Source organism: Schistocerca americana, chromosome X (genome assembly GCF_021461395.2).
Source record: "Schistocerca americana isolate TAMUIC-IGC-003095 chromosome X, iqSchAmer2.1, whole genome shotgun sequence".
Taxonomy (NCBI): domain Eukaryota; kingdom Metazoa; phylum Arthropoda; class Insecta; order Orthoptera; family Acrididae; genus Schistocerca; species Schistocerca americana.
In genome coordinates, this window is record NC_060130.1 from 286,234,288 (window position 1) to 286,378,466 (window position 144,179).

Sequence of the window (144,179 nt, forward strand, 5' to 3'; positions counted from 1 at the left end):
AAATTGATCGTGGCGACAACATCTGACCGGCTCAGCAGATGGTCGGCTCATCTAGCGTGACAGTCGCGTCTTTCCAGTGCCACCCACACAATAACGACTTGGCGGGTTCATATACAATTTGAGAAACTGACGCTCAGTGCTCTCAGCGTTTGTATTTTCCTAAAATATCGAAAATGATTATGTGTAAGTCACAGTCTGAAATATAAGTCAATGGAACATGCACACTAGTCTCCAGAAGCAGCACTCACATACGATCGTCTGTTATCAAGTATCAAGAAATCTGTGACTAAAAATCTTTTTGACTTTAATGCAGAAAGTCTGACAGCCGTAGACGACTAATTCCAGAAACCCTTGCTGAATCCATATTCAGTTAGGGAATCTGATCAATGAAAGAAGAGCATCCACCTGTATGTGAACTACAGTGAGCGCATTTTTGATGCAGGGAATGCGGAGTTTCATGTCAATACGAGAGTTTTCTGTCTTCCCGTTCTAATAGTCTGCAAAAGCCATGAGTAACAATTATGTAGATTACATTGGTATTTCTCAGTATTAACTGTACGGGACAGTCTTATACAGACTGGAAGCTTCGTAAATCACCCCATGATTCTGTACAAATGATCCTTCATCTTGGTTATCTTAACGAGTCTATTTTGTTTGCACAGAATATTCCCTGCTCGAAATGCATGCGAACTGGACCGTTATCACCCTCATACATTTCTATTTGTAGCTTCTTCGCGATGCGCACATGGGATACATGTTCGTAGAAAGAATTCTAATTGAACGCTAACCTCTTGGGAGACAACTCAGGTAGAAGACTGCATGCCTATGCTGCATGCAGTAGCGTTATCTGTATAACTTTTTAGAGGTAACTGGACAATGCACTTACGCCACAATGTTTTTTTTTTATGTTTCAGGTAAGCACGTGACAGCTCCATAAGCAGCCATTAAGAATGCCGTCTAGAAACTGCAGGCAACGAACAAGAAATTCAATGTAAGTCCTTCAAACGTAGCTGTGCAAATATGCAGAAAGTAGAGCTGATGTTTCTATACCGAGAGCTGGCAGCACCGCATGCTTAGGTAATCTGAATATTGAGTAGCGATGTGATTACATGGTCACCACACTGACTATCAGTGTTTTTGCGATGCTGTATTTACTTAACTTAAATTCGATATCATATTTTCGTATCTGCGAAGTGACAAGGTGAACTGAATTACAATTTAAACAGAAGGTCCTCACAAAATTACCAAGTAAAAATACCAAGGCGATAGAAAAGGATTAGGTGAACCATTTAATCTCTCCATCACAGACGTGCCTATCAGAAACATGGTTGGGACAGAAACGACTTTACTTTCTTGTTCATCCAAACATAGCATTCAGAACGATACTGCTGGAAACAGTTTTCTGTAAATGCAAGTGCATCCTGTTCATCTTTCTTAGCAATGAATTTTTAATGAACATATAAGACGGAGTAAAATGAAAAACTAAAACCATCACAACGGGATCATCGAATGGTTCCACTGAAATGTAAACACCATGCGCGTTAAGACATTTATCTCACTAAGAGATGAGACGATCAGTTCCCGTGTCATAAAACGTGGTCCGCCGCTGACGGACCCACAACTGCACCCACTCTTGAACCTCATAATTTGTCTGTGCGGCGGCGTGGGGCTTTTCTGTCTGTGCAGGTTGCACATTAGAATTCAACTACCTCAGACTGTCGTCTGCTCGATGTCCTTTCACTCGGCAATGTAGATACTTACAAGATGATGTAAAAGCAGCGTTGATAAAACACATCATCTAATACCTACAATTACTGAGGCCGTGCAACTCTAATAATGAAAGAAAGATCTGTAGAACAACTGTCAGTCTATTTTATCGGGCAGTAAGAAAATGGATTAGCTTCTGGAAAATAATGTCCAATATTGGCTATTTTATTCCGGTTCACAATTCATACACACATTTCATATGCACAGCAGCCAGAGATCTGTGCAGTGCCGACCCGAATTAAACAACGTTTTCACAGTCATTAGTTTCACCACTAATTTTAGTTATTACATTCGATCCTTCTTGTGGATTTCTAAAAAGGAAATTACTTGCCAAAAATGGTCAGTGGTTGCATACTGAAACATGCCACGCGGATACTATGAAGGCCAAATTTTCACACGCGAATATCTTTCCAACAAAACAATTCCAAAACTGCCAAACTTCCCAGAACTATCCGTAAATGCAACTCCTATTATTGCCACACAATCTGGACGTGAGAAGCCAAATATTTCTTCATTTTACACATTATTTTGACTGGCACTAGTAACATGACCGTCTGCATTCAAAGCTAGCGAGCGACTCCTCTTTTTGCAGCCTCACTCCCAGTATAACTATTAGGTAACGAGCAGGAACTGTCTCAATTCTGATTAGCTGATCATACTCGCCGCCATTCAGCATGCTCACTCATGATCATACTCGCGCCAAAACTGGCCTGCACCAATCCTTATACACAGACCCTTTTGCGTCAATCTGACATGCAAATATTAAAGTAATGTTTAATAAATGAAAAAGAAAATACAATAATACTAGAAATATTCTTTAAATACAAATTTTGCTCCAGATGACTTAGCTGCTCTGTTACAATAGCAATCACACCTAGACATACGTCATCAGCGAAGTGGGTAAAGTCCCTAGGATCATTTTCCCACCACAGGCTTGTGTAACTCTTGCAGGTTACTTAAGGTGGTATGTAATGCAATATTTAAATCTGACGAATGTCCCACGTACACACACTCATTTACTCACATTTATTCCTACACCAATATTAGACACAAATAATAATTTTGTCTGATTTTCATATTACGAAAACGAAAAATAATTAAAGTTTAAACATGAAAATCTCAATTAATTAATTCTGCACACTGAGAGTTCTGTTTACGTTTTCCAATTATACCAAAAGATACACTATTATATTTCCTAAGTGTCGGTTTTTGACTTTTTTAGCAATTTTTCTATCTCTGTAACTGTGATAGTTACAAGGTTGAAATTTTTATACAATCTTCTCCTGAATACCAAAAGGTAGTGTACCGATTTTGAAAACGATTGAATAATATTATAATATTTAATATCATGTATTTAGGTTCATAGGTGGCATGAATATACAGTCGCTCGAAGTGACACAGGAGCCGTTGTCACGCTGCAGTAGCAGCAAGTGTATATGACTCAAACGTAGAACACAACTTGCTGTCTCCTTCAGAGCCTCCTGCTACAATACTGCTGGCTGTACTGCAATGTAGCTTACTGCAATAATTGTTATCGCGCATTAACTCGCGACGTTACAACTGGAACACATATCTCTTCCTTCAGATTGTCAACGATGTGAAAATCAGCGGTAAACGATCCGGGCTGTACGGTGGATGACGCAATTCTTCCTAACTGAATCGCTGAAGGGTAGCCTTCGTCCGATTTTTCGTGTAAGGCTGGCGTTACGTGCAATAGGACGATTCCGTCTGACAGCATTTCTGAAGTTTTGACATCACTGTGCGTCGCAGTTTCTGCAGACTGCCTTACAGCGCTGCACATTAGGTGGGGTTCCACGCTCGAGAAAATCTCCCTAGTGTGTCTTGGACGAATGCCCTCTGCGAGGCAGGGCTCAACAGATCTACGTTGCCCGCGCAAATGACCATCACCTGCGTGCGGGCAGAATCTGCTTTCTTCACTGAAGACCACGGCGCGCAATTCGATGTTCCAAGTGATACTTCGACGGCACCAAGTCGAACCGTGCTCGTCGAATCTGTGGCGTGAATCGAAGACAGGCTATAGATGTGCGTGCCCATTGTCTCACTGCTAATACTCAGTTCGCAACAGTTTGTGTTGACACATTTTGGCTCACAAGCCCTCTTATGTGTGTTGTGGTACCTGTACAACCTGTCCCTGGTGCGGTTATTATACGACGATCCTGGCGGGAGTCTTTCGTCTACAGGTTTTAGAATGTTCAAGTGACCATTTATACCAGCGTCGTTGCAAAACTGACGCAGAACGTCCAAAGTGTGTGGCATTTCTCCGAAAGGACGATCCCACTACTCGGAAGACCACAATTTGACCTCTTTCAAACATACTCAGTTGGCTGTAGGAAGATCAAGAACATCTCCGTGTCGTGACTGCCTGCTTGTTTGACACGTTTGCACCACACTGAGCCTTCTGGCTGCGAGCATTTCCTATTAAAGGGTAGACACGGATGGAGCTCTGGCAGTTATGCCACTACGCTATCTGTTGTCGAGCGACGTTGAAACCATTGTTAGTACATCTTCTATCCCCCAGGTTGCATATTCCCTCACTTAATCAAAATCGACGCTGTCTTTCCAGGCAGTGTAGTTTCTTGCGTTTTTTCTCTACAGGGACCTCGTGGAAATCTCGAAATTAAAGAACACCCAGCGGGTTAACACGTCAGAAATGCAGCGCCTATTGCTCAAATTACCGGCTGTGCGAACCAGACGATCCTGTGACGTGTCTCCAGTGCACCCCTTCCCATTTCGCTAGGTGCTGGACTCGTATGACAACAGTGAATCCAATCTGCCAACTTCAGTCTTCGTCGGGTGCCTCCTTGCTCGGATACCTCCATCGTCATGCCGCAGAGAAGAAAGGAGATCTTCTAAAAAAACTACATTTTGGCACTCTTATGCCCAGTGTTGCCACTGGGTGCTCCGCTGTCGGCATGCCTCATTCCGCTGCCGCGTCAGTGGAAGCCGCTACAATGGTCGTCAACCTGAAAGCTCTTGGCAGTCCAGACGTCATTCAATTTTCCGTGTGAATATCACGTTGTAGACAATCCCTTTTCACGACCAAGCAGACAATGTGTCTGTCCATTTGGGCGCCAGTCGCACAGGACCGCGAGGTTCTGCATGACCTTGGAAGTGGCCCTCCTGATGCATATTTGCGTGACAGTCGAGGGATCCCGAGCAACGCGAGTATCATTATCAAGGAGGGCCACGATCGTGTCACTGCGGGAATCCGACAAATGCTAGTCCCTCCCCCACACACGAGGCATAACACAATATTTCCCACAAACAACCAGCATTAGAATATGATTACTGAATGATAAGACGACCACGTAAACTCTCCTTATATGCAAGATTTAAATAACATTACCCCTACCTTCTCTGTGCAGTTACAATGAAATGATGATTTGCTTACCCAAGCACAACAGTTCGAAGAGCGTTGCTGCCGCCTTCACGGTGTTGCAATTTTAATTTGCAGCAGTGTGGTCCTTTCCTGAATTTGTCTCTTGTTAGTACCTACTTTAAAATGCCTTATTGTAACAGACGTAAATTTACCTAGACTGAACAAACAAACACGGCAGAAGAATAGTTAACTGTTGCCAAAAGTTTAATCTAAAAGTATAGACAACACAGTTCTTGGCCCCCTCCACAGTCGCTCCGCATAATCTTCGCATTACCACTCTTATGCACATTTCCCGTTTACTCTTATGCACATTTCCCGTTTACTCTTATGCTGATTTTGAATCACTACCCCAGTTCATCATTTCAAGTGCCGTTTCACTTTAGACTGCGATCCTTCAACTATCTTTGGTTCTGTGTAGAATATCCTCGAAGTTTCATTCTTTCACTGCCAAAGTTTTTCGGATTCGTCTGATTCTCCTGTGTCTTCAAGATCAGAATAAGACGTCTGCTTCCCCACACACAGTTTCCTTCTTGCTTCACGAGAGCTCAAACATGTATTATTTGAAATGGATGCAACAGCTGCAGTTGCGCACTTACCACTCGCTGTTACCCACGTTGTTGCAGTACATAATTTCTTTCAAGTCTTACACTAGCGCCTGCTGCTGTGGCCGAGCGGTTCTAGGCGCTTCAGTGTGGAACCGCACTGCTGCTACGGTCGCAGGTTCGAATCCTGCCTCAGGCAGGCAGGTTTAAGTAATTCTATGTCTAGGGGACTGATGGCCTTAGATGTAAAGTCCCATAGTGCTTAGAGCCATATGAACCATTTTACACTAGCACTGTGTCCCTGCAGACTTTCTTATCCCATACCACGCGTCCAACTTCATCGTGGGTTCCTCTCTCCGTGGAACCCATGGATAAGCTACTTTTTGGAGATAGCCTCAATTTCTAAGTATCTCTCTACTCCTGAAATTTGCTGACATACACAAAGTAATCCATATTAAAATTATTACCGTGGTCGTTAACTCCACAAACTAGAGTGTATAACGACATCTCTTTAAGGTAAGTCCTGCTAACTCTTCGTTCCACAAATTTCTATTAATGCATGAAGAATAACAGCCATTAGGTGAGAAGGCACATAACGTGGACAACGACTTTAGCTTCTTGATAATGTCCTTCCACGCACCCACCTTTCACCGACATTTAGATCATTATCGCTCGCTTGACTGACAGTTAAAGGCAACTAGGTATACACGTCGCTTCAGTATCGCCCTATGGAGCCTGCATTGTCCATTGTCCCTATCGAGTACGTTTACACGCTGTTACCCTATGAAGTTATCGGTCATTAGGCTTGCGGAAGCACGAAGACCCTTAACCATCAAAGGGCAAGATGGGCGTTCGTGAAATCACATTTGCAGATTCTGGCAGCTGACTGTCACCAGGAGGCTATAGACATCCACTCATCAGGCGACAACCGAAGACAAAGATGTTACCAGCAGTAGTCTACGATTTATTCTGTATCATATTATGAAAAGGAGTACACCTTCTGTATATGTGACTTAAAGTAAATGAAATACATCTTCCTATATTAAATACAATAATTTTGCTCTGCTTCATCACAGGCGTGATCGAAAACATACCTTATTACGAGAATGTATGCATTATCTGGCTCTCACATGGAAGAAGTCACTAGTAAGTTTAGTGTCTCGCCCATGGCTGATTACTCTGTATTTTCTTCTAGGTATCACTTCGTTCCCATCTCAGCGAAGAGTTCGTAATCCTTAGTAAAAAACATCAACTTCTCAGACCATACATTCACAGTACGAATCAAAAGTTACTCTAGTCCTAACCTTAACAGCCACATTTTGTTCAGAAAAATATTCTGTTGATTTTCCGACGTTTTGATGAGCAGAAACGCGTTAATGGTTACGTAATAAACATGTAATAAACGTATGCACCACTTATTGGATGTATAATGTTAGTGCCATTCGTACCTAAATGAACACGTGAAAAAATACACTAATGAGCCAAAACATTATGACCACATGCTTAATAGCTTTTTTGTCTTCGGAACGAAATACATCACCGATTCTGGGTTTCTGGGATCCGACAGTTGTGGAGACACAGGACATATACTTCTCGTAAATAACGGGCCGCCCATATGCATAAGCAGTGATGGCGCCCGATAGCCCCACAGATGTTCGCCGAGACATCAACATGAGTTGAGTATAATGCTCTTCAAACCAATATAGCACGGTTCAATTATACTGCTGAAAGATGACATCGCCATCGGGGAAGACGTCAAGCACCAAGGCATGCAGGTGGTTCGCAGTTGTCACCTTGTCTTCAATTACTACCAGGCCCCATGCAAGCGTAGAAGAATGTCTCCCTCAGCATAATACTACTCTCACCAACCTGCGTCAGTGACGTGCTGCACGTATCGAGCCGCCGTTTACCTCGATGCCAGCGTTTGTGGAGACGACCATCGACCCAGTGTAGCAAAAACGTGATTCACCCGACGAGCTGACACGTTTCCATTGCTCGATCGCCGAATCCCGATGGTATCGTGCTCACTGCAATCGTAATTGACGATATCGTTCGGTCAACATGTGAACACGTAGGTGTGGTCTGCTGCGGAGCTCCATGTTCAACAACGTACGATGAACGTTGTGCTCCAAAACACTTTTGCGTGCACCAGCATTGTGCTCTTACGGCAGAGATGCCAGAGATCACCAAGTACTCTACTTTACAGAGCTGACAAGCCTCCGAACCCCAAGTTCTGTGAAGAGTCGTGGACATCCAACCATTTAGCACCTAGTGTTAGTTTCACTGCCTTCTACTTCTTCCCGTAGATGCTCACGACAGTAGCACGTGAGTATTCGACCAGCTTCACCGTTTTCGAGATACTCGTTCACAGGCTCTGTATAACAATAATCTGCCCTTTGTCAAAGTCACTTACCCATTTGCAGCCCATTTCTTCGCTAGGGTTACCCCCATCCGCGTCTGCTCCGCTTACATTCTTTCGTTACGCGTCACGTGCCCGCACCTTCGCTAGGCGGCATCCAGCGTTGCGGTGGGCAATGGTCATAATGTTTTGACAGATCGTTGTATGCACTGCTCTTTGCCTTATGCTGTGACTCATTCAGCTTTTCATCAACTTTTGGTGTGACCACTGGCTGGTTATGAATCAGGCATTTGTCTCAGTACAGCAGAGGAGAATTTAAGTTCCGTTTTCTGTTAATGCTCAGGTGCATTGCAATCGACCGAGCGAGGTGTTCCAGTGGTGTACTGGACTTCCATCCATGAGGAACAGTGGCTTTCCAAATATCATAGTTTTCCTAAATCGAGTAAGACAAATATTAGGCTGGTCCCTTGTAAAGGCACGGCCGAATTTCAAAGTCCAGTGTGCTGAATTTGTACTAAATTACTAATGGCTAGCAAGCCACGAGATGATAATCCTTAATCTTCTGTCCTTCCATTAGAATTAATGCAAAATCGTATTCATATGGGTCAACTACTGAGAGACGTTAGCAGGGCAAGACACCAGTGTCGCTTAGTAATGTGGTGCGATAACTTTCAGTACGCCCACCACATGTAACATGCGCTCAGTCAAACGAATTCTGATTTCATAGAATCTTTTCAGTTACTAATGTTCACAGTCCAGTTACTGACACCTAAGGTAAAACGACAATAATTGTGTCCATGATACGGAAGTGGGTGCAACATATCAACCATGGACAGAATAGTTTCAGTGAGTGCAGTGGGTGGCCATGTGTGTCGACAAAGGATCGGTCAGTACTATGGAAGAGAATATGAAGCGGTACTGGCGATTCGCTATGACGATAGCACAATTTTTAAAAATTTCACTGCCACTGAATTGTGTAGGGAAGAAAGAATCTCCGATAATTGTGTACCTACAGTCGGTAATAGAAGACGGCACAAGACAATAAAGTGATTGATGGATTATTTTTATCTTGAGACAAATAAATATCTCGTAAAAGACGCATCGTACGAATCATATGTTCTACGTAAAAAGTTAGTATTGGTAACTTGTACATCTGTCTGTTCTACAACTGTCCACCTCCTAACCACCCTCTTGTGTTGGCGGAGTCAGCTCTGTATTTATAAATGGGAACCACCATTTTTATTGTATATTCGGATTCTACGCCAAAAAATACGTACTGTTTGCTCAAACCACTGTTTTCCATTCGTGATGTATGAGTCTGCACTCGACAGACACCAGGTGTACCTGTTTTTGTAATTAAGAACCGAGGTACTTGATTCGACATTTCATTTGTGATGTAAATATAAACCTTTATGTTCTAACGGTTGATGTTGCTGTTAAAGCAACACTTGAGTATTGCAAATGTGATTGAACAGAACAAATAATGTGGCTAGGCATTGATATTTCTGGCAAATAAACTACTTGTGTGGTGACGTACATTCCTGTTCCATACTGGGTATACTGCAGTGAGTCCCCAAACCACCTGAATGCTTGATTTCGGTGGTCGCCCTCTAACCCCGCCATTTCTGTGTGTGTTTCCATCCAACCGCCGCAACCCTAGCGCTTGCCGCTACACGGCTACCTGCGGAATACAAGGCAGAACCATTATAATAAAATAAAATTTCCACCAAGTGATAGTTGTCAATAATGCACTGTGTAAGCTGGCGGTTGCTTCATCATGCTATGGGCTTATTGACATGGAATATACAGAGTTATCTGGCGCAACTGAAGTGATCATTAATGGGAAATGGTAATGTTGGGCTACTTGTAGACGATTTGCAACTATTCATTGATTTCATGTTCCCAAATAACATACGCCATGTCACCGGAAAACAGTTATTCACGATTGGCTTCAATGACATTCTGGACCATTAGAGCGAATCGTTTGGCCACCCATATCGCCCGATATGAATCCCGTCCAACATTTCTGCGACGTAATCTAGAGGACAGTTCGTGCACAAAATCTTGCACCGCCAACACTTTCGGAATTATAGACAGCTACGGAGGCACCACGGCTCAGTTTTTCTGCAGGGGCTTCCAACGACTTGTTGAGTCCACGCAACGTCGAATTGCTGCTCTACGCCGGGCAGGAGGGGGCCAACGACACTGGGAGATATTCCAACACTTTTGTCATCTCATTAAATAATATAGTGATGTGCATTTGTAGAAATTGCGTAAATTCTTTGGGAATTTTAATTTAAATTGACTTTTAGGTGGCTTTCAGATCGTCCTCGTCCAGTTACAATGTCATCTTCAGTTCTAAAATTGTCTAGTCCCAGATGAGACAGGGTGTTTTTTAATGCAAGGAAAGGGAGGTAATGACAGTGGCACGTAAAGTGCCCTCCGCCACACACCGTTGGGTGGCTTGCGGAGTATAAATGTAGATGTAGATGTCAGTACACATTGTCATTCATCAGCTTCATGCAGTCTGGAGGCCACCGTGAATACAAAATAACGTTTGTGGCCAATGCGATTCCTGACACTATGAGTTTATTGTTCCGCTCACATAAACAAATGGGACACTTGGCCTAGTATCCTTGCGAAGCAATCCAGTGTAATTTATGATCCTAATGTAAATAAACCTGTTATTTGTGCTCTTAGAAATGTTTATTTAAGATTTAATTAATGACCAAATGCTTTTACCATAATCGTAATCACCATAATTTATGACCCACTAGGTTAATGTGGATGTCGTCTTAATTACTGTAAATTATAATTCTAAATGACTGCCAGTTCGGTTTACATTCGTCTAATCTTAATTAGCATAATTTACGATCGGAAAAACTCTCATCTTCACTCCCCCATATCTGAGGCCAAGTGGTTCATGTATAAGTGTCAAGTTTGGTCAAATTAATATAATTTATAAACCAAAATGTCATGTTCGACGCGTTGATGCTGCAGTTGTCGTTTGAATGTTTGAATTTTCAATTAAGTTTTTGCAATTTGTCGCAGAGTATTGCGAGCAGTGGCATTTTCTGCTAGCACGCCAACGGAAGGCCACCTACCACTGCTATTTACAGTTTTGGGCCTTTCGATTCTCTCCAGTATTTCAAACAATCACGTTTCAAGAAGACATGCATAAATAGGAGGATTTAAATGTTTAAAAATCACCACAATAGTACATTATTTAAACAATTAGGTTGATATCCCAATAGTTAAATGCTTAACAATCAGTTCATTGCAACCAATACACTCTTTCTGTGAACCAAGTCTGTGTTTCACTGAAAGGATTTTGTCCCTGCTTCATTAGTGTGTTCAAAGCAATAACACCACTATCAGGTCGCCTAAGAGGAGTCGGACTCTATAAAATAATAGTGGGCTCGTAAATATACAAACACACACAACAATTTATCATACTGCTGCAAATAATTTATCCGCTACCAGTGGAATGGCATAGGGACAATTTCGTCTTTATTTAAAAACACGCAAACTGCAGGATGTCTCCTGTGTGGTCGCCATGAAGTCCGGCCAAGCTTTGCACAAGGCCGGCGTCACCCTGTCTGTGCGCTGCACGTGTCACCGGACATGACCACCAGTGCTGCACAGTGAGGGCCGGCCACAGCCACTGCCAGTGCAACAGCCGGCAGTTACCGCCGCCTCCCAACTCGGCCAGAGATGTTTCACGTGATACTTCCAACAGCGGCGGCAGTAACATGATGCGAGGGCTTGGGGACGAACGGAGGCTGCTGCTGGGAACACACGTGTGTAACCAAGTGGCGGCTGGAACAAAGGCCATCTGTGCTCAGTGAATACTCCACCTATCCAAAGATGTGTCCATGAAAACTGGCCGCAGCACTGCAGATGCTGTCATCACTCTTCACACTGATCGCCGATCTCGTTGCAAAAATACACTATTGGCCAAGAAGAAATGCGGATGATAAATGGGTATTCATTGAACAAATATATTATACTAGCACTGACATGTGATTACATTTTCACGCAATTTGGGTGCATAGATCCTGAGAAATCAGTACACAGAACAACCACCTCTGGCCGTAATAACGGTCTTGATACGCCTGGGCATTGAGTCAAGCACAGCTTGGATGGCGTGTACAGGTACAGCTGCCCATGCAGCTTCAACACGATACCACAGTTCATCAAGAGTAGTGACTGGCGTATTGTGACGAGCCAGTTGCTCGACCACCATTGACCAGACGTTTTCAATTGGTGAGAGATCTGGAGAATGAGCTGGACAGGGCAGAAGTCGAACATTTTCTGTATCCAGAAAGGCCCGTACAGGACCTGCAACGTGCGGTCGTGCGTTATCCTGCTGAAATGTGGGGTTTCGCAGGGATCGAATGAAGGGTAGAGCCACGGGTCGAACACATCTGAAATGTAACGTCCACTGTTAAAAGTGCCGTCATTGCGAGCAAGAGGTGATCGAGACGTGTAACCAATGGCACCCCATAGCATCACGCCAGGTGATACGCCAGTACGGCGATGACGAATACACGCTTCCAATGTGCGTTCACCACGATGTCGCCAAATACGGATGCGACCATCATTATGCTGTAAACAGAATCTGGATTCATGGGTAAAAATGACGTTTTGCCATTCGTGCACCCAGGTTCGTTGTTGAGTACACCATCGTAGGTGCTCCTGTCTCTGATGCAGCGTCAAGGGTAACCGCAGCCATGGTCTCCGAGCTGATAGTCCATGATGCTGCAAACGTCATCTGACTGTTCGTGCAGATGGTTGTTGTCTTGCAAACGTCCCCATCTGTTGACTTAGGGATCGAAACGTGGCTGCACGATCCGTTCGAGCCATGCGGATAAGATGCCTGTCATCTCGACTGCTAGTGATACGAGGCCGTTGGGATCCAGCACGACGTTCCGTATTACCCTCCTGAGCCCACCGATTCCATATTCTGCTAACCGGCATTGGATCTCGACCAATGCGAGCAGCAATGTCGCGATATGATAAACCGCAATCACGACAGGCTACAATCCGACCTTTATCAAAGTCGGAAACGTGGTGGTACGCATTTCTCCTCCTTACACGAGGCATCACAAGAACGTATCACCAGGCAACGCCGGTCAACTACTGTTTGTGTATGGGAAATCGGATGGTAACTTTCCTCATGTCAGCACATAGTAGGTGTAGCCACCGGCGCTAACCTTGTGTGAATGCTCTGAAAAGCTAATCATTTGCATATCACAGCATCTTCCTCCTGTCGGTTAAATTTATCGTATGTAGCACGTCATCTTCGTGGTGTAGCAATTTTAATGGCCAGTAGTGTATTTTCCGAGAGTCTACTTCCATTTTAACGATGTTATGCATAAACAATCTGATTAAAAGTATCCGGACAGCTACAAGTGTACACGAATATGAGATGTGTCCACCGCTCGAACCAGTTGCAGTATCGAAAAAGAAGATCGTCACTCTCAAGTTTAAGACGTGAACACAGGCTTCGAGGTGCAATGTGAGCCTCTCATTCCGAGATATTGTGGACTACTATCGTCTAGATACCCGAGAGGGCCACCGAAATATCGTGATCATTTCAAACAACAGCGTTTATATCACGAGAAAGAGTCAGCAGAAAACTGAAGAACACTTAGAAGGAAAAATGGCGAAGAAATCCCCTAACTACACCTGTCGGTCCCCTTTCATACACTATAACTGCATAGTACTTCGTTTCCCTAAAGGCTTCGGGATATACAGCATGTACATATTTCGACTCTCCGATACTGAAATGTGCTATACCTGTTGTTGCCTACACTTCTCTCTTTCTACAACTGTTATGTTATACACTGAAGCGCCAAAGAAACTGATATAGGAATGCGTATTCAAATAAACAGTCATGTAAAGTGGCAGAATACCAGAATACGGCGCTGCCTTGGGCAACGCCTATATAAGACAACACGTGTCTGACGCAGTTGTTACAGCGATTGCTGCTACTATAATGGCAGATTATCAAGATTTAATGAGTTTGAACGTGCTGTTATAGTCGGAGCACGAGCGATGGTGCACACCATCGCCGAGAAAGCGGTGAAGTGGGGGTTTTCCGGTACAATTTCCCGAGTGTACCGTGAATATCAGGAATCCTGTAAAACATCAAATCTCCGACATTGATGCGGCCGGAAAATGATACTGCAAGAACGAGACCAACGACGACTGAAGAGAATCGTTCATCGTGACAGAAGTGCAACCCTTCCGCGAATTGCTGCAGATATCGTTGCTGGGACATAAACAAGTGTTAGCGTGCGAACGATTCAATGGACTATCATCCATATGGGCTTCAGGAGTTGAAGGCCCACTCGTGTACCCTTGATGACTGCACGACACAAAGCTTTAAGCCTTGCCTGGGCCCGTCAACACCAACATTGGACTTTTGATGACTGGAAACATGTTGCCTGGCCAGACGAGTGTCTTTCAAATTGTATCGAGCGGATGGACGTGTACGGGTATGGAGACAACCTCATTGTCCTGCATCTCAGCAGGGGCTGATAACGCTGGTGGAGGCTCTATAATGGTGTGGGAAGTGTGCAGTTGGAGTGATATGGGACCTCTGATACGTCTATATACGACTCTGACATGTGGCACGTACGTAAGCATCCTCTCTGATCACCTGCATCCATTCATGGCCATTGTGCATTCCGACGGACTTGGGCAATTTCAGTAGGACAATACGACACCCCACACGCCCAAGAACACACTTCTGATTTTAAACACTTCCGCTGGCTACAAAACTCCCCAGACATGAACATTATTGAACATATCTGGGATGCCTTGCAAGGTGCTGTTCAGAAGAGATCGCCACCCCCTCGCACTCTTATGGATTGGAGGACAGCCCTGCAGGATTCATGGTGTCAATGCCCTCCAGCACAACTTCAGACATTAGTCGAGTCCATGGCACGTCGTGTTGCGGCACTTCCGCATGCTTGCGGGGGCCTACACGATATTACGGAGGTGTACCAGTTTCTTTGGCTCTTCAGTGTAATTTGCCTACCGCTCAATGGTGTACGCATACTTTATTATTTTACTATAGTGGTAAATTCCTTCCAAAACTTCGAACCTGGTGGTTTTCCTATGACAGTGATAATGAATAACTGTTCCGTTAAAGTTCATTCTTATCCCCAAAAAACTACCAAAGCTCGGACCTCCTAGAGAGCGTCAAAGATTTATAACCACGCAAGTGTAGTAAAACAAGCAGTTTAAATATGTTGAGTAGGAACTTCAGTGAGATTCGATGGAAGACAACAGCTTTCCGAGAAGTATGTGCTAAGGATGTACCAGGTGTCTCTCCTAAGAGCCGTCAGGGCATTTTCTCTTGTGTTTCAGCAGATATTTGAAAGTTCTTTTTTGCGTAGTGTAGCTGGAGTCAGCCAGACAAATAGCGTTCATTAAGTGTTTCATGCGACGCCCAGTGTCAACAGAAAGCGTCGATTTGGTATTCCATTAAGAAACAAAGTTATTTTTAAATCGGGATTTGTTCCCATTAAAAACTAAATCACTTTAAAACGGTATTTTACGTGCCCATTCGACAGAGCGCTCCCAGGACAGTCTTGTGCGATATTCGTTTTACTGATATGTTTTAACAGGGATAGTAAAACGCGAAGAATAAACGGCAGTTGAGCTGGAACTCGGTAGTCCTGCACGCTTGGCAGTAGCAGCCAGGGCAGTACCGTCGCCGCTTGTCTGCTGTTCTTTTCATACATAGCGACTGAACAAGTATCGCACGAGACTAATTTGTGTCAAGAAAATCCCCTTGTAAAAATCAATTTGTTTGCAAAGGGACACAAACCGACGCTTTCCGTCGATAATGGGTGTCGCATGAAAGATTTTATGAGCTCTATTCTTTGAACTTATTCCAGCCACACAACGCATAAAAGAAATTGCAAATATCTGCTAAAAGCCCAGTAAAAATGCGCCACATCGCGCGCGCGCGCACACACACACACACACACACACACACACACACTCGCACGCACGCAAATATATTTAGTTTATGCGGTAAATGTTACATAACATGCAACAACAAAATGACTGCATTACCTGTACTCTTCGTTGGACCTTCTCTGTATCTTCTACTAATCTGTCATAGTAAGTGTTCCAGACTCACGAATTATGAATCTGTCGAACATCTGTGTATAAAACAACCCCTTCCGCTGATAGATTATATTTCCTTAAGATTCCTCCACCGAATCTCAACACGTCATCTGCTTCTCCTACTATTTTCGTACGTAGCCATTTCATTTTAGAAGGCTCTAGATGCTTACTTCCAGATTTTTGACTACTGTTACTGTTTTCAGTGATTCGTAGTCAATTGTTTAATAGAATGATAGTCGTTCTCTTCACCTATTTAGGTTCAGCAGCCACATTTATTTGTGTTCAGCTTGAACAGCCATTCTCCGCACCAATCATCAATCTTCTGCAAATCGCTACACGTCATTGTAGTTTGCATCCCCCCCTCCCCCTCCATAGACAACGACTTACATCTAAAGACACACTCCATCGTTTATCCCAAAAACATACTGAACAAGGAAAAAATGATTAAAAATGATTATCTATGTGCCTCTGCGAGTTTACTGATCTCTTTTATGCTCACTACACGAAATAGTTTCAAAATGGTGAGGATATAGCGGGAAGGCGGATTAATGGATCTCTAGAGGAAACATGAAGTAAACCTTGCTGTTGCACCTTTGAGTATGCTGTGGTTAGTTTAGTGTCCGCATAATACGCTATTTCGACTAGAGTAGAATATATCTCATCACGACATGGAAATTGCGTACGCGTGAACTCGCCTGCCTTTCGTTGCCTATTAGTGCACTGTGTGATCTACGTTATTCGAATGCTGTCTGATGAAAAGTGGATAGAGACCTACAATTAGACAGTGATATTGGGTCTCTTCCTGTCGAAATGCCAACCGTAATTGAAGAAGAAAACAGTGTCTGGAAAAGTTCGGACATGTGTACTGTATTTGCGGCTATTTTCCTGTTTCGCATAACAGCCTTACAGTTGCTCGGATATATGCGTCACTACGCAAGACCTGGATTGGTTTCTCATCCCAGCAGTAAATGGTTTTACAAGAAAGAATAACAAATTACTTCTCGCGAAACATTGCTAGTTGATTTTAGGGGACGCCCGTCTGAGGTACGCTGCATGATTATTCTGTTCTCATCACCGTTGTCTCGCGTCGCTTAATCCAACCTCCATACATTTCGCTTCTATTAATACAACCTGGTAAGGCTCTAAGGCTGATGAGCAAATATCTGTAAGAAACATCGGTTCAACAAGTTTCTTGTAACTCACGTCTTTCGTGGATGATGAATTACATTCCCTTAAGATCGCTGCAAACTAATCTGAGCCCGAAATATAGTTTGCTTTGAGCATCCTACTTTCGGTCGCACCAGATGCTTGCCTCTAAGTGTTTTACTGAAGAAAATGTTTCCGTTGATAGCTCAGCTGTACATCAGGCGATTTCTAGGCCTATGTATCTGCTACAGTTACGTTTGTTTGAGTTCAGGTTAACTGCAGTTCCTGCACCAGTCATGGATCCTCCAGAGGTCTTCCTGCATTTCCCTACTCCTCCCTTGTAGACAACTGCATAACTTAGTTAGTTAGTTATAAATTCCATAGATCATTCGAACCGTTCTTTTGTCGAAATGATGTGAAACGAGTTAGTTTCTACTTCGCATAATCTGTGAACATCCTACATCTACATCTAAACAAATACCCAACGTTCCGCTGTAGAATGCATGGCTGGGAGTACTTCGAAGCACACTTATCGATTACACTTCCATTCCTCTGTCATGCACGAATCTAGAGAAAAATGGCTTTTGACTCTATTCGAACGGACTTGATTGACATAATAGGATCTTAGGTGCAGTATGATGCGGGTTATTGGCTGGTCAGCCGGGAGCAGTCACCCAACGACATTTTGTCAGGAGTAGTGTTTTGGAAACTACATACTTCGTGAATGAATTAAATTTCTCTGAGCCCTACATCTGCTCCTGCCTTATGTACCCATTCCACTTTAGTTCTGTTACTCCTTGGTACTTACCGATAACTACTATGTCCGGCGATAGTGTAGCAGTACAGTACTGGATTTCTTCCACGGCATAAGAAAAATATTACACCTAAATCTGTCTGTACCAATCTTCGATCCTCTGCAATTCACTGCAGTCTACCAGCACTCCTTCATTCTTCTTATTGACGATTACATCTCCGACCTACACACTGGACATTAGGTTAACTATGGATACTGTAGAATGTCCTTTCCTTAAAGTAACTGAAATAAACCACGACATTTTATTATTTACGTAGCATTCCCACAATCGTACTCTCGCCTTTGCATATAAAAGCAGTTCACGACCAACCTAAAATTCTATTTTTAACCTGTGGTCTGCTTTTTCCGTGACAGAACTTAGATAAAGGAAATTCAAAATAACACTCTTCCCCACAACTCTATCCAACTTGCGCACCTTGTGATCGATTGGTACTAGTTTAGTAGAATTCCCCACCACTCCGTGGAGATGTGGAGACAGCAATTGGTGTAGGGTTATAAAGCGAACAGCCGAACAAACTTGTACACCTGCCTAACATCGTCTAGAGCTCCCGCGAGCACGCAGAAGTGCCGCAACACGACGTGACATGGACTCGACTAAAGTAGTATTGGAGGGAATTAACACCATGAATCCTTCAGGGCTGTCTGTAGATCCGTAAGAGTACGATCGGGAACGTTGCAAGGCAACCCAAATATGCTCAATAATGTTCGTGTCTGGGGAGTTTTATCGACAGCGGAAGTGTTTAAACTCAGAAGAGTGTTCCTGGAGACACTCTTTAGCAATTCTGGACTAGTGGGATGTCGCATTGTCCTACTGAAATTATCCAAGTCCTTCGGGATGCACAATGTCCATGAATGGATGCAGGTGATCAGACAGGATGCTTACGTACGTGTCACCTGTCAGAGTCGTATCTAGAAGTATCAGGGGTCCCACATCACTCCAGCCGCACATGCCCCACACCAGTACAGAGTTTCCACTAGGTTGAACAGTCCCCTGCTGATGTTCAGAGTCCATGGATTCATGAGGTTGTCTCCATACCCGCACGCGTCCATCCGCTCGATAGAATTTGAAACGATGCTAGTCCGACCAGACAACATATTTCCAGTCTTCAACAGTCCGAGGCAAGGCTTAAAGCTTTGTGTCGTGCAGTCATCAAGGGTACACGATTGGGCCTTCGGATCCGAAGGCCCATATGGATGATGTTTCGTTAAATGGTTCGCACACTGACACTTGCTGATGGCCCAGCATTGAAATCTGTAGTAATTTGCGCAAGGGTTGCACTTTTGTCACGTTGAACGATTCTCTACAGTCGTCGTTTGTCCCGTTCGTACAGGACCTATTTTCTAACAGCAGCGATGTCGGAGATTGGTGTTTTATTGGATTTCTGATATTCATGGTACACTCGAGAAATAGTCGTAAGGGAAAATAGCCATTTCATCGCTACCTCGGAGATGGTGAGTCCCATCGCTCGTGCGCCGACTATAACAGCACGTTCAAACTCACTTAAATCTTGATAATTTGCCATTATAGCAGCAGTAACCGAACTAACTACTGCGCCAGACACTTGTCTTACATAGGCGTTTCCGACGGCGGCGCCGTATTCTGCCTGTTTGCATATTTCTGTAGTTGAATGCGCTTGCCTATACCAGTTTCTTTGACGCTTCAGTGTATAAATCCATTAGTCCGTCCATCTAGTTAGCAGTCAGAGTGGTATTACCGTTTTTCAATATGTACAGTTAGACCACCAGCAGGTCAAGGCATAGTAACGTCGGTATTGCATCCTACATTGAGTACGAAGTTATAGTAGAACGAAATACATTTATGGAGGGACCGGGGAACGCTTGTTGAAATAGAATTGGAGCAAATATGCAGCAGTTTGAAGTATACTATGGGTTAGTTGACAACCACGTTCAGCCCATTCCATTTCAACATTCACGTCTTTGGTATCACTAGTGACAGGAGCAGCAGCGGCGTCATTGCATCATCAGTCATATTATTTTTGGTATTTTGTTAAAATCAATAGCTCAAGAGAAATTGCAGAGCGTATTTCTGAAGTATAAAAGTGCTGCTAACATACGTGGTTATCAGCATGTAATATTAATTGCACTGGATATAATAATTATTCAGGATAACATATATGGGGATATTTTTATAAGATGACCATCTAATCGTATGTCTCTCTTCATGTCTCTCATGTCTAAAGTAGCATTTAGACTAGTGCGTACTGCTACATGCCACACTGCATTTTATCACAGGACTGCATAAACTATACTTGGCATTGTGTGGTGAACAATGTAAACCAACACCATGCAACACCAGTGGTGGCAATACATATATTTCTGTAGTTACACAAAAATTAAGTTGTGAAATTATTGCTATATATCTGCTTCATGCTCTAAATCCTTAAAAGGGATGTCCTTGATGTGTGTTCGACACATTTATGCTTTCTCTTAAAACCTGTTGAATTACATTTTTGTAGAGGTCATGAATAATTCGGCAGTATCTGCTTTTGACATTAGCTATTAAGCAATGTGCTGACAAACTAAGTGAATCTAGTAATAGAGATCAATATGAGTGTTTCCACTGCGGTGAAGGGTGAAAGTATGGTAAGAAACTCACTATCCACCGGTTGAACATGCGGCGTGGTTTTCCAAGCATTTATATGTGATTCTTGTGAAGGATAATAATTTCCCAAATAATATTTGTAAGAACAAAGATGCAATAATTACTACACAGGAGGAAACCAGTATTAATTTCCACCCAGTATTTTGAAGGCTGATGAAATTGTTATCCTGAAAGCAGCATCAGAACAGCATGTGACTATGCGAGCCTCCAACAATGCTTGACTGTAAAATTTGCTTCCTGGAAGCTGTTTGTTCCATACAGACCTATTGCTGCTTACGTTAAATGTGCACTTCCTTTCCTTGTTTGCTGTGTGCCGTAACGTGTTTCACGTACAGAAAGAGCATTTCTGACGAAAACAACAATTGCCTGAGAAATACTCTTATTTTAATGTATACTTTTACACGTTGCTAAATACATTATGGAAAATAAAGCACTATCGTTAAAATACAGTAATTCTTCATTTTCCTACGATAGCTATGATTAAGCCATGATCTTAACTCATTCAGCTAAAAAACTGGCGGGCATTAACGGATCATGATCTCAGAGCCAAAACATAGAACTGACATACAGTAACGCCGTTTCTTGGCGAAGGCTGCCTTCCACAGAGTTGAAAACATCATTTTATTTCCTGCAGAGCACTATTATTAAGACCTGTGGTGTCATCTGTCAAAAAATGCCTTGCGATTTGGTAACAACACTCAAGAATAAACTTGCAAATTTCACTAAGCTAATATTTCACATAACTAATGAGCAGGTATTGAATATAATTAGGAAGAAGAGAAATTTGTGGCACTCCTTGACTAGAAGACGGAATCGGTTGGTAGGACATGTTCTGAGGCATCAAGGGGTCACGAATTTAGTATTGGAGGGAAGCGTGGAGGGTAAATATCGTAGAGGGAGACCAAGAGATGAATACACTAAGCAGAATCAGAAGGATGTGGGTTGCAGTAGGTACTGGGAGATGAAGAAGCTTGCACAGGATAGAGTAGCATGGAGAGCTGCATCAAACCAGTCTCTGGACTGAAGACCACAACAACAACATTTACTCAGTGCTATATCAGAGAGTATATTCTGGAAGAAATATACGATTCTGTTCCCACACGTAATAGCTAGTATTCAGCGCCTACACTGATATATAGACACACTTAGGAAAAAGAATTACACACTGGAATTAATCGGAACTTGAGGAGAAGCGGAGTGTCTTTTGGTAGGCATCAGATATACGACACAGATGACACTCCCTATGCGTTCTTTAATAGGGGAAACGTGGTGCCACGACGAAACTAACATTTCTCGTACGCAGTAGCAATACTGTGGCAGCAAGACACATATTGGAAGAAAAATGGCGAAGAGTACTGGAGAACATTTCCAAAAAATATATTTTTAAGCTACAAGTTAAAACTATGGAGTGGATTGTATGTGTTTCGTCTTAAATGCTAATGACAGTTAAGTGTTATATTAAAACAGAAGAGTCATAGTTTTTCTCGGTACTGAACAAGAGATATAACCAAATTATGAATGGATCCTACAAACAAGGTTATTCCATAAGTCTTAAGAACAGACATCAATATGTCAAACGCACTTAAACCAGTCTAGTATAAAACATATACGTAGCACTACTGTCATTATGAAATTTTTCTACTGTGGCAATAAGAACACACAAAAGTTGACTGGTTATACGTAAACCTTCCAGACAATAGGGACTGAGAAAAGGTGCTATGTCTGCTTATAGCTTTAATTATTTGCAGCTATGTGGAGATCATTAACGGATTCTCCAACATAGATTATACTATATATAAGTGTTGTTTTAAAACTGGAGGTAAAGAATTTTCTCAGCCCAGGGCACTGGTCTCCACAAGTTTGCGAAGTATAGATACTACAGAATTAGGACTGTTATTACAAACAGGTTTTAAGAGAAAGCATCAGTTTCGCATAAATGTTTTGAGGAGACGTACCCCACCCCCTGTAGAAAAATACATTTGTCTCACGTATTGCCACTACGGGGGTTGCAGGATGTTGGTATACAACGATAAGCAGACAATGGTAAATGTAGTGTATGATGCCTCATTAGTAGATTTACTATATCGTCTTAGAGTTCCAGCAACCAAAGGTACTACTGTTGTGATTTATGGCAATACACACTAGTTTTGCGTGATATTTTGGACAAAAGAGACATGTACCGAGATTTATAATAAGGTACTCATTTTATAAAAAGTATCCTGATAGACCTCTTCATGACTAAAGAGCGTAGCATTAAGCACTCTTAGGTCAAATCTATTCCCAAGTAAACATAATACATGTACGATGTGTAGTGGCACCACCGTTTAGGATAGGGAAAGTTAGTTTTGTGTGAGATTCGGAGCATGAGTTACAGCCAGGTGCAGGCCGGATTCCAGTAAGTTATGCATACCAGCAGTTGCAAAGGCAAATAGAGGCCACAGGGGCGTAGAACTGCCGGAGAGGGCGCACACAGCAGTTTCCATGGCGCAAGCCACAGGCAGAAAAGGGCCACTGGCCAACCTAAGTGTTATGCACATGTGATGCGAAGCAACACACTTGGCAAAACAGAGGCGCACAGCCGAGTATACATAGGTGCCGTTTTCTAACGAGATTCATGCAAGTGTGGCAGCTCTCCTGGACGGCGGGGCGTGTCACACTGCCGGGCTACACCCAGCAACAGATGGGGTGACAGTGTCCCAGTCCACGGCGGGTTATTGGTGCGACCTTCTGAGGCTGACGCGGGGTCCACAGCCAGCCAGCGGTGGGCCACTCTTCGGCTCGCTACCGCGGGCAGTCGTCTCGGCTCCCGACACACGCCGGAGTCTTCCAAGGCTATGGCCGCAGATTCGGACGCCGGATCACAGGCAGTGGTTGCCACCGCGTTCTCAGCTATGCCAGTGAGGAAGAAACAGCAGCGGGGCCGGCCTACGGCTCCCGGCGGAGCAGCGCGGAGTCAATGGGGATGGTGGCCACTGAGTCGGCTGCTGGCGCAGCCATCCTGACGTAATCGGAACTCTGCAGCTAGGGTACAAGGCTGGCACGACACAGTGTTGCGTTGCACAGGCCGCTGTGGTGCTTCCTCAACATTGCGGGGCCCTGTGCTACAGACCGAGGTGAACGGAGCACTGTAGTGGAAGCAAATAAATCATTTGGAAAGTTCTCGCTGAAGTTTTAATACAGTAGCTCCTCGCACCCACCCACTACATTTGGTGTCTTCCCACTACATTTGTTCATCCTGATACATTCGGTGGCTGAAGCCGCCGCAACAGATGGAATTAAACACATATTGCAGTTTGTAAATACATGAGCTGGATAAAAAGTAGTGGCAATATTGCCGTAGCATGAAGGATGTGCGTCACATGGCGTGTCCACTGTCTGTAGCTGATAGCAGGAAGTCAGTTCATGTAGTGCAGTGAGTGGCGATGGTTGTGTTGGTGTCATTTGCTATGTGTACTGTCTGGAAATGCGAAAGGGTATTTCAGGTGTCCTAACATTATGTTTAGGAAACGTACAACATGTGTGGATCAAGACTGAAGTGACACGTGTTTGGAATCCACAACAATGTTTGCTTCAGGCACTGCACCCCATAGTCCTTCATGACAACGCATGATGCCCCATTGTGAAACCTGTGCAGGAGTTCCTGCGTATGTTGTGGTGGGAGATGCAGGAACATCCACTGTATTCACCCGATGTGAGTCCGTGTGGTTACAACCTGCTCACCAAAATGAAGGAATCTCTTCATGGCATCTCCAACACAAGATAAAACCTCATCTGTGCCATAGGACGATACTTGTGTGACATCAACAGAGATGGATGCGTTGACGGTACACTACGCCTTCAGTCTGTGTGGGGGAAGCTGACCGAGATGCTGGGCGATTATATTGAGGGGATGTAATACGATGAGCGTCTGCCAATAAAATCAGGTAGGAATTATAATCGTGTTCCCACTACTTTATGTCCAACGATTGTATATTAAATATACCTAATATAATGACTACACAGTCTACATAGTGCAACATAGTTAGTCTTCGTCTTTCCAAATCAACCCCAGTCACAATGTAGCAATCTTGTGCGAGCAACTGTTTTTTATGAGCTTTCAGTTCCACATATGCTACATTCAAACCTATTGGGATAGGTTTGCCGTCCTGTATTGAATATCGGATACATGTATTTACACAGTTACTTAAATTGATATAATAGTCATGAACTTAACTTTCCAGTACTTGCTTTACAATACAGTCAAAAAGTACTTTAACTTGGACTCATCACTGACTTAGTCTCTCCAGTGCACTACGTACTGCATCCTGCAAACTGTGTATGTCGGGAACACTTTGACACTTCAAATATACTCCCCGCGATGATTCTTGAGCTGTTACTTTTAACGTAGCACCACGAAGCTCATTGTCCATTTATGAATGACGCTGCTGCCCCTGCGGCTGCTGCCACTACTGCAGAGGATGCGAAAGTTGAGATGGAATGCTTTGCACTAGGTATTCAACTGACCGTCAGTATACTTCAGATTGCTGATTAGTTGCTCCCACTCTGCTTCAGTGTGTCCTATTAGAACGGTATACTCCATTCGAGTTTGTATCACGAAAATCTCAGGGAATGGGGGACATATTTCTCACGAACCACATAGGAGATTTGGCTAGGTAGAGGGGTAGGTCTTAGAGACAATAATTTTTTTAATCAATTAGTGAGTGATAATGGAATGGAGGGGATGTCGATAACACTCCTATTATGCACCTTATGATGCACTGTACTGCACGTTGTGGGGTATCTGTTTAGATGTAGATGTAAGTTGGTCACATATAATGCAGTTGTCTATAAGAACTCTGCAGCGAATTGCAAATACAATGCGTAAAGACAAAGCATACGTCAAGCTCAGACAGGGATTTTTATGGAAATGTAAGTCATTATCCACAGAAGAAGTGAGGTACAAGACAATTGTCGAACCGATCCTTTTTGCCGAGTATTTGCTCATCAGTCTCAGAGGATTATCAGATTGCATTAATAGGTGCAATGTTTAAGATGGTTGGGATAGAATTATCATGCAGCTTACCTCTAAAGCGCATTACCGAAAATAAAATCAGCAAGTTTCGCACTAACTACGTTGTCGCTCTTATATAGATCCTCATTTACTGCAGAGATGAAGGGAAACCAATCCAGAACTGTGGAACAGACAAACCAGTCACGATTCCTGCGTAGTTGTCCCAACCTTAGGGGTCACCATTTTCGTTTTCAAATATACACTCCTGGAAATGGAAAAAAGAACACATTGACACCGGTGTGTCAGACCCACCATACTTGCTCCGGACACTGCGAGAGGGCTGTACAAGCAATGATCACACGCACGGCACAGCGGACACACCAGGAACCGCGGTGTTGGCCGTCGAATGGCGCTAGCTGCGCAGCATTTGTGCACCGCCGCCGTCAGTGTCAGCCAGTTTGCCGTGGCATACGGAGCTCCATCGCAGTCTTTAACACTGGTAGCATGCCGCGACAGCGTGGACGTGAACCGTATGTGCAGTTGACGGACTTTGAGCGAGGGCGTATAGTGGGCATGCGGGAGGCCTGGTGGACGTACCGCCGAATTGCTCAACACGTGGGGCGTGAGGTCTCCACAGTACATCGATGTTGTCGCCAGTGGTCGGCGGAAGGTGCACGTGCCCGTCGACCTGGGACCGGACCGCAGCGACGCACGGATGCACGCCAAGACCGTAGGATCCTACGCAGTGCCGTAGGGTACCGCACCGCCACTTCCCAGCAAATTAGGGACACTGTTGCTCCTGGGGTATCCGCGAGGACCATTCGCAACCGTCTCCATGAAGCTGGGCTACGGTCCCGCACACCGTTAGGCCGTCTTCCGCTCACGCCCCAACATCGTGCAGCCCGCCTCCAGTGGTGTCGCGATAGGCGTGAATGGAGGGACGAATGGAGACGGGTCGTCTTCAGCGATGAGATTCGCTTCTGCCTTGGTGCCAATGATGGTCGTATGCGTGTTTGGCGCCGTGCAGGTGAGCGCCACAATCAGGACTGCATACGACCGAGGCACACAGGGCCAACACCCGGCATCATGGTGTGGGGAGCGATCTCCTACACTGGCCGTACACCACTGGTGATCGTCGAGGGGACACTGAATAGTGCACGGTACATCCAAAACGTCATCGAACCCATCGTTGTACCATTCCTAGACCGGCAAGGGAACTTGCTGTTCCAACAGGACAATGCACGTCCGCATGTATCCCGTGCCACCCAACGTGCTCTAGAAGGTGTAAGTCAACTACCCTGGCCAGCAAGATCTCCGGATCTGTCCCCCATTGAGCATGTTTGGGACTGGATGAAGCGTCGTCTCACGCGGTTTACACGTCCAGCACGAACGCTGGTCCAACTGAGGCGCCAGGTGGAAATGGCATGGCAAGCCGTTCCACAGGACTACATCCAGCATCTCTACGATCGTCTCCATGGGAGAATAGCAGCCTGCATTGCTGCGGAAGGTGGATATACACTGTACTAGTGCCGACATTGTGCATGCTCTGTTGCCTGTGTCTATGTGCATGTGGTTCTGTTAGTGTGATCATGTGATGTATCTGACTCCAGGAATGTGTCAATAAAGTTTCCCCTTCCTGGGACAATGAATTCACGGTGTTCTTATTTCAATTTCCAGGAGTGTAGTTTGCGTTTTGACTCAAAGACTGGTCCAGTATTAATGTTAATTCGTAGGTGTCGAGATAATCAAATAGCATATACATAAAGCAGAGCAGACAGCGCAGTAAAAGGCAACGAAAGGGGGAAAGAATTCGCAAATGCACAGTGTGCATGTTGCGCTGAGATATACTCTACACTACTCGAAATCCGTTATGATATGGATACTATATTAAGAACAGTACAACAAAAGGTACCGCATCAAACTGTATTTGAGCACTGCTCTGGAAAACTATTAATCCACGTTCATAATATAATCTCATCATTAAAAAGCTGTATCTGGCATGGTAAAGCTGACACCAGCGCGAACATTGTTTTGATAATCCCAGTGATTTATGAGCTACGGTGCTGTTGAAGGTGTGTGCCTCCGATCTTCAGTTTAAATTGAATCCCGAACCAAAGTGTATCTCGGCATTTTTCACTTCAACAAACAGTGTCAGAAGTGAAAGAAGCAGTAACAGATAAAAATCCTAGGACTTATTAGAGATCGAACCCATGGAATAGTGATCTTAAACGAAATTATGGCGCGCACGGAGGCAAATAACAATGAATGTTTCCTTGTTCATAGGGTGTGGTGAATAGAAAGATGACCAATAATACTGTTACAATGTACCTGCAGCGCACACTGCGCAGGTGTTTGTGGAGAATGTGTTTAGGTGTAGGCATCAGCAGTAGGATGTCGTGATTTCCAGAGGATTGACCATTTGTGTAGCAGGGAACGGCTTTTGGAGATGAACCTAAATAAATAGTATTGTCGGACATTGTAGGCTAATTGACCCGCTACTTTTCTATTACACTATCGACTACAAATAACTACAAACAGTAACAACTTTGAAATATAAGGAGGGAAGTATCCGGAGAGATCTAAAAAGCAGTCAGCACATATAGCAAACAGTATGCAAAGCAGATGGACTACTGAGATTTGATGGAGGAGTCTTAACGAAATATAATCTGTCAACGGAAGAAGTGCTTAAAATGTGCATGTCCAACCGATTTTGAAGTATTGCTCGTGAATCTGAATCCCTTCCCAACTCATTGTGTTCTTCCATGGATTCTGACTTCAGTTCCAACAAAACATGTGAGCCTGGTTGTCATAATACTCTAGTGTGATCATAGATCTCGGATCGCTGGGATAGTCTTATCATTTTGGAAACCAAACGAGGGGAAAATTAGCACCCTATTGGAGGTCTCTGACCTTGATAGTGTTATTAGGTTTTTCCAGAGAGAGTGAAACGTACATTTTAGACCCCCTCTTCAAGAATGTTAATGGGAGAGATGTCAATAACTACCGACATGTTTCACTACGGACATCATTTTCCAAAACTTTGAGAAGTTGATGTATTGCAGAACACTAATCTCCTCCTCCTTTATAAGATACTCTAATCCCTTTAGTGATCCGTAGCTTTTTAATGTCCTTTCTGCTTACGCAGGAAGCTACTCTCAAATGTTGATATGTATTTATTATGGAATAGATTAAATTTTATTCTAATATTTGGTTTATTATAAATTTCATCCCACGTCATCTCTAGTAAACTATTCTTGAAAACATTTTTCATATTGTCATAATTTACTCTAACTGATTTCCACTGAGGACTACCCATACCGTAAGGCAATATCTTATTTATCATAACTAATTGTGCACCGTGACCAGAGAGAGTTGGGCAAATAGTTATTTTATTGCTTTGAACTTCGTCAAAGGAGACATCAGTTAAGGTCCTACTTTCCTTATCCACGTGTGTTGGAAAGTTAATTACTGAAATAAAATTTTAGGATACAAATTAGGTTTTCAAATCATTTTTCCTTTTGGAATCGTATAGAAAATCTACATCGAAGTCACAGTAGACTATTAAGTGCTTGCTCCTGTCTGACACATAGCATAGGTAGGAATCCAGATTCCTCATATACATTTGAAAATTTCCGAAAGGGTATCTGCATACAGTTCAAATTAAAACTTAAATTTTGTTCAGTATTAATTCACAAGCACACACTTTGTGTGCTGATCAGTAAAAAATCTTCTCGTCTCAATGTTTCTGAACTTTTGTTCTGTCTCAATACATGTAACGACTCCTCCTTTTCCTATATTAGTTCTGCATGAGTAAGATACTAGAGTGCAATATATTATATGTAATTTATCTGACTCTGTGGTTGTGTGGTACTCCGATAGGCACAGGACGATTATCTTTTCAGATCTCTCTAAATTTTCCAAACAGGCAACAAGCTCTTCTGCCTTATAACTCAATCCTCTAATATTTTGATAAAATAAGGTATCCTCAATTTTCTGTTGCGTGCTTAAGCATTTCGTCGTGCTCTTCTGTTGTTTCGACTTTTTTCAAAACAGGGTGCCTGAATCCTGATTTTAACCTTAAAAAGGTACTTCTTTGACACCAGTACCCACAAGGATCCTGATTTGTATGATGGTGGCGCTCTGTACATTTTATGCAAGGATCTCAGCCAACCCCTCCCTCTCCTATTTAGGTATCGTCTCTCAATTGTAGCAACAGACTCTTCAAGCATATGAGATAACATTTCAGTCAGCAGCAGCCTGTTCAACTCATTGTTCACATAGCTCACACCGGTTTTAACCTAGAGATGGTTACAGTGCTGTAGAGCCCCCGCTAAACTCACATTTGTGTGGGCAGTTACTACCCCTATTTCGTCCATATCACCCCTAACTCTGTAATGATCTCTTTGCCACTTCATCATCATCATCATCATCATCATCATCTTTTTCAGCATCTTCTTCTTCTCCTTCTTCTTCTTAGCATGTTTTGCTTGACTCTTTCTCGCGATTTATGTCCCATTCTTGGTAACGATCACGATATTTCGTTGGATCTGTGGAACTTCTAGAGCACCTCGAAACGGGACACTTACAGTACATTGCAAATCGCCGGCGCACGTCTAAAACTTGTCAGACAAGATTTTCTTTTTTGAATATGGCACGTTGTTCGAGCATTAGACGTATATCATATTAGCCTACAGTTTTATTCGTCACGATGCTTTCGATTTGATTGTATTTACAGAACACTGATTGTACCTTGCTAGAATGGAAGCAAATTCTCGAATAGGTGTTTGTAATTAGACTGACAATCAGCGTGAGCAGGTACGACATATCTGCTCGCATCACAATGACCGACACGGAAAGGACACGCCTGTGGTTTGTGTCGTATACTAAGCACAGAGGACCATTGTTCTAGACGCCGCTTGCTGACGCGCGAGTGTCCCAGGCGAAAGCCTTCAGTCATTCGCCCCGCATTATGCATTAGGCGTCAGTCGCTGCCAGCTGCCGCAATAGCTGTGGTTGTGCGCTCATGATTCGGAATTGGCAGTGGCGGTGGCTGTGGCCAGTGATGACTGCAGCACTGAGAGAGTGAGACCATGGCTGAATGCAGTGCTTGGGCAGCCTTTGAATGGCACACGGAGGAGACATCCTGCATTTTCGTATTTATAAATATAGACGTAACTGTCCCCATCCTATCCCAGTCGAAAATGCACAAGTATGGCAAATTATTACAATGTACTTTATGGATGTTGTGTGTGTGTGTGTGTGTGTGTTACATACACGCCTGTAGAAACATTCCTACTTCGATTCCTGGCCGTTATTTACAAGGCTACTGTTATCTTACAGCGTCAGACTCCTCTTATGCCACCTGATAGCTATGCTATTGTTTTGAACACACTAACAATGCGGGTACAAGGTCATTCCAGTGAAACTTAGGCCTGGTTCAAAGAAAGAGCGTATTTGTTGCACTGTGCTAACCGTTAAACTTTAACCTATTAGGATAGCAGTGAATTTGTTCCTGCAGTGCACTGTGGTGGTAATTTTTAAATATTTAAAGTCCTGTATTTACGTGTGTCGTCTTGAAAATTAGATATTTGGAATACCGGTTTTAAATACGCAAAATTGTGACAAATAGCCGCAAAACTGATAACAGAAATGGTAGGTCGTCTTCCATTAGAGAGCTTGCAGAAAATGCCATTGAGCACAATACTTTGTTGCAAATTGGAAAAACGAAATTGCAAGTATCACACATCAGCTGTAGAGACAAAGTCCCTGACACCCCTTTTAGGTTATAAATCATATTAACTCAACCCCACCTGTCATTTATACATCATCCAATTGCACTACAGGAGTGGGGGATGGAATGTGATCTTTTTCTGTCATAAATTATGGTAATTAATATTAGATTGCATAAATTCAAATGACATTGTTCTTAAATACGAGGATACAAACTATGATGTTGCTAAGGCAGCTGTGTTTGTGAGAACAGAAATTGATGTAACAGTACAAATACTTTACCTCAAATTAGAACAAACTGGCCTTCGGCACTTACTTTCTTAGGACCCGTTATATATCGTTACCGAATATGGTCGAACAGTCTGACGATGCGTTATGGAGACAAGGCTGTGAAAGAAGTTAGTCAGTAGCTTAGAACGTGGGGGGGATGGCATTAGCCCAACTCAAACTCTGTGGTGCTTGGTGAGTCGTGCTTTGATACGCGAGTCAGTAATAGCATAGTCTGCGAAATACAAGGATCCGAGCTCGAATCCCGGTGCAGTAAACTGTTTTAATCTGTCATGAAATTTTAAGCTTGTCAGTAGTTTCCATTTTCGTTAACCTCTCAGTAAGATAGGTATACACAAGGAGCATCACCTCCTACACTAAACAAATGCGGTGTGTTCAGTGTAGCAATAGAAAAATTCTAGAAAGCGTAATATGAATTTTATGAAATTCCGGCTTGGTGTGGTTCAAAGACAGTATGTCACCAGTGCTGCAGGTCGATAGCATAGGTTTCTATTAGGTTGTTCAATTCCTGTTGGTCAAGGCATTGTGCTCACAGTCAAGGACAGATGAGAAGGTGGCGCGCATTTCTTGAGAGTATTACTACTCATCAGTGTTCTGCTTTAGATTCTAAATGTCTCATCAGATGTCGCGGAGAGAGGGCTTGTGATATTACGAATGGTGTTCTCTCCATCGGATGGCTGTATTAACCTCCAAGGCCTCTTTCACGTTATTTGAAAAGAGTATCCTACGTGGCGACACCGGTATCCCATACACCCTGCCATCCCTCATTGGCAAAGATGACGTTGCACTCCATTCGAATTCGGTACAGTCAGTTAAACGAAAAATTTGTACTTAGAACTATCATACTCAAGAAGAGCATGGTGCCGAAAAGACGGAAAAAAAGAGGATCTACCTACCCTTCCAAAATCCTGCAACATTTCTCGCTATCAAAACTACAGAAAACATGCATTTAGTGATGTGAACACCTGCATAAGGGTACGAGCGCCCTTGAACTGCCTGACCACCCCACTTGTTATTCAGTCATTACAATTCTGAGAATATTTTACCGACAATTCATCAGTTTTCCAGCATCACCACGTCCGATGTGCTTGTCACGACGACAGTAATGTGGCGAGAAATATAGCTGTGTGAAGTGAGGCCGAAAATTTTAATTGCGCTGCAGATAAGCTACCGAAAACCTATAAACACTGGTACGCAATGAGCAGTGTTACGTGTAGTCTTTAAAGATATATGGGAAGTTGTTGCAGGACTTTAAATTTATGGAAATAACTTCCGTGTAGTCATAAATTCACGTATATCATATGGCGTTGTGGTGGAAACCGGTTTCTTACGAGAATGTCTAACAATCGCAGGGTACCTCATGCATTGCTATACGCAGATATTCTGCAATAGAATAAGTTCTTAAGTTACACATAGATCGTATTCCTAAGAAAGATATCTCGCTCATTCTGTATCATTACCATGTTAGTGAATTTACGATCTATAAAGTGAAGGAACGGCCGACGTGGCCGAGCGGTTCTAGGCGCTACAGTCTGGGACCGCACGACTTCTACGGTCGCAGGTTCGAATCCTGCCCCGGGCATCGATGTGTGAGATGTCCTTAGGCTAGTTAGGTTTAAGTAGTTCTACGTTCTAGGGGACTGATGACCTCAGAAGTTAAGTCCCATAGTGCTCAGACCCATTTTTTTATAGGGTGAAGAAAAATTCGTGCTCTCGGACTTTGCAGCGAATTCCTCGCATACTAGCAATACAAAAACGTCTCTCACAAAATTTCGTCCTGCACGTATTTCCGGCAGTAAATGGGCGTTAAAGCTTTACAATCTGGCAATACTGTAATCACATGTATGGTAACTCCTTCTGTCACCTCGTGCGAGTAGCGCTATGCTGTTAGTGCTGAGGATAGCGTTTTGGGTTAACATGCAGGAGCTCGAGGGTTCGATTTTTGATCGAGGCGTATTTGTTTTTATTTGCCAAATTCATTCTGCCATATAATACTAGAGTATAATGCTATGGTAAACACCGTTTCTTAGGCCACATGTATCCGACATTTACATAGCACAGTGTTTTGTATCTGTGAACATAGCAAAAACGTGGTCAGACTGTTCAGAAATCGACAGCTGAAACTATTGACCCGCCATAGGACGGAATAACTACAAAGAAAATATCAGTTTTGCGATGCTGAAGATGAATTCGCAGGTAAATAACTCATCATCTACTAGTCATTTACACTACATGCCAAATAATATATATATATATATATATATGTATGTATGTGTGTGTGTGTGTGTGTGTGTGTGTGAATTCCTAAGGGACCAAACTAATGAGGTAATCGGTCCCTAGACTTACACATTACTTAATCTAACTCATGCTAAGGACAACACACACACCCATGCCCGAGGGAGGACTCGAACCTCCTGCGAGAGAGGCCGCGCAATCCGTGACATAGCGCCTCAAACCACGCGGCCACTCCGCGTGGCATGCAGTATGTCCACTCAGATGTAACACAGTGGCAACGAGTGATAATAATAATAATAATTTCCATATTAATGACTGCATGAAATTTACAAAATAATACGTTGTCCTCAGAGCAGACGCTCAAAGCGACGCTCCTGCACGTCCAAACCTGCTCGATCATACAGCTTCGGAGTCTTCGCAACATAACTGCGTCCACATTTACAAGAGCAGCATGAACACGTACTATCAGGGCTTATATATGTGTCGGTGGAGTAGAATACACATTTTCCTCCAGGTGTCTCCACAGGAAGAAATCCAGGTGATTTAGGTCAGGTGAACGCAGAGACCATTCAACTGGACCTCACTGTCCAAGCCATTTTCCTGGAAATGTTCTGTCTGAATACCACCGCACATTAATTCCAAAGGGTGGAGGTGCACCATCATGTTGGAACCATAACCTCTGCCGAACATGAAGTGGAACGTCTTCCAATGCTTCAGGCAAATAGTTAAAGAAGAATACATTATACCTTCGTACAGTCAAGCGGTCAGACAACAAGTATCGACCGAAACACCTGTCTCTCAATATTCCGGCGTAAACGTTAATTTGAAAGCGAACTGGATATCCAAGGTCGAGAGTGACATGCAGGTTAACATTACACCAACGGTGGCATTGTCTATATTGAAGACGCCATCAAGAGCGAACGCTGCTTCATCCGACCATATTACAATGTTTATGAAGTTGTTGTTGGCTTCCTGTTGTTGAAACCATTCACAGAATTGCATCAGTACACGTCAGTCAACAACATGTAGGCGTTGCGTTAAAGAATAATGATAGGTATGCAGCCCATTCTCGTGCAGCATGTCTACAACCGTGCATTGCGAGACACACCTGACTTGCTACGCTACGCGTATTTCGCTAGAGTTAGTGGTGTATGAACTCCAGTATAGTTTCCTCGGTAGCTGGAGTACGGTAAGTCCATGGACGACTTCTGTCACACGATGCTGGAAGGAGCTAACTGTCTTCCGATATTCAGCGTTTGTGAATGCCATACGTCTGCCAAACTGTTTTAGAATAACACAAAAAGAAAATACGATATGCGTAGGAATGTACATGGAATCCGTCACGGGAGCGTTACTCCACTAGCAAATAGTCCCTGTCTGGTGAACAGCGCGTACAGTGTAAACAAGTCATTAGTTGCGGGGGCAGTTCCATCTAACGCGCATCACCACTCGCACACCATTAGTTCTGCATGAATCATCTCGACACTGCTAACTGTGAAATGTTCGTTTTCCGAATTACACTGTTTCCACAACGGTAACGGACTTGATGTTTACACATTTCCATCGATAATAATAATAATAATAATAACAATAATACGCATGGAGATATTTATTAAACAGCATGCACTTATCAGACTCAGGATTCAGAGGCATAATTAGTGGTTCCATGGTGATAATACGCGCAAATGGAACCGAGTTTGGAAAATATTTGTTAAGCACTTTGCTAGCCCTGCTGGTGATGTAAGCCACTAACGAAATGTAATGGACCTGACCGTGGCAAAAATAGTAGTTGGTACTAACCAGTGAGACCATTGGGGGAGGTTACACAGAAAACGGGATTAGAATGTAGTAGATGCAGTGGTGTGAAAGATTTCGAGTCCACGACGTGTAAAAGGCTTCTTTAAAAGCTCACCAGTGTGCAAATGTTTTGTAGAAGACCCACTGTAATCGCTGTATGACGATTAAGACATCATATACCATACCACGCAGACTACATTTAGCAAATAAAAATAAATACGCATCGACCCACAGTCGAAATCTCTACCTCCTGCATGCTAACCCAAAACACTATCCACTCCACCTACCGCACAGCACTACGCAAGTTCCTGACAGAGGTAGTTGGCTTACATGTGATTCAGTGTTGCCAGACTCCCAATCTTTAACGACCATTTACTGCCGAAATATGCGCAGGACGAAATTTTGTGACAGACGTTTTTGTATTGCTAGTATGTGAGGAATCGCGCTGCGAAATCCGAGTGGGCGAATTTTTCTTCACCCTGTACAACGTAGCAGCCATTGGCTTCACTGTTTAGAGTCGTCACTTCTACCCCATTCAATATTCATAATAACTGGTGTCATGTAACGGGGCTAGCTGAAAATTTCTCCACTCGATAACGAAAGATTTTTTTTTAATAAAGATAAACTTGTTTTATAACGTAGATCTCTTTTATGCCATCCGTGAAGTACGAGTTTGAAACGTCTGCAAAATAATTAACTTTGACGGATATTACCACTTCACAGGACTCCAAACATTTTCATTACCCCAGGGTCAATGATGGTTAGCTGACATGGTGAATGCCATTACCAAAGATGCTGTTTTTCAAGTTCTGGTATGTCGCTGGAGGCGCAGTGAAAATTCTTCCTTGGGAATGAATGTAGACAAGAGTTTTGGAACATTATAGAACATAAGACACCTTTTTGGAGTAAATTTTTATATGGAAAACCAATAACGAATTACTGGCCTAGGGCCAAAATGAGCAAGACAAGATTAAATTCTAGAAGTCCTATCATGAACTTCTGCGAATTCAGTGCTGATATCGCTTGCAAATTTTCGAAAGTTAATCACGTGATTGGTACTTAGTTGGCGTAAGGACAAAATCTAATGAAGTAAAGTCACAGACCTCAACTCGATAGGGGTTCAATGATAGACACAGCACTGCTACTGTCTCATGATGATTCCTTAGCGAGCTTCTGAGGAATAACTGGCTCAGTAGCTGAGACAATACTGCTGCTCCGTGGTTAAGTGCCAGCCAAAATACTGTTGCGGCACACTGATACGGCACGAGTTCCTGGCGAACGCATGACATGTTGTTGGAAGATACTACCCCTGATAGCATGATAGCAGCGGTGTGGTTATGGAAGGGCTCCTGCTGGCAGCACACTGGAGCCTCAGGTGGTGGTAGCCAGAGACTCCGGAGACATCAAATCGGTATGTTATTGTTATTGTTGCAGTTGTTGTCTGGAACCTTTATCAACATACGTCACGAGCGTGTGTCTAATTTTAGTTTGCAGACGTATGTGCCTGTCACGGTGGACGAGATCTGAAGCGTGGCTTCTCACGGGACGCAGGTGTGTCGCAGATATGCAGGACTCTCCCTTGTGGGAGGTATACAGCAGAGGAAATGATGCTTAGTTGACACGGTGACTGTCATTACCCCGCACAGTGGTAAATTATCACCTGCAAATTATATCATTAGTGTCAGTAAGTGAGGTGCATGTATTTTAATAAATAATACAGGCAATTTAATTCAGAAATGTTTAATTTGAGATTGCATTGTGCCTTCAATAGTGTAGGACATATTTCGAACTTAAGTCATCGACAATTCCTGCATAATCTATATGTTTTATCATTAGTGCTATTACGCAGTCTACGTACATTTTTTATATGTTACACGACAACTAGTTTAAGACTGTAGTGCAACCTGAATCGTTACTTACTTTGGTACATGATTTCATTTCTTGCAAGATATAATTTTCTTTCCCAATCAGAGAGCTGTATTTGTACTTTCGTATTAAACTAGGTGACCTCAGCGAGCTTTGTATCCACATCTTTGTGTATTTAATAAATAATTTTATTCTGATATATTTATCATATTTTCAAGATGCCGAACCTTTCCTCTCCGTGTTTCGAACTCTGATCATCATTTACTTTGTCGTTGTGTGTATACATCTTGTATTCAGTGCATTACGAAATTATATTTGCGTATTACGAAATTATGTAATTTAAGTAATACAACGAATTAATGATCTCACCAAAACTACTTCTTTCGCCCCCAATGGTTCTTGGTTAGTCTGTTTGTCTTTGGTTTTGTTGTGTGTATACATCTCATGTTTGGAACATTACAATTACATTTCGGTATTATTTAATATTATACAAAAAAAGTAAATGCAGTCTGTAAACGTTTTAGAGTGATTTTGTCCAAAATTTCATAGCCAGACGAAAATTGGGAAATGGACAAATTGTGTATCAAATTATCAGTTTGGTTTGTATTTTTGCATAAAATATTTAGTTGCTTGAAAGTTATCTGGGTAATCAAAAAAAACTTAATACTAGGTTTGAGGGTGAATTTTTATCAGAATTTTCATTTGCAAAGGAACGGTGGAAAATGGAAAAATCATGTATTAAACTGAGCAGCGTGAGTTTCAGTTTTGAAAAAAATTCTGTACTTGGAAGTAACAAAAGAATTAAGAAAAACGTAATTAGTGATTTGCAGGAAAACTGAAAGCTGCCGCTGCTGGCTATGTAAATGAAATGTCAAAAAATATCAAATTAAAGCATACATACTGAAACACACGTTTTTCTTGACCAATATACTCGTAATAACAGAGAATACCGATCGATATTGAAGTATATTATATTGCATGTCTTCTGACAAAACTTCAAAGCAAAAAGAATTTGAAAAACACGGTCATGTGTTCGTGAAATTATTTGTTCTGAGGAAGAAATATGTAGAACAGATTAATGAAATATTTAAAGCATCTTTGAATGATGTTCGAAATCGTGTACTGCAAATGGGGTGCCTATTGCGAATTTGAAATTCAGTATTTAAATTAGAGTCTTAGCGTTTTAAAGAATGCTAGAGAACATTTGTCTGGTGGAATTTCACTCAGTGGTCTCCTTACTAATTTACGCACAGCCCAGGTGTCGAATGCGATTTTGAGGATCATCTGAACATATATTACTTGTATGACTAATATCTTTCATTTGTATCTTTTGACAAATGATTTCACCCTACATTTGACTGTTTTTTCAAATTCTTTTTTTATTTTTTGCTGTGTGGGCACATGTGAGATGGTAGGTACGGTATTTGATACACCCTTTTTTTCCTATTTCTGGTAGTTAATGAAGGTTCTTTAGATACTTCTGAACATGGCACACTTTTCAGATCATTCGGATATTTTTGAACATGGTGTCAATTTACGCTCTTCCAGTGGGACTTTAGTGTTACTGCCATGGATATACTGTAGTGCTGTCAGTGTCTACAAATATTTTTTCAGAAACAATTCAGGGCCTTCAGATATTTTCGAAGATGGTGCCGAGATTCAGATACGTGTGTTTGTGTGTGTGTGTGTGTGTGTGTGTGTGTGTGTGCGTGTGTGTGTTTGTGTGTCTGTGCTTATGTATATCTGTCGTTGAAACGATCTCTCCGTCTCCTCCTTCCCCCCTCTCTTTCATTCCACTTCCTCCTTCTTATGTCCCCGTCCATCCCCCTCCCTCATTCTCTGTCCATCCGCTCCTTCCCCCTCTCTCTGTACATATCCTTCTTCCCTCTCTCTGTCTGTTACCTCCTCCTTCCCTTTCTCTGCCGCGCGCAGTGGCAGGACCAATGACACGGATTGCGCGGCCGCTCCCGCCGGAGGTTCGAGTCCTCCCTGGGGCATGTGTGTGTGTGTGTGTGTGTGTGTGTGTTGTTCTTAGCATAAGTTAGTTTAAGTAGTATGTATCTGTAAGGACCGATGACCTCAGCAGTTTGCCCCCTAAGGAATTCACGGAGACACACACACACACACACACACACACACACACACACACACACATCCCCTTTCTCTCTCATTGTTATCACCCTCACCTTAGTAGGAGGCAGGTGGTTCCTGTTGCCACAGTATTTCTTCCAGATAGTAACTGATATGTGCATCAAATGTGATTGATATCGTTATAGAGGTTTAGAATGAGATGTTTAACAATGGGGTTGCCCACGTATGGGCATGTGAAATATATTTCACATATATTTAACCAATTGCTCAAGTATTTGTACACACATTTCACATGTATCTCTAGTGAGTTTCGCCCTGCAGTTTCATTTTTACGTAGCTCGAGGTTTGTATGGTACAATGATAGATGCTTCTAGGTTCAGTCACCTACATACTTGGATACTACCTGAGAAATGTTCCACGAATAGAGCTACAACCAAAGAAGCAATCAATTTAAACGTTGTGCAGGTTGCGGCAGTTTTTCCTGAACTGTGTGTCGTAAAATAATACAGAAAGAGCGATCAAAAAGTGTCCGTATATACAACGTACATGGAGTTATATAAGCACCAATATGTGGGCAAGGAATTAGTGCGGCGTTCGTGTCTCACCGATGTGAGAGTGGCAAATGTAGAGACGTGATCTGAGGCGAAGTTGTTACCAAATGCGTTCAAACAGAAGCTGTGTGCTGTTATTCTTTTCTCGGCTGCCGAGATACTGTTAGACATAACTGGAGGATGAAGAATACGTACGGCGCAGCATGTCAGCCGAAAACCACCGTTGTGGAATGGTGCACATAGTTCCATGCTGGTCGCGATTCGACACAAGGCGCCAGCCGATCTGGGCCGCCAGTTTCATTCATTACGGACAACGACAAGGGTTCAAAATGGCTCTAAGCAATATGGGACTTAACATCTAAGATCATCATTCCCCTGGACTTAGAACTACTTAAACCTAACTAACCTAAGTACATCACACACATCCATGCCCGAGGTAGGATTCGAACCTGCGACCGTTGCAGCAGCGCGGTTCCGGACTGAAGCGACTAGAACCGCTCGGCTGCAGCGGCCGGCAACGACAAGGGGGGAGGGGGAGGGGATTGATGATGCGATTAGGGTGGACCGGCACATAACCATTCGTGCTCCAGCAAATGATCTCGACATCAGCTTCGGTAGCATGCAACATATTAACTGGCAGGAGGGAAACTAGCGTAAGGTCTGAAGCCAATGGATACGTCAGGCGTTGGGTACTGAAGAAAAAGGAAAGCGGATGGCTGTTTTCTTGAAGCACATGATGCGTTTCAATGTTGAAGGCTACGCGTTCCTTGAGCGCATTGCTCCAGTCAACTGAAGCAGGTGCCACCATTGTCGACGATACAGCAGTTCATGCATCGTTTCCTCATACCAAGAAGTACAAGAACCAGCCATCAGCTGCAAAGGTGATGCTCTTTGATTATCGGGCCCTTGTTTATTGATTTCAAGGAACCAGGTGTTTCCATCACTGGGAAACAGCACAGGACCAAGGCAATTAAGGTTAAACTTCTCGGAAAACTGCGACGAATGTTGCTGCTACTTTATGACAACGCACGTTTCCCTGTCGCGAATGTAGCGCAGAACCTACGCCGACTCAAGTAAGACACTCGAGAACGACCCTTATAGTCCTTATCACGCCTTCATTCGTTTAAAAAACGCCTTGAAGATCCGACAGTTACTGTCGGATGGGGCCGTGGATCAGGCAGTTACGGAATTCTTCATGCGACAAGATACGGTGTTTTACCAAACCGATGTCTTCAGCCTGGTGTTTCGGTGGTATGATTTCCTCAATGCACAGGTCGCTTTTGCCTGATTGACATACCGATTCCGGATCGTACGGCCTTCGAACGGGAACTTTTTGATCGGCCATTATAATTTTACTGGTACATTCAGTGGCATATGTGAATAGTCGCTGCAAAATGTCACGAATGCATGTAGTACTTAAGAAGTAATAAATTAAAACGTCATGCTTCATGCGGCAGTTTGACTGCATGAACAGCAATAAACTTTTTTCTTTCATCATTTTGTGGGGGTTGCAAGCGAGAAAAGGTTTCGTAAAGGTTGGAATTTGTGTGTAAAGTTTATTGCAGGGCACTAGGTGCTCTCATTCTCAAATACTGGTGGAATAAAGTGTGGGTATTCGTGCGAATACTGGTTCAATAAAGTATGGGTATTCATGCATCGTGGACTACACTGGTTTTTCACTCTCACCTCCACTCCAATGATTGGTAGGTGGTTATTACCCCCACACCGATTCTTTCCAGACAGTATCTCATATGTGTAACATGTTGGGCTAAAATCGGACCAGTGCTTTAGGTGGAGATGCATACATGCATGCATACTAGGGCATACTGAAACGTAATGCCTCCGAAATTTTTCTCTGAAAACTTATAAAGCTTTTTGAATGAAACAAACGTTGTTAAAACTCTAAACTGTTTATCTTTATGTCTACATACTTGCAACCCTCTGCCGCTAGAGGGCTTCGAACTGTAGCGTGTAACATGGTCGGTCCGCTAGAAACACCGTGCTGTAACCGAGTTTCGAATTTGAAGAGCTCGTACAAACGTGGGGCGCCCCCTCCTTCAGCACGGCAAAGCCAGACCACATGCGAGCGCTTCGGCATCTGCAGCGATCCTACGGCTTTGCTTCGCTGTCATCGGCCATCTTCCATACAGTCCCAACTTTGCCCCATCCGTCTGTTTCCAAAGCTTAAAGAACACGTATGAGGATTTCCCTTTCATTCTGATGAAGCGTTGTAAGTAGAGGTGACACTGTAGCAGCGTCAAAAAATTCAGGCATACTACAGCGGCGGTATCAACAAACTGGTCTCTCATTGGGAGAACTGTGTTCATCTTCGGGATGACTACGTTGAGAAATAAATATTTATGAATGAAAAATAAAGATGTAGATGATTAATAACGTTCGATTTATTTAAAAATCCTTAATAACCGCCATATAAAAGATTCGGAGGCATTACATTTCAGCACGCCCTAGTAAATATATACACAGGGTAATGCGGGGCTAAGTGACCAGGCTAAGGTATTCCTATTTTTTAATCTAAGGAGCTACAGACGGAAATGCAGGGAAATAAGCGATTATAATAGCGAGTCGTTTAATCGTCTAGCATCAAATTAAGTACTTTAAACAATTCAATTTTCACTAAGTGGCAAAATGGAGACTTGGCCCGACATGAGTGGGCAAAGTGGCTACTTAGTTTTAAACTAAAAAAAAGGGATAAGAGCTGTTTTAACAACAAATTAAATACATTTCATCGTAATAATGATTTGAATTGAATTACTTACACTGTTCACACAAATAAGTAAAACTGTGTACAGCAATTCCTGTAAAGAATTCGTAAGCCCAGAGGGAACACAATTATCATTAAATCTACTGTTCTTCTGGTCTTGAACTTGAAAATTTTTCTTCGCAGTACATGCACTCGTGGCTTTCATCGTTGTCGTCGAAAAGAACTCTTCTAGGGTTGGTTTTCCTGCTCTTTGCAATTTTCTCTTACCGCTTTTCCTCTATACGGTTCTTTTCCGTTTTTCCGTCTTTTTATTTTCTTTTTCTTCTCTCTTTATTTTCCTATTCTAGGTCACACTTATGAGGACTTGCTGGAAGTATCGGCACGAAGCCTTTCAGCCGGCCGGAGTGGCCGAGCGGTTCTATGAGCTACAGTCTGGAACCGCGCGACCGCTGCGGTTGCAGGTTCGAATCCTACCTCGGGCATGGGTGTGTGTGATGTCCTTAGGTTGGTTAGGTTTAAGTAGTTCTAAATTCTAGAGGACTGATGACCTCAGCAGTTAAGTCCCATAGTGCTCAGAGCCATTTGAACCATTTTTTTTAAACCTTTCATTGGGCCCCTGCTTTTACGTTTTATCGGTACACAAAGAGGCCAGAAGCCACCGCCCGCATTGACACAATTGCACTAAATATGTATACCGTGTAATATAATGACTGAAATTTCAAAATTAAAGTGGGATTATGGAGCGAAGATATGACACTTTCAGCACAATTTCATTAAGTAGACGGAAGTCACTTATCCTCTCCACAACAAACACACTAACTGACCTCTTACCTTACATCAGGAAATCTAAAATAAAAATATTATAACTCTGAGGAGTGGCACAGCAAACGCGTTAGACTTCATGGGTGGACTGGGACCTTCAGGAAGAATACGCTAAAGCATTTCATGTGCAGTTCCAATACAACATACCCCATGACCATAATGGCCTCTTTGTCCACCATGGCCACTTCCCCTGGTTCTCCCTCACATACGTACCTAAATTTTTATAATATGTGATGATTTCTCGAATACGTGATATTCAATTAAAATTACCTTTCCTCGAAACTGTCATCATACACGTAGCATCTTCATTTAATTTCTTCACATACTTATAATTTTTAAACAGTCCTAGAATTAATTGGAGATTAAACACAGGATAGTATGAAAATTCTCATTCAGTGAGATGGGATCTTTTAGTATGCTAACATACAACCGCACTTCAAGGTTTGGCTGTAAATGAGGAATGTGTACTTACTGGGTTGTGTATCTTAGCCACAAGAATTACGTGTAAGGTTGGCCGTATTCTCAGCTTGTTATCAAAAGAATGAATGTAATCAGATGACCTGGATCTATGTCATAATCATTTCCAGCCTCTATGTCTCCATTGTTTCATAGCCACCGGAAAGCATATTATTTTATTCTTAGCAGAGTAACGGCTATAAAAACCGCAGTTTTGATGAAACTGCGAAATTATGTCCCATTACGCACAGGAATTTAAGCAAAATGGACTGAACTGTTTGAAACGAAATGAAACTAATTAATGCGAATCAGCTTCACGATTGAAATGACGCCAGACGGAGGAATTAGTTGAGCCTATCTTCATCGCTTCCAACATGGATAGTAATTAATTCCACAACGCTTCAGATATCAGTTTTATTTACAACGGTATGTGTACTGCAGAGAGGAGGGAAAATACACACGCAATCGCATTTAGCTAATAGAGCCCACAATTTCTGCAAAACGAATACTCTGTAATCCTCAGTTGAGTGGACGGGAAGTGCAGATTGATTTCCACCCAGTAAATGTCCCAATAGGTAGCCTCATTTCGGCCAGGGGATGCAGCTAATCGCGAGTGGATTCTTAAACAAGGAATGTTAGGAAACCGTTCGATCCTCTTAACATCCAGAACAATGAGTGCTTCGATCTGTTCTTCATCCTGGGTGCAACTTTCTTTTCTGCACACACACACACACACACACACACACACACACACACACACACAGAGAGAGAGAGAGAGAGAGAGAGAGAGAGAGAGAGAGCGAGAGCAGGGGTGGCCAATTTCATGTTTGAAATCGGTTCTAAAATTTACAATAAGAAGAGAGATCCTTTGGAATGACCTAATATACAGGGTGATTATAATAGCTGATTTATCAAAGCAGTAGCAGTAATGCTGATGCTCTTCGTGAGTATCAACGCACTAAAGGAATACTCAGATGTCCTGTTTCTGGGTCGGGGTGGAAGAACATAGTTCCGAAGTTCGAGTTAACTAGCGAGCTGTAAACTGCTCCTGGTAGGGGCCGACGGCCACTTAGCGTAACAAATTGTTGAACAAGTTACTCTAGCAATGGCTGAGAATGCTTCCGCACGCCCACGGAGTGAGAGAAAAAGAGAAGGAAGAAAGATTTGGTTTAACGTCCCGTCGACGTCAAGGTCATTAGAGACGGTGCACAAGCTCAGATTGTGTCAGAGACGGGAAAGGACATCGGCCCGTGTCCTTTCAAGTGAACCATCCCGGCATTTGCTTGGAGCGATTTAGTGAAATCACGGAAAATATTTATTTGGACATCTGGACGTCCGGATGCGGGTTACAGAGAGAGAGAGAGAGAGAGAGAGAGAGAGAGAGAGAGAGAGAATGAGTGAGAAGGGTGGCGGGGGGGGGGGGGGGGGAAACTAAGTTTACGTTTAAAGTAGCACTGAGGATCTGCCCAGAGTGCATAACGTTAGTGTTCAAGCCGGAGAAGCAGGGAAGAGAGTTAGTAACAGTATACTGCAGACCGAACGAGGTGGCGCAACGGTTAACCGTGTGGACTCGCATTCGGGAGGGCGACGGTCCAGATCCGCGTCCGGCCATCCGGATTTAGGTTTCCCGTGAATTCCCTAAATCGCTTCAGGCAAATGGCGGGATGGCTCCTCTAAAAGGTCACGGCTGATTTCCTTCCTCGTCCTTCCCTAAACCAAACTTGAGCTCCGTCTTTGATGACCTCGTTGTCTGCGTGACGTTAAACACTTAATTTCCTCCTTCCCCACAGTACACTGCAGGATTCCTACAAGTGGGCGCTGTCACAAGCTACGCGTCTATGTACTAGTGACTTGCATAGTACAACACTTAACTTTAACTGGCACCTTCGTTTAACAATACTCCTCTCATACTGTCACTGTGACAACATTTCGCTGCTGTGAACATGTATACAGGGTACGGCCAAACTTTCAGGAAACATTCCTCACACGCAAATAAAGAAAAGATGTTATGTGGACATGTGTCCGAAAGCTCTTAATTTCCATGTTAGAGCTCATTTCAGTTTCGTCAGTATGTACTGTACTTCCTCGATTCACCGCCAGTTGGCCCAATTGAAGGAAGGTAATGTTGACTTCGGTGCTTGTGTTGACATGCGACTCATTGCTCTACAGTACTAGCATCAAGCACATCAGTACGTAGCATCAACAGGTTAGTGTTCATCACGAACGTGGTTTTGCAGTCAGTGCAATGTATACAAATGCGGAGTTGGCAGATGCCCATCTGATGTATGGATTAGCACGGGGCAATAGCCGTGGCGCGGTACGTTTGTATCGAAACAGATTTCCAGAACGAAGGTTTCCCGACAGAAAGACGTTCGAGGCAATTGATCGGCGTCTTAGGGAGCACGGAGCATTCCAGCCTATGACTCGCGACTGGGGAAGACCTAGAGCGACGAGGACACCTGCAATGGACGAGGCAATTCTTCGTGCAGTTGACGATAACCCTAATGTCAGCGTCAGAGAAGTTGCTGTTGTACAAGGTAACGTTGACCACGTCACTGTATGGAGAGTGCTACGGGAGAACCAGTTGTTTCCGTACCATGTACAACGTGTGCAGGCACTATCAGCAGCTGATTAGCCTCCACGGGTACACTTCTGTGAATGGTTCATCCAACATTGTGTCAATCCTCATTTCAGTGCAAATGTTCTCTTTACGGATGAGGCTTCATTCCAGCGAGATCAAATTTAAACTTTTCAAAATCAACATGTGTGGGCTGACGAGAATCCGCACGAAATTGTGCAATCGCGTCATCAACACAGATTTTCTGTGAACGTTTGGGCAGGCATTGTTGGTGATGTCTCGATTGGGCCCCATGTTCTTCCACCTACGCTCAATGGGGCACGTTATCACGATTTCATACGGGATACTCTACCTGTGCTGCTAGAACATGTGCCTTTACAAGTACGGCACAACATGTGGTTCATGCACGATGGAGCTCCTGCACATTGGTAGAGGCGGACCAATTCCATGGCCTCCACGCTCTCCTGACATCAACCCTCTTGACTTTCATTTATGGGGGCATTTGAAAGCTCTTGTCTACGCAACCCCGGTACCAAATGTAGAAATTCTTCGTGCTCTTATTGTGGACGGCTGTGATACAATACGCCATTCTCCAGGGCTGCATCAGTGCATCAGGGATTCCATGCGACGGAGAGTGGATATATGTATCCTCTCTAACGGAGGACATTTTGAACATTTCCTGTAACAAAGTGTTTGAAGTCACGCTGGTACGTTCTGTTGCTGTGTGTTTCCATTCCATGATTAATGTGATTTGAAGAGAAGTAATAAAATGAGCTCTAACATGGAAAGTAAGCGTTTCCGGAGCAGTAACTATGGTATGTAATGAAAATAAATTCAGCCCTTTATCGAGCTACAGTATCAGGCTTTAAGATGTATAAAAACCAATTTTTTGCTCAATAGTTATCTTAAAATTGGCTAATAAGAATTTCATATCAGCCGGCAAGCCCACTTGGACAGAAGGGGGCGTGCCGCGTGTGACCATCCGTCAGATATAAACCCGAATAACTCGTTAACGAAATGAGATATCGTTCTGCTCTCAGTTTTCAGTTAAATTCCGACACCTTATCTATATGTTATTCACTGCAATGTATGAGCTAAAATCGACCATACGCAAAATTTACGCAATGCGTTTTTACCTCTACTGACTCTTTAAAATTTTGTGCAATGTTTTACTTAATTTGATGCAGCGTAATAAGTATGTCGGAATAGGAAAAAAAGCAGTTCTTTAACGATCGAAGATATACTATTGTAATATATAGAAAAATCAAACTTTTCACCCAACAATTTTCGAAAAATTGTATGATGGGTATTTCATACAGGCCGTAAAGCCGTCTCTCAGCACAGGGACCAGCATTTGGTGAGCAGTACAGCTATAACTAAAGCCGCCTTCAGCACGGAATGTAGAGAGGGCTTCTGTAGCAGCGGAAGGCTTGTGTCTGAAAAAACCACTGGTCGCATTAATTGTTATGCACATTTGCTCGTCAAAATATAATGTTGCATTATGTTTCGAAACTCTAACCCACAGACAGAACTTACTTCTTCTGAATTTCCTTTCTAGATTTGACACGCATTTCTGTGCAACAAAAACTTTGTCATTTTCACAAAGTTGATGATCTTGTGCATCGTTAATAATATGGCAGAAATTGCTGTCTAGTAGCCAATTTATTCATACCATTAGTAGGATATTAATTTTGTTCAGCTTGCTTCATCTTCTTAAAATCCACTCCACTTTGCATCATGTCCGTTGTTCCGCAACTTGAACAAAGCTGACTTACTAACTTAAACATCTTACGTACACGGTCTTTCACCTTTTCTGCAAGCATTGTATCTGATTTGTCTTTCTCATCGTCAACAAATATAATGATGATAACAGTATGCTGTCGCCGTTTCCTGGAAAGTAATTTTGCGTGGTCATTTTTCGTGTCTGCACTGCGAAGTATCAAAACATACTGCTCTGAATTGTAACGTTACTGTATGTAGTCACGTGACCAAGTTAGTCGCCACTACTTCCGCCTCTAATATTAGAAGTTTAATGCACTTAATTATACAGTTTCTTTAGCGTTGGCATTCACTTTTCATGTGCTGCAGTATTTCTTTGAAATCACTACTGAAAATTAAAATTTTTCCAAATGTGGAAACATGTTCCAAGGTACAACAAGGTAATGTAACTAGTAACAAACATTTAACAGTAATTTAAAAGCGTTGCAATCGCAAAAATCTTGTCAATACTGTATTTTAAAGAAAATATAACCACCAGCTGCACTTTTTCTTAATTTTTAACAAAAGCAGGTTTCGGTCCCGAGGTCATTATGTAGAGCTATAACTTAACCGGCCTGAGAAGGTGCAGGACGACTTCTGTGCTGACCACTAGATAACGGCCTCGGGGACCGAAGCCACTCTTGGCCGAAATTAAAAATAAAAGTGCTACTGGTGCTGATATTTTCTTCAGAATGCGGAATCGTCACCAAAATGTATAACACGCCAGACAAGAAATTACAAATTGCACATGATCGTCTATCTGTTACATTATTCGTCTACAACACATTATCAGTAAGCGGAATAAAGCTAAGCAGAAACATTATCAAAATGCTGTTACTCGTTACATACATTTTGAAATCGAAGTTATTCGAAAGATAACACAAATTTGCATTATGAGGACAGGTAACATTGTTGAGATATTAACCCAACTCAGTTAATTACCATTTACCCCATGTTACATAGTAAAAGACCTTCTGTTTCAAGGTAGAAGAAAGTGCACGATCGACGAAGCAGGGATTTACCGTTCACACTTCACATAAGTTAAGTAATTTTTAAAAAATGCAGAATTTCACTTACTATAAAATTCTGCAACTAGAGAATTAATAATATATTTGAAATAGCTTTGATATATTACACAGTAAATAATCAACAGAACTAGAAATATTTATAAATGCTACACTAAACGCAACCTCGTGTCCAGCAACAAAAAATCCTTAGGAAATGTTGGAAACTGCTAATGGCGGTCTTTAGTGTTCATTATGTCACGTGATTCCAAAATCAGTTAATGGACTGAAGTAACGTCCAAGAAACATCATTCTTCGTAGGTACACTGCCTTCTGGTTACAGCCCTCACCACTAGAGTTCACTTTGCCGCCTATTACGTCAATCTCTGAGAAATTCTCTGGTGGACTAGTCACACGAGGTCTGTCGTCTGCTTGGGTGTGATTACTACCCAGGCGACCACCCGAAATGGTGTTCGTGGAACCAAAAACAGTGTTGGAGAGAATACCGAAAGTCTGCAAATCGAAGATTGTAAGACACTAATCATTATAGGCAAGTAGGAATTGAATGCCTGCGAGTTTTCAAAATAAGACAAGAATGAGTTACTTCCGAATCAATGTATTTGCCCCGTGAACTATTGTATAATGCATGACGAAGGATATTACTCATCAGAAGAGCCTATGATTGAATGTATTTCCTCTCGCAATCGTGTATGTCTCGAAGAAAAAATGTCTGTTTTCGCAACTCTGTACACTCTCTGATCTCTTTCATGTTATTCTTGATCCGCTGGCAAAATATACGACAGAGGCAATAGAATGTTGTACAGAGTATATTTAATACAAGTTCTGTAAACATACCTATCTTGTTTTCACGGAGACAGCACCACCTCTTTACCAAAAACTCCCAGTTATGTATAACAGTATTTTACGCTTCTCTAGTGCGCCTCTGATTTTTTTTTAATGTCGTATGTGAGGCGTACCCGATAGCTTCAGAGGCTGGGGCAGTACTCAAGAATAGGCTCCACTCCTATCTCTCACTCAATTTCCTCAAAATACGCACCGCAATTTTCCATTACCGCTTACTAGCTGTTCTAACGATTTGACAGACTCAAGAAGCTAACCATTAATCCTTTTATAAAATAGTCCCAGACTCTCTTGCATGTCTGTAGCCTCATCATGTATTTACCAAAATTTAAATGGAGCCAAGTCATCCTGCATTTCATTACAGTCATTGAGTTACGAGATTTTCCTCTTCAGAAAACATCATCGGAAAATAATCTAAAACTGCAGCTGACTTTATCGTTTGTGAGTTTTCAGATTATTACACGTCCTAGTACACATTCTTGAGGTACACAGGCTTTTGACTCTGCTAAATATTAGACGACCAAAATAACTTACAAACTGTGTCCTAACTGTCTAAAATCCTTCTAGGCATTCGCATACTGTGGGCATACTGTGAAACACGCAGAAGAACTCGTGTATTCCTACATAACAGTTTAAATACATCTCCGCTTTTTATTAACACTACACTGCTGGTTGTCATATCAGCGTTTTCTTATAAATTTTGTGTTTTACACATTTCTCTGTGCACATTATTTTTAATATAAACTAGATATTTCCTTACACGTAATCTCCAAAACCTCGACTTATATGGATTCCCTGAGCTGTGAAGGCACCTTCTTGAGGACCGAGGGGAAGGACGGCTGTGACGGTATTGCGACATGTCTCCGCACCGGCAGTGTGCTGCTATCAAAGCCGGCGACAAGCGGAGTCTAGCGCCAGACATTGCCAATAGCAGCCAACTTCCTTCGTCAGACTCCCTTCCAGGAGCTGTCACGTTCTTGCTGCGCATGCCAATGGCATCTCTCCAGCTGCTCTCACAACGGTGAGCTTCCTGTTTCTGACACTCCAACGAAGGGAATACAGCAGAAGCTGGGCTAGTCTCCTATGACGCAAAACCGCCAGCCTCTCCCTTGTCAGAAGCACAATGCACTGTGTTACCCCCTCGCTATAACGAACAGAAAAAGGAGATTCAACATGCGAGACACATATACGTTGAGATTCTTAGAAGAAGTTTATGGATTTCGTATCCATGATGGCACTGGAAATGACACCAGTATTCCTCTACCTGTACGAGGTGTTGTGTACCAAGACATGTTAACAGAAGCCGGCCGAGGTGGCCGAGCGGTTATAGGCGCTACAGTCTGGAACCGCACGACCGCTATGCTCGCAGTTTCGAATCCTGCCTCGGGCATGGATGTGTGTGATGGCCTTAGATTAGTTGGGTTTAAGTAGTTCTAAGTTCTAGGAGACTGATGACCTCAGAAGTTAAGTCCCACAGTGCTCAGAGCCATTTGAACCAACGATGTTAACAGAAAAATGATACCAATTACTCATACATATAATTGCTCACCTCTGTATCTGGGATGTGGCAATTTTAATGTGCCCCAAGTATTTTACCGCATCGTGTTTCCTCCGCGATCCATCCGATAGAATCGCTAACGATAAGTTACAGGCATCTTCCTTTGCTGAAGAAATGATAACATACTAAAGCAAAGGACTTGATGTCCTCTGGGAAACTGAGAGGTTACAAAACTTGAACCAAACATCACACTTGTGACTAACGACGGTCATAGCGATATCCTGATGAACACACTAGCATCATACTGAAGTGCAGCTGAATGAACATAATCAGGGTAGTTGGTACATCTACGGGGAAGGTCTACGAGCTGTGTCCAAGCATCGCAGCCAAAGTATTTAAATCTGCAGTTGTCAGCGGATGAACCCAATATCACCTTCACATCGCTTTTATCTGGGGTTGCAATACTGGAGAGAGTGGTACCCATATGCAGAGGCTATATAAAGGCAGAAACGACACAAGTTTAGCACAAAATAATTCGATGTAAAGCAAATCTTTTACAAAAATCTTATCGATGCTGCTCCAGATAATTCGTGCCCAACAACGTGAATCGATGTGTTGTTGATATTTTTACATCCACAGGAAGTTGGAAGTGGTACACCAATTCTTTAAACCTTTTCTTCGAAGTTGAGCCCGAAAGACACAGAGATTTGTTACACTCTGACACTAACTGCCACTGCTACGCCACGTGGCGTGTTAGCTGGTGGCCGTCAATACTTCGGGAATGTTGATACTTTCTCATTGCGCAACCCCCAACGTACCGAATTAATTGCAAACAACCGAAAATTTTTGTTACGTCATGGTAGTGCATAATCAAATTATACATCTATATCACATTCTCTATTTGTGATTCTAAATCAGCTGATAGTACTGACTTTCTCTTCCCTCCTTGTCAACTGAGCGAGTTATCGGTCTCAATTAATTTTGATGTCCACGAGGCTATAAATTGTTAGCTTCCTTCTTTCTGCTTTTGACTTTCACGGGGGTCTTTCTTTCACTTCTGAAGGATAGTTACCTTAGTGGGTTTGATTTATGATACCAAGTGTTTTTCCGTAAACATTCTCTTACCGACGTAATAAGTTGTAATTTTCTGGAAATTTGTGCCACAACACAGTCCCCACAACCTCCGCTAAAATACTTCTTAAGTCTTGTCTGTTCGAGCACTCTATATACACTCCTGGAAATTGAAATAAGAACACCGTGAATTCATTGTCCCAGGAAGGGGAAACTTTATTGACACATTCCTGGGGTCAGATACATCACATGATCACACTGACAGAACCACAGGCACATAGACACAGGCAACAGACCATGCACAATGTCGGCACTAGTACAGTGTATATCCACCTTTCGCAGCAATGCAGGCTGCTGTTCTCCCATGGAGACGATCGTAGAGATGCTGGATGTAGTCCTGTGGAACGGCTTGCCATGCCATTTCCACCTGGCGCTTCAGTTGGACCAGCGTTCGTGCTGGACGTGCAGACCGCGTGAGACGACGCTTCATCCAGTCCCAAACATGCTCAATGGGGGACAGATCCGGAGATCTTGCTGGCCAGGGTAGTTGACTTACACCTTCTAGAGCACGTTGGGTGGCACGGGATACATGCGGACGTGCATTGTCCTGTTGGAACAGCAACTTCCCTTGCCGGTCTAGGAATGGTAGAACGATGGGTTCGATGATGGTTTGGATGTACCGTGCACTATTCAGTGTCCCCTCGACCATCACCAGTGGTGTACGGCCAGTGTAGGAGATCGCTCCCCACACCATGATGCCGGGTGCTGGCCCTGTGTGCCTTGGTCGTATGCAGTCCTGATTGTGGCGCTCACCTGCACGGCGCCAAACACGCATACGACCATCATTGGCACCAAGGCAGAAGCGACTCTCATCGCTGAAGACGACACGTCTCCATTCGTCCCTCCATTCACGCCTGTCGCGACACCACTGGAGGCGGGCTGCACGATGTTGGGGCGTGAGCGGAAGACGGCCTAACGGTGTGCGGGACCGTAGCCCAGCTTCATGGAGACGGTTGCGAATGGTCCTCGCCGATACCCCAGGAGCAACAGTGTCCCTAATTTGCTGGGAAGTGGCGGTGCGGTCCCCTACGGCACTGCGTAGGATCCTACGTTCTTGGCGTGCATCCGTGCGTCGCTGCGGTCCGGTCCCAGGTCGACGGGCACGTGCACCTTCCGCCGACCACTGGCGACAACATCGATGTACTGTGGAGACCTCACGCCCCACATGTTGAGCAATTCGGCGGTACGTCCACCCGGCCTCCCGCATGCCCACTATACGCCCTCGCTCAAAGTCCGTCAACTGCACATACGGTTCACGTCCATGCTGTCGCGGCATGCTACCAGTGTTAAAGACTGCGATGGAGCTCCGTATGCCACGGCAAACTGGCTGACACTGACGGCGGCGGTGCACAAATTCTGCGCAGCTAGCGCCATTCGACGGCCAACACCGCGGTTCCTGTTGTGCCCGCTGTGCCGTGCGTGTGATCATTGCTTGTACAGCCCTCTCGCAGTGTCCGGAGCAAGTATGGTGGGTCTGACACACTGGTGTCAATGTGTTCTTTTTTCCATTTCCAGGAGTGTAAAACATATTCATTCTGTATACTTTTTTTGTTCTCAGAAGCTGATGAAGGACATTTTGAAATATATTGAATCAGAATGAAATGGTGATTGGGGGCATTCAACTGTTGAACACCGCAAACAAAGGAATACAAAACGTATTTTGTTTCTAAGAGGAGAAAGCATACTGGAAGCCTATCTACACGAGTGGAAATAAATTAACAGAATAATCTTGGAATTGCTTCAGGAATGATGGCGAAAAGCTGAAAGCGAAGAACCCAAGGGCAAACAAACAAAAAGCGCAGGAACTCTGGGGTCACGAAGAAATTGTGGCTATTAATTGCGTTCATAATATTCAATATGTTGCCAATATTCATTATACGTTTTGTAGAAAATCATAATCATCTACGCGCTGATACGATTTCAAAATCCACCTTGGATCTACCATCTATGGGTTTGGAGGTGGATGCATGGGATCTTCCAAGTTTGGCTTATGATTTATTTTCCTGTCTTCTGACGTCATACAAGTCATTAATCCAACTTTTTATTTCTTCATAAGATTGCTGGAAATATGAATTACAGATTAACATTCAAAAGAAGTTCTGCTTTCATGATCAATATATAACTGCGACACTAAATATGTTGAAAAGTATTCACGTCGTTTAATGCTGTTATCTTTCATCTTCTCTGACGAAGTTAGTATTAATTCATCAAAAGGGCAATAAATTTTCAAACATTACCATATAAATCTGATAAATCTGAGACAAGAAGTATTGCTAAAAATTACCCTAAGGCACATTTCTACTAAGAGAATCGGTATACCAACAAATTGATGTAACCCTCAATCGTCAGTGTACAGTCCCTGTAAAACCTCCGTTATGCTACAAAATGAAATAATAACTGAGATTGAATACTTTTTAACGTGTTGGAAAGATCTACTGCACAGGCATTTTTTTCCCGGAACGGGTTGCCTCCGACCTTTTCCAGACGAAATTTGCTTTAGGCAAACCGACATGGGTAAATAGAATGTTGAAAACTAGATTTCCTGTAAAATAGTGAAAACCAACTCAGCTTCAGGACATGGTAAATAAATGGTACTGTTAGAAAGAACCCTTAATTCATAATATGTTCTGTCTTTTGTATTTTCCGCTGTTTCGGTGATATGAAAGACTTTCTTACCGGATCCGATTATTTGAACAATGTTTTATGAGAGAAAAAGAAAGTTTAACGGTAATTAACGTGCTTCTAAATGTTGTAGTGAGAAAAAACCTTGCTGTTACACTTTTAACTTTGAATAAATTTACTTCTAATGTTAACACCTACATTATTAGAAAATCTCACGTTTCTCTCCCTCGATTTGCGGTTTAGGCTTATTGTAAACAGATTCGTTTGTACATTTCGATTGCTCCGAAATATCTCTGTATCTGGAATTAGCCAATACGCTTCGCGAATTCTGCGTTTTAGGAATCTGTTGATATACTCAGTCTTCGAAGTGACTTCGAAAGAAGCAGTGGAGGGTAGTGAAATCTGACGAGCATGATGGACAAATCGCTGGCGCTACTTTAACAGGAAAAATTAATTTAAGGTCACCAAAGAAATTAAGCTGGACACTCATATTAGTACCAGTAGAGCATCATGTAGCAACGCTGTCAGTGCTTATTAACGTAACTCAGAGTAACATTCACAGTTTCATTGCTCATCAAAAACTCAGAACCGATAGCCTCATCATAGACGAAACCACAAGGGATCTCCACTTTCATTTATTTAGTTATCTGATAGCATTTACCTTCGACCTAATACGTATGTCGTATTACATCTATGATTACAATTTTTAACTGATTCGACATGTATTCTGCTCAAAAAGGTAAAGATGTTATCCATTTAAGGTATCTTAATGTCTTAGTAAACTATAACTACGTGTAGCATAATACAAACAGCGCATGTCTGAGTGTCAGTTTGTTATAACTAAGTTAGGATTACAATAAAAGCGAAACCACCGTTAATGTAATTAAATGGTTTATGACCTGTTACCTGTGTTTACGATATTACAATAATTGTATAACTTTTACTCTCTAGTATTATTATGTCGAATTTCGCAAGGTACAGAAGAAGATATTCTAGATGTCTCAACATCTAGCACTCATTTTCAACGCTGTTCCGCGTCATACGGTCGCTGTGTCTAATTCTTGAAATCAGTGCATGTGGTTGTACTGTTCTATTGAGCTGTGAGGAGATCTGATGAGGATGTGTACAGATGACACAGAGCCATGAATCTCCATCCAAATCTCATCTCATCTCGTAGCAGTCCACTGTACTATCGGTTCTTCCGAAGCTCCCTCCCCTTGCCGTCATGTGATCCATTTCCTTAGGCCTTGACGACAGAAGCCACGGAATTATCCTTCAGCAGGTCTTCAAGAACAGCACGAGTAAGAGTCTGAGACGACCTAGAAAGAACACATTTCACATTAGGTCTAACGTGAAAGCTGTATCGTCATCGTCAGAGTTCGCTGTGTAGCGACGTTGCAGTGGCAAGCTCTGGAATTTCCTGCCGTCATCGCACATCGTACACCTCTGCATCACAGTGTGCGTCTTGAAGCGAGGTATGCTTGCAGTTACTCCTGCGATTGAATATTCAGAAGATACTGCAAAAATTCACACGTTTCTATGGAGTCCAGCATCTCACAAGGAGACATCGTTCGGACAACACATCTGTAGCGTTCATAATCAGGATCCGTGCCCCCCCCCCCCCCCCCCACCACCACCAAGTGAAGAATGACGTATACCGGAATTTCAGTGTCACCATACACATAGTTGTCAAAAACCTTAAAATAACACCCACTGTTGCCAGTACAAGCATCTTCCTACATACACTTCCATTTCTCGTCTACCCGTCTCCGTACTGCAGCTCTGTTATCGTGCTCTTCTCCAGATGTTGTTTACAGTTTCTGATTATTTTCTCTTTGTAGCCATCGTTTCTTGGCATTCTGGCTAAAACCAAAGTGTAAAAAAGGTAGTCACTACATAGATCCTCTTCTTCAAATCTGCAGATCTATAGGGTACATTTCCAAGATTCCTAGTAGGAGCTCTACTGGCGTCGTTCTGTACGCATTTATGGGTCGTAAGGGTATTCCAGTTTCTGTCCTTCTCAGCAATTTTATTGGCTTTACCTCCTTCAGTTTTGTGGCCAAACGCAGCGGTCGGATCTAATTATAGCCGTCCGTATTGCCTTATTGTTCTGTCTCAATGCGTTGGATGGTCTCTGCTGAACTGTGGAGACGCTAACGATCTGACACTTGATTTTTATAGCTGCAGACGTGCTAGGTGTGTTGCTGCCATAAACATCGAGGGTTTACTACCGATCAATAGGAGACATTGTAGGTATTTACCTCTCCACTAGATCTGAAAGAGGTTTTATCTGTCGACAGGATGACAGTTGTGATGCCGAACGTTTGGTCAGAAGCGATTCTTATTTAGAAATTATCTACGCTTAATGTTGGATCAACAGGCATTTTTCGGGACTAGATTAATAAAAAATACAGACTAGATTAATAAAAATACAGAAACGTTAAGATGGTGGCTTTACTGTTTCAATGTTATTCATTTCGCACGCCATATTGTTTGGAGTATAGGTTATGTCTTCAAAGCGTAGAACCTTCATATGAGTGTCTGCTCTTTTTCGTTTTGTGGTATTTTCGTACTGGTAACACCAAGTCTCGCCACCCATGATGATTTTGACCAGAAAATAATTGTTCGTATTTTGCATTGAAATCGAGAAGCGGCAGGTATCTACGCGTTGTTGTGTTTAATTGGGGGTTACTGGTGGAGTGTGGATCTATTGTTTACAGCTGTTAATTCCGGCTGCCACCGTGGCTACTGCGCTGGTGTCCGGGGCCAGCAATCAAACTCGTGAATTTTTGGACGGATGGTGTAAAGAAACTGTCTTGTAGAATTCTCCGACAGTACTTCTGGTCATTCAGGAATCCCATGCTATTTTTCGAGCAAAAGAATGTGCGTCAGTGTGTTTCAAAGAAGTAAATCTGCACTTCTATTCTCTCTAACACATCTTCTGAGCTGTTTTTATACAATTTTGGTTCAGTTACACCTGGACGATATTGCGAATTCCTGTTTCCAATCACTGCAAATAATGGGACTAGCGTGCATAAACCCACTTTGCTTGTACATACAGGAAGGGTTTTAAATTAATCTTCATTACAAGACCAAATAACACAGGTAAACTGAAGATCATCAAAGAAACCTTTGATAATTTGAAACTAAAATACCTTCTGGGAGATGCCAGTAGTGGAGCTAGCAGTGAGGAAATGCTGGATTCTGCTATTTTACGTCAACGGTTTCCATTCGCTTCATTTAAATGTCATGCCGAGGTGCGTTACTTACCACGAAATATTTTTTGACGATTTCACTGAACAGGGGTAAAATATAAATCGAAGTTTTTGTCAGAATCGTCCATCAATTCTTTTCCACTGTGGTAACTCGTACTCACGTTGCCACCAGAAATTCTGTAATGTAGGTGTTTTTCTTTACTTTCCAGCAGCTTCCAGGGAATTTATCGTTCATCATTGTATTCTTCCATATCGGCCTGCTTTGCTCGTTAGCTGGCGCGCACACTTTATTTGGTGAAGTATACGTTTTAAGGACAAAAACTGAGATATAATGATAACTGAAAATAATAAATGCACGTTGATCTAAACCTGACAAAATTATCTTGCAATTGAAAACGTAAATCTTTCAGGGTTATTGTAGCAGAGAAGACGCATAGAAAACTGTATACTCTAAATCCATTAAACCAACAGATTTTGTTGTCTTAACACAAGACTCTCAGAATGCTTTTCCTGTAGGACATGAATTACTTGGCAGCTTGAAAGTCCTGGATGTAGTGCTAGTTCTTGAAAGGAAACGGCTGTTTCATATCATACACAAGTTATGTCCAGAATTTCAATTTCTTTGATTCGTAATTACAGTATTACTCCTGCTACATTGAATTTTATACGAAATTAATTTAAAAACGCTTAAAAGGCACTGCAAATTCATGAAACAAGAACTCTAATGCCAGTTCTTCAGGAAGTACCATGTCGCTATTTTTTTTAAAAAATGGCACTAGGGGGCGCATGAAATCCTGTTGCTGATGTCGCTGTGCTCCTTCTCAAGTCAATCCCTTATCCCCTGTTAACAATAAACGCCAGCCGGCCTTGGTGGCCGAGCGGTTCTAGGCGCTTCAGTCCGGAACCGCGCGACCGCTACGGTCTCAGGTTCGAATCCTGCCTCGGGCATGGATGTGTGTGACGACCTTAGGTTAGTTAGGGTTAAGCAGTTCTAAGTTCTAGGGGTCTGATGACCTCAGATGTTAAGTCCGATAGTGCTCAAAGCCATTTCAACCATTTTTTAGATGAAGAAGCTTGCACAGTATAAAGTAGCATGGAGAGTTGCATCAAACCAGTGTCTGGACTGATGACAACAGCAACAACATTACGCCATGATCTATGGCATGTCCCTGTGTCGAACTTTTCGAATTCTTCTGTGGAAGTCATGATCAGATGCTATAAACAGATTGTTACTTGATTTTAGGACTCAAGCAAGCTAAGCAGTAGGGCTTGCTAAACTTTCTTTGAATTTTAAAACAAACTAACGAAGTCTTTGTAGCCTCTGTAGGTGTATTCAGCATCAGGACACGAAACATTATGCACAAACACATGCCCTGGACAAGGGCCTAATGAAGATATGATTAATATCACCAAAGGTGTAAATTGCAGTAGTGAAAGTTTATATTGTATGAGATTACTTTACAGTGAGTGGACCTAAACACTGTACATTCCACTGTATCACTCTAACCATCGGCTGCAGCCACTTAACATACACTGCTGGATACGGACCTCCTGTAAACCTTTATATTCATTATCACCTTCACCTGTAGGTATCCATTGTGCTTTTGAATGTTTTCTGACTTCATTTGTCCAGCTTTCCTTATCAGCGCTACGGTCTTTCATTCACCCTTGGAACTCAGTAAAGTACCTCATATTCTCTTTAGCTTGCTAAACATAGTTTAGCTTCATCACTATTTACCACTATTTTGTCTATTTCTTTTACTGTCCATCAAGACGCTGTGTTCAACTGCTCTAAACACAAAACTTAAAGACTGGTTGTATGAATATGAGTTAAATTTGCTTAAATATTTCTTAACTTCGCGAACGAAAGCATTATTAATAGACATAGTACAAGCGTGCAACTCCTGCATTTCTACTTTTTGCTCGAAATTCCGCTCCTGGTGTGGTTATATATCTACTATTCCTTTTTTCGCAAAGCTAAAAATGGAGAAAAACGCTCCGCAATGAAATTAACAAAAGCCAACTTATACAAATATTTCTGATACCTGTATTATGCCGGCCGGAGTGGCAGTGCGGTTCTAGGCACTACAGTCTGGAACCGAGCGACCGCTACGGTAGCAGGTTCGAATCCTGCCTCGAGCATGGATGTGAGTGATGTCCTCAGGTTAGTTTGGTTAAATTAGTTCTAAGTTCTAGGCGACTGATGACCTCAGAAGTTAAGTCGCATAGTGCTCAGAGCCATTTGAACCATTTGAACCTGTATTATGGGCATTATACCGTGGCCGTGGTCCAAGAAATATTTCTCTGCCTAAATTTCGGCTTTCAATGGGGAAGACATCATCAGAGGCCTGCAGAGCTTGTCAGAGACTGTAATTGCTAGCTGAGTCAATAAAGCCTCTGATGACGTCTCTAGCATTGGAAGGCGAAACCTTAGGCAACGATTTATGCCTTGTACCACGATCTAATGCCTACAAAACAAATATCAGAAAAATTGCAAATACCGGCCGTGAAAGCCTGAATTCTGTAGTTAAACTGATACAAAGTCGTAAATTCATCTTTTGTATTCAAATTTTAAAGTTTGCTGCGAAACACTTGTCTATAATTTACACTTTGCTAACACATTTAGTGAACACTTCATGCTACTATAACACTAAAATGAGAATTTATATTGTGTACTGAGTACAGTATTACAGGAAGATATTAATCCGGTCACAAAGTAGGTGAGAGAAGTGCATACATTTACGACAAATGCTATACAAGTGATAAGAATATAGAAAATAATTTAAACGCGTAACAGTGTCCCCATCTGCGAATATGCATAAGATTTCTGCATATTTCTCGTAACGTTTTGTACGTTGTGGGAGTGAAGGGTGAAGCAGTCTAGTATGAGTCATTTTTGCACAATAAGAAAACAGTTTACACGATCGATTATACTTTTCCTGTAATGTCCCACCTGACGCTACGTAGCTTCTTTATAACTATGTCACATCTCTTAAAACCTTTCAAATTTGTACCGCAGTGTCACCAGAAATTTCGGATTTATTTTTAAAATGATAAAAACAGCCGTAATTCGCTACGTATTTTATTTAAAAAGGTCTGAAAAAATTTCACTACATTTTAATATTTTAACAAGCCTTTTTCAGATTTTCTATGCTGCGAATATGAAACATACCCTCCGATACAATGACGCTGATACTGCTACGCAAATTGCGCTTTGCAGATCAGGGATCCCAGGTTTTCTGAGGCAAACCTATAACTTATGCCTTCCTGAAAGGAATAGTCACACATTTTGATAAATCGGACATAGCAGCTATTATTTATTTATTTAAAAGTTATTATTTTTACATATTACCTGCATCCTAGAAGCAAAAGTAGGCCACCAATCACAATAGTATTACCACTTTTACAATGAACAGTATATTAATTATGTGGTTGACTTCATTAATAAATTATTTTCTGTATAGCCCCAAAACCAACGCCATGTGGCATTATTTATCTATTTACAAAGAAGGAAAGGGATCAATGAAAATAAATTGGAAATATGGAAGGGAAAGAGAGAACGAAATTCAGAAATTCTAGGTACTATATAACTACAAACAGAAGTTAAAAGTAATGGAAAATGCTACCAGTAATGGCAAGAAAAAGTGAAAGTGTACGGAAGTTACTAGCTACAAAATTTCTCCTAAGTTCACCTCCCGTGGATAAACCTCTGTAATGCCCTCCACTGAAGCTACACATCGACATAAAGGAAGCAAAACACGACTAAGGCCTCTAGCATCAAGCGTATTGTATGCATTTGGCGCAGACTTTACAGTAGTTTTGTTACGATTGCCTCACCAAAATATTGTGTGGAATAAAATTCTGAAATATTCTTCGCGTACTGTTGAAGTTAACTGCTAGGTGGCTGCATGTTCTGAAGGAGAGTGTCGATGCCTTGTTTAGCAGCACGTGCCTCACTGTCTAGATATTAAATGAACCGCGCCAACTTTTAATGAGACGAGCTCACTTCGTCTATTGAGTGGATGCTGTTTCGCGAGTACTCCTTATCCACTAGAGGAAGTTTAGGGTAGAATTTGACTAAAAGAAGGGAACGGTTGATGTGAAACATCTCGAGGCATCAAGGAAAATTGTAAATTTCGTAGTGAAGGGAAGTGTAAGGGGTAAAAGTTGTAGAGGGAGGCCGAACCTTGACTGTAGTTAGGAGGTTTAAACGAATATAGACTGCACTAGCTATAAAAGGATGAAGAGGATAGATCAGTGTAGAGAGCTGATTAAAACCAGCCATGTGACAGGAAACCTCAACAATAACATCGTTTCGTGGATTGGGACACGAGCTTAAAGTGCAGTACGTAACTGGCGACTCTTGTGTCATATCACTAGACACAAAAGCAAAACATACTTCCATTAGACTGGCCCATTGTTTACTGTTCCACTGTTGCCTCAGAACCAAAAAGACACCCCAAAGATTAGTGTTGCGACTAAGGGATATTTACTGTCACCCTTGTATCATACGTTGCATTTTGACCTGGAAGGAATCCTAACAACAAATAACAAGCAACAATACTCTCTATCGGTAGCTCAATGGTTTTTCTTAAGCTTCTTAATAAATCAAAACATGTCGCTTACTGTCGACGTATCCTGTCCTCGAGTTCCTAGCGTCTTTACTGCTCTGGGATGTTAACCCAAGTTCAATCGAATCCTTTATTGTGTGGTTATCGTACAAGGATTTTTGTGTCTCCACTGAAGATAATTTGGTTAATTACTTCACGCATTGTGTAAATAGTGTAGAATCCATTGACGGCTGAACGGGAAATATAGTGAAGTACAACGATCTTCCATAAAAGGAAAATAAAGTGAAAATCTGCTTCCCCACCCTTTTACTGATGATTTAACGTCTCTCATATGGAAAGCCGGCTGGAAGATAACTTCCATTTTATAGCTCTTCAGACTTACATAATATAAAATTAGAGTTAAAGTGAATGGAACTCAGTAGATAATGAAGTTGCTGGTTCTACCATATTTGACAGTGAAGACAATGGATGTTTTTTTGATTGTCAGTTACTGATAAGTATAAGACAGTTTCAGGGGAGGATGGTACAATGACGAGCAGTATGGACGTATTAATGTGCATGAGGGCTGGAGATGTTTTCAAGTATTGGAAAATTTGTGGGCATATACGACCTAAAAAGGAAGGAGAATGTGTTCGATTATGGAAATAGAAAGTTAAGGATGATCTCAGAGCTTTGATGTAAGGAGAACGTACTTGACTAGGAATGTAGCTATAGGCAGAACATATCAAAGGATGGATTCGGAATAGGGAACTCGTTTATTGTTACCATTGGACACTCTCTAGAATTACAGCTGGTATGCAGATGTTTAAATCAATGGATCCGCACAACGCACAGCTGTAGGACGTTGCTTGTGCTCCCCAAACGCTCTGTTACTAATAGGAGATCTCACGTTTCCATTCTCAGGGTAGCAACAGTCTCAAAATTATTGCCTCAAATGCTTTACACCCAAAACAATGGACCAGTGTATGTATACTACAGTGTCCACTGATACTAGTGAGGTTTCTGTACCTGATTCGATTTATATGAAACCAGCAACGCGAGAGAATTCAATGTAGCGCGTGAATAATGTCACCTCATGTGGAGCGCAGCTGTTATAACACCTAAACTTGGTGCAAGCGTTATCGAGAGACGTCCAGGCATACAGAGAGTCACAGATACACTACATATCATTACCACCACCTTCGAGACTAGAAGACAGTCAGTAGTGAGTATTCTAATATCACATAGCTGTCTCACACTTGGGTAACACTTGTATAAATAGTAGCTACATGTAGGATTTCGCTCAGCAAGTGCAGATTCGGTTGTCTGGTTATCACCATCCTATGCTCTATGTATTACAGATTTCCATGGTTGTTATACCACTAGAACACGATGATATGTACTAAGTCAATCAGATGCATTCCGCGATGGGTGTAGAGTAAGGAATTTTTATACAGTAAACTATGATATATTATTCACAGGAAAACTCCCATTAATACAAATTTCTCGATATTTCAGCATGAGAGCCCTAATGTATAATCTCTAAAATCTCTTAAGTGAGCAACCTGGTTTCAAAACATTCAACATGAACGTTTTAAAACAGATGTGCTGTAGAAGTTTTCATTAATTTTCTTGTGAGTGCAATTAAATTCTATCTAATTGTAACAGGTAATTCTATAGATAGAGTTAAAAAGTTCATCGTCTCCTACGTTATTACTGATGAAATGCTAATATGGTCAAAAAGGAATGTTGAGGAAATGAACAGTTGCCTTCTATAGAAATGCATGCTAGCACCCAGCTAAAATTAGATACAAAAACGTTGGAAAATCCCCATCTGGATAGTGCAAGGAGATTTGTAATCTGTTCCTGACGAACAGTGCTCCAGTTTCTGTAACACTGCCGCGTTATTGGATATGAAATGTACTAGAGAGACGGAAACTAGGAGCCAGTCTATCCATGTGACGGAAAGAAGAAGACGTGTAAATATATCACTCAGATTGAGTGGTATGGAAATGTAATGGCTTTTCCGAATGTCGGTGTTAGGTAGATAAGTGAGTAAATATCATTTTTGCTCATCGATTACGTGCAGTACGGCCTGCTGGCCTTCTACAGGACAAACTGAAATTTCTAGTGCTGCTGAAGACTCGAAAAAGCGATCGAAGAAGTGGTAATCACAAACTGCTCTGAAGCCACCAATCTAAGGCTTCCCCTACTAAACCAGGCACTAAAAACGTCATTTGCAATCAAATGAGTCATGCGCTGTATTAGTTACTGCCAGTTTGCTACCTGTTCTTGTGAAAAGACCGATCTACGATACATTCGAAATCAAGAGGGTTAGTTTGAAATACCGTGTTCGTGAGTTACTTCGGAAATTTGTCCTACAAGGTTGCAAGTGGCAAACATGGTATCGTCATGAAACATCATCGTGATATAAAACCACACACACTATCAAAATTGGAACTGTATCACCAGACCGACTGAGGTGCCACACTGGTTAAGATAAAACTTTCTTATGCTACAGGGAAGGAGCTGAAATCACTCTCCGACTGTCGAGATTTACGATTATCATAGCATCCTTAAATCACTTAAAATAAAGTCATAACCATTGCCATGTCGCCGGCCGAAGTGGCCGTGCGGTTAAAGGCGCTGCAGTCTGGAACCGCAAGACCGCTACGGTCGCAGGTTCGAATCCTGCCTCGGGCATGGATGTTTGTGATGTCATTAGGTTAGTTAGGTTTAACTAGTTCTAAGTTCTAGGGGACTAATGACCTCAGCAGTTGAGTCCCATAGTGCTCAGAGCCCATTGCCATGTCCCATTATTATCTATTCCGAAATTTAACTCCATTTGAAATTACCATGTCGTCGTCATCACACCTGGTATCGCATGAGAGCAATTTGTCTTACCAAAGCGTTTGTTTTGTGTCAGAAGTAGTCAGTTTACGGGCACACAATGCTACTTATGATGTTATCAATGAAATTACTGCTGTGTAGGAAATTAGGGGAATGATTGTTCGCGGTGGTCTAGCGGTTCAGGCGCTCAGTCCGGAACCGCGCGACTACTACGGTCGCAGGTTCGAATCCTGCCTCGGGCGTGGATGTGTGTGATGTCCTTAGGTTAGTTAGGTTTAAGTAGTTCTAAGTTCTAGGGGACTGATGACCACAGATGTTAAGTCCCATAGTGCTCAGAGCCATTTGAGCCATTTGAATGATTGTTGAAATCAACAAGGTTGTCTTTGCATGTGCCCGATATTACATTATCTCCCCAAGCAACTTCCATAAAGCGAAAAGTTATGGAATGCGCTTTAACAAAAAAGTGAAAAAATGCGCCAGTTCGCAGTTATTTGAAGCGGCCGGCCGGAGTGGCCGTGCGGTTCTAGGCGCTACAGTCTGGAACCGAGCGACCGCTAAGGTCGCAGTTTCGAACCCTGCTTCGGGAATGGCTGTGTGTGATGTCCTTAGGTTAGTTAGGTTTAATTAGTTCTAAGTTCTAGGCGACTGATGACCTCAGAAGTTAAGTCGCATAGTGCTCAGAGCCATTTGAACCCTTATTTGAAGCGACTGCTTCCAAAACAGGGTAGGATTGTTTAGTTCCAGAACTAATGGCACGTGAAAAATGTGAAGATTGCCGCACCACTGACAACAAGCACCATAGACGAAAATTGTTCCGTTATTCGGTTTCTGTGTGCTGTATGTGTAAAATCAATTAAATTTCATAACAAACTGAAGGTCTAGTATAATGGTGAATGTTTTTCACAACAGCAAGTCTCTGGATGAAGCCAGAAATTCGATGGAAAATCTCAAAGTGACCTGGATGACACTGCATCGTTGGTCACATTATTTGCGGTTCAGTGCGTCATACGGTGCGTGATGCGGTTCAGTGTTGCAAATTTCTTGGTAGATGAGTGTCCTAAAACTTGAAACCTGGATGATCCTACACTGTGCAGTCACATTAATGTGATCACCTGTCAAAATCCTGAATAATCACGTTTCGCAGCGCGGTCCGCGACAAGACGTGCAGGAAGATAGTTCACGGGATTTTGGAAGGTACTGACTGGAATATGAAGCCATGAGGAGTACACTGCCGTGGCCAGACGCACTAGCTTACTCGGTTGAGGATTCATTGCGCGTACAGCCCGATCGAGGTAGTCCCACAGATTCTCGATTGTGTTAAAATCCGGGAGATTTGGTAGCCTGGGGAGTACGTTAAACTCATCCTGGTGTCATCGAAACACCCACGTACAATGCACGCTCTGTGAGACGTTACATTGTGCTGCTGGTAGATGCCCTTCCGACGACCGTTGCAGGCTGTTTGCTTTCAGACTTTTCACACCGTACACGCCGACGGTCATCTATCCAGTGGAGCGTAAAACTTGATTCATCTGCATCTACATCTACATGATTACTCTGCTACTCACATTTAAGTGCTTGGCAGAGGGTTCATCGAACCACAATCATACTATCTCCCTACCATCCCACTCCCGAACAGCGCGCGGGAAAAACGAACATTTAAACCTTTCTGTTCGAGCTCTGATTTCTCTTATTTTATTTTGACGATCATTCCTACCTATGTAGGTTGGGCTCAACAAAATATTTTCGCATTCGGAAGAGAAAGTTGGTGACTGAAATTTCGTAAATAGATCTCACCGCGACGAAAAACGTCTTTGCTTTAATGACTTCCATCCCAAATCGCGTATCATATCTGCCACACTCTCTCCCCTGTTACGTGATAATACAAAACGAGCTGCCCTTTTTTGCACCCTTTCGATGTCCTCGGTCAATCCCACCTGGTAAGGATCCCACACCGTGCAGCAATATTCTAACAGAGGACGAACGAGTGTAGTGTAAGCTGTCTCTTTAGTGGACTTGTTGCATCTTCTAAGTGTCCTGCCAATGAAACGCAACCTTTGGCTCGCCTTCCCCACAATATTATCTATGTGGTCTTTCCAACTGAAGTTGTTCGTAATTTTTGCACCCAGGTACTTAGTTGAATTGACAGCCTTGAGAATTGTACTATTTATCGAGTAATCGAATTCCAACGGATTTCTTTTGGAACTCATGTGGATCACCTCACACTTTTTGTTATTTGGTGTCAACTACCACCTGCCACACCATACAGCAATCTTTTCTAAATCGCTTTGCAACTGATACTGGTCTTCGGATGACCTTACTAGACGGTAAATTACAGCATCATCTGCGAACAACCTAAGAGAACAGTTCAGATTGTCACCCAGGTCATTTATATAGATCAGGAACAGCAGAGGTCCCAGGACGCTTCCCTGGGGGACACCTGATATAACTTCAGTTTTACTCGATGATTGGCCGTCTATTACTACGAACTGCGACCTTCCTGACAGGAAATCACGAATCCAGTCGCACAACTGAGACGATACCCCATAGTCCCGCAGCTTGATTAGAAGTCGCTTGTGAGGAACGGTGTGAAAAGCTTTCCGGAAATCTAGAAATACGGAATCAACTTGGGATCCCCTGTCGATAGCGGCCATTACTTCGTGCGAATAAAGAGCTAGCTGCGTTGCACAAGAACGATGTTTTATGAAACCATGCTGATTACGTATCAATAGATCGCTCCCTTCGAGGCGATTCATAATGTTTGAATACAGTATATGCTCCATAACCCTACTGAAAACCTACGTCAGTGATATAGGTCTGTAGTTCGATGGATTACTCCTGCTACCCTTCTTAAACACTGGTGCGACCTGCTCAATTTTCCAATCTGCAGGTACAGACATATCGGTGAGCGAGCGGTTGTATATGATTGCTAAGTAGGGAGCTATTGTATCAGCGTAATCTGAAAGGAACCTAATCGGTATACAATCTGGACCTGAAGACTTGACCGTATCAAGCGAATTGAGTTGCTTCGCAACCCCTAAGCTAGCAGCTGTTCGTGTTTCAAATTCTGGAATATTCCATTCGTCTTCCCTGGTGTAGGAATTTCGGAAAACTGCGTTCAGTAACTCCGCTTTAGCGGCACAGTCGTCGGTAACAGTACCATCGACACTGCGCAGCGAAGGTATTGACTGCATCTTGCCGCTTGTGTACTTTACATACGACCAGAATTTCTTCGGATTTTCTAGCAAATTTTGAGACAACATTTCGTTGTGGAACCTATTAATGGCATCTCGCATTGAAGTCCGTGCCAAATTTCGCGCGTCTGTAAATTTTAGCCAATCTTCGGGATTTCGCGTTATTCTGAACTTCGCATGCTTTTTCCGTTGCCTCTGCAACAGCGTTCGGACCTGTTTTGTGTACCACGGGGGATCAGTTCCATCTCTTACCAATTTATGGGGTATGAATCTCTCAATTGCTGTTGGTACTATATCTTTGAATTCGAGCCACATCTCGTCTACATTTGCATAGTCAGTTCGGAAGGAATGGAGATTGTCTCTTAGGAAGGCTTCTAGTGACACTTTATCCGCTTTTTTAAATAAAATTATTTTGCGTTTGTTCCTGGTGGATTTGGAGGAAACAGTATTGAGCCTATCTACAACGACCTTGTGATCACTAATCCCTGTATCAGTCATGATGCTCTCTATTAGCCCTGGATTGTTTGTGGCTAAGACGTCAAGTGTGTTTTCGCAACCATTTCCAATTCGCGTGGGTTCGTGGACTAAATGCTCGAAATAATTTTCGGAGAAAGCATTTAGGACAATCTCGGAAGATGTTTTCTGCCTAACACCGGTTTTGAACAAGTATTTTTGCCAACATATTGATGGAAGGTTGAAGTCCCCACCAATTATAACCGTATGAGTGGCGTATTTATTTGTTACGAGACTCAAATTTTCTCTGAACTCTTCAGCAACTATATCATCGGAGTCTGGGTGTCGGTAGAAGGAGCCAATTGTCAACTTAGTTCGGCTGTTAAGTATAACCTCCACCCATACCAATTCGTACGGAGTATCTACTTCGACTTCACTGCAAGATAAACCACTACTGACAGACACAAACACTCTACCACCAATTCTGCCTAATCTATCTTTCCTGAACACCATCTGAGACTTCGTAAAAATTTCTGCAGAACTTATTTCAGGCCTTAGCCAGCTTTCTCTACCTATAACGATTTCAGCTTCTGCGCTTTCTATTAGCGCTTGAAGCTCAGGGACTTTCCCAGCACAACTACAACAATTTACAACCACAATTCCTACTGTTCCTTGATCCAAGCACGTCCTGTATTTGCTATGTACCCTTTGAGATTGTAGCCCACCCCGTACTTTCCCGAGGCCTTCTAACCTAAAAAACCGGCCAGTCCATGCCACCCAGCCTCCGCTACCCGTGTAGCCGCCAGCTGAGTGTAGTGAAGTCCTGACCTATTCAGCGGAACCCGAAACTCCACCACCCTATGGCGCAAGTTAAGGAATCTGCAGCCAACACGGTCGCAAAACCGTCTGAGCCTCTGATTCAGACCCTCCACCCGGCTCTGCACCAAAGGTCCGCAGTGGGTTCTGTCATCGATGCTGCAGATGGTGAGCTCTGCCTTCATCTCGTAAGCAAGACTGGCAGCCTTCACCAAATCAGATAGCCGCTGGAATCCAGAGAGAATTTCCTCAGATCCAAAGCGACACACGTCATTAGTGGCGACATGTGCCACCACCGCAGCTGGCTGCACCCTGTGCATCTGAAAGACTCATCTGTCGTCACTCGGTGGACGCCCAGTTGCGGTACTGGCGTACAAATTCCAGCCTTCGTGGCCAAAGAACAGCTGTCAGCATGGGTGCGTGAGCCAGACGCCTGCTGCGGAGACCCATACGCAGCAACGTTCGCTGAACGTTTGTTGACGAGACAGTGTTGGTAGCCCCGTAGTTCATCTGGGTGGTCGGTTGTTCAACAGATGCACATCTATTCCCCAGTACACTTCTCCGCAACCGTAGTTCACCCCTGTCACCTACTGACCGCCGCGAACCACAGGTGCCTCGGTGCCTATTTTGGATAGTGCCATTTTGCCACGCACAGTATAATTTAACCACAACGGCTGGTGAACAGTTTACAAACTAGCCGTTTACGAAATGCTTCCACCCTTAGCCCAAATGCCAATGGTCATGCCATTTTGGAAGGTATTAAATCGCTCTGTGTCCGCATTGCGACGTCTGCACTGTTGTCCGCGTTCCCCTCCACTACTAGTGCTGCCACCTGTCTTCTGCGAGTGGCTATTGAAAGTTGGCGTCAAACTTTGGCAACGGTCACATTAACATGACTGGACGATGGAGCAACGTGTCGAAGAGTGTTAATAAGTTATGCGATCCTTTAAACACGAAAATGATGTTTCATTGCAGAAGTTGTCACCGGGAAAATAAGCTTGGTTTACTAGCAACATCAAGAAATGAACACAGAGAGTAAGGAATGGCGGCATTCTACATCAGTGAACTCCAAACACAGCCAGTTGCAGGAAAGGTGTTGCTGTCCTCTTGTTGAAGGTCTTGTTGACCTCTTATTGAAACTAAAAGGATGTCGTCTTCGAACACAACACGTCACGACACGTGGAAAAATTATCACTAGTGCGTCGTAGACATAACTCTTGAGACTTCTCTGGTATTGTATAGTAACAACATAACTGGCTGCTGGCGGGTATTCTGTCGCCATATTAAAGTGCATTGCATTATAAGACATTATAAGATCTGTGATTTCATAAGCATCTGTAACCGCACCCATGTTATGGTACCGATAGTTACAAGAAATGCGATACCCCTTCGTCTCATCTGCACTTTTCTTCAGAATAATTACCACTGGAACTCCCCATAGACTTGTAGTTTCCTTAATACAGCCTTCTCTAAAATGTTGGTTAAAAAATTCTTCCATAACTGCTTGCAGTTGACGTGGCATACGATACAATTTACGATTCATTTCCAGTTGGGACTCTATGCTGGGATCATTGGCAGATACTCACGAGTGTGAAACAGATCCTCATATTCTAACGATAACTGCTTCATCGCTATTGTGGTATCGTCCAGATATGACGATGCCAAACCGAACAAATATGTTACTACATTACTTAGTTTTGTTGACATGCTGTACCTCTCAGCATACCAGCGCCCTCACGCTGAAGTCAGTATAGTGTCGAGCATGCAGGAGCTCAGCTGAAGCAGTGTAGAACCAACGAGATGTTGAAAATTTCTGGTGAGCTTGTACTGAAGTAAATGTTGAGCAATGAACCTCAAGAGAACAGTTTGTTTATTAGTGCATCAAGTGATGCTTTGCTAGTCTATTAAAAAACTAGAAACCAACCTCGATTGCGAAAAAAGCACCTAGTGTTAACCTAGGTTTCGTCGTAGATAACTACACCTTCTTCAGAACAATAAAACCCACAAGTGCCTAAGAAGACCTTTGTCACTGGCTAAAAGAACACCATAGCTATACATTTATAAACGAAAGAAAGGAAAACACATACAGTACGTATGTACAAAGTCAAAACCACTACCTAACTTAATGGTGTACGCTCCACCTTACACCGGACTGTATGCGTTTCCTTTTTTTTCGTTTATAAATGTATAGCTATGGTGTTCTTTTAGTCATTGACAAAGGTCTTCTTAGGCACTTGTGGGTTTTATTGTTCTGAAGAAGGTGTACTTATCTACGCCGAAACCTAGGTTAACACTAGGTTCTTTTTTCGCAATCGAGGCGGGTTTCTAGTTTTTTAATATATTAACCAACGATTGCTGACGCGCTGCGATGTTGAAGGCTTTGCTAGTCAGTAATAGTTGTATATCATGCAGTGCTCCTGTGGCGAAGAAGTGTCTAAAAGTTAGGTAAATCTCTTATGTATTAATGAAATAAAGTGAACTAAAGTTTCATATGATCTAGTTCCTATCTGCCACCTCACAACCCAAGGATCTGCCCGGAGGAAAGTAGTAATGCAGCTAAACTGGTTGCTTGCTTAAGCTTAGGGTCCGAATTTCCTCTATGTATATCGGCTTGCTGCAAGCTCTCCAGTTTTTCTTTTTTTTCTTACTCATGTTGAATGTACAAAGACAACCATCACATAATGTATTCACCACATTTTTCTTATAGCTCTATATTGAATTACAGTATTTATGAAGACATATTTCATTTTTGCATTTAAAACAAAGGTAGTTCGTTTTGTGCCGTAAGCATTTAGCTTTTTTAATTTAAAGCATCTTCGGTGGACTACAGTACATGTTCGTTTTATGCATATAATAACTGCGATGTATATTAATTACAAATATGTTACTACATTACATAGTTTTGTTAGTCTCTTATTTTTTAGGTGAGAATCGACATTTGCAGCATAGGTTTAGTGACGTTAAATTACTATTTGGCATTAGTTACGACTGTGCAGCTGGTCCTGGCGGAGGTCCGAGTCCTCCCTCGGTCATGGGTGTGTGTTTGTCCTCAGGATAATTTAGCTTAAGTAGTGTGTAAACTTAGGGACTGATGACCTTAGCAGTTAAGTCCCATAAGATTTCACACACATTTGAACATTTTATTAATTACGATTTCTAATGTTAATCTATCTAACACCAAATGGTAATTTAACGTCACGAAACCTGGGCTGCAAAAGTTGTTTCTCACCTGGAAAAAAGAACAAGAAAATGCGTGATGTAGTAATATAATTAATATACGTCGTAATTATTACATATATAAGACGAACACTTATTACGACCAACTGGAGATGCTTCAAATAAAAAAGTGAACCGCATATGGCACAAAAAACTGCCTTTCGTTTAGTGGCAAAGACGAAATACATCTCCATAAACACAGAAGCTACTAAAAGACGACGGGAAACATGTAAAGTGACGAATTACAATATTGTTTACATACGTTTTTGTAAATGCTGTACAATATTACAAACATTCGTGAGCTACTCAATGGCTGAGTCACTGCCTGTGTATGTTCTTCAGCTCACCTTCGTAGCTACGTGCTTCACCGCAAGTGAATTGAATATCACCCCGCGCACATTCAGAACTGACTGATATGCCCCATCAGTTCATCAGTTGTTTACACCTAGGAACACTATTTCTGACACAGTTCAAAGTTGTCCACAATTTCCTTGAGTCTGTCGAACTTCTTGTCGGGGTCATCCACAGTGGTGTACACGTTCCGCTTTTAACCGGCCCATGCTTGCCCGGTGGCCAGGCGGGCGGGCCGCCGCGCCTTGTCAACAGAACGGGCGGGATGCTTCACTCCCAGCCAAGCCAAGCAGAACCCAACCCGGGCAGGCTGCGGGAAACTTGCTTGCCTGCCCATGTTACTGCTGAGCTGCGCTACGCAGCCGTTTAGTCTGCGCGCGTCATTGTCGTATTATAAACGTTAATTAAAAGTTTCTATTTTACCTGAGCCATGTCAAAAAATATTGGGTTTTATTTGTACATTCTTCCTTTACACGTAGATTTCGGGCTTATTATCTATATAAATAAAAATGAATTGCCAAATGTGTTGATAAGGGTAAAACTCGAGAACGGCTTGACCAATTGCGCTAATTTATTTATTTATTTATTTATTTTTCTGTGTTCGTAATTCTCAGGACAAGGTTTTTATGAAATAAAATTTTTGGAAAATCGACCGAAAAACTGGAAAATTTGAGAAAAACTGAAAGTGCCTTTTAATTGTGTCCGTGTGTTTGTATTGCATACAATCTTGATAAAATTTTGTAAACTATACCTTCAAACCAAGAGGAAGGTCGCAGTCTACATAAAATTTCGAAGGGTGCATGGCAGAGGTTACTTTACCTAACGGAATTCGACAAATTGTAAGTTTTTATTCCGATCTTGATGAAATTTGGCATACTTGGTATTCAAATCAGGATTAAGGGTGCTGTCTGCTTAAAATTCTGAATGGTGAATGGCGGAGGGTACTTTACTTACGCACTTCTACACCAACCTACAGTTTTATTCTGATTTTGAGGATATTTTGCACACTTGACCATCAAGAGTAACATCACTGTCTACATAATATTTCGGACAGTGCATAGAATAGAGTACCTTACAAAAGATTTTGACATCGTTTGCGGGTTACCATGATTTCCTTCTCCCTCTATACTGCTAAATGGTCTCAGGTCCTTAGCACACATTTCGATGCACTTTTCGGCCACTTAATCTTTGTCCTCTTTCAAGATATTTACGGAGTGAGGGAACTGCTTGTCAAATTTGCACACACATGTCGTGACATACTCGAGATTCCCGAATAAGTACTTAAGAGCTTTTTGCAAAGTTTGCATTGAGACACACCTACCGATTTAATTGAAGCGGCCTCATAAACACACGAAAACGTTTCCCATGCGGCACTTGTGCTCTGTTTCGATACCAGAATGTATTCGCCAGTTGTTAATTTTTTTTCAATCTCACTAAGGTTCGGGCTAACTACCTGGCTACTCTAGTCACGGTAGCTTGACAGCGCAACGTGTTGTCATGCGCAGCAAGCTGAGCGGGTCCCGTGAAGCTTGGCAGGCCTGCAGGAACCCAGGTAGCCCGGGCTTGTGGGAGCCCAAGTCGGCCGCATTACACACTATGCCTCAGTACACGTGCACTCTTGTGTTTACGTCGCGGCAGGCTGATCTGAATGAATGGCTGCAGAGGAGCTAGGGGCAAGCAGGCTGCAAGGGGAATTTGTACACCTCTAGTCATCCACCAAATTTCAGAGGGGGAGGAGGAGATTACAACTTATCGTCCCGTCGACAACGAAGTCGTTAGAGACGGGGGACAAGCTCTGATTGGGGAAGGATGGAGGACAGCGCCCGTGCCCTTTCGAAGGAAAAATCCAGGCATTTCCCTAAAGCGATTTATTGAAATCACAGAGAACCTAAATCAGGGTGGTCGGATGCGGGTTTGAGCCGTCGTCCTCCCGAATGCGGGTCCAGTGATCTAACCACTGCGCTAGTCCGCTCGGTACTAAATTTCGGTTGTTTTGTCCACTTACAGCCCGTAATTCTTTCCAAGCTGTCTTTAAGTCAAAATCTTGCAGTTTTTCGCCGATTTTCCGTAGAGGTGGCCTAGATTGCTGTCTGTTTGTAGGTGATAACTCTCGGTGTATCGGAAGTTGTGGGTTGCCTAAGATATTTCTGCATATTCAAAAAAATGGTTCAAATGGCTCTGAGCACTATGGGACTTAACTTCTGAGGTCATCAGTCCCCTAGAACTTAGAACTACTTAAACCTAACTAACCTAAGGACATTACACACTTCCATGCCCGAGGCAGGATTCGAACCTGTGACCGTAGCGGTTGCACGATTCCAGAGTGTAGTGCCTAGAACCGCTCGGCCACCCCGGCCGACCTTCTGCATATTCCTGTGGCTAACGGTGATCACTTAATTTCGGGGGATTCTATGTTTGCTGGGATGGGTAGCAAGACATCTGGGATGGGCTGAGTGTTCCGGACATTATCTCCATTGTCCCCTTCATTTCGAGATTATCCAGTTTAACTACGTGTGCTCTTCTCATCCAGACTGGCACATAGTATTCAGCCATACTATAGGGAAGGAAGGACCAGTGATGAAGTCCTCAAAGTGCTCCCTCCATAACATCATACCTTTCCATTCAGTTGCGACACGATAATATCAAGAGATTTAAGTTCCTGTTTCGTATCTTCTAGATGTGAATTAAACGTTGGAGTGTGATTTAATGACACTCCAAAGTTCTTAGGCTTATCTTCATGACTGATTTGTTGGCCATACACTTTCACCGGTTTCCTGTGTGTATCTATATTGTTTAGGCGCGTAATGAAACTGGTCCTTTTGTTAGAGTCTGGATGTAGAAGCCACTTCGAATACTAGGTGTTCAACACTTTCAGGTCAAAATTCAGCATTTTGTCAAGGCCGTTAAAATTTTTAGTTTGATATGCGGGGCCAGGTCTCGTGCATATGCAAATTTTCGGTAATTGGTGTCTGGCATGTCAACGATGTATAGATTGAAAAGAAAGGGTGCTAGTGAAGAACCATATGGCAGGTTATTATTGTTACCCATGCTCTTGCTGTTTGTGCCATCGACAGAACCCCAGATTTTCCAGACTTTTAGCAAGTGTATCAGTAATATGCAAGTCAGTCTGTATTTGGTAATTCTAGTTACATTAAACTGTAGCCGCTCAATGGATATACCGAGTGAGGTGGCGCAGTGGTTAGACACTGGACTCGCATTCGGGAGGACGACGGTTCAATCCCGCGTCTGGCCATCCTGATTTAGGTTTTCCGTGATTTCCCTAAATCACTCCAGGCAAATGCCGGGATGGTTCTTCTGAAAGGGCACGGCCGACTTCCTTCCCCATCCTTCCCTAATCCGATGAGACCGATGACCTCGCTGTCTGGTCTCCTTCCCCAAAATCAACAACCCTCAATGCATACTTCTCGTAAGTTAATGTAGGATTTATGAGAACGAGACCAGTTTTCATCCTGTTTCGGAAGCGTTTCTCAGTGTGGTTTGTGAAAGACAGCTGTGGTCACAGCAATTTCTACCTGCACGAATACCCTTGGTTTGTAGGAAGGTTGACACCGATGTATGTTATTATTCTTGTTAATAATATTCTCTCGAATAGTTTATAGCAGGTGCTCTCTTTGACATACAACCTGACCGGCGGCTGACCGATGCATAGTCTAAATCCGCACCAATCGCGACATGGGACAGATAACGTGACCATTCCGGATATGTCCTCTACCAGCACAAACTGGCAACAGTGTAGGCTACGGCAGTTACTGGAAGAAATCATGTCTTCTGCTCGAGCCGTTATGCGACGTCTACACAGGATGTCTAGCGATAAACCGCACGTCAAGTCTACATCTACATCTACATCCATACTCCGCAAGCCACCTGACGGTGTGTAGCGGAGGGTACCTTGAGTACCTCTATCGGTTCTCCCTTCTAGTCCAGTCTCGTATTGTTCGTGGAAAGAAGGATTGTCGGTATGCCTCTGTGTGAGCTCTAATCTCTCTGATTTTATCCTCATGGTCTCTTCGCGAGATATACGTAGGAGGGAGCAATATACTGCTTGACTCCTCGGTGAAGGTATGTTCTCGAAACTTCAACAAAAGCCCGTACAGAGCTACTGAGCGTCTCTCCTGCACTCTTCCACTGGAGTTTATCTATCATCTCCGTAACGCTTTCGCGATTTCTAAATGATACTGTAACGAAGCGCGCTGCTCTCCGTTGGATCTCCTCTACCTCTCCTATCAACCCTATCTGGTACGGATCCCACACTGGTGAACAGTATTCAAGCAGTGGGCGAACAAGTGTACTGTAACCTACTTCCTTTGTTTTCGGATTGCATTTCCTTAGGATTGTTCCAGTGAATCTCAGTCTGGCATCTGCTTTACCGACGATCAACTTTATATGATCATTCCATTTTAAATCACTCCTAATGCGTACTCCCAGATAATTTATAGAATTAACTGCTTCCAGTTGCTCACCTGCTATATTGTAGCTAAATGATAAGGGATCTTTCTTTCTATGTATTCGCAGCACATTACACTTGTCTATATTGAGGTTCAATTGCCATTCCCTGTACCATGCGTCAATTCGTCAATTCGCTGCAGATCCTCCTGCATTTCAGTACAATTTTCCATTGTTACAACCTCTCGATATACCACAGCATCATCCCGCAAAAAGCCTCAGTAAACTTCCGATGTGTTCTCGCGGTCAAACCCCCCCCCCCCCTCCCCCTTGGTTAAATTTTTATAGCGTCTTTTGTCTCAATGCTCAAATCGTGATTCTAATGGTAGCACATTTACAATGTATTTCACTTTCTGACACACCGGTAATAAAAGTTCCGTCCAATAACATGGTTGCAAAAGATACGTTGGTGGACTGTCTGCCACTGAGCGCCGCTTGCGCCAGAGCTCTCCGGGGACCACTTGCTGGGGTACGCCAGCGGCTGCCAAGGCGGCACTGCACTTCCTCGTCTATTATGGAAAGCGTCAGCTACCGCTCATCGCTCTGGATACCATAAAGTGCTTTACTGTTGTTGAGCGATGCTCCACGAGAAAGTTTACGAGTTCCATTTCACACTCGATGGCAATGGCGGCAGACAACTCTGTTTTATGTGATGAATAGACTATTGCATGATATGCGAGACATGAGTACGACTCTAAGTAAATTTAGTGGTTTGCGATCCAGTCGAAACACTTCACTACGTTTTTTTTAATATTGTCATTAATGCTTTATATTTCGTTTCTTTTCTTTTAGCGGCTCGGGGTAGCCGCGCTGTTTGAGGCATCTTGCCACGGTTCGCGCGGCTCAACCCGTCGGAGGTTCGAGTTCTCCCTCTGGTGCGGGTGTGGAAATTTGGAAATTTGTGGTAAGAGCTTACGGGACCAAACTGCTGAGGTCATCGGTCCCTAAGCTTACAAACTACTTAATCTAACTGAAACTACTTACGCTAAGGACAACACGCACGTCCATGTCGGAGGGAGGACTCGAACCTCCGACGGTGGGAGCCGTACGAACCGTGACAGGACGTCTGAGACCGCGAGGGGCAGCGGCGCGGTCTGAGGCGTGTGTGTAGTCCTTATCGTAAGATATTTTAAGTTAGATTAAGTAGTAGGCACTGATGACCTCAGCAGTTTGGTCCCATAGGCACGCACAACAAAAATTTTTCTTTTAAAAGCCCTTCTTCGTGGTATTTTTTCGTCAGGGATTCAGATTTTGAGGTCCACATGTAGATTCGTTGACAAATTAAAATTTGATCTAAAGGTTTTCAAGGTGTTCAATTAGATTTAAACCCTCAACACTGCCAATTTTTGAAGCTACCCAAACCACAAGGAAGTTACCAACGCTAGTGTCGTTAAACATCTACAACGGTGACTGACTGCTGTCACACAGACTTAACTGAGAGGAACTATATTCACTTCGTAACTATTCCCCCAACATATTGGTCCCACATGACGAACAAACTCAAATTCGTATGGTTCACTGGCGAGTCGAAATTCTTCAGAGACCTTCGTATAGCGAAAAAGCATGGTTTCACAAAGCAGACATCTGTGAACATTAATACCATTCCCTGAGTAGAGCTTGTGAGAAGACAAAATGTTTAAAGGTTTCCTTCAGATTATTTTATAGAATTTCTCTAGCAATTCCTAGCCCCATTGTATAAAATGGAAAATAAGAACCTAGAACGCATTAGTCTGCACTGCGACTAGAACTGACAACATCTCACCCTTGCGTCACAAGATGTGTGGAACCACTGACCTAATCAGACGCAGCGTTAAGCAGATCTCACTCTTAGCAAGAATGGTCGCTGGGCCTCATAACGTAAAGTTTAAGATATGGACAGTTGTTAATTTTGTGAAGCACGGCTTTCCTGGAGCCCAAAAATTAAATTTTCTGTCTGCTTCATCTTCCATGAGGATTATGTAGCATAAGTCGTGGAAGGGGAATGGGGAATGGTAACTGAGTTTAGCGGAACAATTCAGGGCCTCATGCGGAAGTAAAGCCACTATCACAGGGTTGCCAAATATTTGCAAGGATATTGCCAACTCTAAGCTGTGCTAGGGGCAGCTATTTAGCTAAATGCTTATCGTGCTGGTCTTACACGGTCTCTCAGAGGTGAGGCACGAGCGCGTTTGTTTTTTTCTCGCAGCGTTATCTAGTGATACTTTCTAATGTTAACTTTGCGCTATCTATTTAAGGCATTCAGTTAAACGTAATCTAGAGTTCCTCGTTATTGTAGCATGCCGTCGTAGAAAGGATTGTTAACGCCGGTGTTATATAATTTCAGCGCAGCTATAGTACAGTTAGTGATACTAGTTTTCACTGATGCAGCTTACGGCATGTGAAATACTGAGGTATATAATTTTCCATCACAATAAACAATTTCCGCAGAACACAAAGGAATAAAATACTTAATCTGTCAGTCTGCAACGAAAACTTATTTCAGTGGAAAATAAAGTTTTTGGCTTTAATCTTCCGTCACACGTCACGAAATAGCAAGATATTTAAAACTTTGCACCTCGAAATCGACTGCGTCTGCATATAGTCTTGTGCCAATCGCAAACATAATTTCCCGACTACCATGAAAATGGAGAACTATGTTGATTGCGATCGAAGTAAGACGAAATGAAGTTAACTAATGGTCCGATGCTAAGCAGTAATTAGTTCATTTGAGGACCCAAAAGAGAAGAAACTGAAAATTATGTTTATTAAGACAGAAACCAAACTGTAAATGTGGGAGATGTGTAGTTACGTGCCTAGATATGTTTTTCACCTTGAGACCTATATACATATATATATATATATATATATATATATATATATATATATATATATATATATATATAATGTCTACGAACTAGCCTGTTCGTTGCTTTCGCAATGTCCCCTTCTTGTTTGGTCTCCAAAAGATTAAAAAAATGGTTCAAATGGCTCTGAGCACTATGGGACTTAACAGCTGTGGTCATCAGTCCCCTAGAACTTAGAACTACTTAAACCTAACTAACCTAAGGACATCACACACATCCATGCCTGAGGCAGGATTCGAACCTGCGACCGTAGCAGTCGCGCGGTTCCGGACTGCGCGCATAGACAAAAGATTAAAAGAATCCAAATACATGTCACTGATGATTCCCTCGAATCTTTCCAGAGACCTTCTGTGTGTCACTGTGCCTGTCCCAGCAGGGCAATCGATCGAGGTTGCTAGGAGGCGTACGAACTGTATTCGAAATCGATTGTATCAACTGAAACACGCTCTTGATTGCCCGGAATTTCCCTATATCTTACGTAGGTGCGTAAATAAAAGCAAGAGAAAATCCTATGATATCCATTGGTATAACTCATTTGAACAGCAGGAGAACACAATTATCAAATGTAGTCTTCCACTTACAGTTGTAACGCATAACCAGCAGGTGAGCAATTGGTAAACTATGGTCGTGGTCACAAATATGTAGCTATCTGTAGCGGTGGGAGAGTCGATACTACATATTTAAGTATTGTTGAGCAATATCCTGTGACCCGAATTTATCTGTCACATAGTGTTAAATCAACAGAAATTGTTACAGAGTTCAGCCTGCGTCGCCGGCCTCCCGCTGTCGTTTTTCATTATTGGAACCTTCCTCATCCGCTTCTGTATTATCCATCTCCTGCGGTGAAAATTCCCTTACCATCACAAATTGTTTGTGTCTACTCCTTGTAGTATCATATTCAGCTAAATTATTAGGGAAATCCGCCCACAGTCCTCTTACACACTGGGCATCAAAATGTATATAATGCCCTGTATTCTGCTTTTTTGGGACGAATCTGTTGGTATCATCTTTATCATCAACTCGTATGTGTTGGTATTTAGCTTTCTAATTCTGTTCAAAAATAAACTCCCTTGCTTTTGCGACACGTTGTTTAACTGTTTCTTATAATGCTCGCAACAGTCCTTCGTTGCGTATCGCTGCACCAAGCCCGCCCTCAGAATTTCAAATGTGCACAGATTTCTTAACTCATAGTGATACGTTGTGTACATCTTAGCGTCTCCCACCAAACTTAATTCTGACAAATGCAAAACCTGTTCCCCCGACCAACAACCCAATTTGGTGGCTGTCAACACGTTATTTACGAATCCTAATATATCCTGTCCTGCCTTACCCGAAAAAGAGACACAGGCGTACAGTTACAGCTCCCTGGATGAGTGCCGACATCCTCTATCAATGCATCCAACAGATTCCGCAGCTCGATATTGTCTCTTTGCATTTGGGCCCACTTCATTCAGTAAGGTCTGAAATTCCTCTGCAGTGGTAGGTACGTTTATTGCAAAGCAAGTGTGGTGTCACCGCCAGACACCACACTTGCTAGGTGGTAGCCTTTAAATCAGCCGCGGTCCGGTAGTATACGTCGGACCCGCGTGTCGCCACTATCAGTGATTGCAGACCGAGCGCCGCCACACGGCAGGTCTAGAGAGACGTTCTAGCACTCGCCCCAGTTGTACAGCCGACTTTGCTAGTGATGGTTCACTGACAAATTACGCTCTCATTTGCCGAGACGATAGTTAGCATAGCCTTCAGCTACGTCATTTGCTACGACCTAACAAGGCGCCATTATCATTTGCTATTTATCTTGTGATGCATGTACCATCCGACCGATGTTCACCAATTATGGATTAAAGTTAAGTATTCCAGCAGCTATGTACCTTTTTTACTAGACTCAACTCCTTTAACTGTTCCAGACCTCACGCCAGCCTGCGTGAGCTTAAACGCGTGCCTTTCGGCTACCTCCTAGTGGCTTGGCTGTCTTGCCAAGTCACAACAGTAAGTGTCCAAAGTTAAAGGTTATTCAAAAGAAAAGATATCAACACCACAGTCGAATTTCCTACCACTGAAGACACCTAATTCTTTCTTCCGATTACTAATCATGGTTATTTGCTACATTCCTTGGCATAATGACAAGGCCCCGCAGTCAGGCGATGGGACGCACCGTGTCCAATCCTATCACACACAAACAGTTCATTTTAAGTTGCAATACTGAAGTGTTGCCACAGATCGTCACTTCATGATGTCACTCGTAGGTTTGGCTCTTCTTACATAAGTGTTACAGCTGACTAACACCAGTTTTACCCGAGTGTCACTTTTGGGTTAAATTTTGGGATGGATTCTTCATTACTACAGCGAGTCAAGAATAATTCCTTTACACGGACATATTTTGTTGTTAATTGCCTTTCATACAGCATACATGGGACAGCAACCCAGGATCTGGACGAGGACAGCAGGCAGTGAGTGACATACGAGACAGTGGAACGCTGCAACAGCACGACAGCAGCTGGTGACGATGGTTCCCTTACTGACGCAAGTCGACGAAGCGAGGCTTAGCAGCTGGACAGGTAGCCTACAGTCCACCACATGAGGCCTGAGGCAACTGGATGCAATGTGCAGCCGCCCCGAACTGAACCCAGACCGTCGGAGACTGGCTGGCATGTCAGCCGATGTTATCCACAGCGTGGTCTCACTTCTGCGTATTCAGTTCGAAGCCGGGAACCATAGCGGCTAGCTGATGACTCGTGGATCAGCAGCTTCGCCTAATTGAGCAAATGAGGTTGCAGTGTCTTAACCACACATTTGACCAATAACTGGTGCCGTGGCTACACCAGTCGAATGCACGGAGCAGAAGGAATGCAGCTAGCGGCTGAGCTAGTAGCGTTTATACTCCTTGCGGCAAGCCGTACAATGACAAGGACTAGGCTACAATCACTTAGCTGGGTCTGAAAACGCCGCGTTGGGCTACAAGTAGCAACCTAGCCTGCCACTAATGGGGACAGCCCAGTGGCAGCATTACGTCAGTGGCTAGCCTGGACACACCTTTGATGGTTGGGAAGACTGGACTGTTGCTGATGCTGCAACAGTGAGGTAGTATAGCCTAACGCATTTTTGTCTGCATAACGTAGATGAACGGAACAAATTGGTAGACGATGCCAAACATGGTCTTAATGGATCTGCATATGACCCTAATAGTTACTGAAGATCAATTTTTTTCTTTTTAAGGTAACACTCAACAGCATCGGTATGGTTGGCGAAATACGTGATATCCACTGTGCTGTCTTACAGTACATTTATTCACTACCAGTTTTGATCAAGGCTCATCTTCACAGTGCTAGCATAAAAATTGAAACAAAGTGATAACTATGAATTTCAAAATCCAGTACATTTTTGTAAGTATTATTCACCGGATATATTATGTCACATACGAAAAATATCTATTGTAACAACATCACATAGCGTACGTGCTATTTAACCAGGAAAGTATATGCGGTTGCTGACATGAAAATATACATATGTATGTACAATATTATGTTATATAACAGTCACGCGATGCTATTGTAATGGTTCACTATATTATAATGTCACATGATGAAAAAAAACGTCCGCTTGGTAAGAACTAAAACACACGAAATTGTACATTACATGTCCATGTACGTTTTCATATGTGGTAGTTTTCACTAAATGGTTTGGTTGTTTTTATCATGTGACTACTGTAATTCATAATGTTATGCGGAATAAAAAAAATACCGCTGTATCTTCTTTATCGCATTTCTTTCATTGTAATTTGAGTGCATATGTATCTCTCTGTGACTGTAATAGAGTGTCCACGTAATTAGTAAGTTGTTCTTTGACCTACGAGCTTTGAATTTGGCTCGCAGCTTCTTTGATTAACTCTTGTGTGTTATCCTACCGCGTATTGTTGTGCATGTCTCACTGTGAATATGCTCCATGATCGAAACCGGTAGCGAATAAATGTATTATAAGACGGCACAGTGTGTGTTACGTAGTTCTCCAAGTAACTGCTCAAGAACCAGCAACCAAGTACAAATTTTCTTAGGTTTATTCGGCATTTATCGTTGATGAGGTGGGGGTGTTTTCTGGCTTCCCATGTGACTCTCGGTCAGCTAACACTGCCTCAATCCCTACGAGAAAGAGGCCGTAGCACGTACGGGCACGAGGGTAGACCTGAGCTAGCTCGCTTGCTCACCTCTGCAGACGAAATGCGTTTTTAATCGTGTTAACTCGTAAGTGGTTGTTTACATACTAACTAGAATTGCGCATTCTACTTAAATCTGCTTTTATAGGGTCTTACTGATTACTAGTACTACAACAAAATACACAAGGCTGCGGTAGCTGTAATTTAAGATCCATGCTCTGCATAAATGATATAACAGCTTCTTTATAATATTTAGTCTCTACTGCTCAACAGTCCTAATTTCATACAAGATGTAGTGCCTCATCCAACCAACCGATAAAATTTTATTATACCCAGTACAGCAGTAACTACCTTCGTGTCGTACGCGCCGCGGCCTGTCCTCGTTGGCCTCTCTGCTGCGTGCTGTGACGTCATTGAAGACACACGTCGGCAGACCGGACGTTGTCGCCTTCTGCTTCCTTCAATCAGTATTGATTCCATTTGTGAGAAGTGCTAATTTCTAGTCAGTATGTAAACAACCAGCCATTGATACTTTTCTAGTGAAAACATAATTTTCGCTGAAATAAATAGGAGCGGGCATGACGGTGCTCTTATTCACTGCAACATTATGGCGCAATAGAGACGTGATGTCACGTGTCGTCGGTTCCCGAAAAACGTTGTTCAGTACACAAAAGAACTCCGTGAAAAAATTATTCTTAGTGTAAGGATACGTTCAGAACATTTCTACCCTAAACATTACACGCGGGATTTGCACGAGCTGTCTATTCCTAGAAAATACTTAATTAGGAGACAAAACACTGACTGCTGTAACAGATTCGATCATTACTGTCGACAGGAGGATCAATTAACTGCTTAATTATGTTACAGAATCATTTACAAACACTTCTCCACATTAAATTTCTTTTTTTCTCCTTGCATGTGAATACTTGGTGAATATTAAACATGACGCTTTTACATTTGTTGTTAATAGTGTGTTACTTAACAATTTATTATTGATAATCCATTAGAAATTTCTTATTAGTTACTCTGAACTGTAGGTCTTCACAGAAACGTTGTGTCGCTTGCTTACGAGATCTGTACGAAAAAAGTGATTCAACGACGTTCTGTTCAAAAAACAGAAAAACTGACCAGATACCGGATGGTTTCTCATCAGAGAAGATTCGATGTGTACAAAGAAAGGTTAACCATGGGAAACATGTTAGGAGGATCACAGTCCTCTTCCGTTGTTGAAACGTAAATGGAATACAAATGGATGACGATAGAAGCCATTCTGGCCACATCAAGTACAGAACATCTAGAAAAAGGTACAGCGTTCGTACCTCCAGTGCATGCTGTACTGTGTTTCTTGCTTTGAACATTGTAGAATTATTGTGAGATACACGAAGACCGCAAACTTTGGCGAAATAACTCACTAGTCAGCCTGGGTTTACCCTAGTACTCAATATCTAAGACGCTGAAATGTTTCTTATATAGCCAAAGTGATCAGTGAACAAGTTCACGTATTTCATAACTTCTTTATAAAATTCTTGGAGGCTTACTTTACCTCCAGAAAGCTTCTTATAATATTGTCCCAGCTATTAAGGTTGGAGCCGTATCTACTTTTCGGGAGAATCATCTCATCTTAGTGCTATCCTTAGTTTAACACGCATCTTTTACAAGTTCAGTAAAATTACCTTGAGGTAATCTTCATCACATATTTTACGGCTAGCGCAGATATGCGTGAAAATAGCTGTCTAGCAATTCTAACACACTGACATACACTTTCAGTAATATTCAGAGCAGCCCCTGAACATGAAACGGAATTGGAAGACAGCCCTTCTGAGGATCCAGCAGATCTTGTATTAGCTTCTCTGTCACTACCATGACATCGGACAAAATATGTCCTTGGTCTATGTATTGGTTTCTTGACAATTTCAATAAAGGGTGCGTTATACTATCTTACCAAGATCCGCAAAGCTTGCGAAATACGTTTCATTTGTGACTAACTCAAACTGCTTCCATAGTTTCCCAATTTCGATCAAGTCTATTCAGGTTGGAGCTTACAATCTTCCACCAAAAATGGACGGCTCATTTCTTGAGGCGGCGTTGTTTCCTTTTGGAATCGTTCAGCATATCCGGGGAGAGCGCTGGTCTGCACAACATCGCTTAAATGCTAGTGTGGTATCCAATCCGCAGAAACGTATGTTCAAGAGAAAATTTCTTCAAATCTGAATGTTTATGGTTACCGGATTCGTGTTACGTATGCGGGGAAAGAAGTATCCTGCTACCTTTGCAATAAAAGTGGCCATCTCAGACTGAATTGTCCGCGTCGTGTTATCGTTTCTAAGTCCTCCTATGAAAAACGTCGTCCGTTGACATTAGCTGAATTAGTGTCATCGCAATCTGCGGCCAGTATTTCTTCAGCCTAAGAGGACGTTGGGGAGACATTACCCACTCTCCACGCGACTTTCCGCTGTTATCGCACGTTCAGATGCGGCCCATGCTATCGTTAAGGCGCCGGCACTGGTAGTATAATTTAAACCCGGCGGACTCAGGATGATGAAGAGTTGGAAGTCGCCCCTCCCCAGTCGCACCTCTCCGAGAAGGTGATTTTTGAGTGTGCTCCTTCCAGTGGCAAAGATTTGAACACCGACGTTAATTGCGGTTCTTGTTGCCCCTGGAGTGACGAGGTTGAGTGTGTTGATGCTGAAATGAGTGTTGCACCTTCGTCCTCTCCTGCACCCATAGAAGCGTATGTTCCATTGGGTTCCGATGATTTAACAGAGACGTCGTCTTTTCTGTTTTTAAAGTGTTGTTGTGCAATACCACCTCTTTCCCATTCTAATGCGGTGGAGGCTACAGGTTGCTACGGATTATCTTCCGGGTAGTCAGTTTCAGACGCTGCATTGCCTGACTCTTCTCTATCTGATAATGATGATCACCACTCCCAGTTGTGTTTCTCGCATTCCGTTGAGTGGAGTGGGAACGCCTCCCCTCCCGCAACGGACCTTAATTACCACTCTGCGTCAAGAAGTTACGTTGTCATGGCTTGGTGTCAAACAACGATTTTCAACCCGAACTTGCAGTGTCGCGCCGAAAGAAAGCGAAACATGCTGTCAACACCTTCGGTAGGAAGAACTCAGATCCTGTACCTTCTTGTCCACCATCTGCTGCTGTTATGGATGTGTAAATTCTTTTTTAAATCTCCATTCATGCTTTACATGCGTTAACTAATGCAGGCGTATACGTTTATTACCGCAAATGTTAATAGGATAAGCTCTCCATTATTGCTGCATTATGATAGTTTATTTCTGATTTCCAAGCTGATGTCGTGTTTCTGCAGAAGTATTATTTGATATGTTTTGTCTCCCTGTGTATTGAGTGTTTTTTAGAGTTGCGCCGATAAGTTCTACTGGCATGGTCATGCTTTATAGGGACGGTATACCATCGACGGACTTTGAAACGGCCGACGATGGTAGTAGTATGAGGTGTGTCGTCTCTGTGATCTCGCCTTAATTTTTTCTTTATGCTCCATCTGGGCCTGGTCATACATATGACCGATCGCGTTTTTATAAGGAAGATGCCATTTATTTCCTTCGTCAAAATCCGCGAAATATTTTGATAGGGAGACACCTCAACTCTGTCTTAGGTCCTGTGGATCAGACTCCCAGTTATAACTACTGTCGTAAACTTAATGATATCGTTGCGACGTTGAGTCTTGAAGCTAAATATTTTACCCCTGGCAGACCGCTCTCTGGATGATATGATCGCTGCCATGTAATGGGTGAGCAAGCCGTTCCAAAGTGCGTTATCCATAGGTTATGGAATGGGGGGTTGCCATTGCCAAAGTCCGGAATTCATGCGTTTTAGAGCTTGTGTAGCAGCTCGAGAATTTTACTGTGCTGTGTTCGTGATCTTAATGAAAGTGCTTGAGACGTCGCTTTGCGAGACGAAACTCCTGCAACTGAAAAAATTACAATGAGATGATCTTCGTTTAAGCTCCCAGCCACCTTCGATACTCCAGGATGAGTTAGTGGCTCTGTATCATCTAATCCGGCTTCGAACGCGGTCTTAAAGGACGTGTCTCACTGCCATTCATTCTATCGATGGACATGAGTGGTCAACCAAATTTCATACAAAAGCGTGAGCTACCTGATACTTTTCCGATCTTTACGCTGAAGTGGATTCAGATGCTATCTAGTATGCTGATTTTACTTCCTTCCTGGATAATGTTGTTAAGCCAGCCCTCCATGAGGACTTTTTTGGTAGCTTTTCACCATGCTTAGGTATCTAACATTGTAGTTCGCTCTCCTTCCCGCAAATCTCCGGCTATGGATGGTCTTCCCAAGTAATTTTTTGTTCGATTTTGGCCGTTGATAGGAGAAACGATAACGTATGTGGTCAAAGAAGTGGTCAAGGGGTATACCTCCCGCCTTCCCTTAATGTTGGAAAATTGTTTGAATTCCCAAAAAGACGGGACGTCTGTCCCTAGATCAGGTCCGTTCTATATCGCTACGCAGTTTTGATTGTAAAATCGCAGCGCCGGCGGTAAATAGCCGCTTGTCGACATTGCTTGATGACAATGTCATTGCCGGCCGCGGTGGCTGTGCGGTTCTAGGCGCTCCAGTCCGGAGCCGCACTGCTGCTACGGTCGCAGATTCGAATCCTGCTTCGGGCATGGGTGTGTGAAATGTCCTTAGGTTAGTTAGGTTTAAGTAGTTCTAAGTTCTAGGGGACTAATGACCACAGCAGTTGAGCCCCATAGTGCTCAGGGCCATTTGAACCATTTGACAAAGTCATGCCGGCCATTGTGGCCGAGCGGTTCTAGTCGCTTCAGTCTGGAAACGCGCGACCGCTACGGTTGCATATTCGAATCCTGCCTCGGGTATGGATGTGTGTGATGTCCTTAGATTAGTTAGGTTTAAGTAGTTCTAAGTTGTAGGGGACTGATGACCTCAAATGTTAAGTCCCATAGTGCTCAGAGCCATTTGAACCATTTTTGACAATGTCATGCGTTACCAGAGTTGTCTCCCGTGTCTTACTCTCCAGACTCCCCTTGCTGAAAACGGCTCAAATGATTCTGAGCACTGTGGGACTTAACAGCTGAGGTCATCAGTCCCCTAGAACGTAGAACTACTTAAACCTAACTAACCTAAGGACATCACACACATCCATGCTCGAAGCAGAATTCGAACCTGCGAGCGTAGCGGTCGTGCGGTTCCAGGCTGAAACGCCTAGAACCTCTCGGCCTCAGGGGCCGGCTATTCGTGCTATTTCTGGAACTCTTACTGCAGTACATAGCTGCTCGACGGGGTTGCTAGTCGTTACTGAGAGAAAGGTTTTTCTTCCGCTCGTAGGCCGATGACAGTATGGTACTTCTTTGCACTCATGATGACATACCGGTGCTCAATCACGTTTTGGATGTATTTTATCGTCTTACGGGAGCATAGGTTAAGGACCGGATGCGTCGATTACTCAGTTTGCATGGAGGTGACGCGGTTGAAATTACATGGGCTGTGGCGGGAGACCGTCATCGATCTTTGGGTGTTGTTACAGATCGTTGCCTGATGAAGATGGCTGCTATAAATTTAAAGTCCGTCACGGATAGGATATAAGGAGCGATCCTCGAGCAGGAGTGTCACTCCCTCTCGTTACTTCATGACGTTCGGACCTCGGAAACGTATGTGTTGAGTAAAGCCTGTTTTGTTGCACAAATTTTTCCCCTTCCTGCGATGATGTCCCGAAAGTTACAATGATTATCGGGAAAGTTTATCTGGCGAAACTCTATTTTTCGGGTGCGGTATGAGGCTATGTCGAGACCCTGGCTGAGGTTTGGGCCTCCTTGATGTAGGGAGCAGGGCTTCTGCTGTATTTCTTCAACGGACTATTTTAGCGCCTTCGCATCCCGATTCACTTACAGCTCGCCTTTTTGCCTGTCCCCCACCTGCGACGTCAACCCCTCCAATAGATGTTTGTAGGCTAAATAATAAATTAACACGTATTCGGGAATTTTTTATTTATGTCAGTTATTTTGTGTTTGCTAGTCGCATTTCTCTGTAAAAATACTTTTACGCCGCTGGACGTTTTGAAATCCCGCTTGCTCTTTGTCCGACAGAGACAGACTGGAAGGTTGTTTCGTCCAATGTCTGCCTACCAGTCTTTTTCGATGGAAGTGGTGTCCTCAAGGTACTAAGTCGTTCGTAACCTTGTCCCCAAACACGTTCGACCTTTCGGCTTTAGTGAGACAGACCGATTCAGTCGTTGCCATGAAACTAACACATTATGTCATCGGTTGATTTCCTGTAGACACAAACAATTTAGTTGGCTCCGCCAACAATTAGCATTTCTTGCCAGGACGACGGAAACGACAATCTCCGGTGACATTCTCCTGCGTCACGTTTCTTTTCCAAAACGAATAACAGTATAATTATGTGGCTTGTTGGGCATTATGTTCATTACGTGGGATGGTATGAGTCAGTCCGTTGTGCCTTTTATCAATAAATGGTTACGGCCCATTGGACATGGCAAAGGATGACACGCTATCGTGTTACTCTTTGCCAATATCATTTATCTCGTATTTGATAGCGAAGTAATTGGATGATGTGGAGAATCACTTTTCTGTTCGAATGTTTCATTTCTGTTACCCCACTTTTCGTAAAATAGACAAAAAAAGTGGGTAGATAACCGGTCCTCATGGTAGTTTCGACCTGGTCCCTTTTCAGGTGTATTGTAATACTTTATTCAATTGTTGTGGTCCTGTTTGTCCTCTTCTTCAATTAATAAAAAAATTAAAAAAATATTGCTAGCAGCTACTACAACTGATTTATTTCCTTTTTTAACCGGCGGAAGCAATGTAGGATTAACTTCCATTTTATTTATTTATTTTTTGAGTAGCAAGTTTTAAGGTTTCAAAACAATAAATAAATAACGAAAGCAGGCCAGTACCGTTCGAGGAGCCAATGCAGTGAAATGCGGGGCAGGCCTCGGAATTCGACCCCCGCCTACCTTGTTTCAACCCAGCCTCAAGCTGACTGTGCTCGTTCTTTCCTGCCGCTAAGAGAAAAAAAAGCCTGTTAAGCGACAAATTTCAGGAGCGCAAGGTTCACTGATCGAATATTTTTTGCCTGTACTTTCATTTCTTCCCACATAATAATGACTGCGCAAATTGTCGTTTTCCATAATGAGATTGGAGAAAATGGATTCACAGGAACTTTCAGTTAAATCAGTATACTGATTTTAGTTTTCATTATTTTATCTAAACGTGCGGCAAGTATAGTGTGTAACCTATGGAACACTGTACAGCTCAGGATGATACTGATACTTGAAACATGGGAAACAATAATTATTGCGACAAACAGTACTGTTAATGAACGCCTCATCTTTGCATGTCCATGGCTTTTCAAATTGTCTATTGCAAAACAAACTTGGGTTACTTTCGTAAGCAGTGCTCCGTCATTACAAAATTTTGCGACGTACCGTGCATATCTGTTGTTAGATTTACGCTGGAATAAAACAAAAAATAGAAGACCGGAAGCGAGATTCGGTCCGCAGACCTTGTGCTTATGAAATGAAGCGCTGAATCGTTTGTCTGGATTCATATTCTAATGCCTTGACCACACTTTTTTCTATTTTTTAAATACAAGTTTAACTTCATAATCTATATTTGCTGTGGAACACGGCTGCGGATGGGGTAGCGGTCACCACCCGAGCACTGGCCACTGTGTCGCTCTGCTCACGGATCTGCAACAGGGATCGAAAGGGTAGATACGAATGGTTTGTCTTATTTGCAAAATAAAGAGCAAACTAACTAGGTAAAGCAAACGATACAACAGCTGAGTACGGAGATAGTTCAGGTCGTCTTCTCGTATGATGAGGAGTACTGTGTCCTGTGAACACAGGGTGAGATCAGTCTTGAATCGTGGACCATGGTCACCTATCTCTTTTCGAACCTGGAGTACCCCAGTTAGCCGGAGTGTCTGCGAACAACGACCCCATACAGTTGGCAAAGCAGGACCGGTGTTTCCATCGGTGTTGCAAGTCTATGTGTTTGTCCAGTAGGATGAACCGGTAGGCTAACTCTTCAATGACACCGTCGTGGAAGAAATAGTACAGCGCCATTCCTTTAATCCAATTGACTGCATTTGCCCTGGCGGCTGGGAAGTAGTCGACGTCCAGATGGAATAGAGCGTCAGAAACTGTCGACGCGGGCGACCGTCGTAAGAGTAGGGCCAACATTCGTTGTGAGTACCCAACATGCAGCCGCCATACTGCCCCTCAACCGATGTGCGCCTGAATCAGTTAACAGGCAACGTGTATACAAAGGCACGTCGACTAGATGAATGGAGTGTAATCGTTGGCGATTAGGAAATTTGTTATCCACCACTACACACCACGAAGCCCGACTTCCGTGGGGAGAAACGATAGATGGATCGCACACCATAATATTATAATACTCTCTTTCATCGTACGGCCGAGTGGTATCGTTCAACCACGTTAGAGTAGCGATGTGTCTGTAATTGGCGATAATCGCCGTGGGCGATCGTGTGGAACGCAGGTCACCCAGCGGGTAACTATAGTCAACGAGGAACATCCTAATGTGATTGAGTGGCGGCTTAATATGACGGACAGAAACTGGAGATTCAGTGATTGTGGCGCCACTTCGTCGATCACTATGCCTGTCAGGTTGACTTGCTCAAAATGCCATAGTCGGCGCATCGTTGCAAGAAAGAACGCCGACGCTCTTTTCCTAACCTACGCCACCTTCATGTGAGGGCAATGTCAATGTGTTGTAACGAATTTATAAAAAAGGGACAGCACTTACGAAACGTCCAAATGCAACTTGATAGCACATGGGCGAAATGGTTTAATTTTGGGGCTAAGTAGACATTAACGTACTGTGCCGGCTGGAATATGTCCTTCGTGCGTAGCGTGTGGAGTCGCACGTATCTGTTCTAAAAAAAATGGTTCAAATGGCTCTGAGCACTATGGGACTTAACGTCTGAGGTCATCAGTCCCCTAGAACTTAGAACTACTTAAACCTAACCAACCTAAGGACATCACACACATCCATGTCCGAGACAGGATTCGAACCTGCGACCGTAGCGGTCGCGCGGTTCCAGACTGAAGTGCCTAGAACCGCTCTGCCACTCCGGCCGGCTATCTGTTCTAACAGCCGGCGTTGAATATGCCCACGAAATTGCAGCCCAAAACCTTTGAGCGCGGGTACTTTAGGAATTGGCACTGCCGTCCCTGCGGACAACTCCCTGCCGACATCTACATACTTCGTCTTTCGGAGACTGATGATGTTGTGCGCCACCTTACCGTACTGCTGAAGCAATCGTAACGCCGTCTGTATGTCATCCGCTAACCTGGCCAGGAATATGACGTCATTGGCATATATACGACGTAGGAACTTCGCAGTAAGTGAGGCGTCGGTGACGGCCAAGCAGGGCTCGCTGAATGGCCACTGCAAATACAAGGGACAAGGGGCGGCTTTGCCTCACGGAACGCTCGATAGTAATAGGGTCTGAGCGATGACCGTTCACCATTACCCTCGAATGTGCTCTGTGAATCAGGCATAGGACTACATCTGCAGACAAGCGGGGAAGGCCCACGCATTTCATGACTACGTGCCGAAAACCATGATCGACGCGGTCGAATACATTTTCGAAATTCAGTGCAACAAGAGCGGCCCGGAGGTTGCAGGCCGACATCAGTGCGATCTCGACTGTATGTGATCCCAACTCTGTATGAACAGTTCTCTTTCCACCAAGACACGTTTGATCGATATGTATTGGATGATTGACTGTGGAGCGCAGACGGGCATGGAGGATGCGTGTATAAATCTTATAGTCTGCATATAACAAAGTCAGGGGTCCATAGTACCGAAGGCTCCATCCACCGGAAGGTTTAGCCACAGGTGTTGCGGCACCTTCCATAAATTTTGTGGTACTCGGAAACCCTTTGTACATTCGTATCCATAATGCTCACATGATACCAGAGAAGTAGCGGTAAAACTCAATAGGGAGCTCGTCAGGTCCAGGTGATTTGTTCAACGCGCCGCTTTTCAAGGCCGCATCTAGTTCGTCCCACGTAGAGTTTGCCACAAGCGTGCCGTCGTGATTCACAGCCTCGGTTGCTTGCATATGGTGCAGCGCATCTGCCAGTCCCACGCTGCTCCTTGGACCCTCAGCCTAGAAGTTGCGGTAGTATAGGGTGAACGCTCGGACAACTTCTGGTTGCCTCACAGCTTGCCTGCCCTCTGCCGTTTCTACAGCCGTGATGAGCGTGCGTTCACGCTGATGTCTTTCTGCCACTATGTAATGCAGTGATCCTCGTTCACCATGAAGACCATTTTGTGTTCTCGCACAGACTCTGACGCCCTCCAACTGCAACGCAGTGAGATGGAGCAAGGGGGCTTTGGTGCGTTGGACGGCTGGTTGACGGTCCGGTAACGGCGGTTGCATTGCCATCTAATAAAATTCTAAAGTACTCTGTTACCGGCCGGACTTATTTCTGCCGTAGCTGATAAATGCTCACCGTTAGGCAGGTCTGACACAACCAAACCACCATATCAATGTGAAACTGTAATTTTGGAGGTGCCATAGGCATCGGCGCCAAGTATCCTCAGGCTCACGGCGACACACGAGGGAACATTTAATATCTATGGTCCCTTATTACGTCTTGTCTGTTGTCGAGGCAAGGCATAGGCGCAGATATTAACTCGGTGCTCAGTAAAAGCCATCGGCCATATCTGAGAGTCAACTGTGGCCACAGCGAGTCCTCGCGATACATACATCCTGTCTAAGTGACTGCCTGAGTGGCAGGTAAGGTACATGTACCCACGATATGGAGCCACCATCAGCTTGCATAATGCCTTGTTCAAAACTGAATTCCATGACTTCGTGAGGTTTGCGCCACACTCGAAATGTACCATCAGCTAATACCAACTTAAATCGGGATTATATGACCAAGCCACGGTTTTCCAGTGGTCTATGGTCCAACCGATATGGTCACGATCCCGGGAGAGGCGCTGCAGGCGACGTTGTGCTGTTAGCAAAGACACTCGCATCGGTCGTCTGCTGCCATAGCCCCTTAACGTCAAATTTCGCCACACTGTCCTATCGAATACGTTCATCGTGCGTCAGATACTGATTTGTGCGGTTATTTCACACAATATCTCTGTCATCACTGACAACTGTACGCAAACGCCTCTGCTCTCGGTCGTTAAGTGAAGGCCGTCGGCCATTGCGTTGTCTGTGGTGACAGGTAATGGCTGAAATTTGGTATACTCTTGGATACCCGGAATAATAAAATCTCGAACGGTTTCCGAAATGGAATGTCCCACGCGTCTAGCTGCAATACCAATCCACGTTGAAAGCCTCTTAAATCCCTTCTTGCGGCCATAATCACGTACGAAACCTCTTCTCATGAATCACCTGAGTACAAATGACATCTCCGCAATGCACTGCTTTATTATATTTTGTGCACGCAATACTACAGCCATCTGTATATATGCATACCGCTGTACCATGACTTTTGCCACATCAGTTTATATCACGTATGGGAAGCCTAAGAAACGCCTTTGGCTGCCGTCTTCATATATGGAGCAGCATCTGTAAGTAAGAGTAGCACAACATCAAATTTCACCCCATACAACCATACAACTACAGAGATCCATTGAATAGACGAGCCATTGTTACATGATTCTATGCTGATATCTCTTTACATGCTATTACAAAACATCGCTTGGGAACTATTTCATCATTTTCTAGCACACTTACAACAATATTTTCCATTTTCCTACTGCTGGAGTCTAGTGATTCGTCAATATTCACTCATTGTTTAGTATTTTCACAGTGTGCTATGATCTTTCTTAGCATTTCTTCATAACATGCATGAGCATACAATTTTCTTAATGTTGATTCTTCTCATGTTTCAAAATTTGTATATTTCGTAAAAAATTTCCGAGCACTGACTTCTCAACTTATAAAAAGGAATATCACATGAAAGGAAAATGTTGCCTGGATCTGCATAACTTTCGGAAATTTTTTATACTAGGACATGTGAAGAAGAATCTGCCGCATTTAAAAGAAGTCGCCTAGAACTTGTACGTGAAGCAGTCGGTTTATCTTTATTATCTGCTAAATACTCCAAGACTTGTGATCGCTTACCTGCATTTACTGACTTCGCACAATTTTGAGCAGCACGGGGTAGTTGGTTCAAAAAATGGTTCAAATGGCTCTGAGCTCTATGGGACTCAACATCTGAGGTCATCAGTCCCCTAGAACTTAGAACTACTTAACCTAACTAACCTAAGTACATCACACACATCCATGCCCGAGGCAGGATTCGAACCTGCGACCGTAGCAGCAGCGCGGCTCCGGACTGGAACGCCTAGAACCGCACGGCCACCTCGGCCGGCGCATGGGGTAGCCGCGCGGTCTCAGACGTCTTTCCACAGTTCGCGAGGATCCCCTCGTAGGAGGTCCCAGCCCTCCCTCGAGCATGAGTGTGTGTGTTGTCCTCAGCGGAAGTTGGCTGGTTCAAATGGCTCTGAGCACTATGGGACTTAACATCTGTGGTCATCAGTCCCCTAGAACTTAGAACTACTTAAACCTAACTAACCTAAGGACATCACACACATCCATGCCCGAGACAGGATTCGAACCTGCGACCGTAGCGGTCACGCGGTCCCAGACTGAAGCGCCTAGAACCGCACGGCCACACCGGCCGGCCAGCGTAAGTTAGTTGAAGTTAGATTAAGTAGTATGTAAGCCTAGGGACCGATGAGCTCAGCAGTTTCCACATTTTTGTGAGAACAGGGTTCCTCCATCACCTGTAAAGGTGCCACTAAATTCAGCAGAATGCTGTTGTAAGCGACAGTGAAGTCTTGAATTTACTTCCAGCATTATATCTCCCATCATTTCACTTAAGATATCGTGCTGTATAAACGCTCTGCTTTAAACAAAATGAGGTCAGTACCGTTGTCCACATTGATAAGTGATTGTCCTTTCACATAGCGAGGCAGCACGTGTAGTGGAGGTCACTAACTACGCACTACATTAACGAAGATCTTCATTCAAAATGCGTTTTCATAATATGACCATGCAAGAGACTGTTTGTTAAATTTATAATTATAACAAAGAAAAGGGACAAATTATGTGTTTTAGCAAATTTTTTCAAAATATTTATTTACATAAAATATTACAAAAATATGTATTTTTATGTGAAGTAAGGATTTCGTATACGATTGAAGTGTACTGTTTCGGGAATTTCTGTCCTAGTTACAGCTCTTTATCTGTAAGCAAGAAAAATAATTGCATACACAAGAGTCTGTTCTCTACTTACTACACGACCAGTTGTGCCTTGTACCCCACGTAGATACAAAATTTATTAGGGAGGCCACTCCTAGCTAATACGCTAGCATTTTCACATCACCCCGTGATGTCACAGAGGAGACGGCAGTGCAACGGGCTTCAGTTATTCATTTGACTATAAAAGGGGACTGTACGAACTTCCCCTCACCGATTTGGTTGTTATTGACAGGCTGTGTAGGGCACGACTGGGACTTCAAAATATGTGAATGGGAAGACACTACACTCAACCGTATTCGAGGAAATCGAGTTTGAACATTTTACACGTGCTTATATATTTTTTATTGTGGCTATTAATCGAAGGATCCGCAGCCAAGCGAAACAGTCGGCCTTGGGTTGTGTGGCGGCGTGGGCGTCCTCAGAGCTCCGAGCCGCACTCCACTAGCGAGTGTTTACTTACTTACTTACGCGCCGCGTTGTGTAGTAGTGTTCGTACCACGATGGCTCTTTCGTACAGAGAGGTGACGATAAAGCTTACGTACAATGCACAATACATCTGACTCAGAGCTAACGAAAGGTTTATGCGTGACGTGGTGCAGTTAGGTTCACAAAATCTGCTAGGAATTCCTCTGTACATTGTCTTCAACACGGTTGGTTTAGCTCAGGCTCGTAAACGAAGCGGCTTCTGAAAGGCTGGTACGCAGATACGCCGATGGCTTCCACACTTGTCATTCTGACGGGAGCATCGGTGTGGTGTCGGTTGACCACCGTGGCCTGAGATTTCGAGCGATGCCCGTTTTCGAACTCCCCTTTGAAGTCTCCTCCGCTCTTACCACAGAAGCTTTACGTTCGTGTGGCACAATTCTTAGCCATGTGCTGGAAATATGAAAAACTTTTGAAACGTATCCCTTACTCAATGGAGTGCTGCAAGTTTGTATTGAGATCTGAAAACATATAACATCATATGTGATATGTGTCAATCGTTAGATGTCACTCGATCGTCCCGTGCAGATACCTCCTGCAGAACACACACTGACGCCACAGGAGACGTCCATCCCTCTCACATATATGGATGTCTTCAGGAATGATGTGGGTGTCGACCACGACCAGTCCTCACCTCAGATGAATTTGAATTCTGCTCCCACTCCTATAGCCGCGCCGCCTGAGGCGTCTGTAGCGGTCCACGAGGCTTTCCCCCCCCCCCCCCCCCTCCCCCGCCCCACCCCACGGAGGTTTGAGTCCTACCTCGGGCATGGGTTTGTGCGTCGTCCTTAGCGTAAGTTAGTTTAAGTTAGGTTAAGTAGTGGGTAAGCTTAGGGACCGATAACCTCAGCAGTTTGGTCCCATAAGACCTTACCACAAATTTCCATTTTCCCGCTCCTATACTGGAGCAGTCGTATTAGATCCAACAGCATCTCCGCCCCGTCACCGCACAACTACATCGCTGTCAGGAATAAGTGACGGCTCAGTCGTCCTTTCTCCCAGTGTGGATACGGGGCTTCACCAATCATACCGACCTTCGACCCACGTCCGATGCAAAGACGCGCCAACGCAAACAGAAGTCCCCCCAAAGACATATAAGAGCCGGACGGTGTGGCCGACCTGTTCTAGGCGCTTCAGTCTGGAACCGCGCGACCGCTACGGTCGCGGGTTCGAATCCTGCCTCCGGCATGGATGTGTGTGATGTCCATAGGTTAGTTAGGTTTAATTAGTTCTAAGTTCTAGGGGACTGATGACCTCCGATGTTAAGTCCCATAGTGCTCAGAGCCATTCGAACCATTTTTGAACATGGAAGAGGAGGTGGGAGGACCGCTGCCGGAGGACGAGGACGGCCCCGAAATGTCACTGCCGACTGGGTTAGATGCTGCTACTTTCATCGCGCACCTGCCATAAGCCCACCTGGAGCAACAAACACATGGCGATGAGATGAATGTTACTGTGCAGCTGGATGATACTCAGGTTGCGAGGTCTAGCAACCGCGAACCAACGGAATCCGTCGAATATTATTCGCTGGTAGATTTCACTAATGAATTGGAATTGAACAGTCTGATGTAGGAGACAGATGATCAACCGATGCCCCTCGCGAACGCTGCGTCGGCCGTGCCCTGCACGATAGGTGACATTTAAGTCGTGTGTTGGGCGCCCCGATGAAAGGAGGATGGTCAGTTCAGGATCAAGGCAATGCCGTGACCGTTCCCAGCCCGACCAATTAACTGCGATCTCACAAGAATACCACACAGGTACCGTTAATATCAACGGCGTTCGCACCCCAGTAAGCTACAAATATTAAGGGAAACGCTACGGGTCGTGGACATGGATATTGTTTTCCTCCGAGAGGTGCCCCCTGACATAAGATTAGACTTCCGCGTTTACGATGCTTATAGGTTACTGGCCGGTGACGGTAGTGGTGGCACGACCGTACTGCCAAGGAAAGGGACTGACACGTCGAACGTGATATACCTTCTGTCGCGCTTGCTGTCGGTGCGGTGCGGTTTGTGATGGAAAACGTGAAAAAAGTTTTCGTAGTTCACTGCAATAGTGAGTTGTTTATATCTGTCAGCGCGTGAGCATGGTTGGCTAGCGATTTTTTAACATAAATATTAACAGTTTTGTAATACTGAAACAAAATGTTTTTGCAATTACGTGAATATTCTGTTTTACATTTTTCCTACATAGAAATAACATATTTTAAAGTTTTTTAGCAGATAGAAGTACATTCCGTAACAACAAGCCTTTCCTCGTGGAGTCTACACTAGTAGTCCCACTGCATTTGTTGCAGCTTGGAGTGTTTCATCATATTGATGAACAGGAATCATACTGGACCGCGTTCACAGACCTCAGATTGCCACACTCGGCGTTTAAGCAAGCGTTAGCGGTACCACGTACGCAACTATTTGTCCTGTTACTGTTCGACCGGCAGCATGAATCTGCAGCAACGCACCAGAGTAATTTATATATGATTCATACAAAGTTCTGTGAAATTAAATGCAAATCTGTACGAAAATAAATAATACCAAGTGTGACTTAATTTCATAAAGTAATTTTCCAGATAGATTACTTTTTTCTTAAATTTTATCATCGTTGAAAACAGTGGCTACATGCTCGAAGTTAGAACAGAATTTGTGTTTCAACATGGAAACATCTTCGTAAAGGGTTTCAAGTCTAATTTTCTAAGTTACTGGGATGAATGTTACTATCTACTACAAAACATAAAAAACGTGTCAACTGTTACAACAGGAATACAATTTAAAAAATGTACCTAATTTTACTGTTGCGTCTATCTTATGTTACAGTTCAGTGAATTTTACACTTAATGTGTTCGAGGTGAAAAGTTGTGGTTCAGCACCAATTTTATGTTATACTTACAGCATTTATTGCAGCAGAGGAATGGAATTTTGCCATTGTGATTGGAAAATAGCCCATTATCAAAAATTGAATACGTTCTCAAATGGGAACGCTTTAAGTGATTGAATAAGAAACTAGAGGCATTTCGTTACGCCGATCAGTATTGGTAGCGAGCTAGGGAGAGATATCTCATGCGTCATCCCTGCCCAGATACGTTTATTTTTTATAGGATCACGTCTCAGAGTTGTGTCAGTCTCCGTTCGTAGTCTTACCTATACAACTGAGACAGTAGGGCTATGAGAGAAGCATGCGTTCTTCGGATAGCAGTAGTAGTACGAAGTGAGATGATTGAGCAGTATCGCGGAATGAACTGTTTTATGTTATCGCGAATATTTATTAATTAATATTTTGGGTTTAGCACCGTTATGCAACTGTAGAATCGCTTCAGCTAACTGCTTCTCAGATATTAGGAAGACTGCATTATTGTACACCACTTGTACGACAACTTTCATAGCCTTTCAATTCCAATACGTGGAAAATACAGTTACGAAACATTTGTGAAGCATTTCTCTGCGTGTAGAAGGTTTTGAATCAGTACACATTTTACATCAATCACGCAGTCCTAGTTAATTCAACAGGAAACTTTTAGTTGCCCTAACACTGATATGAGCTCAGTTTCTCTCTGATTGCCTACAAATATTACCTTTTTTCTTGTTTTGCAGGACAGTAACTGAGATGTCAGTGGATAGCAGATATCTAGAAATTAGTGTTTGCTATTGTGTAGATCACCATGAAAATGTTCTACTATTCCTGTTTAGAAAGTCGAAAGAAAAATTATTTGCGATCGTTATGGAGAATGGCTTCAAACTACCACAATGAACAACTCTCAAACAAGCAGCAGACTGCAAGGTGTCGGGATGGTTCCTTTGAAAGGGCACGGCTGACTTCCTTCCCCATCATTCCCCAACCCGATGGGACCGATGACCTCGTTGTTTGGTCCCCTCCCCTAAAAACCAATCAACTAACCAACGCAGCAGACTGCTTCGTCACCTCACTGTGCATTCACTGCCTACTTCCGCCACTGGGTCCTTTGTGCTTTGCAATGTTCACTCCTTATGCTGGTTTTGATCAATTCAAACATATAACAGTTATCATGTTGACTGATGCTTCCATCAGTTTTTGGTACAACAATATAATATTAAATGGAAAGCTCAATATTACAATGTTCTACAGGATTAAACTCTGATAATGTGCCTTGAAAGCAAACACCGGTAAATCTGAATAAATTAATCCTGTAGAACATAATCAATATAATGTCTTTAATTTATTACCTAGCGGTTGTCTTCTGTTTTAGAAATCTATTTAAAGCGAGTTATCCATATCTATTCAATTGAAAAATAAAACACAGCTACTCGTGAGAATTGATGCAAATCCTCTCAGTGCTGTGTTAAATGCGAGAGAGACGGCTTCACACTACATCCTAGGACAAAATTCATATCTACAGTGAAAAAAAAGAAATTAATCTGTACCGTTAAAAATTTTAGAATGCAGCCTTCTGTATCTCTAACTAGTGGCTAGGTTTATGAAGGCGAAGTGTTTAGGATTGAGTTTCCATGAGTGTTGCACCCATAGTGAAATAAGATAAAATTGAAACTTTTTTGCATTGGAACAGAATTAACCTTGAAGACTGATAATGATTTAATGATAAACACTTCAAAATATCCGTTATTACTTATTGCCCCAAATAGTTGAATCCTCCGTAGAGATTTCAGAGCAGAGAACTTGACTTCCTATTAACTTCTGCAAATCATCACTTTCATTCACCACCACAACACGTTCTTCAACAATTCATACACCCTCGGATACAGTTCAGTTAACCTTTCTATCAGTTTTCAGTCTCTAACGTTACATGGTTCAGTAGCAGCGATGCTGATGTCTGATTTATATCAGTAACGCTTTAAATAAAATTGTAAGAAATAGTTTTGCTCTTCCTCTAAATTCTTTGTTACTGTCTCATTATTTATAAAAGTATTTAAATGAATTCCTCTGACATTGAATTCGATCTTCTTTCTCCTTCGTTATGAGTTAATAAAACGCTACACTTCCAAAATTATGAACTATGAGAGCAAACTAAGTTTCCATCCACGCAGTGCTATACGGATGTTAGATTACACACATATTACTCATAGTGCCTTGATTATCTGTGTAGTAGATCATTTGCAAATCTTAGTTGCTTATTAAGAGAAGTCACGAAACAATTTTCCAACTAATTACTCTGAACTGCTCCATTAGTTCAATATTCTCTTCACTAAAAGATTAAAAATTTCTAAACCACACCCATACTTATACTTTGATTCAACATAACTTTGCCCACAATTAGCGTTACTATCTAAGTCATTAATAAGAATTTTTTTCATAATTGGTATGTCATATGTTTCCTAATTTTTCCGTAGCGTGGCCGAGCGGTTCTAGGCGCTACAGTCTGGAACCGCGCGACCGCTACGGTTGCAGGGTCGATTCCTGCCTCAGGCATTGATGTGTGTGATGTCCTTAGGTTAGTTAGGTTTAAGTAGTTCTAAGTTCTAGGGGACTGATGACCTCAGAAGTTAATTCCCATAGTGCTCCGAGCCATTTTTTTCCGTAGCGAGAACTTGTATCTTCCGTCATGAACATATCACATTCAACGAAATTTTAATTTAAGTGCATTACGACTACGATCAATAGATCCTTCAAAAATAAAGAATTTATTCAGTTTTATTGTTTTTGTCGCAAATAACATACCTGCTATTTAGATATACTCTCGTAAATCATAGGCGTGTTGTAAGAATCGTTTCTTACATTGTTACTAAAATTTAATTATTTAATGAAACGTTAGTTGTTGAAAATCGATATTATCGTTTCATCTTAGTTACAGTAACAAGGCAACATTTACTCAGGTAGCTAACAGCATCTATGGATTTACAGCATTTGTTTAAAAAATTTAGAGAAATTTTCGTTTCTCCATTGTATTCCATTTATTATTGGAGTAATAAATACAAAACATAATGTATTTAGTGTTTAGAGAGGGTGTTAGTTACAAGTATCAGTTTCCTCCAGTGCTCTGAGTGAATGTCTATAAATTTCATACTACAGTAACAGTACCTTAAATCCCGCTCATCGTTTACATTATTTTTGCGCCATTTCACGAGTGAGTGTGACGACAGCGTCATAGCACGTCATTCAGACACAGACTGGTAAAAAACTGTTCAGAATATAGTGCATTGATGGTATAAAAAAGAAAACACGTGTCTATCTTTTGTTTGTTGCAGGTGATAGTCCAGCCAAGTAGTAAGACGATTTGCTAGCCGAAAATAAAAAGGAAAGTTACGCACGAAGAAGTACGATGAATACTATTGCGGACAATGTTAAGTAAATGCAGTGCACCTCTTAGGAATACTATCCCATAAATTATGGGTGGCATGGCGCAGCGGTTAAATATTTGACTTGTATCGGGAACATTGCACTATAGTAATGGCCTCATATCCCCACCCGGACGTCAAGATTTATGTTTTCCGCGTCGTGTATCTCCGTGACTTTAAGCGATGGCGTATTTACCTCCTTAACCCTCACTGAGGGTGAATATTTTCGTGAGAACTGGGAAATCGAACACAGAAAGGGAGAATCTCAGTTCCCCAGCATCAAATTTACAAAAATTGACACTGACTCTATGCTGCAGGTTTCATTGGAAACAGAGAGACAGAAAACTTAAGAAAAAACTATGATGGTCTCGGAACATTGAGTATTGCGCTTCTATGTATGGTGATGTGTCTACCTATTAGTGCAAAGTTTCGTCTTTCATACATGTAATATTATCTTCTGTAATGTACGCTATGCGTGCTACTTGTTGTTTTATTTTTCACGACCTGCTACTAATAACATGGGTTAAATTCGGTTTCAGATGCAGTTATAATGTAATATCGGCATCCGAGTATTTAAACATGAAATGATATTATTCTTCATTATGATTAAAAATGTATAGTCTGTCTTATGTGGAATTTTTGGCATCTCAGTAAAAGAAATTCGATAAGAGAGTCTCGCAAGCAGTCTCAGTCTAGCGCACCGAAGTTTTATATCTAGTTCAGTACTGGAAACACGTGAAATTGTTCGTGGAGCGTGGCTCATCAAATATCTGAATTTACGTTTCAGTGAAAGGAATGATAGAAACTATTGATACTTTGAAACATACAGCATTTATTGAGTGCTCTCTGTGTAATTAAATGGTCTTCTGTAATGAACTGGAATTTGACGCTCCACAAAAGCAAAGCTTATAAGCCGATCAGTTGCTCGTTCAAAAGCTTTCAATGAAGCTAAACAGGATGGAATGTTATGTTCTCTGCTAAATACAAAGAGATCGTTTCTAAAGTTTGTCGGTTAGGCTAAGCTTGTAATCTTTACTCAAAAACTACCTAGTCTGATTTCTGAGAAGTATCTCGCTACACAGTAGTAATTCATTCTGTAGACATGCAAATTAGAAAAAAAAATCCACTGCAAGGATCAGTATTTTGTAAAACGTTTCCCTCCATATCAGTATTAAATTTTCTGTGGCTTCATTACTTTACATACATACTTACTTGCTTACTAGGTTGGCTACACAAACAATAGTCGAGTTTTTGGCTTCGTCGATCATCCCCCTCCTCGGTCCATGTAGTCTTCTCCAGCTAGTCTCATCTTACACGTATCCTCTCTGACCCTATCAAACCATCTCATCCCTGGCCTTCCTTTCGGTCTGTTGTCACTGAGGTCTTCTCCTACCACCTGCTAGGTGATCTGTCCTCGCGGCATTACGTGCCCTACCAACTTAGTCTACTCACTCTAATCACAGCCGCTACGTCCAGCGACTTGTACATCTCCTGGAATTCACGGTTTTTCCTTTTTCTCCAGTCATCTACATCCCTAATTGGCCCAAAAATCTGTCTCAGAACAACATTCTCAAGTGTCAGAGGTTTTCTTTCTATCTTCTGTGCCATAGTCGAGGTCACTGTTCCGTATAGGAAGACAGGTTGCGTTAATGTCCTGTAGATTCTAATCTTTGTGGTTCTCGATAGAAGCCACGACCTCAGCAGCTTTCCGAGAGCAAACCTTGACCTGTTTCCTGACTAGATTCTTACCATTATTTCTTCATCTATCTCATTCTCTTCACTCAGTACCACCCCAAAGTATTTGAACTATTTTAGCCTTTCAAAGATTTTACCATCTACATCTAAAGGTCTGCCATCGTTGTCTTTGCCCAAAACACGGTATTTGGTCTTACCCATTTTCATCTTCAGGCTTGCTCTCAATGTCTCTTCCATTAAAACTCTAGCAATCTGACCTAGATCTTGCTCATTCTCTGCTATTAAAACTACATCGCCCGCATAAGCCAGAGTGCTGATTCTTCTACCCAGCTGCATTCCTGTCTCCAGCCTTGTTATCTTTGTCAGTGCTCTTTCCAGAACCAGAATAAAGAGTAGTGGAGAGGCACATCTTTCCATTCACTATCGCAATGCATGTTTTCTCTTGTATACAAGCTTGTGTTACTTTCTTTCGTTTTCTCAGGAACTTGCGCTCTTTCCAGTTCTTGCCTTACTATTTACCTACTCACACACCTACATTCTTTGTGGAAGTCCACATAAAGGTAGCGAATATCTCTCCGAAATTCCCAGTTCTTTGACAGCATTTGACTTATTATATGCAGTTGGTCTACGTTTGATTTTTCCCATTCTAAACCTTGCTGGTTGGAATCGAAGTACCTCTTCAGTATAGGGTGTTAGCCACTTCAACAACAACATGCTCATGACCTAATAAGTTTTGCGTAGTCCGGTAATTCCTCTGTAGTTGCTCCATCTCACTGGGTCTCATTTCTTTAGTATTGGGGAGATGATAGACTGCTTCCATTCTGCTGGTATTCTTTCCTACCTCCAAATTAAAATTATTAGAGGGTATACTCTCTCTTTTATGATATATCTCCCCTCTAATACCATCTCTGTAGGTATACCATCTATTCCTGTTGCCTTTCTCTGTTCAGTACTGTATGGCTTCTCCTGTGTCTTCCATGCTCGGCAGTCAGTAGTATGTCAATTCCAATTCTAGCACAGTGGGCATTTCCGAGTCAAATTTCCCGAATGCTGACCAAAGACATATGGTCTCAATTCCCTCCAACCAAAAACTCTCATTTCCCCCATTTCGAAAAATTAAATTCTACCTGAAAACAATGGAAAAATATGATGAAATCTGAGATATTTGAAAAAAGTTAGAAAATTATAGCAAAGGAAATATTAATTTAATTAATAGAAAAATACAATATGTAAAAAAAATCGTTTGCCTAAATCAAAAAGCCAATTTTCCATTTGGTTATTTAAAAAATTTCAAATCTAATAAATTTTATTCTTTGTAAATGAGAACCATCGATCCTCATTTGCTCATATAGAAAAAAAAACAAAAGTCTAATGTTCTCATTTAAAAATTTTCAGATATTATTAATTTTATTCTTTATAAATATGAAAAAACCTTAAGTCTCAAAGGTACCTTGTAACAGTAAACATTTTAATAAAAATACAAGTTTAAATTTCCTTCGCTACAAACAGAATGGAAAAAGAAGTGATGAACAAAGCTCAGCTCTTTGAGTATAGAAAATTATTGTGGAGTAAAGTATGGGTTGAGTTTAAAAGATTTAGAAAATCATTCTCAAGAAAATGGTTACTCAAATGTAACTAGAAAAAATCTTTTTCAATTTGTTGATTATTTTAATATAAAAAATGAATAAAGATGACAGAACTAAAATCTAAAACTTTAAAAGAACTATAATCAATTGCTAAAACAGAAAAATTAAAGAATATTTATAAACTTCGAAAAAGTTAATTAATCATTCTTATTATGGATCCTGTTGAGAGTATTAATAATAATGATAATGATAGGTAATTGAACAAAAACTCTTTAAAAGAACTTTCAAATCTGTAAAGTAAAAAGAATAAAAAAGTTTTCTAAATTTATAAAAAGTCAATTAATTGATCTTATCAAAGGAAATAAAGTTATAATTAGTAATGATAATAATTTGAGTAAAAAATCTTCAAAAGAACTACATCAAATCTGTAAGACAAAAAAATTAGAAAAATATTCTTATCTTAATAAACAACCATTAATCGATTTTATCAATAGATCTGAAGGTAAAATTATTAATAACGATAATGAGAATTGTTTTCAAAAACTTTTAGTAGATAAATACCAAGAAATTACGTAAAGAAATTATCAGAAAAATTTACCAAGTTTCATTTTTATGGATGATGAAGATTTGCCAAATCAACTAAATACATTTATAGAGAAGCTTCTGCTTGAACATCATGAATATTGACTTATGTAAAGTAAGAGATCATTGTTACTTAACAGGAAAATATCGAGGTGTTGCACAGCAAGATGGTAATATTAATTACCAAAATCCTAAATTTGTTCGTGTTTGTATTCATAATTTAACAATTGTTGTTGTTGTTGTTGTTGTTGTGGTCTTCAGTCCTGAGACTGCTACTCCATGCTACTCTATCCTGTGCAAGCTTCTTCATCTCCCAGTACCTACTGCAACCTACATCCTTCTGAATATGCTTAGTGTGTTCATCTCTTGGTCTCCCTCTACGATTTTTACCCTCCACGGTGCCCTCCAATGCTAAATTTGTGATCCCTTGATGCCTCAAAACATGTCCTACCAACCGATCCCTTCTTTTAGTCAAGTTGTGCCACAAACTTCTCTTCTCCCCAATCCTATTCAATACCTCCTCATTAGTTACGTGATCTACCCACCTTATCTTCAGCATTCTTCTGTAGCACCACATTTCGAAAGCTTCTATTCTCTTCTTGTTCAAACTAGTTATCGTCCATGTTTCACTTCCATACATGGCTACACTCCATACAAATACTTTCAGAAACGACTTCCTGACACTTAAATCTATACTCGATGTTAACAAATTTCTCTTCTTGAGAAACGCTTTCCTTGTCATTGCCAGTCTACATTTTATATCCTCTCTACTTCGACCATCATCAGTTATTTTACTCCCTAAATAGCAAAACTCCTTTACTACTTTAAGTGTCTCATTTCCTAATCTAATTCCCTCAGCATCACCCGACTTAATTTGACTACATTCCATTATCCTCGTTTTGCTTTTGTTGATGTTCATCTTATATCCTCCTTTCAAGACACTGTCCATTCCGTTCAACTGCACTTCCAAGTCCTTTGCTGGCTCTGACAGAATTACAATGTCATCGGCGAACCTCAAAGTTTTTACTTCTTCTCCATGAATTTTAATACCTACTCCGAATTTTTCTTTTGTTTCCTTTACTGCTTGCTCAATATACAGATTGAATAACATCGGGGAGAGGCTACAACCCTGTCTCACTCCTTTCCCAACCACTTCTCTCCTTTCATGACCCTCGACTCTTGTAACTGCCATCTGGTTTCTGTACAAATTGTAAATAGCCTTTCGCTCCCTGTATTTTACCCCTGCCACCTTCAGAATTTGAAAGAGAGTATTCCTGTTAACATTGTCAAAAGCTTTCTCCAAGTCTACAAATGCTAGAAACGTAGGTTCGCCTTTTCTTAATCTTTCTTCTAAGATAAGTCGTAAGGTCAGTATTGCCTCACGTGTTCCAACATTTCTACGGAATCCAAACTGATCTTCCCCAAGGTCGGCTTCTACCAGTTTTTCCATTCATCTGTAAAGAATTCGCGTTAGTATTTTGCAGCTGTGACTTATTAAACTGATAGTTCGGTAATTTTCACATCTGTCAACACCTGCCTTCTTTGGGATTGGAATTATTATATTCTTCTTGAAGTCTGAGGGTATTTCGCCTGTCTCATACATCGTGCTCACCAGATGGTAGAGTTTTGTCATGACTGGCTCTGCCGAGGCCATCAGTAGTTCTAATGGAATGTTGTCTACTCCCGGGGCCTTATTTCGACTCAGGTCTTTCAGTGCTCTGTCAAACTCTTCACGCAGTATCTTATCTCCCATTTCGTCTTCATCTACATCCTCTTCCATTTCCATTTAACAATTGCAATGTTCATATGTTTATTGAAGAATTAGCGATGGGTATTGAAATATCGATGCAGTTCCAAATAATGAACAGAAATATATTTCATTTAGTAAGCATGTTGAAGATGGATTAATATTAAGATTTTCAGATACAGTAAAATTTATGGCTTCAAGTATCATTATTTATCTTCCAATCTTACAGAAGAATAATTTAGATATATATCAAAATATTTTGAAGGTGGACAGTGATTCAATAATAAAAACTGATTTTACCTATATAAATATATGGATTCTGAAGAAAAATTACAAGAAACAAAATTGCCTAAAAAAGAATTCTTTTATTCAAGATTGAATAAAGCAAATATTTCTGATGAAGATTATAAAAGAGCAAAAGCAGTTTGGGAAAAATTCATACAAATATTTAGATGAATATATAAAATAATATAATAAATCTGATATTTTAACTTTAGCAGATATTTTCGAAAATTTTACAGATACATGTATTAAATCTTACAAACTTGATCCATCTTCATATTTTACAGTTCTACAATTAGCTTGGGATTCTACATCAAAAATGGCAAAAATTGAATTAGCCTTTTACATGATTATGTGATTTTATTTCTTGAAAAAGGAAATCAAGGTGGAATTTCTCAAAGTATTCAAAGATATGCGAAATCAAATAACAAATATATAAAAAATATGAACCCAACAAAACAATCAAATTATACTTCATATTTAGATGCAAATAATTTATATGGTTGGGCAATGTCACAATTTTTACCATTTCAAAAATTCGAGTGGACAGATCAAAAATATTTTAAAGCTGAAAAAATACTTAAAATTTCAGGTGACTAGAAATATGATTATATTTTCAAAGTTGATTTTGACAGTCTAAGAAAATTATGTGATTTACATAAAGATTTATCTTTAGCACCTGAAGAAGGAAATAAATTATTAACAACAATGTAATAAAGAAAAATGTATTATACCTTATAGAAATTTAAGGAATATTTAAATCATGGATTAAAATTAAAGAAAATTCATAGAGTCTTTCCATTTGAGGAGTCATATTGGTTGAAGAAATACATCGATTTTAATACAGGGATGAGAAAGAAGGCAGCTAATGAATTTTTAAAGATTTCTACAGTTTAATGAAGAATTCAGTGTTTGGAAAACAATGGAAAATATTAGAAATAGGTAAAATATTAAAATCAGACCCAAGAAAATATACACATATTTCAAAATCAAATTATGATGTACTACTCCATTTTCAAAAAATTTAGTAGTACTTCATATGATGAAAATTAAAATAATGTTCTATAAACCAATTTACATTGACTGAGTATTCTAGATATTTCGAAAATCCAAATTTATCATTTTCATTATAATGTTATGAAACCAAAATGTGATGAAAATATTGATTTATGTTACATAGATATTGATTCTTTCATTTATGATATAAGAACTGAGGGTTTCCATAAAGATATCAAATCAGTGTTAAACGAATTTGATACAAGAGGCGAATGTAGGGCCTCAGAAAGGCATCTCCTCCTGTTTTGACTTTGGCATCACCTAGGAACATTTTCTCATTGTACAATGGTGCATCTTAAGGTATTGATTCTGGGTCTTTGTAGAAAATGTCTTTTTCCTTATCATCTTTAACCTCTATAGGTGCATGATACGAGACCATTGTTAGATTGTCGAACTTTCATTTCTTTCTTATCTAGCAAAATTTTTCCTTGATAATTTTAAAGTGCTTCAATTTTCCTCTTATACTGTTCCCTACTGCAAAACCAACTCCAACTTGATGTTTACATTCACTATTTCCACTATAGAAGTTGCTGTAGAACTTATCTTTACGCATCTGTGCTCCAGGTCATCTGGTCTTTTGCAATGTTGCTACGTATAGCCTGTACCTATTCAGGTCTTCATCCAGCATCTTCACTGTACCAGGAGTGTAGAGTAATCTTACATTCCAAGTGTCACATTTCACTCTGTGATTATCCTATGGTATTCTAACATTAAGCTTTGACTCTTTAGGGTCGTTTCCATTGTTGTTCCATCTTGAATCCGCACGTAATTTAAGTACATAACTGAACATATTTAAGAAAACAGAGAAAGAGGCTACACACTATAACAAGCCAAATATCTAGAGCCCCTAATGATATCATTTTGTTAGCAAAAGATATAAAAAAAATTAGTTATCTTGACCTTGACGGGAGCTACTGGCAACAAAATATTGACACTATTCAAAGTTTGACTAACAGAAATACTATGCAACTAACAATGTTTATTACAAGAAAAGAACTAAATGAAAGACTTATCAGATGATACGAAGCATGAAACTCTAAATAAACAATTCAAAATATATGCCTTACGACGATTAACGCCAGAATAGATAAAATGATCAGAGATAGCATTTATCCAAGAAGAGAGTTGTAGCCGCATCGAGCTGAAAGTTCGCTTCGACTACAATGTAGAACTTCAATGGAGGAGGAGGATATTAGTGTTTAACGTCCCGTCGACAACGAGGTCATTAGAGACGGAGCGCAAGCTCGTGTTAGGGAAGGATGGGGAAAGAAATCGGCCGTGCCCTTTCAAAGGAACCATCCCGGCATTTGCCTGAAGCGATTTAGGGAAATCACGGAAAACCTAAATCAGGATGGCCGGAGACGGGATTGAACCGTCGTCCTCCCGAATAGAACTTCAATGGGGATGTTAATTTGCTCTCTTGTAGACGTTGCGATAACAGTTAGCCTATTGGCCACTACTAGATTGTTTCAGACCGATCTGGGGTTTTAAAGCTTTTCCAGTATCGTCTTGACGTACTAGTCAGAAATCCGAACAGATGTAAGGTAACAGTTACCGTTTAGCGAGACAATGGAACAGTAATTATACGTGAACGAAAAATAAGTTGTGTGATACTTAATGAATTCTGTGACTGAATCGTCGTGATCTGTAATAGTCACGAACATTGAAGTATACAGAAACATACCAACCGCCGACATAAACTCTATATATAGCCTTGTGTAGGAAACATCTACACGCGATCATCAAGGATTCACATGTACTCCATGTTGTCGGAAGCTGTAGTCAATGTCAGAATTGCTGATGCAAATAGCTTCAATTCCCTGAATGACAAATCGGTGTGCTTTCATGCGCAGTGTTTAAATAATTCAGAAGTTCAATAAACTCAGATATAACCTTGATGCTGTATCATTTAATGGAACTTTACTCTATAACTGTGAAATAATTATTTCTTGAGAGAAAGTTGAAGTTAAAGGTGATTTAGTGACAGTATTAACAGGAAACACCAAATTTATATCGAAATACGACGCCTTCTGTACATTGTTTAGAGAATACCTTATCTCTGGATCTACGACGTAGGAGTTGTAGAATTAGCACCGTACCGAACCCTTAACGACGCTATAATACTTCACAAATCAACATCCTCGCAAGACTATAATGTGGTATCGGCTTGAATCGTGGAACTTATAGTTCGAGATATTATATTATCAACGTTTGAACATTCATTTGCAAATCAGGCATAAAGAATTACTGTTATCAAGTTTCACGTAAGCTTATAAACCCGTCGCGAACACCCGAAGGATATTTGGTTTATCGTTTCAGATAAAGGGAGTTGCTGCGGTACCGAGTGATGCAGTCGCTGTGTGTGGCAGTAAAGGAGACACACATCCTTCGAGTACCATTGCTTCAATTATAGGCGAGGACCGCTTATACATTCCGGCGTGCTGCTCCATCGATACGCGGGTATCTGTTGAAGGGAGATAGCTTATTTTCTATGTAACTGTGACATTATTTAATAATTCAGTCTTGAATTATTGTTTCTAGTCCCACTGTCGTTACGTGTTTTTTATGTGTAACAGTTTTAGGTGCCTCTTTCCCTGTGGCCGTCCGTCACAAAGTAGATAGTTTTTCAGTTTTTAGTTTTATCGGCAAGGCAGGCTCAGCAGATGTTTATTCTAGTAATTTTAGTGTTGCCCTGGCACTCGACTGATGTCATTTCATCTACAAAAGTTGCTTAGTGATGAGCTGTTTATTAGCTTTTGATGACTTGCTCATATAGATCGAGTATACGTTTGGTGGATATCTCAACCTTTTTGTATCCAAATATCACACATTGTTTCAGTGTATATGGACACATGTAGCAGAGACACATTAAGGCCCACAGCCATGAGCGAGGTGGAACTTGAACCCGTGATTACCGCCTTACGATGCAGTGATATTACCTTGAGACTGGGGAGTACGCTATCAAGTGGAGTTGGTTTCCTTTACTGAGACTGCGTATGGTATTTCAAGCTCATTTGGAGCAGATGGACTTCAACGCTCGTACAAGTAAATGGTGAGTTTGGGCATGCATTTTACCTTATCTGCTCAGAAACGCATTTTGGATTGTATGATTAAAATTCCAAAAATCATGCATGACATTGAAACAGACGGTAGCTGGATATTCTAAGCAACTGACTTTGGACGCAGTATTGTGTTTATAGCAGTGCAAACTGAATAAACTAGTATTGGAATTCTACCCATTGCAGAACATTAATACCTCACATTAATTTCACTATTACGTGTTTCAACACTTGAGGCGTTATTTGCAGTGGATTTCTGATTTCTTCAATTCACCAGGCACAAATAATTTTCTACATTGTAAAGAGTATTAAATGAGAAGGAATTAAATGTTGGGCGAAACACAGACTAACATACGGACATCTGTGGAAGACTAAATTAGAATGGTGGAAGAATGTCGAAACAAAGTTCCTCTTTTTTTCGTCATCGCTATAAAAAGCACAACATTCTAAAGCAACAGAGATCTGTATAACCTACAGAGAAGAAAATAACCTGCAACTTAGCAGTACTGGTTGGCCTGTGACGCTGCAGCATCATATGCGCATGTTCTCCATCATCATAGAGAGCGAGGTAGCGCAGTTGTTAGCACATTGATTCTCTTTTGGGAGGACGTCGGTCCATACCCGAGTCAGGCAATTCAGATTTAGGTTTTCCGTGAATTCCGTAAATTGCTTCAGGCAAATGCCGGTATGGTTCCTTTGAAAGGGCACATCCGATTTCCTTCTCCGTCTTTCTCTTATCCGAGATTGTGCTCCGTCTCTGATGACCTCGCTGTCGTCGGAACGTTAAACACGAATCTCCTCCTACCTATTCTGTTCCATGATCAAATATCTTTGACATTTTCATTCAAATAGTTTTTTTTCAGCATATGCACATTATGATTAAATAAAATACTGGGGTCCCAATAAGGAAACCAGTATAATTACTAGTTCTCGCGATATTTTCGAATAACTGTAACTAGTTTACATTGCTTACTTATTATTGATTTATTCATAGTCCCCGTGTTTTCATATTCACTCATGTGCTTGCAGTGGTAATAGGTTTCTATCAGAATGCATTCCAATCTCTTACAAAAGAACAGACCAATCATTCAGACGCTAAGTGAGGTTCATCTTATGAATTAGCACGTGGAAAGTACGGAAGCAGATATTATACGTCTGTGAATGTTAGCTTGTTGTGGAAACGGACCAGGAAAAAGTCTATGGGAACCTTTCTCTGCCTTTTGAATTAAACTGCACACCAATTACTCAAACGTCATGGTAGTGTATAATTTATAATTATACCATACACGTTTTATTTGTTTTTTTTTGTGACAAAAATTGTATGTTTTAGACATATGTTGGACAACAACCTGCAGATAATCTACGTGAATATGCTAAAGAACTTCTAATGACATCCATTTGGCATCTCTTTGCAGTACTGAACAAAAACCACGACTCTTCTTTTATAATCTAAATAAACGCCAGGAGATGAATTTACTAACAATATATTGATATTTGATAAGGAGACATCAATTAAAGTCATTCTATTTTTAAATAAAGATACTGTTGTGTCTAGACAAGACAGTCTAGACACAATGAGAGGAAGCCGAAAGGCACGCGCTTAAACTCACGCAGGCTGGCGTGAGGTCTGAAACAGGATACGTAATGAATGCTATAAAGAAAAGTACGTAGCTTCTGGAATACGTAACTTTAATCCACATTTGTAGAACATCGCTCTTGATGATACATTAATAGAATCTCAATATCAATTGAATACGGCGCCTTGCTAGGTCGTAGCAAATGTAGCTGAAGGCTATGCTAACCATCGTCTCGGCAAATGAGAGCGTATTTGTCAGTGAACCATTGCTATGAACGTCGGCTGTACAACTGGGGCGAGTGCTAGTACGTCTCTCTAGACCTGCCGTGTGGTGGCGCTCGGTCTGCTATTACTGACAGTGGCGACACGCGGGTCCGACGTATACTAATGGACCGCGGCCGATTTAAAGGCTACCACCTAGCAAGTGTGGTGTCTGGCGGTGACACCACAGATACAATAAGGAGGTACAAGACTTCTATTTATTTGACTATATAAAGATGCACATAATTAGTTTACCATCACCTTCACGCAAAATGATTCTATGTTGGAGTATTCGTGGAGAAAACAGAAGTTACTCTGTTTCAACTAATCTTGAAAACGATTGTGACGCTGGATTGCAGTGTTCTGCAGCTTACGAAAACATCATATTTTTAAAATAAGATTTCCGATTAAATTTCATTTTCCTCATTCGTTTACTTCAAAGTATTCATCATTAGTTTTTAAAAAAAAGCTATTTTACTGTGTATATTTGCTGCGTTTTTGTGATTAACTCTTTACAGAACCATGAAGCAAGTACAAAGTGAACGGTTTGAGGTCCCATCGACGGAGAAGTCATTACAGGTGGACTACAAGCTAGAGAGTAGACTAAGGTGAGGAAAGAAGTTCTAAAAGGTACATTCGCTTAATCGACTTAGGGAAACAACGGAAAATATAAATGTTGATTGCGGAACAGCGATTTAAATCCCACTTTTCCTGAATGGTTGTCCAGTGCCTTAAGCAACCACCGACTCGCTAGGTAATTTCCAAACATGAAACTTTTTTTGTTGTTTCTTATATCGAACAATGTGAATATATGTATTTAGTTAATTCGTAGGAACTCTACGTGATATTTGACAGATATTTAACAAACCAGCAAATCAACTTTCTCTTTCCACAATAAATTTTCCCCCTCCAGCGAAGTGTGCGATGCCTCATACATTACAGGCAGATTAAAACTGTGTATCGTGATCATGCCCCAGTCCGCCACAAGGTCTCAATCCGCCAGGAAGTTCCAACATTTTTTAGTTACCCATAAAATGTAAGTACCTTATATTGATTTCCGTCAACTGACTGCAAGTTCAACAGACGACACTACTTCATTGAAGCTTTTATTATTTAGTTATATAGGAAAAATCTAAGCCTCCCACGGATTCTCTAACACACGTACTTTTACTAAGATATCGTTTGAGGAACGTTTTCGCCCAATTCAGTCTGGACAATACGGACTTCAATGAAAATACTTATTTATTCCAGGAATTTATCTTACGGACTAAGTTATGAGTTCATGCATTTGATGATACATAATCCCACTGCTCTTTGTAGATGACCAAAAGCACTCGGGTCTTTCATATGATCGTTGTGATACCATAGAAGTTTGCTAGGTGTCGCTTATATTAATTTGTAGAGTAAAACTCACTGAATGTGATGACATACTGTATTTTCACCGAAAGTGTTGTTCCAGAGTGAAATTCATAATTTTTGTGGGGACTACTTTGTTTCATATAAAGTGGAAATGCCCGCGAATAATAGAAATTTCGGAGATTTCTTGTGCATTCTTAAATATATTTAGTAGCAGCATAGAGAATGAAATTAATATCAAGGTGACGAACCTTGTGTTTACGATTTGTACACGCATTCACGTAAATTAGAACAAAATGAAAAACGAATATCTGTAAAGAAGCGACGCAATGTACACTCCTGGAAATTGAAATAAGAACACCGTGAATTCATTGTCCCAGGAAGGGGAAACTTTATTGACACATTCCTGGGGTCAGATACATCACATGATCACACTGACAGAACCACAGGCACATAGACACAGGCAACAGAGCATGCACAATGTCGGCACTAGTACAGTGTATATCCACCTTTCGCACCAATGCAGGCTGCTATTCTCCCATGGAGACGATCGTAGAGATGCTGGATGTAGTCCTGTGGAACGGCTTGCCATGCCATTTCCACCTGGCGCCTCAGTTGGACCAGCGTTCGTGCTGGACGTGCAGACCGCGTGAGACGACGCTTCATCCAGTCCCAAACATGCTCAATGGGGGACAGATCCGGAGATCTTGCTGGCCAGGGTAGTTGACTTACACCTTCTAGAGCACGTTGGGCGGCACGGGATACATGCGGACGTGCATTGTCCTGTTGGAACAGCAAGTTCCCTTGCCGGTCTAGGAATGGTAGAACGATGGGTTCGATGACGGTTTGGATGTATCGTGCACTATTCAGTGCCCCCTCGACGATCACCAGTGGTGTACGGCCAGTGTAGGAGATCGCTCCCCACACCATGATGCTGGGTGTTGGCCCTGTGTGCCTCGGTCGTATGCAGTCCTGATTGTGGCGCTCACCTGCACGGCGCCAAACACGCATACGACCATCATTGGCACCAAGGCAGAAGCGACTCTCATCGCTGAAGACGACACGTCTCCATTCGTCCCTCCATTCACGCCTGTCGCGACACCACTGGAGGCGGGCTGCACGATGTTGGGGCGTGAGCGGAAGACGGCCTAACGGTGTGCGGGACCGTAGCCCAGCTTCATGGAGACGGTTGCGAATGGTCCTCGCCGATACCCCAGGAGCAACAGTGTCCCTAATTTGCTGGGAAGTGGCGGTGCGGTCCCCTACGGCACTGCGTAGGATCCTACGGTCTTGGCGTGCATCCTTGCGTCGCTGCGGTCCGGTCCCAGGTCGACGGGCACGTGCACCTTCCGCCGACCACTGGCGACAACATCGATGTTCTGTGGAGACCTCACGCCCCACGTGTTGAGTAATTCGGCGGTACGTCCACCCGGCCTCCCGCATGCCCACTATACGTCCTCGCTCAAAGTCCGTCAACTGCACATACGGTTCACGTCCACGCTGTCGCGGCATGCTACCAGTGTTAAAGACTGCGATGGAGCTCCGTATGCCACGGCAAACTGGCTGACACTGACGGCGGCGGTGCACAAATGCTGCGCAGCTAGCGCCATTCGACGGCCAACACCGCGGTTCCTGGTGTGTCCGCTGTGCTGTGCGTGTGATCATTGCTTGTACAGCCCTCTCGCAGTGTCCGGAGCAAGTATGGTGGGTCTGACACACCGGTGTCATTGTGTTCTTTTTTCCATTTCCAGGAGTGTATTTTAATGTCATGAAGCACAATTTGAGAACGGTAAAGTCACAAACACAGATCTCTATGATGTAGACGTTGTAGGAACCACGCACTGCGCATAACAACGCTGCGTATCTAACAACTCTGTTTGGGTTTGTGATAGGATGTATTGTTGCTTCGAGCATCATGTCGGATTGTAGGTGTATATAGCCATCTATATGCGCTGTTTGAGTACATAATCCGTGAATTCAATCAATTACAGTGAATTCGCTTTGTGTTCCTGCAGCGAGCAAGATAATTCTCCATGCCAAGTTGTGCATCGGTGTTAGTGCCGTTGGATCAGAAATGGTGCTCATCTAGTCAGGCAGCAGCAGATGACCAAGACAGAAGGTGCAAAAGGGAAGTAACCGATTTTTTTACTTTTACGAGTTCTTAAGCGGGAGCGAATAGTATATTTCCATCTGTGTGCTATGATAGTTTAGTTTCTTGAGTATCTGCCTGTTAATTTATTATCTAATAGACACAGTTCTCGCGTTATCGTTTGCGTCGGAAAGTAGACCGATTTTGTGACATATTACAAGTTCCTAATAAGGGACGAATTATTTAGTCTCACCTGAGTGCTTCGGCAGTTCGGTTTTTGAACCTCTGCGTATTAATCTAATTTATTAGGTCTAGTTCCTGCGTTATCGTCAGAGTCTGCTGTAGAGTTCCGCAGAAAGTTCGATAGTCTGTTGGTCCTAGTAGCGTAGTTTCCACAGTCTTTGGTATGGATAGGGACTGTGATTGTTTTGTGGGGACGCGAGCCAAGTTGGTAACATTTTGCTCTGAGATCCAGTCTGTGATGGCTTCGGTTACACAGCTTGAAGCTGCAGTGGATGGGCGTAACTGTTGTAGGCCGGCCCTGGGGAACCAACCGACGTCCAGCACGTTCGAGTCCTCCAGTCGGTCCTCACCAGTGGCCAGCCTAGTTACTGCGTGTACTGAGGTTGACCCCTCACCTGTAGTCGAGTGGGAGGTCGCCTCGGGGCGCGGCAGGTGGCGAAAGACTTCCCAGGGGCTGCACGTAAGGCATCCCCATTAGTCTGACAGCCAGGTTTCAGGTGCTGTCCGTGGTTGACACTGTCACTCAGCCAGATGCAGTTGCCTGTCCACTTTGAGAAGAAACCTCCCAGCCTGCAAGATCTGGGCAATCACAGAGGATGGGATTATTGGTAGTTGCGAGCTCCAATGATAGGCTCGTTATGGGGCCCTTAGGGACCCGGCTGCCACGAAGGGGAAGGAAGCCAATGTTCACTCTGTGTGCATTCCGGGTAGAGTCATTCCAGACGTGTAACGCGTCCTTCCGGATGCCATGAAGAACACTGGGTGCAACCAATTGCAGATGGCGGCTCACTTCGGTACCAGTGACGCGTGTCGCTTTTGATAGGAAGAGATTCTGTGTGGTTTCGAGCTGCTAACAGAAGTGGTTGAGGCTGTCAGTCTTGCTTGGGAGATAAAGGCAGAGCTCACCATTTGCAGCATAATCGACAGAATCGATTGCGGACTTCTGGTACAGAGCCAAGTTGAGAGTCTGAATCAGAGGCTCAGACGGTTCTACGACCGCATAGGCTGGAGATCCCTCGACTTGCGTTATAGAGTGGTTGGGTTCGGGTTCCTCTGAATGGGTCAGGAGTCTACTACACGCAGAAGGCAGCTACACGGGTAGCCGGGACTGAGTGGCGTGGATTGGCCGGTTTTTTAGGTTAAACGGTCTCGGGAAAACACAATAAAGCTTCAATCTGAAAGACTGCAGACCGAGCACAGGAAGAACGTAGATACGGGAACAATCGCTATAACAGTTGTAAACTGTCGTAGCTGTATTGGGAAAGTACCAGAGTTCCAAGCGCTAATAGAACGCACTGATGCTCAAATCGTTATAGACACAGAAAGCTGGCTAAAGCCGGAGATAAGTTCAACCGAAATTTTTGCAAAGAACCTAACGGTGTTCCGAAAGGATAGGCTAAACACAGTTTGCGGTGGCGAGAGTGTTGCTGTTAGGAGTATTTTACCTTGTCGCGAAATTGAAGTAGATAATTCCTGTGAGTTAGTATTCTTAACAACCGGAATAAAATAATAACTGGATACTTTTACCGACCTCCTAATTCAGATGATACAATTGCTGAAAGGTTCAAAGAAAACTTGAGTTTAATTTCAAACATGTACTCGACTCATACAATTATAGTTGGTGGTGACTTTGATTTACCCTCGATATGTTGGCAAAATACATGTTTAAATCCGGAGATACGCATAAAATATCATTCGAAATTTTGTTAAACGTATTCCCTGAAAATTATTTCGAGCAGCTAGTTCATGAGCCCACGCGACTAATAAACGGTTGTGAAAACACACTTGACTTCTTAGCAACAAATAATCCTGGGCTAATGATAATCATCAAAACGGATACGGGGATTAGTGAACACAGGGTTATCGTATAGAGACTTAATATTGTAACACTCATATCGTCCAAAACTAAGCGAAAAATATACGTATTCAAAAAAGCTGACAAAAATTCACTTTCCGTGTTCCTGAGAAACAGTCTTCACTCCTTCCCGATTAACAATGTAAGTGCAGACCAGATGTGACTTCAATTCAAAGAAATAGTAACGGCAGCAATTGAGGGATTTACACCAAATAAATTAACAAACGACGGAGCTAATCCTCCTTGGTACACAAAACGGGTCAGAACACTGTTGCAGAAACAACGAAAAAAACTTGCCAAATTTAAACGGATGTAAAATCTTTAAGATGGGCCATGTTTTACAGAAGCTCGAAATTTAGCGCGGATTTTAATGCGAGATGCTTATAATAGTTTCCACAACGAAACTTTGTCTCGAAACCTTGCAGAAAATCCAAAGAGATTCTGGTCGTATGCGAAGTATACTAGCGGCAAGACACAATCACTGCCTTCTCTGCGCGATAACGCAATGGAGATACTATCAAATGGCTCTGAGCACTATGGGACTTAACTACTGAGGTCATCAGTCCCCTAGAACTTAGAACTACTTAAAACTAACTAACCTAAGGACATCACACACATACATGCCCGAGGCAGGATTCGAACCTGCGACCGTAGCGGTCACGCGGTTCCAAACTGAAGCGCTTAGAACCGCACGGCTACACCGGCCGGCTGATACTATCGACGACAGTGCTGTCAAAGCATAGTTACTAAGCACAGCCTTCCGAAATTCTTTCACCAAAGAAGAGGAAGTAATTATTTCGGAATTCTAACCAACAACAGCTGCAAACACGAGTAACGTAGAAATAGACATCCTCGGAGTAGTGAAGCAACTTAAATCACTTAACAAAAGCAAGTATTCCGGTGCAGACTGTATACCAGTTAGGTTCCTTTCGGAGTGTGCTGATACAATAGGTGCATACTTAACATACATTATCCATTCACTCGGCGAAAGAGCCATACTCAAAGACTGGAAAGTTGCACGGGTCACACCAATATTGAGGAAATGTAGTAGGTTGAAATGCCTCTGAGCACTATGGGACTTAATTTCTGAGGTCATCAGCCGCCTAGAACTTAGCACTACTTAAACCTAACTAACCTAAGGACATAACACACATCCATGCCCGAGGCAGGATGCGAACCTGCGACCGTAGCGGTCGCGCGATTCCAGGCGGTCTATTGACACACAGCAGCACGGATTTATAAAACATCATTCTTGTGAAACACAACTAGCTCTTTACTCACACGAAGTGTTGAGTGCTATTGACAAGGGATTTCAAATTGATTCCGCATTTATAGATTTCCAGAAGGCTTTTGACACTGTCCCACACAAGGAGTTTGCAGTAACATTGCTTGCTCATTGAACAACGCCTTAGTTACGCGGTGTATTCGTGATATCGTGTCAGAGACGTCATGGCTCTTAGTAACTCACGAAGAGTCATCGAGTAAAACAAAAATGATTTCTGGCGTTCCCCAAGGTTGTGTTATAGGCCTTTTGCTATTCCTTATCTAAACAAACTATTTGGTAGACAATCTGATTAGACTTCTTAGGTTGTTTGCAGATGAAGCTGTCGTTTATGGACTAGTAAAGTCATCATTAGATCAAAACAAATTGCAAAACGATTTAGGAATCATATCTGGAATGTGCAAAGATCGTAAGTTGACCCTAAATAACGAAAAGTTTGAAGTCATCCAAATGAGCGCTAAAAGGAATCCGTTACACTTCGGTTACACGATAAACCAGTCAAATCTAGAGGGCATAAATTCAGATAAGTAACTAGGAATTACAGTTACGTACAACTTAAATTGGAATGAACACACAGAAAATGTTGGAACAATAGCGAATTATTGTAAAGGTTGTTCGATGAACCGTCTGACAGGCACTTACGTGTGATTTGCAGAGTATCCATGTAGCTGTAGAAGTACTAGTCTTTATGGTTCCTAACGACAGGTTTTTTCCTGAAAGGAGACTTATCCTTGGATCCATCCACGACTGTACTAAGTCACTTTCTACACAAGAGGTTTGAATCCAAAGTATTCTTCAGATTATATTTTAATTTATGCTGAGGACATTTCCATTGGTATATACCAGTACATATTCAGGGTGAAAGCTCTAGGGACGAATTGCTGACTGGAAATAGAGAAAAAAAGTCATATGAACATGTGTCCGGAAATGTATGGTGTGCGTGGGACTGAAGCATATCGTCCCGCAACACAATACAGAGCTGCACCGCATCCATGTGAAATCAGATGTTGAAATTGGTATCCATGGGATGAGGTGCACGCGTTTACACGTCGCATCATGAATTGCTGGAGCATTTCGCACTTTCCGGCCTCTTTCCGAGTAGCGTCACAGGTGTCGTGAACACTCTAGTGAAGGGTCTGCTTATCAGGAACTGGTTCAGCATACAAAACGCTTTTCAGATGCCCCCAGAGGTAAAAATCTAGAGGTTTAAGTCTGGTGATCTAGCAGGCTACGCTACAAGGTCTCCGCATCCTATTGAACGTCCGGGGAAAAAGTTGTTGAGGTGTCAGCGAACTGTACTGCAGAAATGGGTTTGAGCTCCGTCATCTGTCAACTACATCATCTGTCATATTGCCAAAGGCACATTCATAAGCAGCCCAGGCAGAGTATTTCCTGGAAGTCCAGGTACGTTCCTTCGTCGAGGTGTTGTGGAAAAATAATCGGTCCAAGTATGTGGTTGCAAGAATCCCTGCCCATACAGTGATGCTGAGCCGATGCTGATGAGATTCCTCAACGATTCCCAAGGATATTCTGTGGCCAACAGATGACGATTATACAGATCGATGATGCCTGCTCTGGTAAAGGTTGCTTCATTGATAAAGAGGACCGATGACAGAAATCCTGAAATTGTGATGGTCTGATGCCAAAGCTATTAAAAATAATCTTTTCCTTAGAGGGAATTCCGTTGCTGACAATCCTTGCACTTGTTGCAGGTGATAGAGATGGTAGCTGTTGTCATGCAGTGTGCACGTAGTTGTACTTTGGCTCACACTATGCTGGTGGTCCACTGGAGCTTGTACTAGAGTTTGGTTCAATAGCCTCTAGAACCCGTTCCTCCAAATCAGGTGTACGTACAGTCCGACGCCTCCCTGCACGTACGCATGTATGAAATGATCCATGATCACACAAACGCCCAAAAAGGGCTGTAAATGTTGTGTGATGTGGGTTGTATCTGTGAGGGTATTTGTTTTGGTATAGCCTTGCTGCCTCTCGACCGTTTCCATCAGCTTAGCCGTACACAAACACCATCTCGGCTTGTTTCTGACATGAATAGCGGACCATTCTGCAGCTCACAGTACCCTTCGTCAATCACAGAGCCTGCTGCACACAAGGAACATACGGCACGTGGTCAGAGGAGATCTTATTCGTCAGCGCCATCTACTGTGGCAACGATGCATTTCCGGACACATGCTCATAGTACCTTTCTTCCTCCATTTCCAGTCAGGAATCCGTCCCTGCAGTCTGTCGGCTTTATAATGTTCACGCTGTATATTCACGTTAGCGTGGTTTCATTGTTATTTCATGTTATGCAAACGCAGTGTTTTTTCCGTTTAAAATCGACACCCATTCGTGATGGGGGACTGGCAATATTTCCTCCACTTTGAGACCACGGTGGCCGGTCATCGATACATCTCTTTTGGTCTGCTACAACAGATGAGCAGCCATAGCTGATGGCAAAAGAGGTCAGCACAAATTACGGCCAATATTACAATTACGGTGTTAGCTGAGACCCAAAGGAAACGTTTGCTACAAAGTCTTGATCTGAGTGAAGTCAGTTTCTGACTGCACTGGTGACCTAAATAGTGGCCTCCAACGATCTGGCATCCACCGAAATATAGGACGATTGTGGTATTCCTTATAACATACGATTGTGGTATTCCTTATAACATCCGGACACATCTGGTTGTATCGTACACTGCTCAGTGTCCCCTCAAGGAACAGAAGCACTTGATGCTCCAAATGTTCTCCGTGGACCTCGATAGGCAAGATCTGGTTTGCCAGGCATGAAGACCATAAGTAGATGATTCGCCGTGTTTGAGTGAGCGTCATCTTCCTGAAATGTTATCCCAGAATAGCTTGTTACGGAGGACAACGGTACGGGTAATAGAATGTCGTTGAGGTACCGCTGTGCTGTAAAGGTGCCGCGAATGACAACAAAAGTGGTCTTGCCATGGAATGAAATAGTACCCCAGACTATCACGCCTGGTGGTGAGGTCGTATGGCTGGTGAAATTCACCTTGGTATGCCATAGCAGGCCGGGGCACCTACAGACACGTCTTCGCTGATTATTGAAGCCTGGAATCTCATTGACTGGGATAGAATTCCCTTCAGTGATGAGTCCCGCTTTGAATTGAGGCCCAATGACTAGCGAGACGCCTCTCGAGATTCCCCCGGACAATGGTGGGATACCAACCTGACTATCGCCCGTCACACAGCCCAACAACCATTATTGATGGGTCTGGAGTACCATTTCATTTAACAGCAGGACCCCTTTGGTTGTCATCTGCGGCATCCTTACAGCATAGCGGTGCGACGATAATATTCTATGTCCTGACTTTTCTCTCCTTCACGGCAAGCCATTCTGGTCTTGCAATTCAGCAATAGAATGCCTTTCTGCACAAGACAAGAGTTTCGACTGTTTATCTTCGTGCTTGCCAAACCCTAACTTGGCCAGAGATGTTATCAGATCGCTTCCTAATTGAGGCCCTTCTAACCAGCTTGGAATGTTGCCTATCTCAGGCGTCAATTGGAAGTAATTTGGCACAATATCCATCAGGACGCCATCCAACAGATCTGTCAATCAAATCCGAGCCGAGTACGTGTTTACATAAGGGCCAGAGGTGTACCATCGCATTATTGAATGGCCTACTTTTTTAGAGTGTATTTAGCAAATATTCAAAATGCGAGTGCAAGGAGAGAACGTCAACCAGTGCGAGAAAATATGTGTTTATTTACGTAAAATAAGTACTTATGATTCTATGAGGTCTCCTTTTAGGATAGTGCACTTTGGTATACGTTTTCCAATGTAAATATAATACCTATACCAAGAGTCGGCAAGGTCTCCAACCACTTCATTGGACTCCAAACTTTCCTGACCACAAATGTCTTTAATTGTAGAAACAGATGGAGGTTGGAGGTTATCAACTTTAGTCTGTTACGTGTTCGCTCTTCAAATCTCTCGGTTTCCAAAGCATCACCGCGGGTAGATGCATTGTATCACCTTTCTTTTCCTTTCTTTTCTTTTTGTGGCCTAAGTTTCTTTTTCATACGCTACTTTGCACAGACGGTCCAGGCGCAGTATCTTCCAGTTACTGTTTTTGTTCTTTACAAGATAAAATGTAAAAAGTACCCAGAATATATCTCAAAGACATTGGTTATCCTCTTCAGACAGTAAAATCTTATTCTCCTTTATTTTGGTGTAGGGCCTTCTACCATTGGTACACTGCTTTGACACCTGTTGCTTTGTGTGCTAAAGTTTTTGATTCAAGTCGTATCCACAGTAACTCTGAGCTGCACACCTTCGATTGGATTATTTTTTAAAGCCAAAAAAGATTTGAGAAATTCGTTTTCACATTTACTTTTTGGCAAGCGTTATAAAACGGTATCATCTAATTTCCACGAGCTTTCTCATAATAATTCATTTTAATTTTGCAATACTCTTTATTGTGACACGCTAGTGACTCATTTACATCATACATTTGTAATTCAGTATTGTTCAGTAACAGGTTGTGAGCTATTAGCTTTTATCCTTTCATTTGCTGTTGCAACGTATATGACGTAGTTCACCTTCAACACAAATATTCCTTCAGCTGGCCATTTGTTATCTTCATAGGTGAAGAAACTGACTTTTAACAATAGTTTACCATTTTCGATGAATATCCCTCGGTAATAAAGAAGCTCTTTGATATTTCACGGGATTCCAATTTATCGATCTGAGATAGACTCAAGTAACTCGAATACTTTAAAATACCTTTTAAACGAGGGAACCATTTTTGAGTGCCGTAGGCTCTCAGTTTTATTCTTTTAATTGATATAAAGCATATAAATTATATTACTGGCCTGTTTCGGCCTCAGGCCATTGTCAGATGTCTGAAATATAATATCAAAAGTACAGTAAGTATGTAAAATATAGCAGTAGATAACAGTTGTTCTTGTAAGCTGATGGGTATGTGCAAGACTATATCTGTACTATTCGACATGTGTATGTGTGGAACGTGTCTTTCCCTACATAACACGTAACAAAATTTGTAAATGGGCACACACATCACTAATATCATGTCATTTAGGTAATTTAAACAACAATTGTAATGAGCAGCCGTAATGTTATCAACTAATCTGCCTTACCTATTTACTACACTTGTGGTATTATATTGCAGACAGCTCATATTGGCGTGAGGATGAAACTGGCCAGTAATGTAATTTGTATGCATTGTGCATTGAAGGAATAAAACTGACAGCCTACAGTGGTTAAAACGGTTCCATCATCAAGACGACACAGTGAGGCCGTGAATAAGTACACGAAGGAAAAAGACCTCAAAATATTGTACAGATAGTGTTGTCAATTGACATATGTATCAAAAAGGCGAAAACAAACGTTGATTTATGTCGATGCTTGTCTGTGCCACACTGTGAATTTATCTCCTAGGCCTCATACGACTTCCCAAATACTATTCAGTGTTCCGCAACAGACTTCGCGATGAGGAAAAAAAAAGGAACGTTTTGGACTTGCATTAAAGTTGTGATGAAATGCGCCACTAATAACATACAGCGAGATTATACTGGTCCCCACTACAAAGCGAGAGAATCTGAGTTAATATCCGCGATCTTAAAGTATTCACTTTGTCGGTCCTCGGGCAACGTCTGGTGCGGAGATCCGATGCAAGAGGGAAGGCGGTCCAAGAGTAAAGGCTTGCGCAGCGCTGCCGTAGATGAAAGCGAGACGTGTTCAGCTTGAGCAGGAGAGAATCGATATAATCCCCCTGGCGTGCGACTGCGCCCCCTGTTCCACGGGGTGCATAAAAATTGCAGTGGCCGCCAGCCGCGTCCAGTCGATCCCTCGGCCGCCGCATCGCGCACGTGGCCGCTTACACTCTCGCCGCACGCGCGCGCTGCAACTGACGTCTCACCTCGGGGAGCATTCAGCCGACAGCATGGCACAAGACTGCTGCAGAGCCGAGTGTATTAAGTTCTGAATTAAAAAGATCAGTGACAAATGCATTAGCGGGCAGGATCGATGTGTTTATTGACACTCATGAAATATATGTCCGAACGAATATCTACGCGTCCCCTGAGAGTCACGTGATTCAGACCGACTATTGGGTCATGTCTCTATCCCGTCATCATTCAGTCGGCGCTGAGGGGCTTGAAGTTATCGCACTACTCTCCCGACAGTTTGTGTTGACATTTAGAATTAGAGACGCCATTTCTTTTATAAATATATTGCCGGAAAAAGATTAGTACACAATTTTAGAGGTTTCCATTGCACTCAACATTTATTGTTGCAACAGTGTATATAGAGTACATGAAGTGATTCGTTTACAAAAATGGTTCAAATGGCTCTGAGCACTATGGGACTTAACATCTGAGGTCATCAGTCCCCTAGAACTTAGAACTACCTAAACCTAACCACCCTAAGCACATCACACACATCAACGACCGAGGCAGGGTTCGAACCTTCGACCGTAGCGGTCGCGCGGTTCCAGTCTGGAGCACCTAGAACCGCTCGGCCACACCGGCCGGCAATTCGTTTATAGATCAATAGCACAAGCGGTTGTGAGGTATCAGGTCTCTACCCATGCTGAAATACCCGTATTAGTGCATGTTGTTCAAATTTGAGTCCGGCCCTCCTGATGTAGGTTTTCCGTGGTTTCTCTAAATCACTCCAGGCAAATGCCGGGATGTTACCTTTCAAAGGGCACGGCCGATATCCTTCCCAATCCTTCCTTAATCCGATGGGACCGATGACCTCGCTGTTTGGTCCCCTCCCCCAAATCGACCAATGCAGGTGCTGACTCTGGCATCCAGTCGATGGTACAGACGGTGAATACTCTTCTGGGATACGTTATGCCACACCTGCAGGTCCTGTTCACCTAGTTTCATAAGAATTGTTGGTTGATGAGCAGTACGAGTTTTTCTCGTCCCATCATATCCCACACGTGCTCGATTAGAGACACGTCCGGAGATCGTGCTGACCAGGTACGTTGCTGGACATCAACATTCAGAGAACGTTGTATTTCACGTGCTGTGTGTACGAGCAATATCCTCTTGGAGAAACACGTCACCCTCGGGCAAAAGAACGGGTCTAACAACATTCTGAACGTACTGACCGTTCTTTCACCAAAGGTGAAGGAGAGTTCAAGCTTATCGCACAGCAAACTACACTGAAGAGCCAAAGAAACTGGTACACCTGCCTAATATCGTGTAGGGACCCAGCGAGCACGCAGAAGTGCCGCAACACGACGTTACATGCACTCGACTAATGTCTGCAGTAGTGTGGAGGTAATTGATAGCATTAACCTGCAGGGCTTTCCGTAAATGCGTAAGGGAACTTCTGAACAGTACGTTGCAATGTATTCCAGATATGCTCAATAATGTTCATGTCTGAGGAGTTTGGTGGCCGACGGAAGTGTTTGAACTCAGAAGAGTGTTCCTGGAGCCACTCTGTAGCAATTCAGGGCGTGTGGGGCGTCGAATTGTCATACTGGAACGGCCCAAGTCCGACAGAATGCACAATGGACATGAATAGCTGCAGGTGATCTGACAGGATGCGTATGTGCGTGTCACCTGTCATATTCGTATCTAGACGTATCAGTGGCCCCATATCACTCCAACTTCACACGTCCCACAGCGTTACAGAGCCTCCAATAGCTTGAACAGTCCCCTGCTGACATGCAGGGTCGATGGATTCATAACCATACACGTCCATCCTCTCGATACAATTTGAAACGAGACTTGTCCGACCAGGCAACATGCTTCCAGTCATCAACAGTCCAATGTCGGTGTTGACAGGCCCAGGTGAGGCATAAAGCTTTGTGTCGTGCAGTCATCAACGGTACACGAGAGGGCCTTCGGCTCCGAAAGCCTATATCGATGATGTTTCGTTGAATCGTTCGCACATTGGCACTTACTGATAGCCCAGCATTGAAATCTGCAGCAATTTGCGGAAATGTTGCACTTCTGTCATGTTGAACGATTCTCTTCAGTCGTCATTGGTTCTCTTCTTGTAGGATCTTTTTTCGGCTGCAGTGATGTCGGAGATTTGATGTTTTACCGGATTCCTGATATTCACGGTACACACATGAAATGACCGTGCGGTAAAATTCACACTTCATCGCTACCTCGGAGGTGCTATGACCCAGAGCTCGTGCGCCGACTATAGAACCACGTTCAAACTCACTTAAATCTTGATAACTTGCCGTTCAGCAGCAGTAACCGATCTAACAACTGCGCCAGACACTTGTCGTCTTATATAAACGTTGCCGACCACAACGCCCTATTCTGCCCGTTTACGTATCTCTGCATGTAAATACGCATGTGTATACCAGTTTCTTTCGCGCTTCAGTGTGTAAGGTCAGTGTGTCTCGGAAGGCGCTCTGCGAGATAGCGCTGACCAGTTTTACGTCGTACGCGCAAACGATTATCAAGTGCGTGTAGGTAGAGTCTGCTTTCATCGCTGAAGACTAGGGCATGCCATTCTGTCTTCCAAGTGATCCACTGGTGGCCGCAGTCGAGCCGTGCGCGTCGTTACACAACAGACGCAGCAAGTCCACCTTGTGTGGCAATTCTCAGACAGGCCCATCCCGCCACTAGGAAGGCCACAATTTGAACGCTTTCAGACTCGCTCACTAGTCTGTCGGGAGCACGAGTCCGTCTCTGTGGGATGGTTGCCTGCTTACTTCACACGTTTGCGCACACCGAGTCTTCTGGGTGTAAGCATTCCCTATCAAAAGGTAGGCACAGCACTCTGGTAGCTATGTCACTACGCTATCTGTTGGTGGACGACGTTAAAACCATTATCAGTACGTCTGCTGTCCCACTGGTGGCATATGTTGTCATCGGATCAAGATCAATGTCATCTTTCCGGGTGTACTAATTGTTTTCAGTGGTGTTGTTGCTACGCTGGGCATACAATAAAAGCGAAAAGTATTTCAATCAATCTGCCAAGGATAAATCCTTGGCAGTACTTGGATTGGAACCCAGATCCCCTCGAATGTTAGACAAAAAAAATTGACTCCTCAGCTTCAAATGAGCACGATATCAGTATCTGCAGAGTTCAAACTGAAACGAATGTAAGTAGTTTATAATTTCAGTCCTCAGACGCTCATGGATTCCCCTGTTCAATTCTTAAAGAGTGTAATGTAAAAAGTGTCAAAAACGAGGTGTTTCATCAAGGTTGAGCCCAATCGTAGCTTCTGGCACACAACTCAAGGTCTGTGCATGAGGTATGAAAGGGAATTGCCATATCTGTTGCCAAATCTGGACGTGGATCTCATATCGACGCTCTCTGTTGAATGCGAGACATCAACAAGCACGGAAGTTAACCATATCACATGCCCTACATCACTTTCTCCATGTAAAAGCAAATACAAACCCGCTTTCCAGTCAGCATAACTTGTTTCTTCTCATCTTTAATTGTATGTTATTAACCACACCTAGTCTCATCTACATACTCATCTTCATCTGAATTTACATCTACATCCACATTGATACCCTGCAAGCTACTATACGGTGTGTGGCGGAAGGTACCTCGTACCACTACTACTTATTCCACTTCCTGTCCGACTGGTTAATAAAGCGAGACAAAAAAGGCTGTCTTTTTTCGACTCCGTACGAACCCTAATTTTCCTGATCTTATCTTCGCGGTGCTTACGCAAAATTTAGAAGGTGGTTATAATGATACTTTATCTACTTGAGGCAGTGCAAACGGAAAACTATACTGGGTGAGGCAGCTAACGCAGACCACCCCAAATATATCAGAACCGAATAAATATATCGAGACGCGGTTTTCACCAAGTTATAGCAGACTATATGGCTAATTTCCTGACGTTCTCAAGTAAATTTTATCGTTTACCGTCACCGAATTACTACACCGACTTTGCATTTTCCTAATGAAACTATGAATCTCTTTCCTTAGCATTTGGAAGAAGCTTCTAAGAGAACTTCATCGACGTAACATGTATGGGACCTCATTAAATAGTATAAGGACAACAGTCACAAACGACTGTCCCACCGTCAGGAGGAGAGGTTCCACAAGCGTCTGCCCTATGATATCAAAAATAGCTAAACACGGAATTCAGGTACGGTCTTGTATCTAGCTCTGCGCTTGAAGCCCATAAATCTGTATTCTGGTGTTGTAGCGATCACATAACTTGCTGGTAAAGCTGTTGAGACATTCAAAATCCATACGACAGTCGAAAACGTGAATATCGCTGAAGGCGAATATCGCAAAGCTATTAGAGCAGGGATGCGCTTGAATGATGAGTAGTATCCAGAACGTGCCAAACGCTCACGATTTGTTTTTGCAAACCTTATAAATGAGCTCTATAAACTGGAATTGTGGAGAATAAAATATATAAAAGAAACAGAAGGGCAACTTCACTTGAAACATTCGGTCCTGTAGGCCGTGGTCGATGTATAAAACTTTCTTCTAACGTTTCATCTCCGTCTGCGGGAGACATCTTCAAAGGTAAAGCAACGAACTGTTCGCTGCCTTACCTCTGAAGAAGTTTTCCACAGTGGTAGATGAAAAGTTAGGAAAAAGTTTTATATATCGACCATCGCCTGTTAGTCCGGGTGTTTCCAGTGAAGTCAGTACCAGTCGTGAAAGCTTGCATTGTAGCAAGAGCAGCTCATGAAAGAAATGAAACTAACATTTTAGTAGCAGTAACACACAATGCAAATGTCTGTACGGGGCGTCTAGGAAGCACGAAAGGAATCAACAAAACGAGTTTTCTGCGAACACTGCATTCCAAGACACTTAATCCTCTTTACATTTCGTTGCTACTGCAGCTTCATGGGAATGAATTACAAAATAGGTTACAGTTCTCTGAATACTATCTACGAAAAGTGCAAAGTGATGTGGCAGACCTATGAAAAATTTTGTTGAAGGTAGAAGCGTTCTTAAAACGCTGGACAAGTCAATCTACACAATACGCACTAATCGTCAGTTAAAAATACACGCTGACCCGAAGAAGCGGATAAAAATAACCCTCTTGGTTTGTCAACTTTTGGTGCGTGTTTTTAACACCCACATCATTGGTTCCTGTTTTACTGATGAGAACTAAATACACCAGATATCACTAGTTCCTAAGATATGGTGCCGCTGCAGTTATTGGAAGACGTCGCAGTGGACATAAGGCAGCCATTGTCTTATCAACATGACATATGTCCCACCTATTCGGCCCATGTAATGACAGACACTCTTAAGAGAACATGTTCTAGAGTACATGAACGGTCGTTTAGGAAACGTGAAAGGTCTCAACACTCACTTAAGTTAACTGTTCTCTAATTCTGGCTGTGTTGAAAATTAAAACAAGAGCTCTATTAGTAAACACTGACGAGTCCCAAAGCATAAAATTCCTTATGGGACTTGCTGCAGTTAACTCCAACTGAAATTCAACGTGCAGTATTGCTTCTCCAGAATCACTTTATAGGATGCAGCAATGCTCAAGGTCAGCATACTGAGCACCTGGTATGACAGATGTGATGATAAACACACGACAAATACCTGAATTACGTGTTTCTTTTTTTTTTTTTTTTTTTTTTTTTTTTTTTTTTTTTTTTTACAGTGGGTCAGACATTTGTGGAAACTCTTTCGATGGCGAGACAGCGGTTTGCGGAGCTATTATTTTGATACTGTTTCTCATTTTATCAAGTTCCAAACGTTTTATGTCTCTGAAGTTATCTTGCGGCACAGAAAAATGTACATGGTTCCATCAGGGGAAAGAAACAAAGTCGGTATTCATTCTCGATATGTTTTGGGTGTACTTTTTTAACTACCCCTTGTCCTGTGTACTGCATGGGTACCCAGCTTATGGGAATGATATTCAGGTTATGCGCTGCAGGATTTGCGTTGTTAATGATGTTAGTGTCATAACTTGCCGTTAGGTAACGGTACTGGTACGGCGACGTTGGGTTGAAATGCAAGCATCATTTGCGTTGCAGCTGCAGACAGTCAACGTGAGTCTGGATAAGGTGAACAGGCTTTACTCGTAAAACTGTTTTATCAGAAGAGCTCTGCGCTTCGCGAGTAACGATGCAGTAAAGGAGTACGGAGATGTCCTTTTACCGCATCGGCGTTCGAGAATATGATTCTGAATTTCGAATTAACTGGCGATTTGGGAATCGCTTCTGGGACAGGCTGACGGCCAGTTACGCCACAAATTGTGAAGATAGTGATGGCTGAGAATGCCGGACGCAATGCCCAAACTTGAGGCAGTGCGCGAGCTGTGTCACCAGAGCTGAACATTCAATGGACCACCGTTGCTTCGGGGAGCAGTAGTGCAATCCCTAGAGCGGTTGAAGGCTGTCGTGCATGCAGATGGTCGTCACAATGAACAACGTTTGTAACATGGAAAGGAAATATGATACGCAATTTACAAATGTTACACTCTCATTATAACCCTACCTCTACTATTATAATTTAGTATGCTTTTACCTAAATAACAGAAAAACCTGTCTTTATGTTACCACGTATAACACTCTTACTAAATTAAGTTTAGTTTCCAAATAAAGTACACTATGAGAGGATAGTCCTGTTTATAGGAAAAGCTAATCAATAGAGCTACCCATTTTACAGAATTTCACCGTGTGTTGTGTCTAATGTATAAGTAAATCAGACTATTCAATTCTTTTCCGAAAATCTTACCCAGCGGTTTGATAGAAACGCAGTATGAGTAGTATTATATTGAAGGTAGGACAACTTAGTTCCAAGTTCATTTAGTGGTTTAAAACATGTACTAGCGGTCGCCAGCCTATCCAGGCAATGAGACAGTGTAGTATTGGAAAAGCAGAAGTATGAATTTTGCCTACTTTTTTGCTGTTTTTCAAGTTGATTCTTCAAATAAATATTACTCCACGTAAACAATGTTGGTACAGACACTGGAATTTCTTTTGGATTACCACACCCTTATACATTACGTAGAGAAAAAGCCCAGTAGATGACTTAAAGGAATCTAAAAACATTTGGCCAGGGGGGACCTTCAGAAAAACATTTTTATAACCAACAAAATAAATACTAAAATACGTAGATAGAAAAACACGCACTTTTTATAATGAACATTTCACTTAAAAAAAACCTCTGTCTTACTGGAATTTACTTTCAAACGCTATTACTCTTTGAAGTAACTCTGTATAGTCATTCAACAGAGTCAAGTAACTTTGCTTCACTCTCACTGAATTTAACGTAAGCAAACTTTTGCTATAACACTTTGCAATAGTTAAAAAAGCTTTTAAAACAAAAATATTTTGACTTCATTTGTCTGTAATGTACTAAAGCAAGTTCGTGTTATTACTCTAACTAAAATTCTCATTAACCCTCTCAGTGTAACAACTAAAACAACTTTTTTACACAAAAAAATTTAAATGGTGCCTCTTTATATTAACTTGGCACTTCATAAGTCTGTAAAACAGGATACTCTAATTAATCAAACACTAGGAAGGAATCCTGTATAGGTGTATGATTAGGATGGGATAACATGGCGAACCAGTTTCTTTAAAGTTCAAGAATGATTATTCAGAAACAAAACACGATTTAAATTAATGGTTCACGCTGTACAAAAGTAAAATACAAAAAAAATCTTATCTGTTGGCGGTAGGATTGGGTGCGGAACAATTATGACAGCCACGCTACTCACAGTACGGCCTGCAATTATCTTGCTGTACGGGCTCCATTTCTCTTCTTGGCATCGTTCAATTTTACATACAGTAGCCCAACAACTGACAGCTATGGGGTAAGCCGTTTGCAGTCTTCATCCGAGGCATTTTTGTGCAAATTTGCAGGCAAAGCTTCTCCTGCTCCACAAGGATGTTGCCTCAATCGCTGCTGCCTACAGACTGTGTGACTTACTTCCAACGCTTGCTCTAAGTATCGCGTCAATTTGCCCTTGCCTCCTTTTCCACTCCCCAGTGCCACTTTTGTTTCAAACAAAAGCACACTGGTTTTCGCATAACACCTATTTCTTACATTTTTCCTAAGCGTAACCATTTCTTACAACGGTCAAATTTACATCAACATGAACAGTTTATGTGCACAAATATTTTCAAATACTAAATGTCATCAGAAAATTATTTAACCTAATAAATAATTTACATAGTATTTTACATACGTTACTCACATACAACCTCCAGTATAGTACACTTTACCTTACATATACAGAAAATATAGTAGCAATATGCGAAAATTTTAAAGCAAAAAATTATAAAAAACTTAGATGAACCGTGAACAAACAGTTTTGTATCATGTGGAAATTAAAATGTGTTTCTTTCATTGGCTTATTCTTTATGGTTCTTTTGCATGTCCCTATAAATGTTTCCTTAATTGAATTAATGAATTTAAAATGTGTTTCTTTCATTGGCTTATTCATTACGTCCCTTTCGCATGTCCTTCCAAATTTTTCTATAATATTTCATTGTCATACTGTCACTCACTTGTGAAGGGGGCCTTCTAATGTAGTGAATGCTTAATTACAACCACAATGTACATTAGCAGCAGTAGAACTGTACTGCAGTCAGCCACAAATGCTGGTTCTCCAGATTTTCCCTATATTGCTTCGCAGAACACGTCGTCATCCCTCCAGGGATTCCCATTTGAGCTCATGAAGCATCTTCGTAGTATTCACATGCTGATCGAACCTACTGCTAACGAATCTATCAACAAGGCTCCGAATTTCTTCGATGGTTTCCTTTAATCCGACCTCATGAAGTTACCAAATGCTGAACAGTACTTAAGAATGTATCGCTCTAATGTTTTATACGCGGTCTCCTTCACAGATAATCTACACTTTCCTAGAATTCTTCTAATAAACCAAAGTAGACTATTCGTCTTCCCTGCTACCATACTTACGTGCTTGTTCCATTTCATACTGCTTTACAACGTTACCCTAGATATATAATCGATGCGACTGTTTCAAGCAGTACACCGTTAATACCGTTTTCGAAGCTTGCAGGATTTATTTGTCATGATCATTTTCATAAAAGTAATTTTTCTACATTTAGCATTCATCACACCACACAGAAATTGTGACTAAGTCATTCTGTACAATCCTGAAGTCACCCAATGACGACAGTTTCTCATATACTACAGCGTCATCAGCGAACAGTCGTACATTGCTGCTCACCCTACTTGTCAGATCGTTTATGTATATGGAGAACGAGAGCAGTTGTATCACATTTCTATGGGGCACACCTGATGATACCTTTAGTAGTGATGCAGTGCCGGTTTCAGACTAATGGGTCCATTGTTCCCCTTATGTATACAAACTGGCCACTTGACCTAGGCTCCTTATGTAAAGGAAACATAAATGTATATAAAGTGCTCATTTGTGCTCTTACATATGTTTATTTAGGATCTAGTTTGAGGCCAAATGTTTTTATGATTAACTGGATGTAAGGAATGGATAAAAGGGGGTGGGAATGAGGTAGGACAGGAATAGTGACTTCCACCCGCGCAGGGCATTGCGGCAATGAAGTTACAAAACTTAAAAAATTGTGTCGGACTGGGACTCGAACCTGGAGGCTTGGCTTCCCTTTCTATTGCTTGGTTTAACCATGTCAGCCATGTGGACCCGCTCGCCACACCGCAACGAACGCCGCCTACTAACAGATTTCTGGTCCCATAGGAGTTCAGATGTTGGTTGTGTCTCCACAGCGAAACTTTCTCGTCAAACAGCTGTCGCGCCATAGAATTATAGAGATGAGTTGCGTCTGTTTTGCCTCATATGCCCAGCCGTATGAAAGACTGGCAACATTGGAAAATGGTGGTATTTTCCATCAGGGTGTAGGGTGGATGAGGAAGAACCGCCCAATGAAATTTTTGTGAGCTACTCTCCAGTACGTACTCTTGTGTGAGGCCTAGCGTTATATTTTTGTGGCGACGAACACACTGTAATCGTTTTTTCCGTTTCCTGATGGTAGCACAGCACGTTTCAGATTTGATCATTGCGCCATGAGGGATGACATCAAAAAGAATAACCCGTTCGGATTTACAGAACATAATCGAAGTGGCCTTACTGGCTGACGGTGCAGCTTTGAACTTTTTCTTCAGGGGAGAGGTGGTGTGACGTCACTCCCTGAATTGCTGTGTCCTTCTAGTTCTAAGTGGTGAACCCATATTTAACCGCCTGTGACGATGTTCGACAAAAAATATTCACGATCATCTTCGTAACACGCAAGCAATTCCGCACAGATCGTCCGTGATTGGTCTTTATGATCTTCTGTTAGGCGGTAAGGAAACCAGCCGGCACACACTTTTGAGTGCTCCACCACGGGCGTGTGTGTCAGCACTAGCAACAGAGACACCCAGATGAGCAACAAGGTCTGTCATTGTGATCCGTTAATCACCTCAAATGAGGGTGTCCGGATGTACCAACGTTGCACGCATCACAACTGCGTGGGGCCGGCCGGAACGCGGGAGATCAGTTTGGTTTCAGCGATCGTGTTGCCATTATGACAAATTCTTTGCCCAATGATTCTACGCGCTTTTGTTTACATGCACATCATCCAATCCACCACATGCAGATGCAATCTAACCCCTCTTTTTAAGCAGATCCAAATGGAAATAGAGGATACAAACAGATATCTCATATATACCCTAACGTACACTGCCAGAATAAAAATACAGCGCCTTTAAGGACTGCTTTCAGTGGCACCAGGGCAAAATATGTGTAGTGATTCTTTTGCCACGGTCATTGGCGATCAAATGTTGTTCAGAGGACCCGTGTGTGCACCCACTGTTTTGAATCTGCCGGCAGTAATTGTGCTTCATCCTAGAATATAACCTAGCGCTATCAATGAGTGTTGACACCTTTTGAACAGTTTCGCGTTGTTGGCCTGCAAGATGCTGGATTGAAATATCGACAGACTACTGCACTTCTTGGGCACAATGTGTCGGTGGTGTGATGCCGCTTTCAACAGTGGTCTGTCGAACATTGCCATATCTGTAGACTAGGTTCTAGACAAATGCGTAGTAGAGATGCATGTCAAGATTGACACTCTGTGCGGGTAGTTGTGGCTGACTGAACATAATCCAGCCATCCAAGGACAAAATACGTGCATATGTGGAACTGGCTTTGTCACTGGGGAGCACTGGGAAAAGTCTGCTTACAGTAGGATTAAGATCTCATTCGCCTCTGATCAGGCCTCCACTGACACGACGACACCGCCAAGCATGGCTACTCTCATGTCGTCAAAGAGATGTCTGGCGAGTGGAATGGCGCTCTGTTGTCTTCCGTTATGAGAGTAGGTTCTGTCTGTAAGCGAGTAACGGATATATATGTGTAGGGTGTAGACCGGGTGAACTGTCTACTCAAGAGTACAGTCTCCCACCACAACTAGGCCCCATCCCATCATCATGGAGTGGGGGAGCCGTCAGTTACAACTCGTTGACACATTTGGTGTTTCTGCAGGATAAAATAACCAGTGCTCACTACATTGCACAAACTGTTATCCCATGCTACTGTCATTTCTTCGACAGGAAAAAAAATGGCTCTTAGCACTATGGGACTTAACATCTATGGTCATCAGTCCCCTAGAACTTGGAACTACTTAAACCTAACTAACCTAAGGACATCACACAACACCCAGTCATCACGATTCGACAGGAAGGTGATGTGCTTTTTCATGATGACAGTGCACATCGACATACGGCTGCTTCGTCATATGTGTTCGTCGTGGTGTAGTGCATCAACTGTCCTGCAAAATCTCTCGTGAGCTGAACACGCATGGTACATGAGGAAATGCAAACTTCATCCTTCTCCATGGTCTGCAAGAACCATTGCCGAATCACAGCAAAGGGCATAGGATGGTTGAGACAATCTACCACAAAATGCCATTCGGCACCTTTGTGATCGTTGCATGTGAGAATATACGCCTGCTTTGCCTCCAGAGGGGGGTACATTGTGTATTAATGTCACAATTTGTACACCATTTATAATGACACGAGTTTCATTTTGGTCTGAATTTGTTGTCACACACTCGTACAATGATGTACTACCGGTCACCTCTACCAACAGGATATTATACTTTTTAGTTAGTTCGAATGAGAGATCTGTATCTTTTGAACATGTCCTAAAGATTTCATAGCATTATCTTATATTCTTTTCGATAAATGGCTTATAATAATGCAAAAAATTCAAAAGCGAAGAAATGCAGTGTACAGATTTAGTTCAGCTATTTCAAAATGAAATAAGGTTGTCTGTGCTTTAAAACCCTCCATAACAGTTCTCTTAATCCTACAAGCTTCTCTCCTCCCACCTTGTGATCTGTTTGGGCTCTACAAGTAAATCAGTCAGTGCTGTGTCAGTTTTGTTGATCCCTATTTGATTGTGGCCACACTGCCTATTTTTGGGAACAGTAACTGTTTGGAACAAATATTTGTATAAATTTTCTTATGCCGCTCACTTTTATTTGTTTCACGCTTAATTTAACGTATTGCAACATACGTCTAACATGCTCTGGCCGTCTTCAGACGTCTGTGCATACACTAAATGAACACAGAATGTTTTCTTTGGTGTTGACTGCTTGAGAGGTAGTTGAGGTATTTGGAGGGAGAAGCTTTTGCTACCGCTGTTGGTACTCCTAAAACTATGAGAATTGATCTAGATGTGTCATTGTACAGTAATAATGAAACTGATGCTTTAAAATCAATTAAAATAAAATCTTAAAAAGTGAAGTAGATATTCCATTATACACTAATAATGAAATTGATACTTTGAACTCAGTTAAAATAAAATTGCATGGTAATAAAGAAATTGCAACAAAATTGGTAATGATATTGTCATTATTTGCGATCAGGCTTATGTACCTGCAACACAACAAATTTTTAATGAGAATAACATTGTTAAAATCATTAATGAGCCTACTGAGAAATTCAACATTGCCCATACAGGTAAAATTAATAAATGTATTCCATATTAAATGAAAATGAAAACCGTGTTAAAGTGATGAATACGAGAATACCAAGGTTATGTTCACCGATAAAAACACATAAGCTAAATACAACAATAAGGCCTATTGTAGGTAATAGATGATCATCAAATAATGCATTAAGTAGACTATTAAATAAGAAACTAAAAGAGATTGCTGAGAACATCAAGACCATGAAAAGTAGTTAAAAACTTCCTTATTTCCTGAAAGGACTTTACATAGCAAATGATTCAGTGTTAGCATGCTTTGATATAACTAACCTCTTTACGAACATACGAATGGGTGAATGTCTTGAAATTATTAAGAATAACCAGAAACTTTGAAATGGAGGAATTGTCACTATCCTACATTTAATTTCAGTTTAATAAGAAACATATTGGCTGGAACCAAGGGTGATATATTTACCAACAACATAGAAAATGGTTTCTTCCGTTTAAATAATGACCTCAAAGAAAAAACGATTCAGGGTGAACGTTAACAAAGCAGACAAACTATGGGGACGTATTCCTGAATGGTCATGGAGGAAAAAGGTCATATGAACCTGTGTCCAGAAATGGGCGGTGTGCGTGAAACGACAACAAATCGTCGCGGAACACGGTACAAAAGTGCATCGCATCCACGTAATAACAAATGTTCAAAGTGGCCTCCATGGG